We start from the raw sequence: 144179 nt of genomic DNA on the forward strand, positions 1-144179 counted from the left end.
GTAATGATAATAATGATTTGATAAATGTATCATCTGAGGTTTTACCCCATTTTCTGCAGCCCCCTGATGCGTTAGAGAACAGTGATTCTCAGTTATTTCAGTGCTGGAGTGATCACATTTGCCAAGATGCTAAAAGACTTGTCACATGCAGTAAGTCACCTTATAATAAATGGGTGTGTAATTACATGAGTTATGGGTTTCTACAAAATTAATGAAATTCATCTATTCACCTGTTTTTGAGCAGGGCCTGCCCTCCTATATAAACTTGGTGAAAGTAGTTACATGAATGCTCCAACGTGTGTTATTGATAATTATGAAGCTATCATGGATTGATTAAAGCTTTCAACCTTTTCATGTTGAATGAACGTTTATTTCTGTCTCTTGAAAATACCATGAAAAGACATCTGCTGCACTGAGTCACCTTCAAAAAGCACAACATTAATTGCTAATGGCAATAACTTAATCAATTCAAGTGGTCAGACCTGTGTGAGAGCGTAAATTGATTAAGGGTAATCACAAAATCTATAACTGGTTTCCATGGTAGGTAAATTGGCAACACGTGTCACAACATGCCATTATAAATGAAGCACTGCGATACAAAGATGACCCGGCCTACAAATCATGTTGTCCAGACGTAAGGGAACATGCTTGTTTGGTACAGACCCCAGCAAAAATCACATCATCGTTTTTATTTATTTTTTCAGTGAATATGAAATGCAAAAATTACCATTCCCACTACTCATGTTGCAATATCTCTCAGAATGTTTCATATACATTTTGCTTATCTATGGTACAGAAAATAATGCAACTGGACGGAGAATCTCACCTGCGCATGAGCACCTTTTTATTGTTGTTTTTTTTTTTCAACATAATGTACATCCATTGAAAAAAATGTTTCAAGCTTTGTCAGGACGTAGCCTAGTATTTTGTGAAACTATCAGTTATAGACTCCACTTTATATGCAGTCTCAGTACATTCCATTTTTTCCCACTTTATACTTCTACTTCACTACATTTCAGTTGGCAATGTTACTTAACAGGTGCCAGGTAACCAACACTGTAACAGGTAACCAACATGGTTACTAGTTACAGTGACAGATTAATGTTTTACATAAAAAAAACAAATCATGCACAATGCATCATTGCCAGCAGCCATACCAATGTAAACCCTGCTACTGCTGATTGACCAAAGCTAAGCAGGTTTTGGCTTGGCCAGTACCTGGATGGGAGAACTGTTGGGAGTTGCTGCTGGAAGTGGTGTTGGTGGGCCAGTAGTGGGCTGTCTTTCCCCTGGTCCTAATAATAATGTCCCAGTGCAGTGATGGGGACACTGCGCTGTAGGAGCCGCCGTTCTTCAGATGAGATGTTAAACCGAGGTCCTGACTCATTGTGGTCATTAAAGATCCCATGGTACTTGTCGCAAAGAGTAGGGGGTTCCCCGGTGCCATGGCAAAATTCCCTACCTGGCTTTCTCCATCTGGCCATTTAATCATCCCCCATAGTAATTGGCTCAATGTTTCCCTCCCTCTCTGCCCCAATGTGCATCACCCAGGTGGTGGTTGAGGTGAGTCCCCCTCACTTCACTGTGAAGCGCTTTGAGTATCTACGATAAAGTGCTATATTAATGTAATTCATTATTATTATTATCATTAAAGAATAAACCTGTGGCTCCCTACCTACTTGGCTCCATGGATTGCTAGCCATGAGACATTTGCCCTTATAATCTTTTCAGATGGTTTTATTTAAATAACTGTTCAACCCGGAGAAGTAATATAGAAAAGTCAAAAATAAAATTAGAAAATAATATATTGTGGTGCAAAGCTGTTGTTTCTTTATCTTATTCTTATTCTGTCCTATCCCATGAATCATCTCACCTCAAATCTCACTGAACTAAATACTCAACTGTATATAGCGTATTTAAAACTAACTCCACCTTGATTATCTATAACAGTAAAATCATGAATGTACACTGATGCATTGGTATTAATATGTGATATATGTGATATATAATTATAAATGGTCACAGGGGCCATTTTCCAGCTGAGCGAGTACTTTTACTTTTGATGCTTTAAGTACATTTTGCTGACAATATTTATGTATACTTCTATATATTTGTACACAGTTGCATTGGAGTACTTCCACCACTGTAAAGTATAGTATTTATTCTATTCAACATAAAAGAAGGTGGATTGAAGTGGAACCACAGTGACAAAGAAAGAGCACCTCTTACACACATCTCATAATCAACAATCTTCAACAGAAAATCCTGTCACAGGACAGGCCACAACATTTGATTGACAGGTGATTGACACACACTACAGGGCTAAATGAGACAAAATCATTATCTTTACATAAAAAAAACATTTCAAGCTAAATATAGGAGCTCCGTTTGTGTCTATGCAACACAAATCTGAACAGACAGACTACTGCTGTGATGGATTGTGTTTGGCTAGCAGGGCAGGAGCCAGCTGAATTCTCCCTGGCACTCAATGTAGGCCAACCAAACTCTCCAAGTCCTTCATTTCAACTAAATTACAATCATTTCTGTTAAAGACAGGTCTGGGCATTAACAATCGCTTCCCTTTTTTCCTCTTGGCAGGGAAATCATTAGTATTAGTTTGTGTCTTGCCCGCTATCCAGTAGTTAAGGTCAGGCTGGAACAGCTGCACTGACAAGCATTTGGCCTCAGTTATTAAAGTCTACTTTAAAGGAGGTTAAATAAGCAGCAACATAAAGAGACTGTGCCATCACCACTGCTCGGATGGAGGCTGAGTTGCGGTGGCTGTGTGTGTGTGTGTGTGTGTGTGTGTGTGTGTGTATTCAAATGTGCATGTGTTGCTGTTAATGCAAGCTAAGAGGAATGTCTGTGTGTGGTTGTGCGCTCACGTGTTTGTTTTTGCCGCAGACTGAGAGGTTGGGGGTCAGCGAGGGGGAGCTGGCCTGCTATTGTTTAAAGGAAATCGCATCTCACGCATGACTATGGGATGATTATCTGCAATGATGGGACATCAGGGGGACAGCTTTACACACATAAGCACACACCCAAGTGAAGACGTTATGCACACACACGAGACATGCTGGGAACAGGACATGAGTTTGTGTGATGTGAATAACATGTGAAAAGCATCAAAGAAGCTCCAAACAACAGTCATCTATCCTATATGACAACTTGTCTTATTTTGTAAATCCAGGTTAACAACAGCTCAACGGGATCTGTGTGTGTGTGTGTGTATGTGTGTGCGTGTGCTGCCAGTTCAAATGTAATGTTTATTTCATGTTTAACATAGATTTATTCCTGGTGAGACGAGACGGTAGTTGATGATACTGGATATTTTTTAGCAGAAAATAAAGCTAACAGCTTTCAGATAGGACACTTTTGACACACTGTTCCCAAACACTTTACCCCGCGTATTGTTTTTGTTACTGATCAACTGCCACCCAGGGGAGATGGCAGGTGACGTGTCATATTGAGAAGAAATGGGGATTTTCCGGGTGTGTCATGGGCAATTTGGGCTCCAAAAGTGCAACAGCTTGTGTGAACTGATGTTGTCTTTTTCTCCCAGAGATTGAGCTGCTTCTTTCAGAGCTTTTCCCCAAGCAGAAGACTCCGCCATCTGAGAGGCAGACAATGAATGATGGACTCAGAGACTCAGCCAAAGCTGCAGGCTACACAGTGTTCAGCTCATAATGAGACGGCACATGTGCGTGCATATGTGGGAAAGGCAAACCCATGAGGGAATGCCTTATTTTGCAACCTGAACGAGCAGGTGCATGTGTCTCTGTATGTGCTGGTATGCGTGAGGAAGACGGACTTATTAGTGCTGGGCTAAGAAACAGTTTCAGCACCCAACTCCCCAGAAAAGCACAACTGATCATTTTAAAATTTTGGTTTGTGTACAGATTAAACAAAGGAGAATGTGAGTCTTCTCTGTGTATTTACCTGTCCCCGCCCCCTTTGGGTGTCTATGTGTATATGTTGTGGGCACGGCTTACCTTCCTGGCACCTGGCTCATCTCCTCACCTGATTCCAATCAACTCATCTACTTCCTGCTTAAATACTCCAGCTCTCCTGCCATTTGTTGCCAGGTTGTTTTGTCTCCTTTGTGGTACAGTGGCCAAACTTGGCTCTAGTGCTTTCACTTACTAGATGTGTTTTCTATTGCGGATGTGCATTAAGAGTCAAAAAAGACAGTGGAGTGCATGTGGACCAATTTGGTAATTGTTGCATCGCCTCAGCTGCAGCTGACACAGGCTTTCCATGGGGAGAGAAGTCAAAGGCCAGCTTGTAAACATGAAAGTGAAACCTGAGATTTTTGCATGTGTTTGCGGAGAGCAACTGCACACACCATATAAAAACATCTTGGATTCACATCCGATCTGTTGCTCCTCTTTTTGACTTACAGGCATTTGCAAAATAAGGAATCACAAAGGCACCAAAAGTGATAATAATATATCTTTGGTTCTGGGTATAACGTAACCATGAGTCATACTGTTGTACATGTAATCGTGCTCTATTTGCTTGTCCATCAGTTAGAAATAGATCAGCGTGTGTTATAAGGTTCTAATCAATACATTTGAGGTTTTTCTTTATCTTTTATAATACTTGCACCTCAAGTGACGTTTTTTTACGTACTGCAATGTTACCGTGAGCTTCAGACAGCTTTACACAACTCATTGACTTGCATACACCCCTCTTTCAAATGTAATGAATTAGTTTAAGTTTAAAAAAATCTCTAGCAAAACCTGAGCTTGTAGATTCAAGTGTGTGTGTGTGTGTGTGTGTGTGTGTGTGTGTGTGTGTGTGTGTGTGTGTGTGTGCACGCTCATCAAACTCTGTTTCTCCTTACTGTCATCAGAGAGTGGATGCCTTTCCATTAGTAGATGTATGAGGAGCAGTGGGAGGGATATTTGCTTGTACCAATTAAGTCAGTCATTAACTCTGTGCAACACACTCACACAAACACACGAGAGTACACACAGTATTTAACACATTTAATTTAACACCCTGTGAGTCTGTGTGTGCCTCTGCTTCTGTCTCAAACCTGTTGTCACCAAGACAGGACTGTGAGGAGACTCTTTCATCTCTCACTCTCTCTGTCTCCCCCTGCTTTTCTGTCTTCCTGTCTCTCACTCCAGCAGGGCTACACGCCCACAGAGAGTCTGTGTGTGTGTGTGTGTGTGTGTGTGTCTGTGTGTTTGACTTCCTTGGCCTTCACCTACCCCTCAGTTTAACCCGACAACACCGAAGCCTCAGCTCAGTCATGCAGTCACATTAGAACACACACACATTTTGTTATGGGGTGTGTGACTGTGTAAAAGTATTGAGTGTCAACTAATATTACATTCATCCACCTTAAGCCAAATCAGATGAGGGTTGGACCACTGTCTGTTATCGGGTGGCAAATAACACTTTAGGCTAAATTTAGATATTTAAATGTGATAATTTTCAAACAAAGGTCTTCCCAATTATTTTAAAACATGCTGTTTTGTTTTACTATGAATTTCATTCTAGTGATAATGGAGAAGCCTCTAAACTAGCATGAAGATCACCATGGGACAATAATGGTTTTCATTCCTAGGTTAAAAAGGGGGGTCAACATATTCACATAAAAGATGATTATAATTAATACAAGTTAAGGTTTTTCCCGTAGGAAACCAGTGCAGATAATAAATATATAATCAAACACCCTGCAGCACATCTGTCTCATGACAGAGTGGTTGATAAAGACCAGGACCAGATCTGATGTTTAATGAAGACAAGCTTCAAGATCACATTTAATTCCTGGTTTGTTCATGTTTACCAGTATTGAATGAACTGTCCACCTGGCCAGAGGGATGGCACACTGTCTAACGGGGTTTTTCCCTCCCAGTCTGCGCTGAAATGCTAATAATGTACGCTGTTTGGGCTGGAGGGAGTCCATTAAGCTGACTGTATCACATCTTTGTATATCAGGGGACACACTGGGGAATGTAGACTTAGAAGAGGAAAAAAGGGAAGGAAGCGTGAGCGGGACAGAGGCTTGCACACATATTCTGGGAAAAGGGTGTGTGTGTGTGTGTTTTGTGTGAATGTGTGTGAGCATGTATTGAAGCTCGGACACAGCAGACACGTGTCACCTCAGCTCCAGCGCCGTCAAGCTAAACTGACATAAACAGCCCCAGGCGGCCCTATCAGAGATGGACTTTACATAACGGCTGAGTCACTCACAATCTATTTTTATGGCTTTGAGGTGTGTGTGTGTGTGAGTGTTCGGGCTTCCATCTTTCTGTGAGCCAATTTAAGTTTTAGACCTTCAGAATGAGGACACATTTGTGATGTCAGGTCATCCTGACCAGGCTTCGCTCCTTAAAGTGTTGCCGTTTGAGGGTTCAGACATGGTTCTGAGATTAAAGTCAGAATAGAGATTACATTTTTGCTTTTTGAAAATTTTTTGGGGGGTCGAGTTGTTTGCTTTTATTTGAGAGGACAGTAGAGAGCTGATAGGGAAAGAGAGGAGACGGACACAGGAAGCCCCAGGCATGTAGTGCAGACGTTTGTGAATGAGTTAGGGTGAGTAAATAAATAAAACACACACACACACACACACAACAAGTGTGCATTCCAAAGAGAGAAACACTCGGTGCTGGTGTGAATCAGTTATTTAGGTAGAAAAAGGTGAAACACCTTCAAAGCAGTTAATGTCAGTGCAGAATACCAGTTTGTCCTTAACTTGCCACTTGTTAGAGTGAGTACACATTAGTGGAGCCCAGGGATTTTGAGGTTGATACCATTATCAATATTTTAGAGTTGAAACTATTATATTTAGTTGTTAAGGAATTGTTACCTAGATATGTACTGAGCATGACGTTTTACATTTGAAAAATAAACTTGTCAGTGCTCTCTTGTGGACGAACAGTTTCTAAACTAAACTGAAATCAGCCAGTTTCTCATTTTGCTCGCTACTTGCTGGCGTAAGTAGCGAGCACTAAGGAGTGAATATCTCCACAGAGCTCAATGCAAGATTTTATTAAGCTCAGAATGTTTTGAATTAATGAATGCAGCAGTGTTTTTATTATCGTTATTGTGATAGTAATGTCTCTAAAGTAGGTCATGTTTATGGTTCTACATTCCTAAATGATCTATTATGTTATCAAAACACACAAAGGAGAGGATTACGAAATACCATCTTGAACGATGTCAAAAAGTCGTACATTTGATATTGATTAATATGGATGTAACCTGATGAAAAACTAAATATCCCTCAGGGAAATGCACTCATTTTAAATACAGAATGGAGATCATCCTTTATCTCAACAAGATCATTGTTCTTGCATAAAAGACTGACTCTCTAGCTCAAGTGGCATTTTTATGAATTGAACATATCCTCTGACCTCCAAGCAAGAAAATAGCTCACTTATATCTTGTTGACATATGAAAATTAAAGTTTAGTTAGCAGCCACTCTAAATGCTGCTACTTGTAGATTGAATTGTCTGATTTATTTTTTTGCAAATCAATAGAGACATTTTTCATTAGGCATGCATAGGATAGTTTAATTCATTTAGCAGCTAGAAGCTGTATATTTGTTCTTGTGATGAACCGAGCAGTGATGGAGCTCTCCAACACTTGTAGCTTAATTATCAAACAGTATGCTAAATAGTATTTGCAGCTGTTCAACACTTGAAGGACAAATATTGGAAATGGAAATATACTAGACTATGAATTATTCACAGCACCATGCCAAACAATAGCATTATTGGTTTCTTTTACCATCAGCTGTTGATGCAGCTTCTGCTCTGTGACCTTAAACGGCACATCTCAGCAGCCTGAACAGAAAATCCTGACCTTTACAGTTGCATTTATAGTTTGATGATGGGAAACTTCCCTGATTATTTTATTATATATTTATGAATGCAGTATTGTGTATTATCAACGTTCTGAGGCCGGAATAGGTTAACAAATCCCCTCTCTGCCGCCTCAAGCTTCAATAATTTACTCATATCCCTAAATATTTTATGACTTCAATCTCAATTGAACTTGGATCTATCAAGGTGTATTAACATACAGAGCATTCTGAAAAAATCTGTTCTATCAGTGCCTGCCTGCCCCCCACATAGCATCCCAGCTGGTATGACTCTGTTATGTTTGTGGGATAAATTACCTGTATCACAAGTATGAAAAAGATCGCATGCCAATTAGAAACACATACTTCTTATAGCAGTAAAAGTTGGGAAAATTAAGGTAAAATGTTAACTTTTTAAGGTCACACAAAGTTAATACACTGCAGCATTGCAGTTTACATGTGTATTTAATGAGGGAAAACATTTCCACTAAACTTGAGTGAATTCCAGTCATGCTCATGTATGCAGGCAGACACACACACACACACACACATACACCTGTCTCCCAGGCTGAGTCCCGCTGAGCCTTCCCTGCTCCACTTTTTTTTTTCATCTGTCATTCTGGAGCATGTCAGTGTTTAACCCCCTCCCACGCTAGCACGCACACACACGCTCACTCACACACACACTCACACACACACACACACACACACACACACACACACACACACACACACACACAGCCTTTCTTCTTTAACAAACTGCCCAAACATACACAGTCGCTCAGACACAGCTTTTTCCCTTCTTTCCACCTTAACAAACACACACACACAGACAATCCAGGGCAGCAGTTAAAACAGTTGAAGCAGTTGTCATGTACCTTTTCGCTCTCTCTTGCTCGCTTTATGGTGTTGGTGGGGCTGATAGAATCTGAACTGTCATTTACAGTCTGTGTGTGTGTGTGTGTGTGTGTGTGCTGACAGGAATCATTTTGTAGTCCAGTCAAGGAGGGCGTCTGCCATCCCACCAGACTCTCCCTTTTTCTCTGCGGGAGAGGACACTCAACAGTTTAGGAGGCTGCAGGGTTTCTTCCTCATGGCTGCATCCAGCATTTAGGCTGCTTATGGATTTTTAAATACGAGAGTGTGCCGCCCGTATCTCAAAATTTGAAGGTTTTTACGCTTAAACATGCACTATCTTTGTGAGTGGGGGAGTGGGGTGCCTGGCTGTTTAAATCCGCTGGGGTGTTTGGAAAATAGTGATGTGGCCTTCCATAAAAAGGCGGCTGAGTGTGAGCTGCAGTCAGTGATTATCATTCGGCAATCCGTGATCAGTTTCACTTTATAAGGGACTGAGTCATGCTTTCCTCTGTAAAAAGGACATCCTCCTTACATCAAGATGTGTAACAAATTTATGTCTAAAAAAATTTTTCTGCAAATGAAGACAGACTAGGTTGGTATGCACCCCTCACTACATTCCTGCTTAAATGCCCTAAAAACCCATAAAAGGCAACATGTCCTTGGTGTGTCCTTCACATTATTCACTTTAGACTGTGCACAATTTGTTAATTTTCCTGGTTCCTGCTGCTGCTGGAGATGAAAACAAAATGCTTTGGACCTAGATAAAAAAATGGCAATAATGTGTCCAGTGTTTAATAGCTTAATGGGCCATGTGATGTCATGTGGGCATTTGGGGTCAAGTCAACCTGTATGCGATTTTGAGAAGTCCTTTATTGAGTGTGGCCAATAGATGCATGTGTATGCGTGTGCGTGTGTGTGTGTGTGTGTGGATTTAAGAACATCTTCCTAAGATTGGACATAGCATGTTGAACAAGCTCACTGATGTCAAGGGGAATATAAATGCGCTATGCGTAAAAGCATTAGCGGGGTATTCATGATAAGGAGTCAAAAACATGGACACACAAGGCAGATTAGGAATAAGACGCACAGGAGCCAATGGAGATAATCCTGTTATCTCGTTGGATGTAAAATGCCAATGTGGAAGCATCCTCAGAGACCAAGATGAACTGAGCATGAACTAATGCTGCAGATATACTGAAGGAGAAGAAGGGGGGGGGGGGCAAAAAATAATATTGGCAACCTGATTTAAACACTGTTGTTCTTGACCTTAAGGGACACCCACGCCGTTTACCGCAATGTCACCGGCGGTCTTCGTGCTCCGTAAGAGCCCACACACGCGCGCCCGCGCCGTCTTCTGTTTGACACCAGTTCAATATCCTCCTGGTGACATTGTATCACCTTTGAGAATTCCCTGACAGTAACAACGCCGGGGCCGTAATAAATAAACCGGTATTGATTGACGATCGCTATCAAGTAGAACAGAAAGGAATTTGGGTCTCTGCTCATTTAGGGTTTGGGATACCAGGTGCCGGCGGAGACGCACTTCGGTCTTCACCTTCTTACCAGAGCGCATTTAACATTACGCACAACAGGAATGTGCGCGCGCGCGCACACACACACACACACTCACACACACAGACACACAGATTCACACACACACATCCAGAAACATAAGCTAGAAACACCAATACACAACAAGAAAGACATGACAAAGGGAAGACAGTAGACTTACGAGATGACCCTGGGCTCTGCGGGCTCCTCTGTGCGCCCCATTGTGAAATTCCTGTTATTCCCGTTTTAACGGAATCCTTAAATGCCGTGGTCGCAATCCACGTCTCTGCAAATGTACCAAAGGATCACATAGAGGATGAGGAGTATGGCGAAGATGAAGAGCGCTACTAGGATGGCCTTGGTCACCGGAGAGATGAGCGACTGCATGTCAGGAGCAGAGCCGGGCAGAGCGGCGTGGGGCTCCGCGTCTGTCCGTCCTCAGTCTGCGGTCTTTCTCGCTCTCCACCTCTCCTCTCCGCCGCTCCGGTAGCAACTGTTGAGGACGGAGCCCGGGGCTTTGTCGTGCACGAACACACACATTTAGAGCCTGGCGCACATGCACATGCACTCCACGACGCGAATTCTGACGGGCGATCAGATCCGGGCGCGCAACGCGTGGGGGCTTCCCTTGCTAGAAGAGGCGCAGGAGTGGGCAGTCAGTCCCCAGATCCACTCTCTCCGGCTGCCCGTCGCACATCAGAAGAGACAAAGACAGTGGAAATAGCAGCCGTAGTTCGTTCAAAGAAGGTTGTGCTACAAAAACCAGATGAAACTCTGCAGGTGGAGGTTTAAATTGAATCCAGCAGAGACGTTTCTAGACACAGAGTGGAGAAGTCCTAAGTTGCGCGCCGAGCTGCTGCACTTGTCGGCAAACAGGTTGATTAGTATTCCTCACGGCGGCGTGCGTGTGTGTGTGTGTGTGTGTGTGTGTGTGTGTGTGTGTGTGTGTGTGTGTGTGTGTTTGTGTGCGTGTGTGTATGTGACTCGGCTTGCCCAGCCATCACGAGCCGCAAGACCTTTTGTGGCAAAGCTGTCAGTCGAAAGATGGGTAGGATAAACCCACATGGTTTTCAGTTAAGCTCTTTATTGTTATTTTACATTGTTTTTATAATTTTGGCGTGCTGCTGCCTTAACGAGCCCTTTCAAAAAAGAACTAATCCCTTAATAAAGGGCAGATGGTCTAAAAATGTCGTGGAAAACGGTTGTCAAGTCATTGTAATAATGCAGATGTAGATGCAAGAGATAAGCACTATTAAATGTGACAAGGTCATAATTTAAAAGTCTGTTAGGCTACATATCTTTTCTTTTTTGGGGGGGGGTTCTTTTAAAAAAATATAGGCATGTGCCAAACTTATAGGCCTATGGTACTTTTGTAACTTACACGGTCACTATCACCTAGCAAATTTAGGAATTCGGCGTTGTTTCAAACATGCCACAAGAGTAGGCTGCTGAATCCTACTTCATCCGGAAATACAAACACCCCAATCGCATGTATGACTGCATGAAACATATTTTTCATGTAGCCTCTAGCCAACTATTAGGCTCGTGCTTAATTTCCGCGTGAATTCCATCAGATGACCACAAATCATATTTAGCAGGCTATTAATAGAATTCATTATCCATGCTTAACCATACGTTGATAGGCCATACATATTTTTGAATGACTCTATCAAAAAGGCTAAAACAGCATTGATAACAAAGGGCGGAAATGACTGACGACAATTGTAAAGTTATAATTTAAGATCATTAATAGAAGTAGGTCGCCAAACTGAAGCATGAGGGGAACATTATGAGCAGCAGTGCCGGGGAGCGCACTGTTCCTCTTTAACCAACGTTCACCACTAGATGGAGACAAATAGGCTACACATTTTAATGCCTTCATGAAATGTGATTATTCCGCACACCATCATAGTCTGTAGTCTTGCATAACAATCATGACAGCTAAACGGGTTTAAGACGCACAGCAGGTAAGAACAAACAATGCACTTTGAATAGTTGACATATTACGTGTGCGCAACTGAGACGTATGTTATTGTTCGTCTTTAGTGGTGAGCTAACGTTAGCTAGTTAGCTTCACCAGCAGGCAGTAACATTGTGTCCTACTGAGCGGAGTGGCTGAGGAAGCTTGAAGCGCGATGCGAACCTGCTGACGAAGTTTGGTGAAATGTGCAAACGAAATTAGTGTTTTGTTTCTTGTGTGTCGTTTGATGCGAGCTGGATTTTATTATTCCGATACATGCATGTGAGAAGACACGTCTAATGTTATGTGGATGCGGTGTCAACTGAGTGTTAGAGTAACAGAGACGGACCAATGTTTGCAGCAACTTGCTAGCAGCTAGCCAACTAGCTTCACACAGGCCGGAGACGTTTGTTAAGTGAGTCCAAGTAAACCAGAACATCCGGTCGCAGACTTAAAAGTAAAGCATTTAGTCATGCCGTTTTTGTAATGCTTCAGTCGGAGAGCGTTAATGCAGATTTTCCTTAATAACAATAAATGTTCGCTACGTGTTCAATAAATGAATAAATGTTTGATTTAATTAATTTGAATCACCAATAAATTAGCACTTAAATTTTCTATAAAGATATTTAATTTGTTGGCAAAATGGGACTGTAAAAATATTTTACTAAATTTACTCATGTGTAGTGTAGTATCTTATACTTGTGCATTTGATTCATAACAGTTCAAAATAGTACTGTTGCAGCAAGACAGAGGGTCAGTAACCTTCTACGGGGAGAGCAGTGATTGGTGGTTATGTGATGTGATGTTATGTTGTTTTGTTACTTCAAAATAGTACTGTATGGGTTTGACCTTTTATTTTGCAGACTCAGACCCCTCTATGGTACCTAACAGATACCTAAACATTTCCTATATAAGCTTTGTTTGATGTACAGAGAGACAGAGTGGCCACCGGGCTGGGTCACTCTTCAAGCTGCTGCAGAGTTTGTAATTGATACTGAACTCCTTGATGTAATAAACTTTTATGATCAAGAAAAGTGTCAAGCGGGTTTCTTCTCAACACATCATCGCAGCATTATTGTTCGGACACCACAGTAGCCTATTGTTTTGTATGTCCAACCTCAGATTTGTTGTGTTGTAAAGTGTCGGCGTAAAGTGTTTGTCCTGTTCTGACCATAAAGAATAGTTTAAAACCACAATTAACTGTCTGGTTTCTTCAACTTTCACTCAGCAAAAAACAGCTTTTATAATCGAAACAGATCATTTTTGATATGTTATCGAATGATATGAAATTTCTTATCGCAATAACCTTTTTGACCATATCGCCCAAGCGAAGGTATTGGTTTGAAATGAAAGTCATCTGAAATATTATAAAGAAAAGTTAGTACGTAACGTTAGACCTGCATTTGTATGGTTGATGTAGTTTGTGGCACAGTTATTACAATCGTAGTAGACCAATTTGGTTGACATTTAAAATACAGTGTTTCTCTTGGACCATGTGCTCCTTATGAAGTGGTGGACGGGCTTTTATTGTGAAGGCACAGTCGCCTCACTTCCTGTGTTTCTTCAGCAGCTGTTGTAAATGTGATGTAGCAGCTTTGACAAGCGCGGCTAGCTAGCTGGCTAGCAAGAGACTTAACCCACTTAACCTACGTGACACAGTGAGTGTGTTTACATATGGATCTAAGAAGTTGTTGTTGTTGTTGTGTGTTTAAACTGTTACAGATCTGCTTTACTGTCTGCTGTGTCAGTCTATACTCGCTACAGTGTCAAAGCTGTAACCAAACGGCCTACAAGTGCTACGTTAGCTAGCTTCACCGTCTCAAGATCTAACGTTAGTGATTGCTGGTTAACTAATTAGGTCTTGTTGAAGTGTAACGCAAAGTAAGGGCAACACCAGTGACAAGTTTCAGTATAACATTTATAGCTGGTTTTCCCACTGTTCTTTTAGTTCAGGAAATATCCTGCTGTCAACGTAGACTGACATTTAGCCGTATTTGAAAGAATTATAAAAAATAATCTGCCTGGCTCGTGAGTTAAGTGTATTAACTTAAACAAGGTGACTGTACTCGTTTTACGACGTAGATAAATAAAATTCAATACGTTCTCAACTTTCTGAGTTGTTTCACAGTGCTTTCTATGTATATTTTGATACATGAAGATCACAGTACAGCTGACCCAGTTACAAAAGTTGACACTTTACTGCCAAGAGGCATTGTTTTGGCAAAAGATGTGGAGTTGAGAGGGATCATTACTCTTAACATTTCTTTTGTAAGGTTGCAAATCATATTCTGAGAGCATTCCTGTACATGCAAGTTGTGAATTAGGTAGTGAATGAAACCAATTGGGACTACAACATACATAACCAGATTAGATCTAGTGTTGTTGACTTGTTCTTCCAGGGGTTAAGTGCCAACATGGGTCCTTCAGGTGTTGTGGTGCCAGGAATTGTAATTTTGCTCATACCTTGTTGTTTTTTTTTTATAGTCCTCGATGGTGTAATGTCAAAAACAACTTTAAAGAAGAAAAAAAAAAAATTTGCATTGAGTATGTTTTACATTTAGCTTGCCAACTTTGTTTAGTCATCCCTCTATTTATTTCTCTCTACAGATTCAACTACTCTATGTAAGATGAATACTGAGGACAAGTTGGAGGGTATGCTGCTGAAGTGCAGCAGTGGAGGAATAGATGGAGGAGGAAGAGTCGGGCTGGTCAGCGGCGGAGGGCTGGTGGTGATGACCCTGGGGGAACGATCGCTGGCTAACCACCCTCTGTTGGCCGAGGACGAGGACGACGAAGACGATGACGAAGCCTTGACCGGAGCTCGCTGGTTACACATGACCTGGTCCCTCCAGAGCAGCTGATGATGCAGGAGGAGATGACGAAGAATGGTGGAGGAGGAGAAGAGGAGGGAGGAGGCGAGGTGGGAGTGCATTTCCCCCTAAAACTCACCAATAAGTTGCCCTACTTGCTTCATATGCCAGTGAGTTCCTGCTGGTTAGGAAGTAGTCCATATATTGATAAGATTATCTGTGTGGATACATGTGTACGCACAGTCTGCACGTGCACGTCATCATAGCGAGTCTCCTTTCATGTCAACCTATGCAATGTCTTTTATGGGGCAATAATTCCTTCAGCACTGAAAATTCATTTAGGTATTGACACAATGCCGTAGAAGTTTTAAGTTGAACCATGCATAGTAGTCGCACAAAAACTGTTTAAAGCAGATGCTGGACCAATAGAAAACAAAAATGAACCATGTGAAAAAGAGCTCCCTTAAGTTTTTTTTAATTTATCATTATACTGCTCTTCTCACAGATTATGTCTGAAGCAACATCATTCAATTATTCAGTTATTTTCAGCACCATTGAAAATGGGATTAGGGATAATATATTGTTGTGCAGGATCACATTACTCTCCCTTGTGTACCTGGTTTGCACTCGAGTAAAAAGGTCAGGAGCCTTCACAGCAAAAGACATTAGGCTAAATTTTTTAACTTTTTAATCTTTTACATTACAAAACAATAAAAATACAGCACATGTGTTTGTATTGTATATGTGTATATGTATATTGTAAATGTAATTTCACAGCATGGCCTAGGTTTTCTAGGACCCGAGGGAATTCCTTCGGGTCCATTATGGCTTCAGCCGGGGGTCATCCTCAGCGGATGCTTGAACCACACCAACCGGCTTCTTAAATTGTGGAACAGCAGCTGCTCCTTGATGAGGTCCTCTCACACTGGATGGTTATCTTCTGCTTGTGCTATTGTACCTGGCTGGCCCGGATAAGCTGCAGGGTTAAATATCTTACCCATCTATGCTCCCTACTTTTGCAGTTGAGCATCAAGCAGGAACTACCAGTCCAGATGAAGAAGGACAAAAAAGGAGTTAAGGACCTGATGGTGTGTCCTAAGAAGAAAAAAAGGAAGCAGCGTTCCCCAGCAAAGGTGCTAATTAATTTTTTCTCAGAAAAGTTTAAATTGCCTGACATGTGTGTGTGAGACAGTGACAGCTATAAGACTAAAACAAATACATCTTTGCTCCCTTTGCTGTTTTTAGATTCTCAGTATCAATGATGATGGCTCATTGGGCATACAAAACCCCAAGTGTCACATCTGTGTTCACTGTAATGCTGCATTCAGAACCAACTACCATCTACAGAGGCATGTCTTCATTCACACTGGTATGAATTACTCAGTTTCTTGCTAAATAAGTCGTAACTGTCAAGCAAAAGAGGGGCGATGCTAAATTAAAATGTCACCTTGAGTATTATATGAAATGTAGTGTATGTATTGTTATTTATATGATTGAAATTCCAGGTGAGAAGCCATTTGAGTGCAGCCAGTGTGATATGCGCTTCATTCAGAAGTATCTTCTTCAGAGACATGAGAAAATCCACACTGGTGAGTGAAGAATTAATGCAATCAGTGGGCACTAGAATTATCATTTTGGTCTTAAGTGAATTTTTTTTTGTGTGTTTCTCTGTTTAGGTGAAAAGCCTTTTCGCTGTGATGAGTGCGGGATGAGGTTCATCCAGAAGTACCACATGGAGAGACACAAGAGGACTCACAGCGGAGAGAAGCCCTACCAGTGTGACTACTGTCATCAGGTAAACTCTGCTTTTGTTGGCTTGTAAGTCAGTGCATCTGGAAAGCAACAAGACTATGGTGGTGCACCCATGTATTAAAAACTGCACTCAATTATGAATTGGTGCCATATTAGTGGTCTTAATGTGTGCGGCACTGCAGGATGTGATCACAGAGCGTATAGAATGAAGTTAAGAAAATACTGGCCGACGCTTCTGTATAGTTCGCTAAATTCCTCCTAGGCAAGTCGTGCCACTCGGCCGCCATTTTGGCAACGCCCCTGGGCAGCTATTTTGGACTAACAAGACCAGGCTCCTGTCTGAATGAATGGGGAGAGAACCAGAAATGCACTTTTACTGGTCACCGGGACATAAAAACTACATGAATAGAGAATCAGCAGAGTTGTATTGAGGATGCGATTGAATGGCGTGTCTCCTCTAAAATGTCTTTGAGTTAACCCAGTCTTTAATGGGTTATCGCTACATTGTGTGTCTGTTTACTGGTTAAAATATATGTATTTTGTCCTCTATCCACAGTACTTCTCCAGAACAGATCGGGTTTTAAAGCACAGACGAATGTGTCACGAGAATAGAGAGAGAAAGGCCAACAAGGCAGCTGGTAAAGTTGGGCCTTTGCGGGAAGCAGATTCTTTAGGCCTCTCCTTTCTTACCAAAGAGTGTTCGCTCCCCAAGAAGAAGCGGCAAAAGTGTGCAGACAGGAGTTCAGGTGCTTCCACTGCCAACCAGCCAGATGGGCCAGCTGCCTCTGTTGTAGGAATGGAGGAAAAGGAGGAGCAGAGACAGAATAAAATTGAAGGTCTACCTCTCTATGCTGTGCCCTCCAAAGTCAAACATGAGTATGTGATTGCAGATTACTCCGTGGAACTTCCTGAAGAAACGGCCGGCCAACACCAAGAGGGAGAAGTGTCTTCAGAAGACACGACTCCTCCCAAACTAGTCCTGAAGAAAGTCCCCAAGAGGAGTCTTAAACAGTCTAATGAACAAACTCCTCCCTGCCTGTCCACTTTGTCTTCCTTTGAGGAAAACACTAAGGTCACACAGTACACCTTTGAGATCGTGGACAAGCAGGGCCTTTTAGACGTAGAGAGCAACACTGAACTAGAGTCAGTTGAAACTCTTCAAGGAGGTCCAACAAAGCCAGCAGCTAGCAGCACAAACTACGACGATGCCATGCAGTTTCTCAAGAAGAAACGTTACCTTCAGGCTGCAATGGCCAACAACAGTCGGGACTACGGCCTGAACACGAGCAGCATTTCTTCTCAGCCGCCTGTTACACAAACTGTGGTGTCAGCCGTCATTGACGAGACCGTCCCTGCCACCATTCTGGAGCCCCAGCCCATCAGCGCAGAGATTAAAGCCACACATGACAAGCATGTGTTGCCAGATGAGGTTCTCCAGACGCTGTTGGACCATTACTCCAACAAAGCCAATGGGCAGTCAGACATTTCCTTCAGTGTGGCTGATACCGAGGTGACGTCGAGCATATCCATCAATTCCTCTGATGTTTCAGACAACAGCCCCGGGGAGAGTCTCGGAGCCTCCAGTGCCCAGGCTCAGCCGGCTACCGAGAAGGTCAGCCTCTTGCAAGAATACTCCAAGTTTCTCCAGCAAGCACTGGAGAGGACCAGCCAGAACGACAGCTACCTGACCAGCCAGAGCCTCAGCTTGGTCTCTGAAAACCCCACCTTAGCTGGGCAACCTCTGTTCTCCACTGAGAAACAGTTTCCTTCCCCCAGCAGGTTCAAATCAGGGATGAGCTCTCCGCTAAGGTCCACTTTAGAGAAACCTCACTTTGGATTACTGGTTGGGGACTCCCAGCACTCATTTTCATTTTCAGGTGATGAGACCACCCCTCCCTCCGCAGTGTCCCCAGCTGAGGAGGACTTTTTGGGGCAGGTCTCACCCTCCAAAAAGACAGACTCTCCACAAGGCATACTGCAGACATTTCAGATAACCTCCTTCGATCAGAACTTCAAATCAACTTTTCAGACATCAAGATCTGGATCCTCTGCACAGTTTACTGTTGCCAATGGACAATTAAGTCTTCGAGGACACAGCACAGACTTCTCAGAGTTCCCCTTAGTCAGAGTCACTGAGACCAGGTCTCAACTGAACTCCTCCCCTGATGTTTCATCCAGTGAAACCTTTGGCTGAAGGCGGGGGGGGGGGATTAATTTCTGTTCATAATTTCAGCAGCACTTTACATGTCTCCTGTTTTGCCAAAACGAGTCCCATTGCAACTATGTGCTATTTTTTTTACAGCATTTTGTTTGGTTTTTTTTTTGTTAAATGCAACCTTACAGAATGGAAATATGGAAAATTGATAAATCACAATTAGCATTTCCCCCTTTAAAAAGGTAATTGGAATTGTGCATTGGTATATTTCTTGCTCCAGAATGTAGATTGAAAGATTAAGACGCAACCAAAGTGAAATGCAAGAAAGTGCGAGAATGAAATATCCTATCATGCCATTGCCATATAGTTTATTTTTAATGTTTTGTCAGTCGGTTTGCCTTGCACAAAGAAAAGATCAAGTCACTCTTGCTGCTTAATGCAACATTTCCACTTATTAAAATATAGGCCCTATTTAAATATGCCTTTTTTGCTCTCACTGTATCTACCTCCCCTTGCTATTTATCTGGTCCACTCCTAGAAACCTTTTATTCCAGCTGTGTAATTCCTGTTAAATTGTCTACTGAAATGACACCACGATTAGATCAAATCGGATTCTTCTTCACTTTATGTTGAAGTTATGTTGAAGTCACTTTACTGTCACCTGAAATGGGTTTTTCCACATCATATGTGTAATGAATGCTACAGGAAAGATTTAACTGATTCTATGTGACTGAAATGGAATCTAGTTTATTTTCTAGTTTATTTGGTTGTAAAGAAAGTATAGTTTTTCCTAAATTGTTGAACAATGTGTGGATAAATGTATTCCCTCTGTGGCTGAATTTCTTAGCACTGGTTTTTACAATGTCACTAGTGCAGGATAGGCTCTGGAATAAAATATAAAAGGCTAAGTTGTATTAGATTTAACCTTTTCCCCTCCTTCTAATCAAATAGCTGCATACATGTAATGGTTGCAGGATAATTCAGCAGTATACGTGAGTTATAGTGAAATTACTTAAGAGGATTGTGCTTCATTCTTGCACAATTTGCACATTTTTCACTAAAGGGAATGTAGGGCATACTATCACAGTGGATGAATTGCATAATACCTTTACTTGCAAGGCAACCTTTTTTTGTTAAATGAGACTTGGCCCTTAGTTAAAAACCCTTGTGTCAGATTTGGGTTGTTTGAATTGAAAAATGATGCTCATTGCTTTTGTCACTTATGTCACTCTTGTAGCTGCAGTTTTATAGTACTTATAGATTGTTCTTCTTGGAAGATGCACAGGTTTTGGGGGGGCACAACAATGTGTTTAGATCCCCCTTGTATTGATTGAAAGTCAGGTTTTATTATAGGCTATATTATGAGAGAAATTAGGTGCTTTGTTTTGCAGTTTTCTTAGTTTTGCATCTGTGCCTTTTTGTTTTATGCTCTTTAATTCCAGCCTTTTGTTTACTCATTCCTGTATATGTATTTCTTAGTCAGTGCTCTGAGGCTACTATTAGTTCCACTTGCACAGTAACAACAAACACATAAGCTATCAACCTATTCAGCCTGTAATATGCTGAGAATCTGGGAGCTTCATTTAATTTTGCCCATCACATTTGTATTATTTTAGCTCGAAATCACACCAAGTTTAATTCTCAAACTATTATCTGTTCTTGGAAGGAAATAGCATTTTCATGGACTGTGCTGCAGTATGAGTGCAGAATCATGTTTCATCTGTACTTTTCATAATAATCACCCATTTACTAGAATCCGGTAGTACTCCACATGTGTCCGGGCCTTAGTGGGGAAAAAAGCGTTTGAGTAAGGTCTCTTCTGTACTCTTATCACACTGTTGATTATTTTCCATGTGTACATGTGTGTGTGATGTCTTAGGTGCTATTGTGTGAAACACTTTTCATATACGCCATCAAATTAGGTTTGAAAATTGATGTTAAGCTCCCTATACAGTTCTACCGACAATCAGGGACAGACAGGCACCCACATTAATCATCAAATACTTTATTTTTCCACATCCAACATTCCTGCTAGAATGTATAAAAAATATCCAACTGTAAATACATTGTATATTTTTATGTTCCAAGAAGTACTGTTAGGTCGTTGTGTGAATAGACAGAAAAGTCTTGTGCAAGAGACACTTGTAGTCAGTGGAAGGCACATTAATTAGTTTTCCAGCATTTATTTCATTCAACAATGAATCGATATCACTTGCTGACAAGATGTGGCTTTCTGAGGTTTGTATATATTTCACCACTGTTATCAGAAGAAAATGTATGGTTTTTTTCTTTTTTTTTTTTTTTTTTTACAGTTTTATTGATGATTGGTTAAAGTGAATTTAGATCTTTTTATGTATATGCAGTTGATTGTGCATTATGGGATTCACTGTATACAGCTGTTAATGAAAAGCCACCACCCCCAGAAAATTTACTCCACCTGAAATCAGTGTTTTTAGTATCAAATATTTAACCTCAACAGCTGTGGTCAGCTTGAATTCAGGACGGTTAAAATACATTTTGGTTGGAGTGTAATTCAAAAAATAAGTTTTGTGGTTGGAATATTTCACTACCTACCAATTTCATTGAAGCAGTTATTAAAAGCACAGTGCAGATGAGTAATTCTGCGTCGGTAAATTGTTTCCCACAAAGTCATTATGGAGAAGTTTAAATTCAATTAAGCAATTGCATCTGTTGATGGAAATTCATAAATTATATGAGCAGTACTCTGGTATTTTTTTCCTTTTAATTAACTATTGTCAGTAACATGGCCATAAGTGTCCTTGTATAAGCTAGAGAAAAAAAAATTGTTTTGTGTAAAAAGATCTGAATTATGAATTTTTTGATAAAAACTATTTTTGAAACATGTCATTTAAGGCACTGATATGTACAGTATATCATATGCAATCACTATTGGTACCCTCATTTATCTCTGTACAAGTCGTTTGTGTCAAGATCACTAAAATGCGGACCGGAATCTGAACTTTGAATTTGGCATTTTCATACTTTTAAAGGACTTGACGAGGAAGCCCTACTGCTTCACTGTAAGGTTGATCTTAAGTTAGACAGTAAGGTTTATTTGCATGGTCTCTAACTTGTTGGGTCGCGTGAACTTGTTTTTTGAATAATGTGCAGCTTTAATTGTAGCTGATTAATTTCAGTCAAGTAACCCATATGATTAGATTTTTGCAATATATTATGATTTGTAAACGATCTGATTAAATTGTTGTTTTGATTGTTGTGTGTCATGTCCTTATGAATAAAATAATTCACAGTATTTGACCTTGAATTGTTTTTTGATATTCAAAGGCCATTCAGCTTATAGTGCCATTCAGAATACAATTTACTGTATATGACATTCATAGAAAGTCTAGGAAACGATAAAATAATATATGTAGTTGGTTGAAAGTGTAGGCTGCAACAAACAATACATTGATTGATTATTTAGGCATATAGATGAAATGTTAGGCAATTGTTAGAAAAATGTCCATCAAAAAGTCCCAGAGTACTATTTTAAGTCTTAAAAAGGTTTTGTCTGATCAGCAGTCCAAACCAAAAGATATCCATCCTCACATTGGAGAAGGTGGAATTGGGTTTTCAATTGAAAAATTATTTAAAACAATTAAAAATATTTCAAAATTGTAATAAACATAAATAATTGTTGTCATTAGTCTAACCATTTCAACATTAAATCCACATATAACGTTATTTGTAATCAAGTCTGTCTCTGTCACTTCCTATTGTCAGAAATAGGCTTAAAAAAACCACCCTCATGGGTTAAAAACATAATCTACCCTTCCAAAACCTGCAGTCTAAACATGTTTTAGGAAAGAATTCCACACATAACAAGATAAGGGTATGTAAGGGTAAGAGTGCTACGTGCATTTTCAGCTTTAATCATTAGTCAACCTTACTGCAGTCCTTGCCAAAACTAACACAGGATCCTTGTGTATAGCAGCAACACACCCTGTAAGGCAAGCAGTGACAACACATCCATCTAAAGTTACCTGCCGGCTGCTGAAGTTTTCATAACAGCAGGAGGACCTGGCCCTGTTAATAGTGACTGCACTCATCACTGAGGCACAATGGACGAATGAAATTAGTTGTCAGCATTAGTCTTCTTTTTTTTTTCATAATGGAAGAATAATGTGGGACTCTGTGGAAGGTAGGTTTAGCTAACTGTTGAGATTAGCTGGAGACAACCTCCACGCCAAACGCAATTTAAAAATCTGTCATTTATTGACTTTGTATTGATTGTATTTGCCTTGTAAAAATACCTTTTCTGGAGGCATCTGGCGCTACTCGGTATGGTACGCGGTAAGTCCACCAACAAAAAGAAAGTCCTTCTTTTTGTTTCCATCTCCTGTCGCGGACGTTATATTTTAGTAAATTTAGTAAAAAGTAATTTAAATAAAATCGCATTAAATTAAGTTGCCGAATTGGTTGGCTAATGTAAGAGTGAATCTCAGTAAATTAGAGAAGGTACTGGAGCATATTTTATTTTCGCCACTAGGAAACATTAAATTGACATGTTTTTTAATTAGGTTTGGCTCGGACGTTGTCCTTATAGTGACGTTAGCCAAAATCTGTTCACCTCTATTTTACGCTACATACATTAACATTATCTGTTAAATAACTATAAACCACGGCCTGTTTAGACTAATTGTTTTAATTAGTTGTTGGTAAAATGTCAGCCTGGCTGTTTACTCATTATTGACGTCTGTTCAGCTGTGTGTCAGGAGCACACCCTGCTGTATCCGGGTGTCCTCGGGCATCTGCACCTGTTGCTGTTTAACCAGGGAGACCAAGCGGACCGACACTGTCACGTTGACTAACTCAGCTAACTTCCTCAACAGAGCAAACTAATGTGGCCACTTATTAAAGAAGTCAATGTTTGTTTTCCACGTTCAACCTATGATGAACGTGGAGCAGAAAGGGCCACCTCTAGTAACACAACTGTTTACACAGGTCGCAATGGAAACCCTGCCAATAGGTTGGACTGTGCACACCTGTGACCAGGAGGGAGACGGGACGGGACTGTTGGTGAAGGGGGGAATCGCAGACATTAACACAAACACATGTCCACGATCTGTTTCATGAAGATGCACAGGTAGGGTGTCAGCTCAAATATCTCTCAGACTGAGAGTGAAGGTGAAAGGAAGTTTAGGAGAGGACATGGTACTCTCAAAGTTCCTGTCATTTCATGTCTGTTAACCTTTATTTCACATAAAAGAAAGTCTGCTTTATCCATTATCAAAAATTATGTTTATCTATAGGCATTAAAATGTCAAATAATATCCCATCTTCCATTTCTGTTCTACCATCATTTGACATTGCCCCTAACTAATGTCTTTTTTTTGTCTTTGTGCTGTTTTTATTTTACTAACTTTTTCTCAAAATGAATATGAGAATGCCTTATGTTGAAATGAAGCATCGTTTTAAGTCAGCCAGCGCTTACATAGCTGTTGTGATTCTTTGGTCAGGGCTTCCAGCAGTCTAGCCAGCCGTGGTGGAGGATCAAAGTGTTTGTGTGGGAGCCCGTGCTCTTCGGTACCTGGGATGGGGTTTTTACCACCTGCATGATCAACATCTTCGGTGTGGTGCTATTCCTACGTACCGGCTACCTGGTGGTCAGTATGCATACACTGTTTGGCCCTCTCTACCTCGATTTCCCTCTATCTTTCACATGTATTTCTTAAGCCAAACATATGAAGAAATATGTTTACTGAAGAGACAAAATAACAAAGATAAAATATTGGAATTAACCTAAAACTCAACCAAAATCTATAAGATATCGTTGTGTGTCAGATGTGATAGAAGTTCCCACTGGCGCACTACCCACACGCTCGCCAATAAAGCAACATCTCCTAATCTGTGGGATTCCTGTCTCACACTTGTCATTATGGTGCAAACCATGTAGTAGCTAAACCTACATGGTCAACATTTCAACGGCAACAGGGTAGACACCGATTAACCATAACATTATGACCACTGACGATGGGTGATGGGAATAACATTGATTATCTCGTTACCATGGCACCTGTCAGTGGGTGGGATATATAAGCCAGCAAGTGAAGATTGTGTCCTCAAAGTTGATGAGTTAGAAGCAGGAAATGTCTGTGAGGTCTGATCCACAGCCAAGCTACTGTAGGTCACATTGCTGAAAAAGTTAATGCTGGTTCTGATAGAAAGGTGTCGGAACACACAGCACATCACAGTTTGTTGCGTATGGGACTGCATAGCCGCAGACCAGTCAGGGTGCCCGTGGTGACCCCTGTTCACTGCTGAAAGCACCTACAATGGGCACGTGAGCATCAGAACTGGACCATGGAGCAATGGAAGAAGGTGGCCTGGCCTGAAGAATCACATTTTCTTTGACATCACATATATGGCCGGGTGCGTGTGTGTCGCATACCTTGGGACACATAGTACCAGGATGTACTATGGGAAGAAGGCAAGTCGATGGAGGCGGTCTTTGGGCAATATTCTGCTGGGAAACCTTGGGTCCTGCCATTCATGTAGATATTACATTAACGTGTACCACCTACATAAACTTGCAGACCATGTACATCCTTTCATGGAAATGGTATTTCCTAGTGGCAGCGGCCTCTTTCTTGCACACACACATACACACAAAGCAAAATGGTTCAGGAGTGGTTTGTGGAAGAAAATGAGTTCAAGGTGTTTAGTTGGCCTCCAAATTCCCCAGATCTCAATCCAATTGAGCATCTGTGGGATGTGCTGGACAAACAAGTCCAATCCATGGAGGCCCCACTTTGCAATTTACAGGACTTAAAGGATCTGCTGCTAACGTCTTGGTGCCAGATACACAGCACACCTTCAGAGTGTCTAGTGGAGTCCATCCTTCTTCGGGTCAGGGCTGCTTGATCGGCAAAAGAGGGACCTACACAATATTAGGCAGGTGGTCATAATGTTATGGCTGATCTGTGTATATGGGTTCATTTATGATATGACGACACACATTTGTTTATTTTCACCTTTACACCTTTTAATATCAAGCCTCATGTCTGGTGGTAACTGCTTTGTGCATTACACAGCTCTGTCTAGCTCTGTGGAGGCTTTTTATTTTTAGCTGGAGCCATGATTAAGTATCTGTCACCCTGTCGGTTGATCCCAAACACTTTAATGTGCATGTGTCATCACAGGACACAGCTACAAAGACAGTGTGATGTTAATTGCTACATCCGTTCGGATTGTACATGACAGCTAAAACATAGTTTGCCATGCGGGTCTCCCTATCAATTGTGAGATGTATCTCATCATTAATCACTTGCTTCCTTATTACTTATTGTGCAAAAGTAAAGCGGGTGTGATTTTCCTGGTTTAATGGGCCCGATTCCACCAGAACATCTTCCAAATATGTTTGCTATTACTCACCCTTCAATTTCCTTAATACTAAAACCGATGTAACGGATGTACAAAGTGTGCAGTGAATTACATACAAAGCAGTAAGCGCATAGGCACAGTTAAGAAAGTCAAGGTGTGTAGATATGTATCGCACAAGCTGTACATCATAAAATATATCCACTTTACAGCTGTAGATAACTGAAAAGCTACAGATGTATACATAGTCAGTATTTTTTTTGTGTCATTTTCTCCCCCAACATCATCCAGGGAAACACGGGTGTGCTGCTCGGGATGCTCCTGGTCTCCTTGGTCGTGCTGGTTGCTCTAGTGACGGTGATGTCGGGGATCGGAGTATGTGAGCACTGTGGTGTTGGGGGTGGAGGAGTCTACTCCATGATCTCCACCGTCCTGGGTGGCAGAGTGGGGGGCACTGTGGGCCTCCTTTATGTGTTCGGACAGGTCAGTAACAGAATCCGGACTTTCAGTGAGACTTCAGGGAGTTTTTTTTTTTTTTTTAAGCTTTTTGTTTGTAGACAAAAAGATTTAACACAGATCCACACATTTCCTTTACATTTTCCTATGCAGTGCGTAGCTGGGGCCATGTACATCACAGGTTTCTCTGAGTCTGTGGCAGAACTGCTGGGTCTACAGAGCCAATGGGCGGTGCGTGGCATGTCAGCGGCGGTGCTGCTGGCTCTGCTCGGAATCAACCTGGCCGGTGTCAAGTGGATCGTCCGACTCCAGCTGCTGCTGCTGGCTGTGCTGGCCGTCTCCACACTGGACTTTGTCGTCGGGACCTTCACGCACCTTGACCCAGGTAGGGCTGGGGGTCATGCATATGGAAGCGAAGGGTAAAGTAAGAAGGTAACAGGGATTGTGAGGAGGGTTAAATCTGTACTGATGATTTTTGCCAGTATTCAGTGTACAGTGTATGGGTATTTTCAAGGCAAAATAATCCTCAAATTAGTCAGTGTTTGCCCCAGAATTATGAAGCAACATTTAGCCAGATTACAATTAATTAGGCATTTCAGAAAATTTCTACAAAACAATAAGTGAAAATGCTTCAAGCATAAACTAGTTTGGGAACCACTGAACTAGACTGACTAGTATGGTGAACGTCTGTGACCTGTTAAGGCCAGTAGGTGTAGCTGTAGCATCACGTATTATTGTCAGTCTTAGTCTAGTATTCTGCTGGGGCTACATCTTCTACAGTTCACTTCCTCATGAGACTGATTTTTGCCGTTAACCTGTTTGTTTTTTTTGTTTTGTTTTCCTTCAGTGACTGTTAGAAACATCTGTAAAGTATTCCTACTCTTGTGGCTTATGCCAAGTCTGAGACTGGTTTATTGAAAAGATTTTTTTTTTTCTTTAGTAATTAGGAAATGTTGCCTTTTTTTAGTAGATTGTATTCTTTTGCTGGCCTTCAGGAAGTCCTTCCCTACATTTCCTGTTCTCACTGATTATTAACATCCTGTCGAGTGGGAAGAGCAAAGGGTTCCAGGAGTCACGCCAGTCTTTATGTGAATAGGAAATTATAGGCACAAAAAAAACAGGGAACATTAAACATGTAGTGCACTTAATAACAAAATGCACACACATATTTTATGCTTTTCCCAGCAAACCACAAGGAACTCAGTGTACATGTCCAGCCATGGGCAGAGGCTAGATTTTGCATGATTAAGCTTTACAACTCTTTGTACCAACTCACCAGTGTAAAAATAAGTGTGCAGTCCTCAAAAATTGTGCGAGAAACGGCCATAATGGCTACTCCAAGTTTTTCTAATTAAGTGTGTGTGTGTGTGTGTGTGGTGACCTCATGGCTGGCAGAGGACCAGCAGGTCCACTAGCTAGTTTAAACAGCCCAGATCAGCGTGCACTTGCTGAACGCTTGGCATATATCAGCGTTAAATACAAAGCAGGTCATCATCTTGTTTATACTCATGTCATCTGAAATGGACAAATTTAGAGCTGAATGATTAGTCGATTGGAAGAAAAGATTCATTGTTTAAGGTATTTTTTTTTTCTCAAGCTTGATGATCTGCTGATTTTCTCTGTTTTTAATCATTAACTGAAGGTCTTTGGGTGCTGGGGTTGGTCAAGAGAAAAATAAGACTCTGGGGAACTGTTATCAGCATTTTCTCACTATTTTTACATGTTTCATAGACCAAACGATTAATCAAGAACATAATCGGTAGTGTAATCTATAATGAAAATAGTTATTGTTGCAGTCCTATTCTCATTTATTCTGTATTTATTGCAAAGCTGACTATGCAAGAATCGGTATGAATGGTTATTTTAACTTGCGTTATCATCCTAAGTTTCAGTTATTAGATATTCCTGGCTTTAATGTAGTTTCAGTGGCTTTTATATGAAATAACAGTAAAGGTTATTCTAAAGATAATCAGCAAGAACTTTCATTTGTAGACTGACCTCATTTCCCCTGCCACAAGTGACTGATTATGACAAGTCCTTCCTGCAGTACAGTGACAGGTGGAGTTTCAATTTTAAAACTGAGGATATTTCATTTCCCAAGTGTAGCCTTCAAGTGTAGTAAATGTTCTAGTTTGGTCAGTGACACTGCCAATGTATTGTTTCTGCAGCCAAACAATTCAACTGCTAAACCCTCAGACTGTGGTGCACAGATGATATACAATCTTGCACGCCTTACCCACTCCCTTTTTAGATGAAGCCTATTACCCACAGAGCAGAAAGCCATAATGTGCTCGTTAGGTCTGGGGTTTAGGGTGTTAACCAGACTCACCCACATTTTTGTAAAATGACAAAGTGAGAAGGCCGGAACTGAGATCTGAGGCCTGCTGCTACTCCAGAGACCGCCACATCATCTCTCCCTGTGATTGCCATTATAATATATAGTTCTCAATCATCCCAGTGGGACCTGCTCCACCTCTGTAACATCGTAGGCCGCCCTGTTCTCTGCGCACAGCAGCTTATACTGGTTAGTGTGGGAGAGTAAGAGGTCAGTCAGACAGAGGGAGAGGCCTCAGACGCTCATGTAATCTGACTACACATTTTAGCTTGTATCAGAGGAATGCTGAATACAGAAAGGAGACCCACTCTGCCCGTACGGAAGTTTGCACCACAGCTTTGTCTAAAAACGTGTTTGCTCTGTAGGCCCATAAAGAGGAAAGATGTTGGGTTTATTTGCAGGTTTCTTTACAGATTAAGGCCTGCCCACATCACTTTACAGTTGATTACTCCAACCAGTCCATAAGATAGAATTGCGGACAGACCGACATTGCCTTAGAGCCGTGTCTCTAGTATGGCCAAAACCCAATATCAAGCCTAGTTCAACCAGTCAAAGCAGTGGCACTTGGCCCCAGACCACCCCCGCAACCCAAAAGCCCCAGTTTCACCCTGTGTCACATGGTAATTTGATCACTCGCAGAGTAGTTGGGAATTGATATCATGCCAATTTTTATTTATTACTGCAGTTCATATTGTGCTCACATGTTGCATATTCCTAATTACAGTTGTGATTCATCACATTACAACAAACTGACATTCATAAAATCTGGCGTCTGGTTCACTATGCAAAAAACATAATGAAGCTCCCATCTGTGTGCACTGCAGGCAACTGGAGCCCATCATCAAAGGTATGCCGTGGGGCTCCCAGTCAAGTGAATCTGGCCATGCCTTATATAGGTATGAGGCATGTGAGTGTGTAGTTCCACCAGAAAATGGGGAAACTCGCACAAACGTTTTGCTTGAAAGCCATTTGTTTTGCACCTTTCTTGAGATTAAATACTGTCTGTGTTGTTTTATAATTAAGTTGTGTTCATAGACATAGTTTTGCCTTTCTAAATATGTGAACGCCCTCAACTGAACACTCAGAATTAGGCATTTTTGGATGTTGGTGTATGATGTTTAGTTATGGGTGGGGAGCCCGCTGTGCAGACAAGGACACTGACTGCCCTGGATTTGTTAGATCCTGATTGTTTGGACAGAGGGTGGTCTCACTGGGTCACAGAGTGAATAGGAGTTTGGGCTCCTGGTCTCAATTTTGACAACCTCCTTAAATTCCTGTCCTGGAGGAAGTGCACTTAGAATAACTAGTATATCCAACCCTTGTGGTTGAGCTTTTGTCTAAAAACAAAAGGAAAAAAATGAGCATTCTCTCTCTCTCTGTATTTTCTCTCACTCTCTGTCTCCCTCTCTCGCTCACTCTCATTCTTTCTCCCAAACTTGGAAGCTGCTGAGCTTCTGAAAAGGGTGGTGACTTCCTTTTGGATAAACATGTCATTAATCTGAGAGAACACATTCTTTCCCATCGCAAGATAACCAAGGGGGGAAGCGTCCAGTGTTGTAACATAGGCTGGCCCTTCAGTCTGTGTTGTTTAAATGGCCCCTACTAATGCAGAACGATCTCCCCCTGCACATTCAACAAACTAACCTAGGCGTAACTAACCTGTCCTGAATACCTATTGTTGTCATTTATTTTGATTTTTAAAAAAGACTAACAATATTACATTAGAGTCATGAAGTCCTAGTTTAGGTGGCATCGTTTTAGTAAAAAAGAAATTGCATCGAAGTATGCATTTTTAAAGTTTTTTTTAATATTGCTAAAAGTAGTAGATGCAAACTGGACCTTCTGTTTGAGTTGGAGGAATTCAACATTTCAAACAAGAAACTTGTACCAGTTAAATTGTATATGTGAGAAACCACTAGCTCGCTGTTATTGCAGTATTTTTAAAACCTATATTGTTTTAAACTGTACGGTACTGTAGGTCGTTCTTAAATTAGTAATTTCATTTAGTTGACGCTTTATATATGTCAGAGGTCACATGCCTCTTGAGCAGCTAGGGGTTAAGTGTCTTCCTCAGGGACACAATGGTGGATGTGACACAGTTGGAATCAAACCCATGTCTCCCACACCAAATGCATGTGTTTTATACTATGCGCCATCACCACCCGGTAAATACATGCTGTGTTAACATTCCCATTAAGTCTCAACTTCTCCAGGACCTGGGGTCTCATTTATAAAACTATGCGTAGAAACCTCACTAAATATGTACCTACGCCCAAAAGCCAAAAATGGCGTACGCCAAAAAATATTCAGACTTATAAAACCGTGCGTACGCACATCTGTAAGCAAGTTCCCTTTATAAATCACAATCAACTTGAAATGTGGCGCATGTGAGGGAGCTCCATGTCCGACCCTTTAAACGCCCATAGTTGCCTATAAATGGTCAGTGAAACACCCCTCATTAATATTAATACGTACTTACTGCATGAAGAAAAGGAGACAAATTCTGGGGAAAAAATGAAATTTTTGAAAGGAAAGGGGGCACTGCATGCACTCCTATTTGCTCCACTGACGCACTGAAAACAGCATCAATTTAAATATAATTTGTCCTCCTGTTCACCTTATTTATGAAATAAATTGCACAGCATGCAAGTATTAATTAATATGATTGCTGAATTTTGAATAAGAAACAGATATCTCTGTTTGTGTTTATAATCCTAAATCTGTTTTTTGTATGCGCTGCAAATGATCTTGTGTTTTTTTGCGCACTTCAGGGAAAATCAAACAGGTGTTTGTTTATTCAGAAAGGCTTTAAGCCTATAATACTCAGGGGTTTACACAATAGTAGGTCTATACATTTCAAACAGTTTTATCCTTCTGCCATGTGAGTCGCCATTTCTCATTTCTCCTCTTTATGTGCGTATGCATGAGTTTACTTACAGGACCGCACATTCTCCCGTCAAGTTTGTTTTTTTTATAGATCACAACCTTTGCTTGGGAAGTGGCGTTCTTGATCTATAAAACAATTTACATAACCATTGGCCAGTTCATTTTAAAATGACAGATGAATGGTCATCTCCCACATGTTCCATTGACTCACAAATTCATTTTACAAAGTACTGAAGAATATTGCACCAGATGTGATGAAAAATCTTTGCTTTGTGTTGTGGGCTCAAATCATGAAACCTTTTATAAACCCAGTGGAAGAATCGTTTTCCCTGGTTTGAAGAAGTGTATAGCAGCTTTGGGTGAATTCATAAGAGAATGTAGATTGTTAAGAAAATGTCACTAGAATCCTAAAGACAACTTGCCAAACTTCATCTGCAGATGAATAGTCAAAAGCTCCAGAAACTCTACTAAATGGACCTTGCAGTGAGATTGTTTTCTAAAATGCTGAGAGTAGTTCAAAAATATCAGTATTGGTATTAGTTGCCCTTTGGATCAAATCCCATGCCAATAAAGCTATTTAAGAAGACACATTGCACCATGGACAGTCTTTCATAAAAATTGTCGGGCGTGTCAGAAGTTGACGGGTTTATAGTGTTGATACTTTTCATGGTTTACTCAGTGAAGACAGGCTGGAGATCTTGGCATAAGGTTCAGAAGTCATGTGCTTTGTGTGTTGTTGTCTCCTCTCTCAGAGCATGGTTTCATTGGTTATTCATCCGGGCTGCTCAGCAGTAACACAATGCCAGATTACACACCGGGAGAAACCTTCTTCACCGTCTTTGGGGTCTTCTTCCCTGCTGCTACAGGTGAGGTGGCGCCCATCATCATCTTTTTTTGATGTAACATTGGGTGAAAAACCTTAAGATTAACTGTCAACACTCAAGGCCTCTTTTCAGTTCTTGTAGCTACATACAGTGTAAAAATACATTTTGTGTTGCACAGTATGTTGTGTACATTTTTGTGGTTTGCATCTTTGTGTGTGTGTGTGTGTGTGTGTGTGTGCAGGGGTTATGGCAGGCTTCAACATGAGCTCAGACCTTCAGCGGCCTGAACACAACGTCCCTGTGGGAACGCTGGCAGCTGTCTTCACCTCGTATGACTTCACCCCAACACACACACATAATATTGTAAAATAAGAAAACACTACATGGACACAATTATGTACACAAGACTTGAACTATAGTAAGTGTACCGGCTGACCTACAGTGAAAGTATTTATACAGTAAGAAATAAAGACAACAAAGGCAAGCCTGCTGTAAAAGTACACAAATGGTAATACTGTGAAATGAGCTACAGTGAAGCTTGATGTGGCGCTTTAGCAAAATGTTAAGCTGTAGTATCAACAACTAAAAGGACAGTTTTCAAATATAACACTCTGGTCACATCAAGGTATGAATCATCCCAAAGGGTACTTTCCAGATGTTTTGATTTTACTTTTGCGGTGCCTCAGATCACTCCATTTATATCTTTTCAAAGGGCAAACTTTTCCACCTTCATTGGAGAGAACAAACAAACCCACATTCCTAGCATGGCCTATCTTCCCAGACACTCACTTGTGGAGCTGTCATGACACAGTTTTCCTATTAATAGTGACATAGCAGCAAATGTTAATAATCCTGCGTGGTGGACTGTTGGTGACCCACAGGTGGTTCCTGTATCTGGTCTTTGTCTTCCTCCTGGGGGCCATCTGCACCAGAGAAGCTCTGCGCTATGACTTCTTGATAGCAGAAAAGGTAAACTCCACTATCTGTTTCCATCCTGCCCTGTTAGAGAGGCACTCACAACACAAAGGGTGAGGTGAGGGGATTCCCCAGGATGGTGCACTTTATTGATATGGTGTGAGTATGTGGTGGGTGTGTGTGGTGTGTGTGTGTGTGTGTGTGTGTGGTTGATCACACTCAAGTAGAAATGCATATCATTTACGTCATACTCGGGTTCAAGTATATGCAAGCTACTGGCTCTGTACACTTTCACTTTCAAGCACCAGTTGTGTCTCCCACGTCAGAAAAATACTTTGACACAATCCACAAAGATATTATTTGGGGGGGGATGTGCAACTTGCAGATAATCCGGGAATAGTTTTCTTTATGTATTTATTTTTTCATATTGATCTGTTTTGGATGTCTTGTTTTTCAATTTGTTTTTCATGTCTTTTTTTATTTTTGTTCCTCCCTGAGCATGTCTTGAATAAAAATAATTAAAAATTTTAAAAAATAAACAAAACATGAGTGTGAGGAACGCATGTTTGCACCATTTGAGAATTTAAACCGCTCTGTAACATAAAAAAAAAAAAAACATGGGCTTTCAAGTACAGTTATTTAAAAATAAAAAAGAAGAACCAGGCATTACAGACTTAGTTTGTGAAGAGTAGAGGTGCGGGTAGATTCATGTACATACAATAACACACAGACTGTTCACAGCTGTGTGATGTGCGAGTGATTGGGCTGTGGTGAAGAACAGATCAGTGAGATGTCTGATGCAGTTAAGCTTTCCTTATATTTAAATATTAGATTTTGCTTTTCTGACCCTCTTCAAATTCCTTGACTTCTCCATCAGTGGTTAGTTGTCATTGTTTTCATAAGGGGCTGGCTGCAGCGGAACTGAACTGGGTGTAGCTGTTGTGAGCTCTCAACCCCACCCCATCCTCTTCCACCCTCTGTTTGTTTTCCCCTTTCCTTCAGGTCTCCTTGGTGGGCTTCCTCTTTCTGCTGGGCCTCTACATCTCCTCCCTGGCTTCGTGCATGGGCGGCCTGTACGGAGCACCCAGGATCCTCCAGTGCATCGCCCAAGAGAGGGTCATTCCTGCTCTGGCCTTCCTGGGAAGAGGGGTGGGTGGATGGAGCCATGTAGAGAGGGATGTCTGGACTTTGACAGTATACTCAAAAATATTAGCTAGAGTCTCCATGATGCAAATACTGATTATTTAGTCAGGGTGTGTGCTTCTGCACCAGGGAGTTCACTTACATGTAGGGTGATTTGCCGTCAACTCAACTGAAGTAAAACTATACTCATACTATTTAATTTTATGTTATTGCAAAATGATAGAGCAGTGATTAAAGTAAGCAGAACCCGGTAAAAATTTACCAACTTGGTGATAAGTAATTTCCCAGTAACTAAACTACATCTTTAAATAACTGCAAAACCACTGAACTATTGAGTAAATCATATTAACATGAGTCACACAAAGTTTGTAATAGTAATGTTTTCTGTGGTTGCCTGCAGTTAGTGGCGTAGAGAAACCCAATTAAGTGTGTGTAGCCTTGATGTTTTGGGGGGGGCTCAACAGGAAACAGTGACTGCCTAAATATAAAGTGCAGATTCCACTCCATAGAAGTACGTGGACTGACTAAATTACAGCAATGAGTTACGACTCACTGCTGCAACGCGTGTACACACACAGTCACGTTGACGTACTGACCCTGTTCACCCCGAGCTTTCCTCAGACCTCCCTGGATGGCAGCAGTGTCTGACCTCTCTCAGCGGGCTGGAAAGAGGCCCTAGACATCTTGGCCCGAATCAAAGCTTCAGAACAAACGCAGGAAGGGTGACGGGCAGGGCCCTGCTCCACTGTGTGCTCTGGAGGCCTGCCAGGCACACAGCAGTACTAGTTAAACTTTGTGATAGGACCTGGGAAGTGAAAGCAAGCTGGTTAACAAACCACATGTTAAAACAATGTATCCATTTAAAGAAAGGGCTTGTTGTTGGGCTTTGTCCTCTTGTCGCAGATGCTGTTTCACCTACGGTATCTATCAGTTTCATAATGTTTAAATAATCAGATTCAGTTGTTTTACACTTTTTTTTTTTTTTTTTTTGGGAGTAGGTCATACGTGTCTTCTTAACATATTTTAATTAAATGTAATGTAGCAGAAAATAGTATAAATGCTAGGAGTGTGACTTACTTTCTCATGGACTGTGCAGATGTCAAGGGTCAGGTTAGCATTGAGCAATGACTGAGCAGGGCTCCTGACCAAAGAAAGGCCAGAGAAGTCACGGGAAGATTTTGTGGAAAGGGTCTATTTTGCTGCATTGCAATATGAGTTTGCATCCCGTTGCTCCACATGTCATCAAAAGGTAACGAAAGACATGACGGAAGCAAAGATCTCTAGATGGAGTGCTGTCTTTTCTGCTGGTTTGGTTTTATATCACTCAAATTTAACTTTAAGTTTCATCTCATCAATCCGTGTAGGTGGCTGTTTGCGCACTGTGTTGCCTTAGGGACACAAGCCACGTGTTTTTTTTTTCCATAGCGTCATTGTCCTGTGAAACCCTTGTATCTCCAAAACATCAACTTTTCATGAGTTAATTAAAAACGGGTCTGTTTTCAGCTTTGTGATGATGCTTTTTCCAGAAAATGGTTAATTTAGCCATATAGGAGTATTTTCTCAAACCATAAAGGAACACTTCATCCTTATTATTTATATTTGGTTATTTGTTGTTTTTTTTTTATTGTACAGCAACTGTAGAGCAGCCATCACTTACCATATTGTGACACTCTCTCCCTCTCTGACAGAAAGGCCCAAACAGGACTCCAGTGGCAGCTATCTGCCTGACCAGCCTGCTGACCATGGCCTTCATTTTCATCGGTCAGGTCAACGTGCTTGCCCCCATCGTCACCATCAACTTCATGCTCACCTACAGCTTCATCGACTACTCCTACTTCTGTGTGGCCAAGACTTTCCAGATGCAGATTAAAGAGAAGAGGGACACCCCTGTCCCGGCCACAAGAAACCAGTGTAGGTCAACTAGGCACAGCTCTAGGCCTCTGATCGAGGACACTCTCCCAAACTATGGGAGTGGAGGCGAGAGTCGGCAGGGTAAGGGCACTCTGTTGGAGTTCACCAAGGACATGGACCGGATCTTTCCCCACATGCCAAATGGGGCTGAGAAAACTACGTCCCTGCGAGAGCTGAGCAGTAGATGCAAGAGCACAATGGTAAATGTTACTACTAAGCAGAAACTGATGGACAGCTTTTGCTTGGACCCAAACAGCAATATGTTCTCAGAAGAGAAAGCAGAGGAGATTAGCTCAGCTCCACCACATGAGGAAGCTCAGAAGCAGTGTGGAGGCGGGGAACCCAGGGCTGGTGAAGAACTACAAATGGATCACCCTTCAAAAATCTGCCTTGCTGAGCAGCCTTCATCTGCTGACCTTCACACTCACAGCGCAGGTGATCATCTCTAACCATCAAATGCTAGGTTTGGCGAGACTAGACAGGAGTAGAGCTCATGAAGTTAGTTGGACCTGATTTTAGTAACCCAACTCTTTATTGAACCTTGCAGGTGCTGGAGGTAAAGCGGAGCACCAGAGTGTTGAAATCACACCCATGCAGGATTCATTCTATGCAAAGTTCTGCAACCACTGGGTTGCTCTTATCGGGGTACATTACACACTTCATGCTGTACATTATTTATTTTTGTTCCAATGGCTTACTTTCAGATGATAATTACAGAATGTTTCAAATAATGCAAATATGTCATTTGTTTGTCTTTCAGGCATTGAGCTCCATATTGATTATGTTTGTTATTGAGTGGGTTTATGCCTTAGCAAACATAGTCGTTGCCTTGCTGCTCTTCTTCTACATCGGAAAAACAAGTCCTGGACTACCTACAGGTGATTTCAATCAGTTCATTTCCTGTTAGGGTGACCAGATGTCCTGACTAGGACAGGACAGTCTCACATTTTACAAAACACATGCAAATATCAAGTTGATGAAATGCTATACTAACATAATCTGGGAGAGAGGGAGTTCTCTGTGTCTTTCACATACTGTATGTACCGCCTGCACCTGTGCAGCATTTTCCAGCTTGGTTATGCCCAAGTGAACTTCGGACATAAGATGCATTTGGGCGCAGCAACTTTGTAGTTGCGAAATGTTGAAAATGTTTTTGACACTGTACAGTCGGCTCTGAGCTTAGCACTTAAAGCTAATGTTAGCCTGCTATTGAGGGCTCATCCATACTTCCCATGATGGACGGAGAGCGATTCTAGTCCAGTACACCTCTTATTGAGGTTTGATTGGATCTGAACATCAGTAACCAGTTCACCTAAATAGACAAATACTGTACATACTACTCTTTCACTTGTTGGAATATCTTTTTGATTCTGGTAAAAAAGCAATTTATAAGAAGAATTTCTATTTTGTTAAGTATGGCTTTTGACTAAATATGAGCCACTTTGCTTTTGCTAGTTTTTGTCCATTTAGCAGATGTTGGAAAATTGTTGATCACCATTTGGTTCACCACTTGGTTTCAAAAGAAGTTAGGGCTTATTTTCTGCTCAGTTGTCAGTTCATCACTAAATACACTTCACAGACACTGCGTTTTATAAATTATATGCTGATGTTTTTATGACACATTCTCTGTTTTTCAAACTTAACGGGTCAACTGTGATGCCGATGAAGGAAAAGTCTTGTTTTTGCCGGGTGTGTTACTTTGGTTTTATGTTTACAAGGTAATTACATTAAGTTTGTAACTTAAGCCCTTTTATAACTGCAGGAGTACTGCCTTATATAACATAAAGCACAATTGCTGTATGTATTTATTATGTCAGTAAGTAAGTCAATTAGTTAGTCATATTATCATCCCATTTTGTCCAGCACAAGAGCTCCTGATTCGCAGTTTAAGCATTTAGATTTGGTCACTCTGACATTCTGGGACCTGGTAATGTACTTTGCTGGGAGTTTCACTTTCAATCTTTTTTGCCTGGCAGGCTGGCAGCTGTTGTGGCTTAGGATTTCTAGAATAGCTGGATAGGACACCCAGCATCTGTGCATTAAACTCACCACATTACTTGGCCTTTGCTGTCTGACTCGACAACATTTCTGAGCATAGGCTCTGCAGGTGTTACCCACTTGTGGTGTGGTGGGTGTGATACTGTGTGTTTTCTCTCCGCTCTGCTACTACACTTCTGTGCACTAGTACAACTTCAAATACCGACACAATAAAAAGGGTCTTCATAGTAAATTTCAGATTTTTTTTTTCTACCCTTTTTCTGCAGCAATAATTGAAGTATTTAAACTCATTTCTTCAGATAACAGTTTGGGTTTTCATTTATTTGCAGGTATTGCAGCTCGATTCAGCTTTTTCGCATGGCTCAAATCAACAGTGAATAGCATTTGCAGGTATTGTGTGGTTGTTATGGTATAAAATGGCCAGTCAGGAATCAGTTTTTAAGTCTTAAAAATGAGAGATTTAAATGTAATTCCAAAAAGACATTTAGTCAAAGAAATTTCATACATAATCTATTGGTTCTTGTATTACTAAGTCATAGGAGATAAGATCAAAAATGTTGTCTGCAATTATTAGTTTTCCCATGTCACACTGTCGCCTGAAACACATTTCTCCGTAATATCTTTCAGGAGGAAAGGCTCTCCTCGGGATGAGATCGTAGTCACACCCTCTCTGTCCAGCGTCGGCCTGAAAACCAAGCAGCTGACAGAGGATAATGCTGACTTTGCCTCTCGTCACCGCTATCACCAATCCTCATTTATCAGGGCCAACAACATGGTGCAGCCACCACACCAGTGACTCCTGTTACAAGTCATTGTCCTCAGCCTGAAACCACATTTTCTGCCTCAAAATGTGTCTCCTGTTGCCTTTTGGGCCACATTCTACACATACAAAATACAAATTGTATTTAACAGACATTCATACATTTAGTGGCTCAAATCATTTCCCTGCGATAGATGGATAAGTGTGTGTGTGTGTGTGTGTGTGCTATTCGTGGACTGGTGGTAGCTGGTTGTCAGATTACTGTACTGCTGAGACACTTCCAATAAGTCTAGCCACCACGGTGATTGGCTTAAATATCCCGTGTAAATGTGACACAAATGTTTAATTAAAATATGTTAGTTTACTTGTGCATGTATAGAGTTAATTGTTCATTGTCTTTTATTTAGTTTGCTGTCACATTGAAGTGGTGGTCTAAGTCTTATTGCAGACATACAATAATTTAGACATTACAAAGAAAGACAAAATTGTAATTTTCATTACTGGCATCTGACTCAAAAACCCAAATGCAGTGAAAATAAGCCTCAGATGACAATTTACACGTCACTTCACTTCTTTAAACATAAAAACCAAGATAAGCAGGTAAAATAAGCTGGTATAACAACTGTGAACAGTATCTTACATAAATTATGAAGGAATAGCCATTCAATGTAGTTGAGGATACATCAACAGTTTACTCCCGAGTTTCCTCCACAACAGCTACACAATTTAACAGATGTTGAAGTTGTTTTTAAATAAAAGATGACCAATCAGTCAGTGTTTAAACGCTGGAACACAGTGCCAAAGATTCTTCAAATGTGATGAAAATCAGACCAGCGGCGATGACAATGACATCGGAAGGGATGCTTTAAATTGGGTTAAATCAAAACAAAAATGTGATATTACATGTCTTTGAATGGATCAAAAGTTTCTACGTGAATGTTAACCATTCATCACATAGCCACTTTGTGGCTCATTGTCACTTCAATCCAGCACTTGTAAAGAAAATATTTTTTGATTTGAAGACAGCGATGGATTTGTTTTAAAATACATACTGAATATATTTCAGGTCATTTTATCTGGGTGACAGTGTGCATCGCAAGGTTTCAAAGGAGTCACTGTTCTAACAGCTCAGCAGTATAGGTGTAAAAACCACTTCCTCTTAGTGTTGTCTGAGCTGCAACCCGCCAACAGGCTTGCAATCATCTGTAAAGATACTGGTACACTGGTTTCTCATCATGAGCTGGTCTTTGGATGACTCCATCAGTACTAACAAAATGGTTTGGAGATATGATGGTTGTGAGCAGTGGAGCTATTGATCTGCTTATTAACACATAGTCACTTTAATATCTGAATTTTAGTTGATGATAGCTTGAAATGTCAGTAGTGTTAATAAAATACACCTTTGAGTTAGGCCTGAACAACATGGATAGAGAGAAAAGCAACGGCAAATGTAAAAAAAATATCTTTAAATTACTGGTATTTGTATTCCAGTAATTTAATGCACTTTCACTAGCCATTTGTTTTGGGTTTCTGCACTAACTACCTCTCTCTATAAAAAAACTTACACAATTTATCTGTAACACTATTTTGCCTTGAAAGGTTTGCTTGAAGGTTTGTCTTTTGGAATAAACATGTGCTATATAAGGCTTTCTGTAAATTGTGTTTCTGTCATGTCACCCATAATCTTAACTTGGCACAATTCCGAGTTCAACATTTTTCACTGGTCCCAGCCAGCCAGAACACTTCCTAGTAACAGTCTAGCCTGTAAATCAGTCTGGTTGTAGCTAAAATATCCTTCAGCAATCAAATTCACTAACAGACACTTGGGATGCTTTGCGGGGGAAGGTGTTGAAGATGAAGATCATCTTAAGCTTTAAAATTATTGTAATACTAGGACATGTCACAATGAAATTAAGAGTTAGTGGGCTGTCATTGTTGTGACTTTTTATGTCTTAATTATGGTAAGCCTACCCTGCAGGTCAGAACTATTTCACTTTTATTAAACGACTTAACGTGAAATTCTGCGATTGCTATTTAAATATATATATATTTTAAATGGGAATGGTGGGTTGCCATGTCATCCAGAGCAGATGAATTGGCAAGGGTGTGAACTTGTGTTGTTTGTCTCTTAACTGTAAGTCTGAAGCATCGATACACTATCTGAAAAAGGAACATTTCCACTTTTTTAACTGCAGGACTTCCAACAACACCTGAAGGCATCAAGCGCAGCCACTGGGGTTGAATAACAGGACAGAGTGAAACCACCACTGTGTGTGTGTGTGTGTGTGTGTGTGTGTGTGTGTGTGTGTGTGTGTGCGCGCGCGCGCGCAGGAGGAGGAGGAGGAGCCCGCGCTCCTCCGCTGTGATAACAGGCTGCTGCCTCCGCTCTGTTATCTTCCGTTCCCCGCCGGCCGATCTGCGGACCTCCTCCGGACCTGTACTAGGATTTATTTAATTCTTATGAAACTTCAATAATAGCCTAGGCGCTCCTCCCATGGTGTCCCCGGGAGACTCCCCGGCCTCTACTCGACTTTACGGAAACTATCGGCGACCGTTTTGGGGACTTGAAAATCATGGAAACGTGGTTTCTGAATCACGTCCTCGGTTTGTCTCTGTCGGTCCTCCTGCTGGGTCTGCCGGGGGCCCTCGGGGCAGGGACCCCCAGTAACAACAGTACGGATCCGGTAACGGCAGTATTTGATTATTCAACAGCCAAAGATAAACTCCGTAACCTGGAAAACAATGCGACTTCAACTTCATACTCCAGCGAGAGTTTGTCACCATCACAGAGGAACAGCCTGCTCACACGCGCTGCTGAGACACACACTCCTACTGCTGGAAACTTTGGTAAAATCACTCTCACTAAGGCCTGCAATGGCAAGTGTAATTGTTTAGACAAAATGTTCTGTTTGCCGAGTTTACCACACTTCTCCCGGATGAGAATTTCGCCCCCCTGCAGAGGAAATGCTTTATAAATGTCTACATTTGATTTCCACCTCGTTAAAGCTATATGAGCTATAGCTGGAGGACACAATAGAAATCCAGCAGCAAAGCTCATTTGATAACACAACAACTGGAGATATCTCAACTGTTTGTGAGGGTTAGAAATCATCTATTAATTACAGCTTTAGATGTCCAAAGTGAAGATTTCCTGCTGTGAAGAGCCTAACTGAATTATCAATGAAAAAGCTAAAAGAAATGACATTTCTTATGCTTCTCTGCCAAATTGAATTTAACTTCTATGCATCCAAGGCGCCCTGTCATGAAGCAAGTGCACTGCTGTTTTTGGTTTGTTTGCTTTAGTGTAGTTCTGTGACTAACAATTATTTTCATTATAGATTTGTGTTCAACCAGAATATTCACATTTGAAAAACTGAAACCAGTACATTTTTGTCATTTCTCCTTAGAAAAATGAATTTAATGGTCAATCGATTAATGCAAATTTAGTTTCTGTCAGTCAACAGAATCGATTCGTATAAACAGTGTTTTTAAGGCAATTTAGTTAACATCTTAATTTAGTTTTAGAAATGTGCTTCACCACTCATGAATGCATCACTCCGGTGATCTAATCTCAAATCTGATCAGCATCCTCACTATTTTTGGCACCTTTGCTAATTTCCTGTCAGCACATGAGCTTGAGGTGCTGCTGCCACCACAAGTCCTGACATTTGTTCATTCTTTCCGGTTGTTGATAAGGTGTGTGGCGTTAGAGCATCTTCTCACCTGTGCAGCATGTGGAATAACCATTACGCCTTTTTGTTTCCCCATAACGAAATATTACTGAGCAGTCATAATCAAGAATATGCATTTGAAGTGTATGAGGCTGAGGAAAACCACATCTGAACCACACACCTATAGAGCTTTGAATGCAAGAATGGGATCTCTGGCCTAGTTATGTTTACAAGGCCGAATGTCAGCCATCATGCCATAAGAAGAAAACCTTTGTCGTTTGTGGTAGACATTGTCACGTGTGCGGCTGGTAGATTCAGGAAAGCATGTCTCGAAACATTCCTACACAATTGTGACTCTGAAAGCAATGAAAACAAAAAGAATCAAGGGCTTTAATTGCTAAATGTGTCATTTTCAGAGAGCCAAACAGAGGGTTTAGAGCTTCTGCGCTGGGGGCAAAAATACTTTTGAACCTAAACTCCAGCCAGAGTGAAGTAAGAGAGATTTAAGTTCTGAAGGTAGGGGTGAAGAATTTTCAGAAGTTATTTCTGAATACCAGAATGCATAATACAAACACTTGGAAGCATGATTCAAAAAAAGATGCCATAGAACATCCAATAATGTCTGGAACCTTTACCTCATGAACAGAGCACAAACTTTATTACAGTTTTGCTTCTCAAACCTGCACAACTTCCTCTAAATCTAAACTTAATATAGTTCCAGTTAAAATGCAGTCATGTACTCCTCTTGTTTGTTGTATTACCATAATGTTACCATTATTACTACTGTAGTACTACTAATGTGACTAATGTGTGTTTTCCAGTTGGTAAAATGTCAGTGATAACTTAAGTTGCACATCATTTAGATGTTTGTCCAGTGAGATTTTCGCTTGTTTTCAGTCATGCTTGATTCATTCAGACTGGGAGCTGCCCAGTACAATTCTAGGAAACAATGTGAGGGCCAAATGCTTTGCTCAAAGGCTCAAAGGCAAAAAGCAGTTGCTGCTAAGAAATGATAAAGTGGAAATGATTCATTTTTGTCACAGTAATTTCACTCAAATTCACACTTCCTGATCTGAACAGGGCCTTCAAGGTGAGGTCAGCTCAAAATTTGATCACTGAGTATGGCAAATGTCTACGGCAACAAATGAGCCGTTTGCTGTTAGTTGGCAATAAAATATCATTCCATCGCCCATGCCCATTAATACGCCAAATTTAGTTCATTTGGCTATATTAATATGAAAACTGCAAGTGTAGCAGATGCGAAAAAACAACGCTGACAACCGTGTTAACAGTTGAAAGCTGAGAGATAAACAGCAGAGAATGTGGGAGCGTCCGCCACTTGTTGCCAACACCACGTTCCAGTCTAAGTTTTGTTGCCCAGACTGGATCCAGAGAGAAAACAAGAGAGACACATGCAGAGGAAGTAAGAGAGAAAAATAGAGTCCAGTGGCCCAGTTCTCCTCAGACTCCCAGTGGACGGGCTGTTCTGCAGTTGAACTCTCTACTCCATCGGGTTTGGATGGTGGTGGCTGGTTGCTGTGTGTTGGCTGTCCGGATGCTGCCCAGCACTGACGCTCATCCTCAGAGTGCTGTTGTTCCAGTCATGGGCCTCTGGAGACCGGCCACATAACAAGCTTTCAGACAGCACAAGCATAAGTGATTGGCAGAGAAGAAACCTTCAGGTCAGAGAAAGACCTCATGTTGGTTGCTCTTTATGTAATTTAATGCTGCACTCATCAATATTTTTATGTAAACAACAGATTATATGACTTTTTAAAGTGAAATAGGTCCTTAGTAGTGATGAACCCACAGATAATTATCACCTCTGCAGTTCTCCTCAGCTCTATGGTGCGTTTTAGAGTCTTTCAGCTTATTGTTTTGGTTTTATGGCCTGCAGCTTTACCCTACTTCCATTTGGCCAAAAAAATCTTAAATCTTAAAGTAATGATTCACTGTCTTGATACTGACAAAACAGCTTTATTTAAAACTTTTTCTGGGGCGTTCCAGAGGCATCTGAACCCAACATCTCTTCATTGATTTCATCTTTCCCTTTGTCATCCCCCTTGATCTCTATGCACGGTTCTTGTCCATCTCTATTACCAAATGGAAAAGGCAAACTGTAAAAAATATATACAAATGGGTGATAAATGAAAGGAAAAAGGATGGAGTCAAGCCAACATGAGCCTCCAGAACACTTTAGTGCTCCTGGCCAAGTCTGTGGAATTCTGTTGGAGGGATGAACACCTCCACAAGCTAGTCCCTCATTTATATATACTACCTTTATTTAATCAGGTAATGTGACCTGTGTACAGGAGATTGAAAGAACAATAATATATAGCATCAGAGACAGTCACACACATCACTAATTAGATTTGAAGATAATATATAAGTTCATATTATATCATATGGTGTTTGTGATGGTGGTGGAGAGCATTGTGATCTGGTGACTGTTCTCATACTCACCAAACTGTTCAGAGACGCCTAGGACATAGAAACATCTGCATTTGATATGTTTCTCCACTCTTATTCAGGTTTTTCCTTTAATTTGTAGCCCGTCTGTATTATGTAGAACAACAATCCCTGTTGTGTAGCTGCGTTCTTTTTTGACACTCTTGATAACGTTTGGGCGTTATTTTATGACTTAACAACAATTTTGAGCCAGGCTAAAAAAAACTCTCCACAGACACTTAACACGCCCAGACCCATGGTGACAATTTTCTGCCAGTGCCTTGTGCTCACTCAGCTTTAGGAAGGAAATGGCTGATTCCCAGTGGAGACAGCCACCGCCATATTTAGGACCTCAAGCCTTTGTTAGAGTAAATGAGCCCGGCTGCCAATTGTTCTCCACCCAAAATCGTTGCCTCTCCAGCAAGCAACAGCAATTCTGACTGCATCTTCCCCTTTTTTCTGCAGTCTTTGCAGGCCTGACACAGTCTGGTGAGCCCCCTCTGGTGGCCACAGCTGGCAGTGAGCTACAATATGTACAGTTTGTAATTTCCCAGAAGCTGAGAAAGCTAGAGAGAAACACCCAGATCGTGAATATTATTTAGAAGGTAGTAGATAGATGCTTATAAAATACATGAGGGATTGATAACTTGATAATGTTACTTCCTTTTTTCTTTTTCCACAGACACTGAGCAGACACAAACCTTCACAGAAACAAGCAGCGGGTCACTAGAGGACATAAGCCTATCTACTGAACCACTCGCCTCCACCTTTGTTGTAGCCACTACTGAGTCCAGCAGCAGCCAGAACTGGAAAGATTTTACTAACACGGACCAGGTACCAGACGCTTCCCCTGCTGTGTCCTGGGAGGCTGGTTCCTGGATATTGATAGAGAAGGCCGGACTTCCCCAGGACAGTCCAGGCACCACCCTCCGACTTGGAGATGTCTCAGCCTTGATGTCCAATACAGCCGTCCACACCGACAGCACCTACACTTCCACCACCAGCCGAGCTGGGGAGAGGACCCTGCTATCTGTCACCTCCTCTTCCAGCAACAGCACCTCCTCTGCCTTCACAGAGGACTCCAACTCTCATCAGCCCCCCTCTACCTGGGGTATTTCTGCTAGTGCTACAGAGACTGAGGACTACACCCACAGCGCGCCATCCTCCAGGACTGACAGCAGGGACACAACAGACCAGCACATGACCCAGTCCTTCAAGGGGACGTTTTCAGAAACGGGGAGCCCGGGGGGCCCAGAGGAACCCAAGGCTTAATCGGAGAGTTTAATGCCACCCAGTATCAAGACAGCTCAACATCAGAGGAGACCTCTGACTCGACTCCACCTCTTAGAGTGACAGAGCCCAGTACTGGCCAATCTGAAATGTCCTTTTCCTTCACACCTCCTGTCACCTCACCTGCAGAAGTTCCTACAAACATCTCAGGGACAGACCAGGGTCCGGCTCTAGTGTTGGAAGCTCCACTGAGTCCTCCACTGGAGCCCACAGCTCCAGCACTCAGAACCAGGAGGGCACTGAGGGGGTTTCGTCCCAGACCAGGGAGGGAAACGTGACCTTGGTTCTGACCACAGCACCCCCTACAGTCACCAGTAGTACATCTGAACTGGATGACTCTCTGACAGGCACTCCAGTGCTGATTACTAAGGTCTTCCTCACCACCACACCTGTCACTGTTACAGAAAGGTTAGTTATATTGTTTTTTTTAAACTTTGTGCTTAATTAATGAGTGAATAAATACAATGCTTTGCTCATTATGTTGAGTGATCGATAACACTGTCATGTCAGTCCTGACATTTGCCATCGTTGTCTGTAAGAGACTTGACTGATTTATTTTCTCTTTAACAGATCACAGATAACAGAGGAAGACACTTTCAAAGCCACTGCCTCAGCCACCACCACCACCAGCACCCCCACCACCACCACCACTACCATACTTCCTCCAACAGTAACCTCATCCCCCAGGTTCAGTAGCACCACTAGCAGCTCTACTCCAGGGTCACCTACCGATGCCACCATCCCGTACACTCCACCCTCCACCACAGCCTCCACACAGGTCCTGCAGACCAGCACAGCCCATCCAACTCACCGTGTGTCCACCAGCCAAACTCAGGAGCCCTCAACCGAGATGGCTAACCCCACAAACATCACCACCGTGCAGATAGAAACAAGCACAGGTACTCTGGGAATCACCAGGGCTCATGGTCAGCGCATCATCACCACCCACACCCACAGCACCCCAACCAAGAGTACAGAGGCTCTGCAACCACTGGGAAACAGACAGAGAGAGGAACTACAGAGCTGGTGGTGACGACATCATCCACCAAGGCACCACCACCGCCACCAAGTCAGTAGTTAACACTCTCCTTCATTTTAAGTGACAACCCTAAAACATTCAGTTTTCACAGCTGTAGTAACTATTGCTGTTCATGCTAACTAATACTTCTTTTACTTACTATAACCAACTGTATTTGTAAAAAAACAGAGCTTGTATTTTGAGTACAATCATACATTCCAAAATAATGCCATGCAAAACTATGTCATTTCTACTTACATATATATTTTTAAATCCCTTCCTTAGGCTATGATAAAGTATAAACTAATGGATTAACGGATTAGTAGTAATGCCACTGTATTTAACTATTTTTAAAGGTTCAATTTCTTGCGTTTTATGGTAAAATGCCTCCTCCTCTCTGAAACCCAGGAGACCCCTGTGTGTCAAACCCTTGTATGAACGGAGGGATGTGTTTGAGCTCTGAAGGGCATCGATTCACCTGCCACTGTCAGCAGGCATGGACAGGACGGACCTGTAACCAGGGTGAGCCTCTCTTCTCTCCTTCCTGAAAGTTTTATAACAACACTGTCAACATGCAAGTCCTTTTAAATTGTTGTGTTTCAGCGTACCCAAGCATGACATTTCCGGACAAGTATAATATAAAATATTTTTTTCCACATAGCGCTGAGGGCTAGGATTTTTATTCAGGTTTCTGGATTCAGTGAAGGCTCTTTAAAATATATTATTGTAAAAAAAAAAAAAAACCTTTATGTGTCCAGATATGAATGAGTGTGAGAGCGATCCCTGCCCAGTTGGGTCCAGGTGTGTAAACACTCGAGGATCCTTCAGCTGTGAATGTCCGCTCGGCTTCGACCTGGAGGACGGACGCACCTGCACCAGAGGTAAAACTCTTAGTAATATATAACAACTGTAAAGCAATAATGCAATCACAGATGATACATGAAATAGACAAATATAAATTACATTAAAAAAATGTGTTCCCAATCCATAGCAAAGACGTTTCTGGGAACTTTCAGTGTTAACAGGCAGCCACATGACACAGTTGTCCTCAAGAGCGCCACCCTGCAAGAAATCCAGAGAGAGATCATTCAGCTGGTGAGAAGCGGTCCACATCGTTGCATCGTCTCTGCTCGTTTCTGACAAAATCTCTGTTAGGCGTATATGAATTAATATCTAAAACATGCTTTCTTCCCGTCTTCACCTCAGCTCAATGCTTCGTTGTCAGTCCTCCGAGGTTACAGCCGCTCCACGTTGAGCAAGAAGTAAGTTATTGCATCACTAAACCATTCATTTTCTGTTGGGGATAATAATATTTATTTACCCCCTTGATACAACAGCCTTCATTAGAGTAAATCTAGCATTTTCTGAGAATTTGTTCATTGAACGTGGACATTTTGTCTCTGTAGACCTCTGTATCGACCTCTGCTCTCTTCCCCTGCAGAGAAGAGGACGGGGTTCATATCTCAGCTGTCAACATGTTTTCCATATACACTGATGTGACAAGTGCTGAGGTCTACAACAGCATCCAGATGTATCTCAGCAACTGCAGCTCCTCACTGGCACACTGCCGGATGGTCCTGCACCACCAGCTCACGTATCACAGTAAATATAATAACCAGAATTCATAATGAACATCATTGCGTTCAATGCAGTTCTTCTCTGGCCTACTTCAACTGTGATTGAAGGCAGACAACCAAAAGTAGCTGTGAATATGTTTGCAGCCACTAGAGGGCACATTTTATCTGTTAACAGCTCCCTCATGAAAGGTACCATGATACTATTTTGGACAATATCACACAGTTACATCATCACTCAAAAACTTCATCATCCAGCTGCTATAGTTCACAATCTCACACTGCATGGAATCCTACCATAACACCAAAGAACAAGAGTGTACAATAAATACTACAATAAGATCACTATGAGCACACAAATACAATAGCAATTTTATGTAGACGGTTGTTGTTGTCGATAGATAGTCTTCCCCCTTGAGATGTTTCTGATATCTTGGACTATACTCGTGTGATCCAAGTCGTGATCAGATTCCTGTTTTGATGTACTCATGACTAATAGTGTCCACTCTGTGTCCCAGTGGAAAGTCTTTGTGTGGCCCAGAAGACTCAGTGTGATACAGAACGCTCCACCTGCACAGACAACAGTGGCACAGCCTCCTGCCAGTGCCTTCAAGGATACTATAAACACAACCCTGACGACCTCTCCTGCCTAAGTGAGCTGAGTGTGTGTGTGTGTGTGTGTGTTCGTCTCACTACTTACTGTGAGTGCATGTGGTTTTACAAGTGACTGCAATAATGAGGAATAGTAAATATAAAAGCAAACCATAGATGGATCTGATTAAAACTTGAAAATGTTCCTCTATGGTTTACACCTTACAATACAAAATAATGACGAAAATGTTGATTCTTCTAGATTTTAAGAAAATAGTTTAAATTAAAGACATGGAAATTTAGCTAAACAATATATGCTCTGGAATTTCCTTATATCAATAACTGTGTAACTGGATGTTTTCTGAACAAAACTCCCTGTTTCAGATTGTGGGGATGGCTACAAGCTGGAAAATGGCACTTGTGTTCCGTAAGTTCATTAATTTTTTCCCCTTACAGTATGAATCCAGTTGTACTGAAAGATGTAAGACCACATTCTCACTGCAGAGTCTGTTTCTACTTTTCAGGTGCGTGTTTGGATTTGGAGGATTCAACTGTGGAAATTGTAAGTGGCCAAATGTAATTACTCAGTTTCAATAGAAGATATTTTTATGAACTTGAGCCACAAATTTGTGATCTTTACATATGTTTTTACTGTTATACAGTTTACAAGCTGATTGCAGTCGTGGTGTCACCTGCAGGGGGTGCTCTGCTCCTCATTCTCATCATCGCTCTCATTGTCACCTGCTGCAAGTAAGCCTGCTGTTAACTTTGATTTTGTTGCAGTAATCTGTCTCGCTCTACTGTATTATCTAAGTTAAATTATCCTAGACTATATAACAAGTGCAATTACCTGTTAGTCGAATATTTAAATAGTAACTTAAAGGTCCAGTGTGTAATATTTCTGAGGATTTATTGATAAAAATGCAATAGAAGATCCATAACTATGTTGTGTAAACCGTTATGTTTTTATTACCTTAGAATGAGCCATTTATAGCTATACCCACCTTCCATGGACGTTGTGTTGTCATGTTTCTACAGTAGCTGAAAATGGACAAACAAAGCATGTTTCATTACATTTATTTGACGCTTTTATCCAAAGCGACTTACAATTGCAATACATGTCAGAGGTCGCGCGCCTCTGGAGCAACGAGGGGTTAAGTGTGTTGTTCAGGGACACGATGGTGGGTGGGTCACAGGGGGATTGAACCCCGGTCTCTCACATCAAAGGCAGGCGTCTTATCCATTGCACCATCACCACGTCAGTGTGGTCATCTTGTTCTACTTCTGGTAGAATTCAGGCAGTGCAGACGCTCATCACTATGTTGAATATGTATGTTGAAGAAATACGTTGTTTGTTTGTTTTTTTTAACCTTTATTTTACCAGGAAATCTTTTACAAGGATGTCCTGGCCAAGATGTGAAACAGCACACAGTGCAAGGTGCAAACAAATGTACAGCAACATTATTCATAAAAGTAACAGTATTATTAAATTATTTACAACAAAGTATCACATAAAAAGACATAAAAGCGTGACATCATAATTTGACTAAATGTCACAGGTGCAAGATGTGTTTAAAACCTCTGACAGTTTTTGTTTAAAACTGGATACAGGAATAAGAGACTCCAACTTCAACTTGAGCTGCAGATCATTCCAAGACCATGGGCCAAAATAGGACAGACTCATTTTTCCTGACTCTGTACGCACAAAGGGCACTTTAAACCGCAGCCAGCTACTGGCCCTGAGACTGTGTGTGTTCTGGAGGGCAATAAATTTACAGTAGATATATGATGGTAATTTTCCTAAAATGGCTTTGTATATGAAAATATACCAATGCTTCATCCTTCGAATATTGAGTGAAGTAAATCCAGCCAGGGTATATAAAGTACAATGGTGAGTCCTATAGGGTGAACCTGTTATATACCTCAAAGCAGCATGGTAAATGGGGTCCAGTTTAGCTAAGGTAGTGGGACAAGCAAATCTATAGATGGTGTCTCCGTAGTCCAGCTGTGATAAAAGTAGTTGTAATGTACTGCGGGGGTCAGCAAATAGGTTTTGTATAGGATTAGATGGTGGGTGAGAATATGAGACATAATATTAACATGCTTTGACAGAGTTTTGATAGCTCAGTTGGTAAAGTACAGGACTCACACTCTGAGGGTTTAGTGTTTGATTCCACCCTGGGACAACTTTTCTTCCCTCCGCTTTTCAACAAATGGATTCTGCAGCGACTGTTTCTGAGTATGTGCTGCAGTGTTTGTGTTTCGGTGTTTGATACTTTATCATTTCTCCAGGAAGAGAACATTTAGGAGAATCACGTTTTCTGATGGCTTTTTTTAGAGGTGTGTCAAGCAGGCTACAGACTCTTGTAATGTTGTTCAGAATAAAAAAAAAAAGAAGTAAAAGCTCAGTTCAACACCAAACAAGCTTTTCGCGCTTTTATTTTGCAGGCAAAACCACTAAAGTGGATGTAATTATGTGAGTAGCTGTTGCTGCCATGACTGAGATCTATTTCAGCACTGCTATCAAAGTATTTATTTTTTATATTTTTTGCCACTATCAAAGCACCATAATCTGACCCTGGGCCAGATATTATTGCTGTTGGGCAGTTTTGGTGAGGGCCTATAATCACAGAGAGAATTGTTTCCCTTGTCAGTGTTTGTATAAACTTTATCTATTATGTGGTTTATAATGGACTATGGTGCAGAAACAGTGACAATGCTACACACTCTTGGCTTGGCTTACATTTTTCATGTAATTTGTCAGTGGCCAAGTCGTATAGTTTTATTGAATTATATAATTTATTAATATATTTACCTAAAGAAACCTAATTTCTTGACTGGCTACTTTCTGCTGTCTCGGAAGAGACACCTTTTGTGCTGTGAGAGCCACCGTAGCTGTCTTACCCTTTTTGAAAGGGTAGGGGGCAGTAGTAGACTGGAAAGTTGGTGGCAATTCACAACCCTCACCACTAAATGGCAATAAATCTTACACACTGAACATCTGAGTGTAGATGAACCCGAAAAGTTCATCCACAATCCCTCTCTTTCAGTGGCTTGGTGAAGTGAATAGTTTCGGTAAACTGTGGCAAAAGTTTAACCTTTTTCAACTGTTTGCTCTCCAAGAAGAGACAAGAATGACATCAACAAGATCATCTTCAAGAGTGGAGACCTCCAGATGTCCCCCTATGCAGATTTCCCCAAAAATAACCGCATATCCACGGAGTGGGGCAGGGAGACCATAGAGATGCAAGAGAACGGCAGCACCAAGAACCTGCTTCAGATGACTGACATTTACTACTCTGTAAGGAGACGTACAATACAGCTTTCATTTTGTCTCCCGAACCTTCATTCGTCTTCATTTTTTGACTTAAGGCTTTGTTTTGTGTGTTTGGATACAACTCACTATATCAGAAAAGAAGAAACTGTTAATTAAAAACACTTATACATATTCTCTCTTCCTGTGCCGTTTCCCTCAGCCTGCATTGCGCAACTCAGATCTGGAGAGAAATGGATTATACCCATTCCCGGGCCTGCCGGGTTCTCGCCACTCATGCATCTACCCGGCCCAGTGGAACCCCTCCTTCATCAATGATGATTCACGAAGAAGAGACTACTTCTAGCTGCCCCACCCTGAACATACACTCACACACACACATACATACACACACATACACAGAAACGTACCATCTCTTATACAGACAATTGAAAGTGTCATGATGGTTTTGGCGAGCCCATTTGAACATCTGCATTGAGGGCTGTGTGCAAATTATGTAAATGTGAGTATGTGTGTGTGTGTGTATGTGTCTGCAAAGTATGGAACATTTTTACAAGTAACACGTTTCCTGGGAGTGTTCTTGTATGACCATTTCAGTGTTTGTTTTTTTCATACTTTAGCTCATTTACTTCAACTCACATACCGCATTGCTGCTGTGGTTTTAGACTGTTTAATGTGTTTTTCTTGCCTTCCAGGCAGCCACTGATTTTCATTTACCTCACTGTTTGATGGAAAACAATTTACACACACTTGAAAAGTGCTCAAAGTAGTTGATCTATGACAGTAAATATCATGTCTGCCTTTCCTGTTGTCAGGGTTATGTTGTTGCTGCCCGGGTAATGCAGCGCAGATTAGCTTGAGAAATCTGCACTGCATTAATGCACAATGGTAAATGGAAGTAGATACGATGTTCACTCACTGTGCTCACAGAAATGATTGTGAATTTTTGCCCGACAGGAATGCTGGAAAAACACATTTGAATGAAATTTAAATAATGGCAGTAATGTAAAATGTATGTGGTGTGTAGCAAATAGACTAGGACATGCAAAAACATTGATATGGTGCTTTAAGTGCTGACATATGAATATGTGCGTGCCACTGCTGTGATTTGAAAAGAATCAGTTTCTTCTTAGATAATAGTCTGAGAATAATAACAAACCACTGAAGGATGCACACCAAGCTCAATTTTATGCCAGTAGAAACTGAGGAATGACTTTGAATCCTGATGCGAACGTCTCTGTATGTGCAAGTCCTTGACATGTAGCATAATGGACATCTCATACATACACACTGACAGACGTAAGAGGGATAAACCTGTGGCTTTTAAGCGTGTGTGTTTGTGTATGTGTGTGTGTGTATGAGAGAGAGAGTGTGTGTCTTAAGTATTGGTGTTCGTGAGGTGTGTGTATGTGTGTGAGGAATAATTCTCTGTATACCAGAAGAACTGTCGATGTGTGTGTAAACATGTATAGTTTCTGACGTGAAGTATTATTTTTATGTGACTATTTTCTTTCTTTGTCTTTATGTGGTCGGTTGATTCTGGCGTTGTAGTCAGACGTGCTTATTTAAATTAAAAAATGTACACAATGTACACTTTTTTTGTTATTGACACAGTTTGTATTATTTAACTGTTTGAGCTTGAGTTTATAAAGTTAAACATATTGCAGAAATGGTATTGCATCATTTGAATGAAACTATTTCATAACTAGAACAAGGGTGCTTAATGAGTGAGTTTATTCTTGACCCTGGAAACAGTAGTTTGCCAAAAATAAAGTTAGACAGAGTTAGATAACCCATGCTTTGCTCAGTAGTCATGGAGATTACTCTGTTCTCATCAAAAGTATGAAATGGTGATAACATGGTGACACCACCTACTGTAAGTTATCATTTAAGACATTATTAAAACATGGATCATATTAATCTTAAGATTTTATTTTGTAAAACTATATAGTCACTGCAATGAAGTTTGGAGCACAGGGTAAGATGGTTAAAGCCTCCATAGCTGATTTTTCAATAATCAAGTGGAGGTGAATTCTAGGAATTAATATTTTTTCATATTTTTTTTATAGTATTACTACTAACATACCAATGTATGCCATGATATAGCTGGATATCAGTGTGGTATTTTCTGTTGAGTTAAGTACTAGAACAATAGTTGATATAAAAGGGCAATTTGTTCCAAATTTAAGAGATGCATAAATGCACCCACAAAATATATATTAAATTCCCTTTGTGGATAAGTTTTTGTTTTGTTTTGTTTTTAAAGAAGTTTGTTTCCTGTAGGGTGTTGTATAGTCAATAGCCAAGCAACACATGGTTCACCACTACATTTGGGTACTTTCGATGACCAATGCATGTTAGGATAAGCCACAGACCCAAGTTACCTGAAAAGAAAACGAACAGGAACTAGCTCAATTAAATCAAATCTATGAAAAATTGTTATTTTTCCACATTTAGCAAGAACAGATTTAGTAAGCAGCAAAAAAGAACACAAATGGACAATGCATTCGTATTACTTCATGTTTAGCTGTTTCCTGTTCTCATTTTACATGTTGAGTTTTATTGTTGTTAATGGTGAATATAACATCTGAACAGAACATGTAACAAGACATGTGATTACATTACCTGGCAGGTGGTCTTTTTCATGGAATTCATTTTGACATGTCAGTAAAAGCACGGTGTATGTCTAAGCAAAGACGCTGTGAGGATTGGGCAGATGGATACTGTGGGATAAATACTTCAATATATATATATATATATATATATAGAAAGAGAGAGAGAGAGAGAGAGAGAGATAGATAGATAGATAGATTTTAGATTAAAATTATATAGATGCATAACGTGGGTAGCTGTTTTCAGTTAATTAGCTGACATATTTAGCAGGCCATTGTCACATGAATCTTTATTTCAAACTGTCAAAAAACATAGTATCAAAAGAAAACACCAAATCGCATATATACAAGTGAAGCATTGAGAAAATTAAACAAAATGCAGCACGCACAGTCACACACTTCTGCATCAAACTTGAGTGAGTAAAGGCTGAAAGGAAATGTAGTACTGCTACTTTTCACCTGTAGATAAAAATGTTCCTACTTTTGCTTTTAACTTTTGCTTTTACTTTTGTTGCTATTTTTATTTTTGCTACTATTTGTAAAGGACTTGAATACTTCCTCCTCTTCTGCTGATTTGTAAAGATTCAGTTCCAAAACATCAGGATGATACTAAGCTATTCCTGTCAAAGATTTTGCCCTTTAATGTTGACAGAGGTCAAAAGCCCTAAGATGTTACCTTCATGATCTGTCGGAAATATCGCAGTACAGATGAAACCAGCGTTGTAAAATCCACGTTGCTGAATTGTGGCAAAGTATTTGAACAACAAGCTGCAAATTTCATTGTTTTGTATAATTCTTTCACGTTCTGTACACAAGTGCTACAGTTGAGTGCAGTGAGTTTATCATTTACTGCAGGCTACTTTTCATGATTAAAATGTATCTGAACATGACTATATCCCTCCTCTCTCTTATGGTACTGCATAAAAAACCAATGACTTAAAATGTAATAATCTACATATTGTTTAATTATCTTTGACTGTAGATGTGCCAAAGCCCCTTGCACTTAAATTTGGCTCTTAAATCTACCATAATTTCTGCTACATTTTGAGTTTTGAGAGTCAAACATCACATCAAAGGCTCACATAATGAAGAGTCATAAAAATGAAAAGAGACACCAGAACCTTCTATTTCCTGCCTAATGTCAACCATCTAGCTCCTTCGCCGGGGCTGGGTGACCACAGTAGCCTATTAGCAGTTACAGTGTAGTGCACTAGCTATGGAAGCCCAGTGCATTTATCAAAGAAAAATAATTGAAGACCTTATATAGTTATATTTATATTATAAGTTCTATATCTTATTTCATGACCCAGCTCAAAGACCATAGCAAATCAGGGAAGAACCCACAAATTACTTGGATGGGGAGGGTTTTATGCGATCTGGACTCCAATTCCTTCATGGCCTCCAGATCCAACCCATCAGGAACCAGGAAACTGGAAGAGAGCAACACAACAACAACACACACAAACTGTGTGTCTTGGCCATCACACCTGCAATTAGGATGTCTCATAAATATGAGAAAATCATACTTTTCTCACAATTACAAGATGAGTATCTCATCATTATAAGAAAACTATCTAATAATTCCACAATCTGCCCTTCATATTTACAGTAAAACTATCTCATATTCATGAGATCAACATCTTGTACTAAGGATCTGGGAATTACCAGATCAGCAATTATGTCATCTTCATTTAGCAAGATCACTTAATTTAATCACAAGATATAGATCTTGTAATTATGAGATAATCTTGTTATTAGTATGACTGGACAAGATGTCACATTTGTGAGATTATGACTTAATCTAATAATAGGCCTAATTACAATATTTATTATGTATATCATAGTATGGAAAGGAAAACCTCACAATATATTCAACGTCTGCATTTTGTAATTGCGAGATTTGTATCTGGTGATTACAAGACCCCTAATTATGACACCATGTAATTACACCAATTGTTTATAATAATGAGATCTAGATTTTGTAGTTATTAAATTATAATGATATTATAATTTTTAAATTGTGAAATAATTTTCTTTTAATTATGCAAATTCAATTTGAAAATAAGGTCTTGTTATTATGAGATGCTAAGTTAAAAATGACAAGCTACAGAAGTGATAAATTGTGAAATGTATGCAACCAAACCTTACTTTTCTTAATGTAATGTAACGAAGAAAATTTAGTTTAGGGCAATAAATGGTTTATGGTAAGAGGATTTGTTTTTGACGCTGCGTGCTCACAAGTCTGAGCTTCTGACGAAGTCTTGAAGGCATCATGAGTCTGGTCCAGCCCCTCCTCGGTCAGATGTGTTTTGTCTTCTCGGCAGTTGATGAGAGAAGAAGGAGAAGGGAGCTCACTGTTTGAAGGAGGGGAGACTAATCGATATTCTGGGCAAAATAAAGGTCACCGTTGGACAGCCAGATAAGACAATCAGAGGCGATCTTCTGAAAGGATTATCAAAGGAAAAAAACACAGATTTAATGCCATAATCAGCCGTAAATCTTGACGTTAAGTTACTGGAATAAACGATGTTAAGTCAACGGTTCACCTCCTGGTCAGGTGAGTGGTGTTAACGTTTTAACGTAGATCCACTTCAAAAAGACTTTATGGGGTGTTACCGTTAACGTCCGTTAGTGGACACAGCTTAGCTAGCTCTTGATTTTTCACAGTTCACTCGTTTAGTTTACACTAACCTGCCATGAACGACAATCCATCAGTTTATAATAAAAAAATAACCTTGTTTCCTGGTGCCTACCTGGTTAACTTACTTAACATCTGTTGTTGTTTTGGCATCTTATCGTTTCACATCACTCCCATCCATTTCCGTCATAAGTAAAAGGTAAGTCAGCTGTTTAACTTGTCATCAAGACGGGAATCACAGCTACTAACTATTTAACGTTGGTTCGGCTAAATTAATCCGTTAGCGTTATAAAACAGAGGGGAGCAGGGTTAACGTTAACCCAAACAAGCTGTGCCGCAGGAGCAAAATGAGGAATTTATGTTCCCAAATATGCGTGTCAGCACCGAAATATGTGCCCGTAAAGGGTGAACAGAGCGCAGAGAGGACGGTTAACGTTAATTCACTATTAGTAATTTAACGTTTGTTCTTACATCGAGGCTTCAAGATTAACCCGTTAACGATAAAAAAAAAAACATTGTCAAGCCAGTTAATGTTACAGTATAGCCTACATGGCCACAGCTGCTGCGCTTGTGTTGTCTATTTTCCCCATCTGTTTTAAATCACTTTAGTTTGTCTCTGGTGGTTGGCACTAGTTCTTTTTCCACCAAAATTTATTTTTAATGTCTCAGTATTCAGTACTACTAGACTAACACTTTTATTTTTAGGACCTTATTTTGTATCAGTAGAGGAAGTGACCAACATGTGTCTTTCTGACTGTCAGGTGATTTAAGGTGCAGTCTGTGAAGTCTGCTGCCTTGGCTACCTAGAGCGTCAGCGGTTCAGAAAGGGGCATGGCCCCGGCCCTGACCAAAATTCTGAAAGATGGCCATGGTATCCACCTGTCCTCTCCTCCTGCTTCTGTCAGAATGGACTCCGACGGGAGAGCCATGCGTGCTACTGAGCTGGAGTCTCAGATGAGATTGACAGATGATGGTGACCTCCAGAAGATGTGGCTGAACCTGTCTTTGTTTCCCTCTCTGGACTCATGTCTACCCGGGAGCCCCCTGGACTTCCCTGCCAACCCTGTGCTTTCCTCCTGTCAGCAGGCGTCTGCCAGTCAATGCGAGACGGTGTTCTTCCCCAGCCCAGCTTCCCTCCTCAGCCTCCTTTCCTTCAATAAAGGCCTGAGAGATTCTCATCAGGTGGCCTGTGTCTTCCCAGGTGTACCAGACATGTTTTTAGTCCCTGTCCCTGAGCACAATAGCCAAGAGGCTTGCCTGCTGCATATGCACAGGGCTGCTCCTGAATGTAGGCCAGATGGTGGTGATGCGCATCACTCCTCTCTTACCGTTACCAGTGTTCCTCCTTCATATTCCCATGGGGAGATAAAGTACCAGGGCTACACGCCCTTCTTTGCACTCCCACCTACATTGACACAAGAGACAATGGCTGGAATGGGCTGCCCTCCTCTATCTTCAGTACAGCCTTGTAGTGGCAGGGTGAACTCTGACCAGCTGGCACCCACAGCTGTGCTGGAGGAGGCCGTGAAGGAGCAGCTCTCCAGGCAGGCAGGGCTGCAAAGCCGAGCTCAGAGGCTGCAGAGGAGACTGCAAGCCCTGCTAGGGGAGCATGCCGTGCTTCACTGCAGCCAGCAGCTGGAGGGCCTGAACAGGCACTGTCAACTTGCCAAACCGGACTCCACACATCCTGGTATACTGCCTCCCCATGTGGGCTGCAAAGCCCAGTTGTCTTGGCTTGAGTCGTCCACAGCCTCGTCGTCCTTCACAGAGCTCAGCGAGTTCAGCCGCTCCAGCCAGGCATTGCTGAGAGGCCTGCAGGAGTCTTTGGACTCCGAGGCCACGGCCAGCAGCAGCTCAGACGAGGAGCAAGGGGAGGAGAAGAGTCTCGGCAAAACCAAGTGTTCTCCTGGGTGAGTATTCAGTGAGTGGAAGTACTTTAAATTCAGCTTCATGTGTTCTGTGAAATATGCAGACTAAGCAACAAGACTCAAATTCTGAAGCCCTGAAGCTGGATCTACAGAAAGCAATGGTTAACACAAAGGTTCTGGATGGGTCCAACAGACCGATTGACATTGCCATATGCTTCCTAGGGTAACTGAACAATAGAAACAATATACCATAACACACTGGTATTCTTATTATATAGTTTTAACATGATGTGAAGCTTTTGTGAAGCATTAACTGATTTATTACTGGCTGGGACCAACTTTTGTACTTTTTACCGTTACTTTTTTTTAGTGGGACGCATTGCTTGTTCAAAAACCCATTTTCCACACATAGAACATGGAAGGGGTGGTTTCTGTTTTTTTTTTTCTCTGCAAGCAAATTATCCTTGTTTCCTTGTTTCTGCTTGTAGTGGTGGGCCGCCTTGAAACTCAGGTCTGTTTCTTATTTTGAACTTTGTGTATTTTAGAGCCACAGCGTGTAGGATGTGCCTGTCACGGATGGTTATTACAGCTAAATAAACAAGGTACAAAATGGAAAAGCTTTAAAAACCCCTGAACCAGGCATTTTCCCTATCAAGTTAGCATTTCACACATTGACAGATATGAAGTTACCAGCAAGTGGTGAAGAAAACAATGGGGAACCGTTTTGCAAACATTGCTGTGGTTTCCCTCTGCCAAGAGATTTGTTGTGCTTCTCTGGGATTTAGCTGCCAGAACCCAGCTGTGGTTCTCGCTGGAGCCATTGGCCTCGTTTTAAGTCCTACAAGTGGTGAGTTCACAGAGGTAGACTTTCGCCCTAGGCAACCTTTTTGTTCACAGGGCGAACACAGAGAAAGGGAACTAGTTTTAAAGAGGTTCAAATATGGTGTAAATTCGGGAGAATGTTTAACTTGGCTCTCGCCGAAGTTTACAGTGAGGTTGTCATAAGTGTTTCTCCGCCCAGCTGTGGAGAGTGTGATGACATATTTTAGCCGTGCAAGCACACATACACTTTCTCTTTCCATGCTGCAGTCATAACACGTTGAACGGACTAGCCAGCTTTTTTCATACCCACAGGCTAGGACATCAATACAGACATGCCAGTAGGCCTGTAAGCGATTTTGTGCCATTGTGCTCCTCCTCCTTCTAGTGAAAAATACTTTGGAAGTGTGTGTGTGTGTGTGTGTGTGGTTTGGATGGGCTGTGCTCCTGTACTTGTGTCCTTGTGCTATAAGGGAGTTGCATAGCCCCAGACGAGGAAGAAAACATACAAGTCTCGTGTGATTATGTGCAGTGTTTATTTTTGTGGCACTAAAACAAACAAAACAAAACATTATCATTGCACATTCCACACAAAAATGATTAGAATCTGAATTTCACATATATTTTGCCAGTTTAGATAATATCTTGTTCTGGTTTTATGTTGTTTCAGATCTCCACAAATAAACATGGGAAACACTGCCGTATTAAATAGAGGGAAGGGGAGCAATTAGGCTAAAATTAGACTGTGAAACCCTGACAACCAGCTCCTGCAACAAATTTTTTTTTTTTGTTTTAACATTATTTTTTTGGCTGACAGTAGTGAGTGACAGGAAAACTGGAGGGAGGGAGCCCAAGAAAAAGAGAGAAACAGGGCTATCAGAGCTGGAATTTTTCTGCGGACCTTTATATCAGTCTCAGGCCACTTGCCCACCAGGACGTCCTAGAGAAGAGCATTATTCCTTGCTTAGTATGAGAATTTCAGTGGTCGTACACAATGTAAAAAAATATATATAGAGAAGATAAGGGCCATTTAAGCCCTCACTCAGGTGGATATACTGCATACTTGCTTCAGACATCCCTGATAATAGGATACCCGCCCATGCCTGTTATTTCATGTAAAAAAATTAAACTGATGAGCATTACAAAAACACAACCGAAACTAGATACTTTGCACATCGCCTTCATTTGGAAATGCCCTGAGCCAGAACTATTATTCTGCTATTCTTCTAACTGTGTAGATGGTCAGTTTATGTTTTTAGCTCATTTCCTAGTCAGCAATGTGGGGATGCCAGAGGGGCGTCAGTGTTAGGACAGGAGGGTTAATGTCACGGTCTTGGCTTTAGTCTAATTAGACCTTTCTTTTGTTTCCTTTGGTTCCTGAATAAGTGCAATAAACAGGAGCCATTTACAAAACTTTGTTGTGTTTTAGCACTGAGAACAAGAATGCCCAAGGGTGTTTTATGTGTATAGTGTGTATGTCTTTTTATTTGGCCAACTTGAGTCATCTTGGAAGTGTCAGCTTGCCTTTTGTCTGTTGAACAATGTGCTGTTCTTCATCAGTAAACCTGCCCCTGGGGAGTTTTTATGGCAGTTTCCTCCTTGAAGAGGATACCTCCTTGCTGGAGAAGGGACAGGTTGTTGCCCTTCTTGAGAAAATTTTAAAGTAGCTGGCGTTTAAGTATGAGCTTGTAAAGCAGTGACATTGTTTGACTTTAGTAGAAAGCATGTGGCCACACTGCTCATTTACTGCTCTTCCAGGAGTCCTTCACACCTCCAGCTGTTGCTCACTTTCAGTCTTCATTGTGTTTGTAATTTAAATATACTATGTGGCAGTATTTGTGAAAGGCTACATGTTGGAAAGTTTCAGTGCAGGACACACCCAAAAGCCCCAGTACCTCTGCAAGAGCCAAGAAACACTATTCAAATAGGAGAATTCGTATACGCAGAACTACTTGCTAAGGCTGACCTTTTATCCAGCCAGGATTTGGCGCTGGAACCTCATACTTTCTCACTGGGGACGGGAGCCAGTGCGTTGCTAGACCCCTCATTTCACTCAGCAATGTTAATATCTTAATGGAAATAAAAATGCAGTTTGCAAACTTGCAGGTATAAAGCAGCCTTTCCTCTCCTGCGCTTTCCTCCTGACTCGCCTACTGCTTGGGAAATATTCCAGGAATTTTCTTATTATACAGTTGGAAATAGCTGTAGGGCAGCCAGGTCTGGTCATTGTCTCTGAAGGAAAGAGAGAGCGTACTCCTTAACAAAACAGATATTAGCTTAGGGTTGAGTTCCTAATGACCACACACTGGGTGTAATTATGCTCGGGCAAGCAGACAACATATTGACTGTTTGACGTAACAAGTTTTTAGAATAACTGCCTCGTAATACCACAGGGCATTGTCAAGTACTCTCTGTTTAGCTGCCTTCTGACTGGCCTAACCTTTCTCTGTCCTGTATCTGAGTGTGTAAAGTGGGGGAGTCCCTCCCTGTCCTAGCCAAGGTCCAAGAGCACTGCCATGGCAACTATTGCCTGGCTATAGCCAGCCAACCACACTCACACAGACACACACAGAAGATACATGCTAACTGAACAGGCTAGTGCCATGGAGACATACTATAGATACACGCCACACTAACCAACAGCTTTTTATTCCGTGGCCTAGATTAACTTTTGTGCTTACCCACTACCCTTTACCCATTCTGTTAGGATACTAAACAATTTACACCGTACATGGCAACATGGCTGTGTAAAATAGGCCAAAAGAAGAGAGCACTGCAGTGCAACTGTGTGAATTGTCTCTCTTTGTGTCTCTCCTCCCTTTTTTTGTTACTCGTTTCATTTTCCTGCCGGTGTTTCCCATATGCTAACCTCACCATGCACCTCCAGTGGCCAAACTGGATTTTATGACTGCTTTCAATATCTTGTAATGTTGCCACATTCAGGACCAAATTCAAAAGCATTTTAGTATGATCTTCTTGTGAGGTCCTATCAATATCTTAAAACTACTAACATGGTTTCTAACTGTCCCTCCTGCCAGCAGTAGCAGCTGTGAGAGGCGTTTGCTGGAAGAGAGAGCAGAACTGGGAAGCAGATGGAGCTGGTTGCAGCTGCGTCTGGCCGAGCTCGAGAACAGGATACAACAACTGGTGGAGCTCCACAAGCACATCCGCTCTACCAAAGTAAGACGAAAGTCCTCTGAAACCACTTAATTAAAGAGCAGTTGACATAATGTACCAACTGGCAGCCATCAAGGACATTTTTTATGGGCTTTCAGTCAGGCGTTGATACAAGTCAGTTTTGTGAGATAGACAATATATAGGGTCAGCTAAATTTTGCTATATTATTGATGAAATGAATACCACTTTAGCTAAAGTATCTATGTTGTTTGACTTTTCATAGACTCGTCCTGCTATCTACCAGCACCTGATTGTTGTTGCTGTGCTCGGGGAATTTCTTGTTTCATCTTATTGAAAGGTTAACAACTGTAGTAGTCCTGTTTTAAAGCTGCATTAAGCAATGCAACCAACTTTCATGGACTGTAAATACTGTGAAAAGTTACATGAACATGTGTACTGTAACATAAGAATAGATTATTATGCAGTTGAAAACTTGAAAATATGCTGTCTGTACAAAATCCTTGTAAAAAAATAAATCCTTGAAATGTCCACATTTATTACAAGGATCCAAAAATCTAAAATAGTCTAAAATATATTTAAATGTTAGGCAGACCACTCTCCAAAAGGGGGGTGGGTGGTAAAAGGTTAACTCATGTTGTCCGTGTGTGTCTGCGTATTTATGTGTGTGTCTAAGGGGGGTGTGGTGCTTGCAGAGTCCCAGCCACTGACAGACAGGCGGATTCAGCACACCCTGCTGAGAGAAGTGGCAGGGTTATCCTGCACAGCCTCGGATGCTGACACTGAACCCTGCAGCCCCACGCGCCTTCTGCACAACATAGAGAGACAGGTAGATGGGACGAACTAGCACGCACACCTATAATACCGGGTGTGTGAAGAGCCTGGAATGATGGGGAACAGTCTCAGTGCTAGGTTGAGAAGATAATTAATAAATAATTAATTAAGGCGTGAATGCTGTTTGACCTGTGTGTTTTATTATGCTAAATTAGAGACTGCAGGTTGAATGCATGAATTCCCTGCTGCTTTATGAAGCTTACAGGTATTTAATCAACTCAAAGAGAAAGACCTTATTCCTCCTTCCAGCTGTTGAGGGTAAGATTATGCTGCTAAATTGTCTTTTAATCTAATGCAGTACAGACTGTCTTAATGGCTTTAAACATTGTACTTAGATGTGCATTTGAATATGTATAAAATGTTGTAGTTTAAAAAAGTAGTAATTTCAGTGAGTATGTGAACACCTCCCCCAACTGAAACCTTTTTTTTCTTTTTGCATATTCACTAAGAAATTAGTCTGAGCAGGCAGATACTCGTGCAATTTTATGCCAAAATGCGCTTCACCAGCTGATGTGGTGAGGGGCAACCTCAGCTGTGTATCTTTATTCACCTTGCCAAAAGTTAATGTTTGGAGCCACAAATAAAAGTTTCAATAATTGTTCTTTAGATGCTTTTAAAAGTGTGTATTTTTGTGTGCACACCGTATATTTAGCTTTCCACTCCGTTATGGTTTGTAGTCGGACAGTGGATGTAGACATGTGCTGTTTAAAGAGGTCATATTGTGCTCATTTCCAAGTTCAAAATCTTATTTAGGGGTTATACCAGAACAGGTCTTCATTTTCAAAACACACCGTATTTTTGTCATACTGCACATTGCTGCAGCTCCTCTTTTCACCCTGTGTGTTGAATGCTTCGTTTTAGCTATGGAGTGAAGCAACTTACCTCTTCAAGATCTTTGTTGGGAGTTGCATATGCACAGTTCCTAGTTAAGGACTACTAGCCAATCAGAAGCAGAGTAGGGTGGGTCGTGAGAAGCCGGTAAACACGGCTTCGGATCAGCTGTATATTCCCTTACCAGCTTAGCAACTGGAGCAAGAGAGTGGTGAGTTATTAATTTGAAACAAATGTATCTTTCATCCATAAAGTTATAACTGAGCTCTACATCACAGTAACAACTTCCTGTCCATTGACTCCCTGGAGAGTAGCTAGTGTTTAGAAGGGAGAGGAGAGGCAGCAGGTGGACGAGTGTATTTTTCCACCATTTTTTGTAAGGTGCATTGTGACGTCACAGGGATCAAAGGGAAAAGGTTGGACTACAAACGAGCTGTTTTCAGAGCAGAGTTTTCTGTGGGAGATGGGAAGATTGGGCTGGACTTTGGGCTTTTTCACTTTGCAAACCTATTACATGCACAAAAAAGATATATAACTCAATAAAGGAGAGGGGAAAAAACCATAAACCATAATATGACCTCTTTAAAATGAGCACTTTGGGTGCGTTGGGCGGAAGTGGGTGCGTTTCAGCCACATCAAACTTTGAAGTTAAATGAATCTTAAATCATTAATAAGCATCAATAGTCTATCTTTATAAAAGTAAAAAAGTCACAGGTTTGGAAAGAACCAGAATAATCCTTTAGTGCTGCACCAAATTTGCACCTTGGTAGTGCGGACAGCAGAGAGGTACTTGAATAAAATTATCATCAATTATTTGGGAATCCAACGTCACACAGCATCCTCATCTTTATCAGTCTGATCTGTCCATACATAAAGCAAATTATATCACGGAGTACGCTTGTGGGAGTTGGATGTAGAGTGCTTATTCGCTCACTACTATTAGAGAGATGGATTGTATTTCACACTAAAGTTTAATTTGTCTCTTGGGAAAAGCATTAATTAAATGGACGATGTCTTCATTGCAGAGTGCTCAGCTCAGCCAGATTGTCAACAGTCTGATGCCTCCTCTCGGCTTTTCACCACAGTCTAAACAAACACACACCTGGAAAGGCACGAGAGCCTTCACAAGGTAGAGAACACACACACATGCAGACACACACACACAGCCATATTATTCTACAACTATCTGAGAATGGCACTGCAAGATTGTCACACCTACAATCAGATTTTCTGCATGTTTCATGAGTTGCAGTGAATTGAAACACTAAGTCATTGTGTAATGTTGAGCTCAGTAGTTTTCCCAGGCCTATTTGGGGGCTAGTCACTTTGAAAGCATTTTTGTGTTTGTAATATAACCCAGTGAAACAGCCTGGTCGGTCCCCACCATCTGGCCTGCCTTGAATCATCCCTTCATATCTTTCCTTCCTGCTGCCTTTTTAACTCTCTCTGTCTGGCCGTGAAGATAAAAGCCACATGAAAAGGCATTCTGTTTGTTTATGCATGTAACAAGTATGTTGTAGGTATTTGTTGTTTCTGGTTGTTATTTGTCCACAAGATTTAAGACCAACAATACCTTTTTTTTTTTTTTAGCACTTGTCCTCTTAGCATGAATCGTATCCCTGACATTTATATGACCTCATCTGATCTCGTCCCCACAGTGGTCAGATAGGAGACGATGTTTCTGCGCCTGGTAGCTCCAAGAGAAGGAGGCCGGGGACCAAGAGGCTCTTCAAAGCTGATGTGTCGTGTGTGTGTGCCCGGGCCCGACCCTTGGTCACCTACCATAAGCCCAGGCTGTTCACTTTCAGTACCTACAACTGCAGCAGGCCACAGGTAGGCCACACGCAGTCTCCTGCATTTCCCTGTTCTGTCCATTTGCAACATTTACACATACACAGCTCTCAAAGCCTGCATGGGCATTCTCTCTGACATTCAACTTTAAATGTGATAATAAACAGAATACACATCCCGTTCAACAGTGGAAGTCTGTCCCTGAAGATGCTCTGTCTCTATTTCTGGGATTATTTGCTGTTTCATTTACGAATCCAGTTAGTATTATTACCTTACTTTATTATTTACTCCTACATTCTCACTATATTCTTATTCTTATCAATTTCCCCACAGGGATATAAATGTGTCTATTCATTAGTGTTGCCCAAGTCCGTGTGCATTGTAAGCAGATGGAGATAATGGAGGGATGCTAAAACACAGTAAGGCACAAATCTTAATCATGATTATATAACTCCATTACTCATTGACTTAGGAAACATCAAGCATTTATAGAACTTTTAAAAAATGAATGCTTCATTTTTTTTAAAAATTGCATTGCCACAAAAATCCCAAATAGCCAATGAAACAACTAAGGCATAGTAATCCAGCATTATTAACTTTAAACAGCATCTTAGAGCACAAGAGGATGACAACAAGTATAAATAAGTATAAATAATATGTAGTTTATGCAGTGTAAAACGCTGTAGGCATAAGATAATAATGGTGAATAGCAAGTTATAGCAGTTAAAACCCCCTGTCATCTTGGCTCGAGCTGAGCTAAACGAGCCACGGCCTGAGAGTGAGTTTGGATTTATAACACAAGGCAAGACGAGAGCATCATTGCAAAACAGAATGCGGTACAATAATGATTTTATCTCAGTTATCTTGTTTTCATAAAATACATCAGTCCCATTTGCATTTTTCCTCCTCTCTGTTTTGAGGATGACAGTAATAAAGATGACATTGGCACTATGGCACCCAAATTTACTTCATAACAGTGCACCACTTATAAATCCCAATTGGACACCCATTTTGGGTTTTATAATAAATGTGGAAAGTCTGATGTAAGTGTGTCAATGTGCAGCAGTTGTAAATGTATTAATTTGTTTAATTAAAATAAAAGTATTCATGTATTCATGTCAAAGCAGTTGCTCATAGTCAGGCTTCAGTGGTGGAATTCAGTATTACTAAAATAGTTCCTCACATTAAACCGGAATTAATGTTAAAAGCCGGACACCTGCTTTTAATTAAACCATAATATCTCTTGGACTTGCTTCAAATAAACAAGTGCATGTGATTATTTTAAAGCTTTGCCTTTTATTTAGCCCGGGGACGTTGCATAGTGCTATGTTCTCACTGCCAGTAAAACCAGGGGCTAGTGATAGTGGTGTGTGTCAAGTGGATGGCCATGCCCGGCTTAGCTTCATAAAGTCCCACTAAGAATTCATACACTCATCATTGTGCAATTATATACAATACTTCAATTTCTGATTTGCATTTTGTTTGTGATATCTTTATTTAAAGCTGCTACAGTAATCAAATGACTAGGTGTAAAAGCATTTGCTCTTATTGATGAATCCACGTTGAATTCTCAACCAACCATCTTTTTACCATCTTTCAGCTCATTATTTTGAGCTAGCAGTCCACTGCGGAATCAGTGCTACACAATCAAAGATAAATCAATGGTATATGATATGAACATAAGGGGTGAGCCCAGTTTCATAATCTCTAAACTAGATAGTCTTTAGCTCATCTACAAACATAGAAACCAGATCCAACATTGTGAAATGTCGACATACCACTGGATGCCCAATCAGAATATTTCAAAAGATTTAACGTTTTGTTGAATACTGCCATCCTAGCATCGATCCCAGGTTGCAAAGCAACACCAAGCAACCACCATTGTGAAATTGCCAGATGACAAAGAAAGCAACTTACTTTAATCGGTGTGCTCCCAGCAGAGTGCCTTAAACCCTCATGACTCACACAAAACACAGAGAGAAAGTTACTACTGTAGTTAAAGAAACTCCATTGACCTTTAGTATAATGTGAGAAATAACTTTCTCTGTCTCTTGTTCTCTTTTTCTTGTGCTTCAGGACTTGGGGAAGTCCACGTCTGCCCTCTCCTTTTCTCTCTCATCATCTTCCTGTTCATGTTGCACGTCTTGTGATCCTGTAGTCCTGTGCTCTGATCCTGACTGCAGCTCCAGTAGGGCCCTGTCCTCCAGGACCCCCAGCGCCACACCTCACTCTGTGCTGTCTCTTTCATTTGGTAGGAGAAACATTGCCATAAATACATAACATGGGCCTCACAACAATATAAAACGTGTTGGTAGACGAGTAAACTTGAGTGTCCTTTTCATATTGATTAATTTGCTGTTGTAGTTCAAAACACTCGTTTATTGTCTATATATTTGACACGGTAGGCCTTCTCTGAGGTGCCAGTTGCACACTGGACTTGCCACACAAAAGTAGTGGTAGCTGACATGTGTTACTCCAGGGGGCAAATTTGATACAATCACTGTTTTTCAGGGTTTAATGCATATTGACAATTGCACGTCATACACTGCTGGCGTTTGTTGCCCTTGATTGCATGCTTGCATTTAGAGATGTGCCGAGTAATTGATCATAAAAATGCTAGATTGCTGTATTGTCTTCTTACAGACGCTCCTCTGTCCCACCACTCAAAGAGGGCCCTGGCCAGAGAAGAATGGTCCCAAAGGCCTTTGGTTATCAACGTCCCACAATCCAGTCCAGCACACTACAAGAGACGGAGCTCCACACCACTGCACAGCAGTAAGATCCTGCCCTTTAACTGGATTGATTACATATTTAGTTCTGTTCTATGGTGCTTTACTCTCTTACGTTCTGCTCAGTCTTTAGCTCTACATGTATTTCACTTTGTTACGCTCACTTTCAAAACTCATTCATGACTGTAACCGGCTGTATTGACGTCATAGCCAGCTGATGAGTAATATGACAGGAAGGCAGAGGTGACATTTAAAAGACTGCACCTGCATTCCTGTTATTCATCTAACATATATGGAGCCTCACTGGCTTTTGATCCACTTCTCTTTGCTGTGGCGGAGCTGCAATGAAGTCTGTTTTTGAAGTTAATGGTAATTTAATGTTAATGCAAAGTCAACACTGAAGCTTCATAGTAGAAACCTTTCAGTGGTGCCTTTTATTAGAATTACTGTAGCTACATTACTGGTGGCGCTTTGGTTGCAATTTGACGAGACATGAGGAAAATCATTTGTGCCTCATTTATTGGTGTTTGTCTTTGCATTCAAAATTATTGTTAACATATAATTTGTAAACAAAACAAACAAATAACAATATTAGTTTTATTAGCAAAAAATGTACATTCTAAAGGGGCCATGTGTAGTTTTCAGTGGCCTCGGGTGGTGATGTTTTAGCTTGCAGCCACTACGTTTCCAAGCATGTGCCCCTTCGTGTGCTCGAACTCATGAGCTTGCACAATCCATGCTTGTTGCATGCTAAAGCTACATTGACTGCATGGCAGTGTTGTGTATCTTTCACCAGAGAGGCTCAGCAGTATCAGCATATCTAAAATGTATTGGATGATAATGAAAAAACAGTTAGTGAGCTAGACTGAGTATTATAAATGAGATTGTTGCCACACTTAAGTATAACAGTTAGACCGTACTGACTAATGTTACTGTAACTTAATGAATGGGTCTCCCACTGTGTTGTTGTCCTGCACCGTTATGTTGCATTATTGTATATTATGTGGGTCACGTAAGTTACAGCGACTCAGACCGATGAAGAAGCTGTGTACTTGATTATCGGTAAAACGACAATAAATCTAAATTGAATGTTACGAAGCAAAAAACTGCAGATCCGTGCTAACGTAGCTGGCTGCGCCTGCCTTGCATCACTATAGACTAGCATAAAGAAATAATTCCATACTTGCTTTGTACCATTACATCATTTCTTGCACGCTAAAATCAACACTTTGACATAATAACGGTACACAGGGTAGTAAAATGGATCGCATTTACAATGGATGCCGCTAGCAACTGGTCGACGATAGCCGGCATGCTAACATTATCTATCTTGAGCCAGCTAAAAATCACAATATATTTCACATGCTTTGAAGTAATGTTAGCTTACCTGTCCAAAGCCAACTCTGTGTCAATTTTTATATCCAAAACAAAGCAGAGGTCTCTCCACGACTCAAAATGCCTTAGATGTTGACCCGTGTTTTAGCCCGACGTCAATCTCATTCTAGAGTTCAGAATCAAAAGGCAAGAGGCTTGAGAGCGAGCATGAACATCATAGCCTACGTAAACCAACGGAATTGCAGAAAATCCGATCTGATGTCTTCATATAGGAAGCACCATACCATAAAGGGTACTAAGAAAGCCGGCAAATGGTTCATTTTTATGAGAGGTTACAACCCTTTCATAAATAAGCAGTAAAAAAGTGATTAATTTCATTAAAAAACTACATATAGCCCCTTTAACTGAAATAATGACTTTTTTAGTTTATATATTTAATAATTTGTGAATAATTATTATAAACTGACAAATCATCTTGTTTAGACAATTATTTGGTTGTATTTACTGAATAGAAACAATATCACTGTGATTAAAATGGCTACTTCAAAGTCGACCGCTGTGTCTGCTTGTTATCTCTATGTGTACCATCATAAGTGGCTCCTAGCATGTCAGATACCCCACTGAGTCTGTATGAGGCTCCCGACTGAGCAGTAGATAGAAATGGAATCATTTGGTATTTCATCAATGTCGATATGTGTCTTTGTGTATTAGTGTGCAGCTAATGAATGATCATTTACCTCTGCACTTACATGCCTCTGTCAGCTGTCTTTTTAGTCCTTTAAATGGTCTTTGCTCACATGGACTGATGATCCGAAGCAACCAATGGTTTTAGAAGATTCCCTGTTTATGCAGGGAAGGTTGACTAAACACTGTGTCTGTGTTACATACAAAGGTGAGGTGAAAACAAGAGACAAGAAGTGATGTAGTAGAACTCACCTACCACTTCAACTCACCTACCACTTCAAACTGTCAATTGCCTGTCAGCTTGAATGATGTCATTCCCCTTTGTCAATAGCAGAAGTCTGTCAAGTAAATGTAAATAATAGCCTGGCACATGGCAACAAACCTCTTATCATAGCTAAAATAGAATGAGATTGTGTAAACAGTCAAAGCAAGCGGGGATGGAAATATGGGCAAGTGATTTGGAGAATAATGACTAATGACGTGACTTGATTAATTGTTAACTACGGTAGCTGTTCCTGCAGTGTAAGAATAGAGAGTAAAGGCACTATAACACAAATTATGTATTGTATTACTGATATAAAAGGTGGATCCCAGACATCAGTCCTCCCAAAGAAACTTATTAAAGTTTTGTTTGAAACTGGCTGCTGTGTCCATTCAACAATACTAGCATTTGTGTGCACCTGTAACTTTTGTAGCCCTTGCAGGCAGTGTTTTGTTGAGCAAATGCTGCAAGGTGTAAAGAAAGAAAATATCTATTCAAGAGCTTAAAAAACACAACAGTGTCTTTAGTACAGTTGATTTCAGCATTTCTTAACCTAGTTAAGCAAAAAAGAAAAGATTCAACATTGTTACATTCGGCTGGCAATTTATCTCCACTATGATTACTTCAAAATAAAACTGTTGGTGTGATGTGAGCAAGGAACAGAAAACTGAGAGGCAGTCACCTGCCAAAATAATACAACTAATGGTTAAGGATTAGCTTTTGTACACTTTAACCAAAGCGTAAAATCCCACTGACGGGTAGGTTGAAATGAACGGAAATTCCTGTGGTATGTTAAATCAGTTTATGTGTGTGTGTGTGTGTGTGTGTGTGTGTGTGTGTTACTCTAGGTCACAAATACAAGCAGCATGCAAGGCATCATAAAAGCAGAGTTATGGGTCTTTCGCCAGTCGGGATGGCAGGCTCTGCTCAGAGTCAACACAGGAGAGCTAGTCGGAGGAAAAGGAAGAGAAGACACATCCACAGGCTGATAGAAGGTGTGTGTTTGCAAGTGTATATTCACCCAGGTTTACAGTAAATTAGTATGTGGTTAAATGGCCATAGTGAACGCTCTTGGTAAACACAGACATCTTAAAATTCTATTTGATGTATCAAAAATAAATCTGAATAGATATCTGATTAGTTTACCACCATATTATATTAATATTAAAGGTCTAAAGGCTTCTTTATGATTTAGGGTCTGTTACAGCTAAACAGCTACAGCTAGTTTGGTGTGTGTGTGATACTTAGATGAGGAAGATGTCGTGTACCAGCTCTGTGACCCAGAGGACAGTTCTGATGAAGTGCTGGAGGAGAGCTGCACACAGGTTTCACACAAGCAGGCCTCACAGGTAACCCACACACACATTTTTGAATGTGTACACTTGTGAGAACCCTCATTGATATACAGTAATGCCAAAACCCCCTAACCTAAATCTTAAAGCAGCATTAGTCTTTTGATGAGGTAAGGACTGAAATGGCCTCAGTTTCAAAACACTTCCTCTGTCTCAAGGTCTCTCAAGGTCTAAAACTTGTACACTTCCAGATGCCACAAAAAAACAAAACCCAAATATGCTAATCGAAGCGCAGGTCTAGAATACATATTTTTAGCATCTTATTTTTGCGCAAAGCATGACTGTGGACTTTGTGTGTTTGTTATGTTATGTGAATGAAATATGTAGGCTGAAGGAGAACAGGGACAAGTACTCAATGCTCATCATCAGAGCTGCAGAATTGTGCAGATTGTGAGTTTGTTAGTGAAATAAGTGAAATAATACTTAAAACACACCACATAAATTATAAAACATCACTTGATGTGCATATGAGTGAAATGTGAAAAAGGCCGGTCAGTCTACATTACATTTATTCATTTAGCTGACGCTTTTATCCAAAGCGACTTACAATTGCTATACATGTCAGAGGTCGCACGCTTCTGGAGCAACTAGGGGTCAAGTGTCTTGCTCAGGGACACAATGGTGGATGGGTAACAGTGGGGGATCGAACCAGGATCTCTCACACCAAAGGCATAGTATTATCCATTTCGCCATCACCACCCACAGTCTCTACTGAAAGCCTGACTCTGAATGTAAGAACACTTCAGATTCATTGGTGTCAATTGTCATGTTGCTCTTGCCATTGTTTTCTTTTTAGGGCTTGGTTCGCAAACGGCAGGGAGAGAGCGTGTACAACATCAACAACATTGTCATCCCCATGTCACTGGCTAAAGTGGAAAAGCTCCAGTACAAAGACATCCTGACACCCAGGTATGGAACAAAACTCACTCTAAAGGAATTGGCATAGAATTCTTCCTGGTTTTGTATTTTGGTTTCTTGAAAATGAATGGTGTCAGACTAACAGCACATGAAATAAGCTGTGAGTTTTCATTGTTTCCCCCCAAAATAATCACAACTTCTTGATCATGCCTCTCCTTAAACATGTTTAAAGAGGTTATATTATGCTTTTTCCTTCTCCTTTATTAAGTTATATATCTTTTTTGTCCATGTAATAGGTTTGCAAAGTGAAAAAGCCCAAAGTCCACCCCAAAGGGAGTTCCCATCTCCCACAGAAAACTCTGCTCTGAACTACCTGAAAACAGCTCATTTGTAGTCCAGCCTTTTTTTCCTCTTTCTTTTGACGTCACATGGTAACATGTGTCATAATGCTCATCAAGCGGCTAGTCAGACACACCCTCAAAAATGCCAGTGGAAAAACACACTGAGCTGTAGTACACAGTGACAAGACATCCGCCTGCTGCCTCTCCTCTCCCTTCCAAACATTAGTTACCCTCCAGGCAGTCAGTGCACATAAAGTTGTAGAGACAGAGCTCAGTTATAACTTTATGAATGAAAGATAAATTTATATAAATTAATAACTCACCACTCTGAAACTCTTGCTCCTGTCTATGTTGCTAAGCTGGTACTGAACCGAAGCCATGTTTACCGCCTTTTCAGGGCCCGCCCAACTCTGCTTCTGATTGGCTAGTAGTTCTTAATTAACTAGGTACTGCGCATGTGCAACTCCCAACAAAAATCTTGTAGTCTTGTAACGAAGTGTGTTCAACACAGAGGGTGAAAAGATGAGCTGCAGCAAAAACAGTATGTAGTAGAAAATGAAACCACGTAAACCTATTCTGGTACAATCCCCAAACAAAATGATGAACCTGAAAATTAGAATAATATGACCACTTTAAGCTGTTTGGGGTTTGATCTTGTTGATCCATCTGCAGCACCTTTGATTTAGAAGGTACTCAGTATAATATGATGCATAATAAAGTACATTTTATGTAAAAATTGTGCTTTATTTATTTTGTCTAATATTTTAAGGGAGTTTAATGCCAATCTATCACATCATTAAATGGCTGTGATTAAACACACTGCTTTTACTCAAAATTTGAAATAGACGGAAGCTGTGCACACTGTCCACTATCATCGTCTATAGCCTCAAAAAGTCTCTCTTTATTTGCAGTTGGCGGGTGATTGACGCCTCATTTCTGATGAACAGAGAGGTAGAGAAGGAGGAGGACAATGAGGAGGGGCAGGTAGTGTCTCATCCCTTTGGATATAAGCTATTTATTTTGATTTGTGAAGAAAACACCATCCTTATTAGTGTGTGTGTGTGTGTGTGTTTCAGGTGGAGGATCTCATTGACGAAGTCTTTGCCCAGAGACACCTGCCCTTAGAGCAGAGAGAGAAATTGCGCTGGCCATCCTGGGGAAAGAGAAAATGCTGCAGACACCCTAAAAGGTGGAAGAACACACACAGGCTCACAAATGCAGTGTTGAAAACTGTTGCATTTGAATACGATGTGACAAGGTGAACTGCGTGCGTCTGGTGGGTTCGGGAGGATAGAATAGCTTTGTCAAACATCAGAAATGTCGGGCAGTGTTTGCAGTATTTCCTGCTTTTATCAGAAGAACAAAATAAAGAGATGCATTTGACAGTTGGATATAATCCTAAACTGCCTGTGCAGTGCAACTATTGCAGACTTGGGTTTTGTTCATCTCTGTGCAAATAAAATATAGCCGTTCTGAAAGTAGGATGTTGAGTAATTTCCCAGTGAAGTTTCATGGGGTATGTTTGTTTTTTTTCACTCCAGATCTGGCAGCAGACTGTCAGGCAGTGGGGGCGGGATGTGCACATCAGGAGAGGAGAGCTCTGTGGAGTGGAGTTGTGCTCAGCTGGATACCGATGAGCAGCAAAGCTCAGAGGAGTGGCTGGTGAGATCAAAATCGCCACAGCTGAAACCTTAAATCTCCAAAACAAACTCTGAATATCAAGAGTATGATGATCCAGGTGCCATAGAAGGGATCTCGCGCTGAGTCCTACACAGCAATTTTCTATAGGCTGTTATATTGTGATGCCATCAAAACTTGTTTTCATTCTGTCTCCAACATAGCGGCCGCATATCACACGGTAATTGTATGCAAATAATAAAAACAATGGAACAAGTATAAAGTAATAACCAATGAAAAACAGAATAATACTAGACTGGATTTCCTATAAGGCAGTAATGAGTCCAGTTATTTTATTACATTGAGTTTATTCGTCTTTAATTACATTAGGGCTTAAGGGGTATTTGTTCCAACCCTGACCTTGCCCAAGATTATTTTGCTGACTTGGGTCACTGTTCTTTACACCGATGCCAATTTCTAGTTCGTGAAATGGACTTTGCACTGGAGATTGCTCCTGGATTGCCACCATTAAAATCAAACAATAATGAGTCTATGTTTAGAGTGGGTCAAGGATCCTAGTACCCCGTTTCGTCCCGTGACATCAAAATAATAACAAAAGGCCCAGAGAGGTAAAATAAGATGACCTTATGAGGTAATGTGCTTTTTCTTTGCTTATAGCCACTATAAAAGAGGGGATTGAGAAGTATATAGCATGACCTGCAGAGGATCATTTTGCACTTCAACCCCTACATTCTTCAGGTTTATTTAGCAGGGACAATGCACACTAATAATACATAAATAAATATATAATGTGCAAGAATTAGCCAAAATGCTATTTTACGTCTGCTATCCCTGGACTAGTGGTTATAGGTTAAAAAGATAAAAGGATTAAGCTATAAATAATACAAACAGATTTAACCCAATTCAAAAAAAGTTGATAATACTGAAGTGAATGTTGCGGAAATTATTTTCGGTAGAAGATAAGCCTGTTTTGTTTGTGCTTCAGAAGAGGGAGGGAGAGAGTATAGCGTGGCAAGAATGGGTAGCAGACTAATCAATGCTCTTACCCAGTCATACTGTGTGTGTTATAAAGCCTAGATGGACCCTTGGGGGCCTACACATACACTTGTCTCCACTCCGCTCCAGCTGATGATTGCAGGGCTCTGTTACCGCTCTGCGTTGATTGGAGAAGGAATGAGTCGCTACTAAACCAGACTATCCTAATCAACCTTCTGCACCCCACAAATATTCCCTGCTTCACTGCTTTGCACTTCTTGTGCACTCCAGAACCCATACAAACCCTGATTCAAGTGCAGCCTTTTTTTTTAAACAGGCATCAGAGCCATGCACACCTACGATACAGCCTTTGAAGTCTAAATTCAATGAAGGGATGGATACGAGAAGAGCAATTGTCGGAGTTTTGGACATTATTTCACATTTGAATATTTGTTGCATCCTTTATGTAGCTTATAAAATGTTAAGCACATGTTAGGCACAGTGCATAATTTGTGTTTTGACAAATGTGTTACATTCTTATAATTGGGTCTATTGAAAGTGATACATATAGTACTTACTAAACTCTAAAACATGCCACCTTTTCAAATGTATTCAATTTCCACATGTGTATATTATGTACTTGTAACATGATATGCCCTCTGTCCTCCGGCAGCCTCAGGCACCCTGGGAGCAACGAGTGTTTCCTTTGGATGAAGACAATGAAGAAGCCCTGCTCTCTGATAACCTGGAACAAGTTCCGTCAGAGTGTAGCTCCTCCACATCAAAGAACTCCAACCCCCATGCCTCCCCAGCTCAGACCTCTGGTGCCACACTGCCGTCTGGTGGACGAAGCAAGAGCAGAGCGCCCAATGGCAGCTGAAAGAGCAGTGCCTTACTTTATACATGTAAGCTGGGAAACTGCATTCCCTGTTAATGGAAGTTTTTAGTAAAATTGTTTATTTTTCTTTTATACGTAATTAAAGTTAAGTTAATTAAAGTATGGAATTTTATTTACAATAATTTAGTCATTTGTTCATAAGTCTGTTCAGTAAATCATTTTGTTTGTCATTCAGTCTATGATTTATTTAGTTAATTTAATTTAATTATCTGTGCATTTCATCTGTCTGATGTTATTCATGGCACAAATGATTTATTAATTTGTTATTTATCGAGTCATTAAGAAAGGCACAATTCATTCATCCAGAGTGGTTTATGTCATTTAGGAAAAGTCATTTAAGAAGTTAAGGCAGTAAGAAAGATTTGAAGGTTCATACAGTCTGTCAGCAGATCTCAATCAAACATTGAGAGTCAACATATTAGTCAAATGGTTATATTTGTCAATTAAATTAATTAATAATTGTGTTGTTTCTTTTCCAGATCTCCTCCCTTCTGGGACCATGAGGAGAAAACGTGCCCTGGGAACCTTAATTGGGATACTTAATACATTCCATGAATACAGTGATTTGATGTTATTTGCTTAATACTTTGAAGCAAGTGTATTTAGTGAGTATTGTAACACGTGTCACAATATTTTAAACTGACTGCTGTAGCTTCTGCAACAATTTGAGGATTTAATGTACAATAGGTACTGTGTGTGTGTGTGTGTGTGTGTGTGTGTATATCTATATATAGATATATAGATATATAGATATAGATATACACCAGCAACACCAGCACATATCCAGTGTAGTCTCAGGTTTGTATACTGTTTGTAGTCGTCACATGCTATTTATTTTCACAGTTGTCTTAAAAAGTTGGTGTAGAAAGACTTTAATACATACATATATTTATGTAACTTCTTGATTTACGTGTGCTTTTTGATTTTGATTTCATGTTTTTTTTTTTCTGTTGTCATTTTGGTGAATATTTTTTATGAAGAAAGAAAAGTTATTAGTAAACATTAATAACATTGTAGTGGTGGATCCTTGTTGCAGCTGTTGACTCCTACTGTTCTGTTGAGGCCCCTGCATGAAGGGTATGACATAATTCGATAGCACATACCGTTGTCTATCAGTGGAATATTTCTCTACACTCCCCACATAGGATCACAGTACAGTGAACTAGTCCATTTCAAATAGCAGACAGGAAATAATGAGATGTCAAAAATAAGATTTCTGGTTTCTTCTACCCTTGCTGCATCTCCCAGCCTGTGAAATATGATTATGTTGAAAGCAGCTGAAATTTAAGAATGACAGGACAGAAAGAGGAAATATTAGAATATAGCATGCATGAACACAGGCCAAGACTATTTAAAACCATAATAGTTTTTACCGTTTTTATTTTATGTGTCCTTAAACATGCTACAATTCTAAAAATTGACAGATTACAGCAAGTGAAGAAACTTCAGCCAAGTGTACTTAACTAAAATGTCACAAGCTAAAACTGTAAGGACAAACTATTGTGAGGTCATATCAGTGATTTGGTTGATTAACATTTATGGAGGTCACTGCTTTTTAGGGCCATAGTCCTAGTGAAACAGCTCATGCTTTAATCCCATATGCATAACCCCCTTTTATGATATCCTTCAGAGCTACCAGGGGGCCTAATGGGCAGATGGTGGCCAAGGTCATCCTTCTCATCTACATGTATATGTGTCAGTTGCTTAATACCAGGGATGAGAGACTGGGTGCCCAGAATTAGAAACTCAGTCACATGAAATTAATTTACAGATCTGATTCCAGGTTGGTAGGAGTGAATAGGATTTTTTGGCTGTTAATCGAGTTTTCCCGTTTCCGTTGCTTAATATGTCTGCTGAGACAATTTTGTGTTTTAATTATTTCACAAAACTGCCTCCCTGGTGATATTAAATTTATTTCCTGGGTTCTTGAAAAATAGCACGTACAGTATCGCAAAACTGCAGGCGATCCGTTCTGAAACACATCATATGAATAGGTGGATTCCTCCCTTCTTATGTTGGATAGAAAAAGCTGTGAATTATCAAAGTTCCACTTGGACCAGTTATTTCTTCACTAAGGTGCTGTCGCCTAGAGGCCTTCTCATCTTTCCATGAAAAGTGAAAGAATGCCAGCCAGCACTATTCCCTCTCCTGTAGGAGGTCCACCTTAACTCTGCCCAGCCACATCTGCTTGATCCTGATAGCTGGCAGGCATAATGAGCCTCTGGTGGCCACATGGGGGCCGTATAACTCCTTAGAAGCCAGCTTCAGTTTACATTTGAGCAGAATCACTCAAACAACCTTTATTTAACTGAATTAACTGGTGATAAATATGTTGGTAAATCTGCATTCCTTCAAATTTGCCCAATAAATGATAGTGAACTATTACGGACACAACTATGAAGAGCAGTACTTTGTTATAGTGCATTTCTACATGGTTGTAACTACAGTAGTTGTACTCTGGAGGGTGCTCTGACATGTCCAAGAACATATTTAACCACACTTGATGTAGTATAATGTAATGCAACAATATCTATAATATAACAAGAATTTAAGAAAGCTGCTTATATTTACAATTTTACTCTAAGATACTGGGATTTTTGAAATGCAAATGTGAACTTCCCCTTCTGTCCATGCACAACCTTCACTTCTACTAATCATCAAGAAAGTCTAGTGGTGGCACTGAATTATGGGGCTGTTCGATACAAAGCAATTCCAATGAAAACTGTTCACAGTGAGGTATGTGGATTATCTGAAGTTTTTCTGGAAAGACAGGCTGCTATTACTGTTGTTTCAAAGCTTTGAGCAGCAAACACTCCATACCATTAACCTCACAGAAAGGAATGACCTCCTGTAAAGAGGATCTTGCTAGGCTATGCTAGCTAATATTTGATGCTAAGTTTAATAACTTACCTCAAGCTAAATGTGATGGACCCGTTTATATAAGTTTAATGGTGAAAAAGGAATGAGTATGAGTCATGTGGTATCAATTAAACGTCGTGGTTTATTTTTAATGATGACCAGCAAGAAGCTAAACAGGACCTGCCAGCACATTTGCATCATTTTGTTTGACTGATTTTGTCGAAAGTTGCAGATCACAGATAACGTCAGCTTGCTCCGCTGCTGCCGTGGTGAGCAATATGCTATAGTAGTTTAAATTGCGTTGCAATTGCATTTAATTTTCTCAAAGTTTAAATTAATGTACAATTTATTTTGTTAATTCTGCCTCTATTGTCTAGAAAACGGGTGGAGCGCAACACCGTAATTACTAGAGCACAGTGACAATGTAACGGTGTGACTAGTATAGTCATTACGGTAAATGTGGGCTGCGGAGCCTGTGTGTCCGACAGACCGGGAGTTGCACTGAAAGACACTGCGCCTAACAGGTAAAAAAAATTCACTTCTTTATTTCTGTAACAGGTTGATAATACAAATGAATATCCATGAATGGCAATGGCTTAGCAAAAGCTTGTTAAATTAGCGGTGACAGGGAGGCTTTCGCCCTTCAGTGAATGAGCATTTCAGCAAGCATTGAAGCTGAAATAATAAGGTGCCCCCTCTCTGTGTGGATGGAGAAAGGACGCATTGTTCGTCTACGGGAGAATTGGGTCTAGGTTCTTATGGGTCTGTGTTGTCTCATCTCTGTTTTCAGCCAGGTTCAGATATGCAGTTTTGCGGAATTAGACTCCTATGAAATCACTGCTGAGCAACAGATCTGGGAACCATATCTCTGAGATAGGTAAGACTTAATGATCACCTAGCTATTATTGGTCCAATTACGCACCTAAATGCTTGCTTTGTTGAGGGGATGAAATGGTGATGTCTGCATTGTGCTACATAAAGGCTCTACCTATTGCGGCCACTGCGGGAACTTGCCTTTCTGCGGTGGTATGCAAGGCTATAGGATGCCTATATAATAGGCCTACATAATAAAAAAGCTATAGCATGAGGTCACTGTGAAAAGATCTTTGAGGAGAATCCCCTATAGAAATGTAACAGTGGTTTATAATCTGAGCAGCGCTGCCTAATGAGAGAAGAGAGGAGTGCAAACCCTGGTGCTGAGTCATATTGGTTGCTTGAGATTGATCACAAAAATGTAAGCCCAGTATGTGCATGCTTGTTATTATCATCATTGCTATGATATTGTATGTAAAAAAATAAAATAAAATAAAAATCACATATTTAGCTGCACTGCATTTATGTTGTTGAGCTGATTGAGAATTTGAAATCAGTTGTGAAAGCTGGTTACATTAAGACCTAATCTCTTCATTGAACCCCTGCCTTAAAATAAAGCCAACACAGCAAATGCAGCTAAAGCAGTTACACCTCAGAGATCCTTACTGAATAGATATTAAATAGCAAGCTTACACATGATAAATGTCTTATACACACGCACGCAGGTGTAGGCATCGGTCCAATCTCATTTACTTACAAGGGGGCTGGCTATTGATTTCTGTCTGTCGTGTCCACTTTAACACAGTATGTGCAGGTACATTTAAATGCCTGATGCATTCAAGATGAGGCTCAGAACTCCTCCTCACCGAAGGAGTGGGCTCATGCTCATGGAAGGCTGGGCTGGTCCATCTATCAGTTTCACCTGGGTCTGCTTTTTTGGCTGCTGTGACTGTTAAGCAGAGGAGCAGATTCAGCTCTATACTGGCGTGATTCTTAGGCCATTACGTGCTTCTAGCTCCAAATGTGAGGAAGGACAGACGTGAGGCTATGAGCAAATGTTTGGGAGATTCATGACACCTATAGATGGTTGTGTGTGTCTGCTGAAACGTGGAATTGTATCTTCTGCTTTGTCTTCATCATAGCCTTTTGTTTTTAACAGTCCTTTTTCATTTGAAAAAAAACTGTAGGTTATTATTTGAAACCTTTAAAGTGCATTAACATTGGCATTTTGGGTTTGCAACTCTAAGACTGTATTTGTATGTGTTTACGTACAAAAAATGCCTCCATTTAGCACTGAAAAATGGATTTTGTGAAAGTCTGTGTAAGTGGCCGTTTACCGATTGTGCTTGTGTTTTGGTAAGGGGTTAGAGGTGAAGTGCACCTCTGAGAATGCATGTGCTGGCCAGTCTTTACAATGATGTGCCTGTTCTCTACCAATGACTTTCAGTTACAGGTACTTTCATATAGAAACCCTTCCTCCTGTTTACAAGATGATTTAAAGAACTAATTAGATAGTAAGTGTTCATTATGTATTGGGTGCAGAGACTGAAAGAGCATATAGAAAGGTGGTAATGCATGGTTGGTATATACCTGAGCTAATGTTCGGTCGATACAGTAGGAGGTCTGATTGAAAGTCAGTCAGATGTCAGAGCAAGGACTCAGAAGATGAAGCAGAGCACTGAGTGGTTTCCTTATGAGGGAGGGTCTTTTTCATGTTAATTCTTTGCTCCTCCTGTTTGTACTAGGACCAAATGAAAGTAAACTTTTACAATAGTGGTGTGGATGAATGCAGATATCCAGACAGTTGATGGTCTGGCTAATAAATGTAATGTTCACCTGTTTTCAGCTCCTAATAAGATCGTTTGGATAATGAGATTATACTGGGGATTTGTTGTCTGACCACATGTGTTGCTTGCCCTAATGGACTCTTGATTGTTGTACACTAATGTAGTGCCTTGCCATGTCACTACATCCCTACCCCAGCTATAACATAGGCTACAGTATGTGTAAAATGTAGGATTGAATTTGAAAAAGTACGACCCTGTGAAAATCCCTTTAAGACCAGTAAAATACGACTTCTACATTTCTTGGATAGGCATTTACAGGAAACATTCCCTGAATTGATTATTTTCATTGTCTTCAGTACACTGGACTGTCAGAGGGAGCAGTCCAGGCGGAGGTGCCAGCATAGGTAGCACTGCAGCAGGCCAGCTCACACCCGTGTGGTGCCACGTACTGTAGGTCAGCTTTGCATAAGCCCTGTGTGTCAGTGAGACAACCTAATCCTGATTCCTACAAAGATACTTAGTCAGCCGGGCACACACTCACAGAAATGCACAGGCAGTCCTCGCATGTCACATTCAAAGATTGACGTGTGTGTGTGTGTGTGTGTGTGAGAGAGAGGCAGAGAATGTGGGAAAGGCTCTTTGTATGTAAGAAGTGAGACACTTGGTGGTAGCTTTGGCAGCGGCACCAACACACTCAACCGGCATGTCTGCCAGCTAGCTGCCAATCTCTCTCACTTTCTCTCTGCCTAAGTAAAGTACTGCAGGTTTTTGGAAAATTAACTCATTAGTCAACATGCTTATGAAGCAATGAGAAGATGCTTTATGCTGTCAGCTAGGGCAGCTATTGTTTTCATTATTGATTTATCTGCTGATTGTTGTTTTTCTTATAAATCCATTAATCGTTTGGTCTCCAAAATGTCTAAAAAGAGTGAAAAAAAACACCAATCACAATTTCCTAAAGCCCAAAGGGACATCTTCAAATTGCTTGTCCTTTATAAACGTCCTAAACCCAAGGACATTAATTTTATATTACATAAGATTAAGATAAGCAGCAAATCCTCATTTAACAAACTGGAACTAGGTAATGTTTTCCATTTCTGACGGGAAAATTACTTCATGTAAATGATTATTTGATTATCAAAAAAATGTCAGTTTTGAAATATACTGTATTTATGTTATATATTGTATATTTATAATATATTTAATTTACAAAAATGCCAGACTTTTAGTAGCAACATATAACCTACAATAATTTTAATCATTTAGATAGTTGCTATGAGTCCTTCTATGCTTGACAAACAACACAATCCTTCAAAACTTAAACACTATGGTATTTTATAGGATCTATAATCACTTATATTTAAGCAGAACAGTTTCAGACAAGCCATGCTCTGAGTCAAAACCAAACTATGGCCATCCTTGAGGGAACCCCCCCCCATCTCATTACAGTAATGTTTATTTTGAGATTGGGTAAGAGAGATGGAAAGTAGCTGATGTTCTGTACAGAAATAACTCACCGAAGGCTACAGATGTGACTCTTTTATTCGTTTGTGGAGTTATGTTTATAAAGGAACATGTAAATGACAAAATATTTTTTATTATTTCTAGTATTGACATTACTGAATGTCATGTCAAAAACTGTCTCGCACGACAATGGAATTTTCCTGCAAAAGACAACCGTTAATAACAGTTTATTTATTGCTCAGAGTCAGCTAGTGACGGTAGTACTGACACCCTGGATTACCTCTCTTATCTCTGCGCTTGATGATGACCTCTCCTCTAAGGCTGTCGCCGCAAAGTAATTTTCCCTGCAGTGATTTATTATGGCAGTGTGGTATGCGGCCTTATTGCATTTTTTGTTTTGTTTTTGCAATTACTTTTACATTACTTAGTAAGTAATTTGGTGCAATAACGCATATGAAGTGGATCTTTGGATCTACCCTCACTGTCCAGCGAGCCACTAACTGCAGCTTTACAGTCTGAGCAAGCTAGCTGCTGGGTGCTAGTCAAAATTACTCAGCGTTGCCAAACAAACTCATTCCTGCAGTTTGACCATGTCTTTTTCATACTTAGCTATATCGTTACCTTCAGTGCATGTCTATCAAATAAATTTACATACCGCAGCAACACACACACACTCAAACACATACACCCGTGCAGACAACTAACATCTACGCTGTAGTAAAGCTCCAAAGTTCCACAAAAAGCAACATGAAAAAACAGTTACAGGTATCCAACCTCCTAAGCTTCTTTGTTATTTGTTATTTAGTTTGCTTCCAAGGAGGCTTATCGTTCACACAGTTTCTCTTGATTTTCTCTCAGTATTACATTACAAACATTATTCCAAATTCGCCCCCGTCTGCTAGCAACATTAATATTGCAATATGCTAATGCCAAGTTAGCTAACCTACAAAATAAACAGTAGAACAACGTAAAACATGGCTAAACTTACATCTTCCAAGTTTGAAGTCGGGTCACAGACAGTCCATGGCGATCCGTCTTTCGCTTGTTGAATTTTTGAAGAACTGATTTTTTAATTTAACACGCAAAACAAGAAGGTATTCATAGCAGTTGTTGTGGCTGCTTGCCATCCTCTGCTGTTATCTTGTCAATAGTGCAGTTTATCAACATTGCAGTTATTGCGACAGCCTTACTCTCCTCTTTTCAAGGGTAGGGAGAGTAAAAAAAAACATGGTGGATTACAGGGTCCATAAACAACTAGCATGTCATTTATATTGCTTGGCATTGGCTGCAGTAGCTGGCTGCTTATATTCAGTTTCACAGTGGAGAGCAGAGGGCAACAATTTAATGTAACCACCCGAGGTCAGGCCAGACTTAATAGTCACTATATAACTGATTTTGAGGGTGTGTCTACAATGCCTGTGTGATAATAAACTGGTGTTGACACCTGTAGCAGGGTCAGTGACAGATGGGAAACCGTTCGTTGACACTGGAGTCAGTACCTTGCTCAGGGGCACTACAGCAGGCGGTGACATTATGGTTTGAACCTCTGAGCAAATGTCTGATTGAGCAATGGTATTCTTACTCAACATAAAATAAATTAACCTATAGTACTCATAGCTTAGAGGAGTTTGTGACAGTGAGGTTGGTGCACTCTGTTGTATTTACAGATGTTGTTATTCTGCCTTTTTACCCTCCAGACTGAGTTAGTTGTTCACAAGGTTCAAGACAGAAAAGTCATGCCCACTTTGCTCTTTAAAAAATTGCACTAAACTGAAGCACATTTTAAAGTACCCGTAATCCAGTATCTTCATTTAATAGACTACCTGTCAAATTTCATGTTTTACTCATGAGAGTTCAGACCGTATTGCTTGATTATGCAACAGCTTATTACGACCCATAGTTATTTTGTTGTTTATTTTGTTGTTTTTTGTTGGGCCACGATGATGGAAGAAGTCAGGTGATATATTATAAAGAGCAGCAAAATGGAGGGTGGTATGGTGGATGTTTGGATGCGTCAAGTGAACTCAGGACTCTTGACTGGGGAGATGGAGGTTTGAGTCCCTTATGAAACATAGTTAAATTATCATATTTAAAGTTTTAAGTTAATAACATTATGTACTTTGTAGTACGTTCCGATGGACATATATGGTGTTTTGGAAAACATGTCATTTGGGACAATTGAAAATCAAGCTATTTTGTTGTTTAGGTATAAGGATGTGATGCAGAGTCAGATATTAGTACCTTTACAATCATCTCATGTCAGTCAAATAAGAAGTCATAATCCTAGATCAGCATGAAAAAGCTGATGTACTGCGTGACGCTGACCTCAGTTGTTGTGCTCTTGAAAGTCCTGTCAGGTAATGTGCCATCACATTGACTATTGACTAAGCTAAGTCATTTCCATTTTCTGGCTGTGGGATGGCTGACCTCACCTGACCTGCAGCTGAAGGACATCCACTTTGTCCACTGACAGATTACTACCTGTTACACAGTACAGTGATAAGCCCAATTTTTACGTTTCTTGTTGGGCTTCCCTTCTTCAATTTTGATATTTTGTTTGTCCCCAGGGACAAGGGTCAAGCTAGCTGACCTTTAGTTTGTGGGAGGGTGCGATCAGTCAAGTCAAACCCACAAGAGTCCATCCTAACAGCCGGACTCCATCGGTGTTTGTGACAGCTTTGAGTTCAGGACAGACCATTGCTGTTTGTAGCACACTGAAGCCTTCAAAAGAGAATTCCTTTAGTGATGCTGGTGAAAACGAAGGTGTAGAAACTATAAGCTTTACACAGAGCAACTCTCACAGAGATTGAAAATGCAGTTACACTCTCAATGAAAATTACTTTTTAGTAAGTTGTTTCTCCCACCCTGATTGATATGAATGGGGTGAACACAGAAGCACTGCTATAGTTTTACACTGGCAATACACTGGCAACTAAGTTTATTATTCAGGCATGCAAGTGTTTCATGCTTTTGACAATAGCCTGTACTATGTACAAGTTGACTCTCTGGCTTAAGATGTGGCATGAAGTGAGAAGGGAAGAATCCTCTGTATTTACACATATAGAAAACGCAGTCCAATCCTTTCTATTTTTCATGCCATATTTCATGCAGCAAAACCTGTTTAGGGCATATGGTTTGCCTGGGAACCTGAACATATTGCTTCTAAAGTTAAAACTAGACTGAAAATGATTTCATTGCAGTTACTTAATTTTTTTTAAAAAGCATTGAAAAAGTGCTCGTCAACAGCTAGGTAGCAAGCTAACAGAGATCACAACAGGCCAGCTGCCAGTGCTTCAGGGGTTGGCGGACTCTTCTCTTGTTTGTGATGTGTATGTGTTCCTACTGCATAGCATGTATATAAAAGCAGCAAGTAAATAAACAGAAGATGTGACTAGATTTTTGAATGGGGGATTTATTTTTGGCACCAGTCTGAAGTCAGAAGTCTATAGGATGTACTATTTCTATAGAGCCATATTCTCTTCATCTGACAGTACAGCAGAGAGCTCATAGAAAAACATGTGTGGGCTGAACCAAGAAAAACATAAGGATGAGTCACAGCTCACCTAACTATTTTGTATTTCCTCTCCTCTCCTCTCCTCCTCTCTCCTCCTGAGATGATCCAAAGGCAGCAAACTTCCTACCAGTGTCCATCAAATTCCCACCACCCACCACTTCCTTGTCCACAAGGGTTTGGAAATGAAAAAAAAATATTAATCATATATCACAGAAGTCACCTCTGTGTTTTCTCTTTTCATCTCCCCATCAGGAATTCTTAATGCACTGACGACAGGCCTCACAATCTGATAGCTACAGTGGCCCTCTGAGAGATCCTGTCAATCAATGTGCAATAATCTATGACAAAGGTAAATAGAAAAGGGGTTCCAAAGTTTCTTGATGGGCTTTCAGGCGGTCCTCAGCAGAATTAAATGGAAATGTATTAAGCCTTGGCTCAAATGTGTTTTTTATAGGCTGTACTTTATTGTCTTGTATTTCATTTGATACATGTGGTGTGTCAGAATCTGCCCTTACAGTGTCATAATTTCATAAAACATTGCGTATGTATGTATATAGTTAAGAGGAAACAGTCTAACAAACTGAACATGTGGATACTGAACACCATCTTACACCCCATTAAAACCTGGTATTAAAACGCGATCTGTATCCGAAAAAGCTATCCAGATAATAAGCAATCCAGTCTTGCCTTGTGTTTACACCGGGTAATTTTAATGTGTTCTAGTAATCCTCACCAAGATTGGACATCTGTCCTGCAGAGCAAAACCTGCGTGTGAGTAATTTGAGGTGGTGGCCAATCCGTCCATGACTCCCTTAACAAATCACTTAGTTTTGTGAGTTGCTAAAATTCTTAAATGTGTTCCTTCTTGTGAATTTGGCAAATGTAATACATAAGTTATTCCTTTCTTTGTATAAAAATTATTGTGTCTGTTTCTGTCAGTGTGTTGCACTACTGCCGTGTAAGCTACTCTGTAACTAGATAAATGCCTTGTTAACAGCAGATCAGCTGCAGCACACACATTAATTTCTAACTGTGTGTATTCAACTTCTTTTGAATACCGCATCTTTTGGCGCAGAATAGACACATGATCAATCATTAGATGTCCGTCTCTTTCAGCCTTCTCAGTTGCTATATCTTATGTTAGCTAAAAACAAATATCTGTAGGCTACAGTGTTATGTCGTGCATGGATGCCAGCATGTTGTAAGGTACAGATTATTTATACCTACCTAAGATCTGAACACAATGCGAGCCAGACTACCTCCAGATGTGGTCAAAAACAGCGTTATTGCTTATCTGCATAACTTATCCAGATACAGATCACATTTTAATACCAGGTGTAAACAGGGTGATAAGGTTATAGAAATCGCATGTATTAGATTCTGTCAGGGTAATTGCATCTTCACTTTATTGAAATGCTTTGCTCTTTCTTCCATCCTTCTCCCCTTAATGGTTTGTCTTGATGGAGCACAGAGGTTGATGGTGACGCCCCCTAAGGACTGCCACACAGACTAGACACAGGAGCTGCTGAATGATAGCGCTGCAGAGGAATAAAATCTTTGTTTATCTTTCTCAACTAAATGAGAAAACATGCAGAGAGCTCTCAAGTGAACAGCACAAGAAGGCCACCTGCATTAATGCACGTCTTGGATAATGGCATTGTATTCAGAAAAACCACATCAATTTCAGGTATAAATGTGCCTAAGATAAGTTAAAAGTCCATTTAGTCACACCAGGGATAGACAGAAATGCATTTAGTCACATTAAGAACAACAGGAGGTTAATGAAATGTCACTACGTTTCAGATTTCACAAAAAATGTCAAGCTTCTTGCAAGCAAGATGAGGATTGTATTGTCCATTACAGTGGTAAATGTTAGCTGAGAAAGTGATGTATGTAGTTGCAGTTGATAAAGAAAAGTAAACTAAATATATTTTTTGTACTACAGATAATTTAATGTAAATTAAATCAAGGTTTATCAATGTAGTTTTTTTTTTTTTTTAAACAGAGTGAGGGTATAAAACGTATAAAATGAACTAAATGCTGAGTCACCATTTGGCCACAGCTGATGCCTGATTTTAAGTTTTTCACCGCCTGGCATGCTGGCTTTCCCGCTTTCCCACCATATTGCTGGAAGTGTCACCAGACGCTTTCTGAAGTGTGTGATCCGCGGCTCTGAACTTGTTGGAGATCTGTGGGAATTCAGAGCGTAAACGCTTACAAGTTCGACACGAGACAGGAACATGAATTATTCCCTCATTGTTTTTAAGTGTGGCGTTTCATCTTTTCAGCGGTCGCCTGTGGGGAAGCAAGTCGTCCCTCTTTCAGTTATGTAATAAACCCTCATGACGACGCGCATTCAGACCCACACATTAACTCATTCACACATATGTACATGTACAAATACACAAACATCCATTGGTAGTCATTTAGAATAGATGACTATATTATGCATCTCTCTTTAATCTGGAGTGTGTGTGTGTGTGTGTGTGTGTGTGTGTGTGTTATACTGGACTTTTCTCTTCTTCACAGACCAATAACTGTCACTTAGAGCAGGATGCTTCATGCTAGCCCAAATACCACAGAGCTTTATTCTACAGAGATATCCACTGTCACAACTGTTTTCAGAGATTATCACAGATCCATTATTGTGTGTGTGTGCTTCCTTATCTAAAGCAACACGTGGATTGACTCTTCAGGGGGAGGGGAAGCAGCTCCCTTCTATTAGGCTTTAATCTTTGTCCATCTGTTCTGGCCAAACCCTATTTTGATCACACCCTGCCTCATACAAGTACCTGTTCAGTCAAACCACCAAAGCTAGATGAAGGTTATACAACCCAACCACAGATAACTCATATGCGTGTTAAAAGAAGGAGTGCTTGGCAGAGGAGGAACCGTTATTTTCCTACATGTTCTACTCATGGGGGTGGGGGCTGGACACAATCCCATCTGTCATCGGGCAAAAGGCGGCGTACACCCTGGACAGGTCGCCAGTCCATCCCAAGGCCAACACATTTACAGCTACTCACACTCAACACCTAAAGGGAATTTAGAGTTACCAATTAACCTAGCCTGCATCTCTTGAACGGTTGGAGGAAGCCAGTGCACCCGGAGAGAACCCACTCAGACACAGGGAGAACATGCAAACTCTACACAGAAAGGCCTGGGACAACAAAGGTTTCGAATCCAAGACCTACCTTGCTGTGAGGCAACAGTGCTAACCACTGCACCACCATGTTCTAAGGTCACCTTTTTTGTAACTCAAGAAAACAACACCTCCGAAAGATCACAATAGGAAATACTCTCCTGTATATTGTCCTTGACCAAAATGGCAATAAAAGGAGAAAAGTATTCAAGAATTTGTTTTTTTCATTGACACAGAAGTGGAGGCGCAGCTCTTACCAATAATTGGATATTACTCAATCCCCTTGGAAAGGAAGGTTTGGGGTCCCCTGCTGAGCTGCTGCCCTCACGACCCAACCCCAGATAAGCAGTTGAAGATGGATTAATCTTCCTCTGACTATAACTTAAATATGCATGGAGCAAGCCCATTCCCTTTTTTGACCTTTTACAAAAGGTAAAAGGACTTAATCACGACATTTTAGGATAAAATATATAACCCATCATAATAACACACGCTGAAAACCGCATGGGGCCAAAAATAAGGAGGTACAAAAGAACATGCACACACAGCAGCACAAACAATACAATGGATATTAGATTACCTGGATTAAGAACTAGTTTATATATGATTAAGTGTGAGTGGGATCCTCCCTACTGGAGGAAATTACAGGATTACACCAGGGGAACAGAGGATGGGATTACTGTACTGGCACACACACACACAAATTAAATTTGCAAAGTCAAATTGTTCAGACTAAATAGCTTGGACGTGCACACACATACCTTTTTTTTAGTGAAGGTGTCATGCAGTAAAGTGCAGTGACAAGCAAAACAAATGTGATAGCGATGAATGCTTAACTTAAGTCCATCCTTGTTTGCTGGTTCAAGTGTTGGCAAATTACTTTACTCTTTCTTTACACTGTGCTAAAGTGCTAGTGTGAAACTTCATGATCTCTTTGCTTTTAATGTAAAAGGCCATTCTGAACCATTGTATACAACTGTGACATCAGCTGCCATGCCCATACTCAGCTGGCCCTTAAAGAGCCCATATACAACTCTAACTGTCCTTATCAAACCCCACTAGCCTAGATTCAGTCTGACGATGCGTTCAATTAGTACTAGTAGTCAGACCAACATTAGGCTTAAAATTGTGCATCTTTGTTGCTTTCTCCCAGTGGAAGCCAGTAGGTCAAACCAACCGCCGTCCTGATAAACCTTTCACCTTTTCTACAGTCTCCAATCCAGTAATGCAATCCTTCTCTTTGATGTGCTCATTTCAGTGTTCTGCTGTGTTGCAACTACATGGGTGCCTTTTTTCATGTTGCTAGACTAGATCAGCGTTCTCCTTCACTCTCTCATTGTTTTCCCTCTCTGTGTATATTTCATACATGCCAAGTGTGTGTTTGCTCAGCCGTTGCGCCTAGCGCCCCTTTTGCTGCCATGGCAACCTGGTGCTAGTAATCCAAGTGTGATGTGGAGATAACATTAATACTTCTTGCTCGCTATTGCATTTATGTAACATGTACACAGACAGAATGGAAGTAGAAAACCCACAATGACTGACAAGCAGACATTCATTCATTGAGTCATTTTTATTAACAGTAGAGACCAGCAGAGTTAAGTAGTTTCCATGGGTCTGCTGGAAAACAAGATGGAGTATGAAGTATGGTGCCAAATTAAGTAAACAGCAGTAATTATCTGAGCTCTGCAAGGCATTCCCACTCTGGCTCATTTAATAGGGTAGAGTTGGGGGAGGGGGGGGGTTATACTTGTGTCCAATTTATCTGTGATTTGGAAGGTGGCCATATATTTCTGACCATTTCTATTTATCCAGTCCACATCTGGCCGTCCTCTCAGTGTCCAAGCAGCTAGGAAAAAAACACAAGTAAGAACTCTTATTTGACTCCTTAATATAACTGAATGTTATGGATTGTCTATTTGATGATGGAAACAACTGCACAGTGAGACAGATGTCTAAACACAACAGGTGCGATCCTCATAAAAGGGCCCGTTATCATTTAGAGCATGAAACATGAAAATGCTTTTATTTTTGTATGTATTGTAAGAAATATATATATATTATCATTATTGGATTGTGTGCTTTTAAAAGAGAAAAAAATCTAATAGGAAAAGGCCAAAATTGCAAATTAGATTACATTGTAAGATTCTAAGTGTGCACATGGCTGACAGCCTGACAAAGCATCACATTACAAACATAACTGACCATACATAACTGAGTCTCTGAGTGTCTTATAAGTTGCTGTGCTACCTCCTCCTGCTTTCCTTTCATTTGTGCATTTCTCCCTTAACCTCAACCCCATCCCACCGAGTCCCTCTTCTTTGTTTTCTTTGCTGTGATAAATGTGGCGAGATCGAGGTAGAATTACAGGTAAAGTTATTGTATTCATCTGATGTGGGTTATATTTGTGCTAATTGGGTTATATATCATGGTGCAGGGGTCAAGGTGCTGCACCATTGTTGAAGTTATGCTTCAGGTCACTGCTTATTGATTATTTGAAATTCCACAGAATTTGTTTAGCTGTAGACTCTAGTACCAAAGTCTTTCCATATTAGATGTGTTCACTCACAGTGAATTTTAGAGGTGGTGAGATTGTGCATTACGTTGAAGTACAACTGAAATTAAATCCAGAGTCACTGGTAACAACACCCTGTCTCCCCATGACTTGTAGCTACAGTGCAGGATTATTCACTTTGGATTGCAAAAACGGTCCAGCGGTCAAATTCATGCAAATAGTGTGACATGGAAATTTGAATCAGTTCACCACATTAACTAATAAATTTTCAGTCCTTTGAGTCTTTGTTCCACTTTATCCCCACACAGTTGTTCCAGTGGCTTTAAAGGAGCTGGCGTGTTTGCTAATGTATCCCAGGAGTCCCCTCTCCCCACACCCATTTTTCATCAACAGCCATTTTTGAAAATAAATAAATAATCCATCCTCATGATATGAACCTGAATCAGCTAATGCTGTTATCAGTTGCCATGGAGACTGACTGAGTTAGGTTGTTGCTGTGGAAACGGACTGGCTGCTCATCACAACCCCGCACTCCCTGCAGCCAACCAGCACCTCGCGCACACATTAAACCCTTGTAATTGTGTTTTATTGCCTTTTTTCCCCAGCTTTACTCATATCACAATGAAACTTTACAAGCTGAAAGTATACAAAAATAGACGTTTTTTTTAAATACGCGCTGATTTGCATATGACTCAAATCTATTTTCCAGGACATTGGTAAGAGTAAAATGAATTATTTTGGTTTTATTGTGATAGTATGCGGCCAAGCTCAGGTACACATTGGTGCATGTGTCACCGTGGGAATCAAACGCGTGTCTCTCACACCAAAGGCATATGTCTTATCCACTGTCCCATCTCCACTCAATATGGATTTCTTCAAAATATACCACTCATGTGTGTGACAAACCCTTTTTTTCACATATTTACAGATAAAATGCCTCATAAAATGAGAACGATAAAGAACCTCTGTCAATGTCTTGCTATAAGACCTAAGAAACAGTGTCTAAAATGATCACGATCTAACTGCCTTGAAGGGGAAAAAAACATGATTTCAAACAAGATATGATTCAAAATGGAGAGTTTAAAAAAGGCCGGTCGAACTTTTACTTGTGAAGTGCTCACAAAGACTAAATTTACGCAATCTGCAGTTGACGGACTTGGTATAATATAGACAAAAAAAAGTTTAGCTATAGTATTCAAGATCGTTTTGTACATTTCATGAAAGTATGGTAGTTGCAAAATAACTTGAAATATTAAAATTGACATATTGAAGCACAGTCATCATTTTGGACCGTGGTGTCTCGCCTTAAACATTACAGACAGACAGAGACCGTGTATTCATATACATGTGCAACGAGGTCCTTTGGCAATATTGTTCATGTATCAGTGAGGCCTAAATTGAATTGAGAGTAGAAAGATGATTCATTGGTCAAAAAACATAATATATTGTTCTTTTTATCACACATGTCACAAAGCACAACAGCAGTAGCACGGAAGTTGTGTACTTAGCCATAGTTTGGTCAAATGAAGAGTCCAACATACGTAACATAGGATATAAGTGAGTCGTTATCCAGAGGTTAACATTGAGAACACAAAAAAAAACCTGACCACACACTTGAGCAGGCTTCCTGCCCACAGTTGTTTATTAATTCAACAGTAGTGATGTTTTGTGTCGCGGCTCACTGTTTCACTGCTCCCCTGATAGTTGTCTCTGTGATAGTGATACACACAAAAGCACACACATGCACGCACACACACTCACACGGCACACAGACAGAGAGGTATTAAATGTAGGATGCACTAAACACACTATTGGACTACATTCAAGTGTGCTAGCACACTTTTCTCAATAACGTTTTTGTGCTCAAATGAGCTCTACTGTAATATATGTAGGGCCACAGAGGACAGAAGGTATATTAAGGCTGTGAACACACAACATGACCGTAGCGGTAGGAAGTATTTTGCAAGGTCCTGCACACCTCACTTTCTGTTTGTATTTTATTTGCCTAGCATTGGTTAACATACTAATTGTAGCCATGTTGACACGCTACAATGCACATTCTGTCTTACCCTGTTTCTAATTGCTCCACAGCTAGACTGGATGTCTCTTGCCAAAAAAAAGAATTATGAGCACTGACCTAAGGATTGTTCTTGCCAGTTCTTACAGCGGCAGTGAAAGCTGCAGCTACACTTGACCAACAGAGCGCAATCACAACCATAAGCTGTCCATATGTGCCTGCTAGTGAGTGTTTGTACAGTACAGTATGTGTGCATGCACTGTAGGTATGTGTGCATGTGTGTGTTTGTGCGAGACCACAGGCTAGGGAGTGTTCATTAGCTTGCCGGTAATGTAATTGAGTGGTGCTGTTTATATTGTTACCCACGCAAACTCATAAAGAAGCTGTGAAAATGCTTGCTCTGTTGTAAAGAGCACCGCCATCTGAAGCTGTACGACGTCTGACGCCGAGAGGGCGAGCGTTTTATTTGATGATACATATGGTGGCTTCTTTTTCACTGCGACTGTGGCGAAATAGTGCTGAAAGAGAAAAGGCCAGGGAAAGACAAAATGAGGGAGAGATAACAGGGGTGATAACAGAGGCAAAGTGAGGAAAAAGAGAACATTAGATTTCAGCAAGGTCATTTATTCTTTAATGTGTGTGAAGTTTTTCTTATTACTTTTTCTTATTACTCTTAAACTCCTCTTTTTTTAAAACACAGCAAAGCATTGAAGTGCAGAGGAAATCCACTTCCATAATTTTGAGGAAAAAAGGTTGTTCCCCCAGTTGATTTATTTTTCTCTTGTTTTCATTTGCAAATGGAAATTAGGGGTTATTTTGGTCGGCTCAGGAGGAAACACTTGTCAGGGAGAACCACATTGCTTGAGCAGGATGTTTTATCCCTCCAAAACATTCACGCATAATGCATTATGGACAGAGTAGTTAATGTCATAACATGATCCATACACTGTTTTGCAACTATGCAGCAAAAACACGAGAAAGACAAGTGCTCTTTTTAATGCTTTTTGTTATAGAGCTACTTTAAACTGCTGCTTCCGGGGTTGTGGCTTGATAATAAAAAGCTGTAGTAGTCCATGTCACCAAAACATTTAGGAATGACAGTCATTAAATAAGAATAGAAGACAAAATGAAATGGCAGCGGCAGCGGCAGAACCTTTAGAATTGTTATTGCACTGCCAAAATGTTTTTCAGACTTCAGACTAACCTACCTTTATGTGTTTAGGATAAGTGATTAGATAATTGAACCTGTTTCTTACTTAGTGGCATGACAAACAAGTACCTTCTCATGTCCTAAGCATGAACAGCAGTAGAGATGACTCTGCTGCATTTCCTCTTTGGTTTTTTCACTATTCCTGTATCTCATCTTTCTCTCTATATATTAGATCTACAAGCTGATTACTCTTAACAGAATCATTTGCCTAAACTGTTCAAGTAAATCTCTCAAACAACAAGTTAACGTACTTCTAGTGGTGTGTGAGCATTGACATGCTACCACAAATGCTGCTTCAGTCCCCTTTTCATCCATACATGTTGACAAATGACAGTGACACACAGAATGGAATTTAGGTGGTGATGTTACTTAATAGTCAGCAGTGAACGTCCTGTAACTGATGAACCCCCGGATCCCTGCTCACACAATAACCTCTTCACAGCCAGACACTTTACAAGTAACAGGTAACAAGGAACAGCACAGGCTGCATGTGTGATGGCAACTAATATTAGGCAAAATAGTTTGCTTTTTTCATATGGGGAGATATTTTGATTTGTGAGTGAATTAGCAAATAAGCAATAAATAACAGCATGTATGAAATTTTGAAGGTCAAAAGTGATACCCATATTTTTGGGCAATTAAATGAAGTTTATTTTAAAACCAACTCTGTAATGTAAAAGATATGTGTTATATTTTATAGGAGTAATTAGCGCCACAGTAAATTTGAACTCAAACTACATCATGTCTATTGTGTCAGGTGTCTCTGACAGTTCCAGGTTTAGCTGTGTTTTCCAAGCTATTTAATTAGAATGAACAGCAACTGCACACTAATTAAGACTCGATATTATTGACTCAAATTAACAAATGCTCCTCATGTTTTAAACAGCATCACAGCAGTGGTTATTTTTGAGGTGGGCCCTGTGTTTGCTCCAGATTGAGCAGTTCAAGGCAGGATCTTCCAAACCCCACCCAGCGGAAGAGCGACTGATGTGGGTTCAGAACTGACCACAGAGGCTTGGGAGGACCCAACTGGCTGGCTGCTTGTGCCTCACTTTTTCCAACATAGAAACAGACATGCACCCATACTGTAGAAGAGAGGAAGCACAAACAGTGAGGTAAAAATGTGACTACAATTATGGGAATATTTATGCTTGAAAATTTACAAACAAATCAAATGGTTTAAAAACAGACATTTGGACTTCTGAGTATTTTAACCATTACGGTGTTGCTTCCTTAAACACAAAGGAGCAACACCCGACTGAGGAGAGATTGCCCAGTAAAAGGAAAACTTAACGAGTAGATAGAATATTTAGAATTTGATTCAATACCCGTCAACTTTTCTATGTTATTAGTCACATTAAAGTTGAAGAGTGAATTTTCTATTAGTTTCCCAGTCTAATAATGCCTCATAGCAGACGAGGTGTACACTCAGCGATTATTATGGATGACATGAAGCTTCTCTGTCTTTTGAACACTGCCTCTTTTCTCTCCCTTTTATTTATGTCCTGATCTAAAATTGGTACTGAAAAGAAGATGTTTCAGAACTGTGGAATTTCCTGGCTTCTTGAAAAATGGTAGGACAGAGGAAAAACACCGGAGCTTGCCTGACACCTCATTTACCTCACTTGTATAGCAAACCTGTTTGTCTGTAGTCACGAGTGCGAATGACACTGGCAGCTGTACATCAGTCTAAATAAACTAGAGTAAAGTAAACCAGTCAAAAGGTTCATAAAGAGTTCAGCTAGTAGTGATTTTTTATGGTAAATATTGTTGAACAGAAATTACATCAATTAATCTCATGGTTATTTATGTCTGGTGTATTATTTTGTCTATAAATTATCTGAAGCAAGCTGAAAATGGTGGTCCAAGGTGAGCTCTTGATATGTCTTGTTTTATCCAAACAACAATCCAAGGTCCGAAGATATTCGAAGTACAGAACAGACAGAAGCAGTTTTCACGTTTGAGGAATTGCAACCAGAGAGTTTTTTGCATTTTTGCTTAAAAACTAATCACTGAGACATGAGTAATATTTTTGATTATTGTGGAAGTGCTATTATATAGAGCTGAAACAGTTGGTCCACTCCTTTTGATGCTCAAGTCCCAAGCACATGAAATGAGACTAATCACAGGATGAAGCAGTGGTTCTACAGGTTTATACTGAACACCTTGACATCTCTATCCCAATCATGACAAAAATGTGATTGTCTCATGTTCATTGTCCAGGGAGTGGAAAGAAAGTTAGACTAAGACAATACTTTACTGTAGACAGAGATAAATGGACTCTGACGCAAATACAAGTAGACCTGTGGGAGTCCTGTACAGAGCAGCCCGTCCTAGATAATTAAGTGACCGGAGTTCGGTTCCCGAGTGCAAAATAAAGCCAACATCTATTGAAACTAGCATTAGCATTAGCATCACTTATGGTGGTAGCGTTTTGTAGTGTTTCATGTAGCCTTAGCTAGCTAGCATTAGCGTTAGCTTTACCTTTAGCGCTAGCTAACTATTTTACTGTTAAAGGCATTGAAAGCTCCCCAAAGCCCCTTACCATCACAGGGGGTGTGCCTAAACCTGGTTCTATGCATGTCGACCGGTTAATCCTACAGTTGCGCACATCGGCCAGTTCAAACAGACATCTCTAGAACACTTAGAAGTAGGGATGGGGATCGTTAATTTTTATTGATATTGATACCGTTATTGAGACTGCTTAACGATCTGATTCTTTATCGATACCACTATCGATACTTTACTATTATTTAGTGATGGTTATTTGGTAAGAGCAGACCCAACGGGCATGAGGTAGGCCTGCACGGTATGAGGAAAATATTCAATGTGCGATAACGTTATATATTGAGATGACATATCACTTGCCTGTACGCAGGATAAGCGGTTGACGATGGATGGATGGATGTCACTTGCGATAAATAAACATATTGAAGTGTACATATAAACTGCCTGGTAGTTTTTAATTTAATATTTTAAATACAGCTAAATGTTGTTTCTAGACAACAGCAAAGTAACTCAATAACTTTATCTGACATCACAAGTAGTGAATGACGTTTAGAAAGAATAACATCCAGCAGTATTGATAAGCTCGAACCTTATTGATGTTCGGGTTTGAGAAATTTGGAACCGGGTCCTTGTGGAACCGGGTCTCGATCCCCATCCCTACTTAGAAGAAGAAGAAGATGTACTTTATAAAGTTTATTGCAAACATCTGCGAACATGACTGCCACATACTGATAAAAGCAAATAATTTAAATTAGGAAGTAAAATATAGAAAATATGTTATAAATGATAGGCAGTCTTATGAAAGTGACTTGTAGAAGTGTGAGGGAATTATTTTTTAATATCTACATAACAGTATTTTGCCAGCAGAATATTCAGTATAATTTGTGGTCATCTTCTCAGTCTCCACCATAGCTTAACCATGTCATGTGACATTACTTAGACAACAACAGAAAACTGAACATTTATATCCAGGAATTCACATCAGCTACACTACACTGCAAGGGGACCCTGAACTATAAATGAAAACAAGAGCTTATTTGATTTCAGCATTTTTCTGTTTGTTAACTGTGTACTGTGTGTACAGTTTCTTCAATTATATGATTATTAGAACTCTTAAAAAACGGTGCTTGTAAAAAGCATTTGCCAGTTGAAGGAACGGTACAAATGCTCGCGTGTGTACTTGATCAGGATAGTACCACCTCTGCCTCAACTGTTATTTGTTCTCTTCTTTCAATGTCCCTATTTCTCTTTTCTGGTCCCTTCCCCACCCAAATAACTCGCCTGCTGTCTGTTTCCTGCTGCCTCCTGGTGTGTATATATCCTGTTGGCATAAGGAGCTTTAGTTGCTTTTCTAGGCGGGTAGAGACTATTCTGTTTATGCTGGTTTTCTGTTTCTCTTTTACCAAAACACAGGTTGTCACATAACTACTCTGTGAGAGTCCCCTTGTAGAGACCAGGATGACTAAGGAAAAGGGAAACTATGCTTATTTGGTAAAATGGTGTGAGGAATATAAATGTTTATCCATTTAAGGAACAAAAAATCTGCTGCTAAGTGCCCTTGGGAATGAATCCATTTATTTTTCCTCTGTATGTTGATGTCCTCCAATGATAGTGGATAATTTGATTTCTGAATCTCGTTTCAGGGATTTTGCAGACCCAAACATAAACTGGATCAAGTTTTCATAGGTCTGTCTTCTTTCATTATTTTTTGATGAAAATGCTTAAATCTAATCTCATCACATCAGAGTTTAATTCCACGAGTTTCCTTTCGATGAATAAACCTGTCCCAAGAAGAAGCTCATTTTATGAGTCACAATAGCCTGCTGTTTCTTCCAGATTGAAAAATATCAAGTCACTAGCGACATAATATCAAACCTGACGTTTGGCAGTTACTGACAAGACAGCTTCTGATTTTTTTTGTCATAGATTGGGTGTGACTCTCTGGGCTTTGGCACAATGTTGAATTATAATTACTTCACATCTGGGAGGTCTGTGAAAGGGCAGAATTAATGGAAAAGGCGAATCATGCTTACAAAAATAAAAATGCTTATGAGACTCGAAGAGCCCCCTTGCAGCCACTGGACTTTTCTAACCTCAGCATTGAAATCAGATTATCAGCACAACCACAGGTACAGTGTATGGGAGAACCATCTGTTCTGATAAAAGAAAAGAAATTTAACTTCTTTCCATAACAAAAAGTTGGTATGTTTTATGCTTGTAATGATTCATTTAATTCAGTTTAGCTTGATAAATCTTGAATGTCCCTGTAGCAGCAGAGAAAACACATTGAAGAAACATAATGTACATGTGCAGCAACAAATACATTACAAACACAGTAATAGCAAACATCATGTTTAAAATATGCAAGTAGTAGAATGTACAAACAATGTGCAACAATTAAAAGGACTTCACGGTTAATGGCAACAACTGACTTATGGATGAAGGAGCTTTAAGCTTTGGGACTATTCCATTCCCTCCAAAATGTATCAGTGTCGGCGGGCTTTGATCACATACAGGTGCTGGTCATATAATTAGAACATCATCAAAAAGTTGATTTATTTCAGTAATTCCATTCAAAAAGTGAAACTTGGATATTATCATTCATTACACACAGACTGATATATTTCAAGTGTTTATTTCATTTAATTATGATGATTAAAACTGACAACTAATGAAAGTCCCAAATTCAGTATCCCCGAAAATTAGAATATTACTTAAGACCAATACAAAAAAAGGATTTTTTGAAATGATGAACTTGAAAAGTATGAGCATGTACAGCACTCAATACTTAGTTGGGGCTCCTTTTGCCTGAATTACTGCAGCAATGTGGCGTGGCATGGAGTCGATCAGTCTGTGGCACTGCTCAGGTGTTATGAGAGCCCAGGTTGCTCTGATAGTGGCCTTCAGCTCTTCTGCATTGTTGGGTCTGGCGTATCGCATCTTCCTCTTCACAATACCCCATAGATTTTCTATAGGGTTAAGGTCAGGCCAGTTTGCTGGCCAATTAAGAACAGGGATACCATGGTCCTTAAACCAGGTACTGGTAGCTTTGGCACTGTGTGCAGGTGCCAAGTCCTGTTGGAAAATGAAATCTGCATCTCCATAAAGTTGGTCAGCATCAGGAAGCATGAAGTGCTCTAAAACTTCCTGGTAGACGGCTGCGTTGACCTTGGACCTCAGAAAACACAGTGGACCAACACCAGCAGATGACATGGCACCCCAAACCATCACTGACTGTGGAAACTTTACTGGACTTCAAGCAACGTGGATTCTGTGCCTCTCCTCTCTTCCTCCAGACTCTGGGACCTTGATTTCCAAAGGAAATGCAAAATTTACTTTCATCAGAGAACATAACTTTGGACCACTCAGCAACAGTCCAGTCCTTTTTGTCTTTAGCCCAGGCGAGACGCTTCTGACGCTGTGTCTTGTTCAAGAGTGGCTTGACACAAGGAATGTGACAGCTGAAACCCATGTCTTGCATACGTCTGTGCGTGGTGGTTCTTGAAGCACTGACTACAGCTGCAGTCCACTCTTTGTGAATCTCCCCCATATTTTTGAATTGGTTTTGTTTCACAATCCTCTCCAGGGTGCGGTTATCCCTATTGCCTGTACACTTTTTTCTACCACATCTTTTCCTTCCCTTCGCCTCTCTATTAATGTGCTTGGACACAGAGCTCTGTGAACAGCCAGCCTCTTTAGCAATGACCTTTTGTGTCTTGCCCTCCTTGTGCAAGGTGTCAATGGTCATCTTTTGGACAGCTGTCAAGTCAGCAGTCTTCCCCATGATTGTGTAGCCTACAGAACTAGACTGAGAGACCATTTACAGGCCTTTGCAGGTGTTTTGATTTAATTAGCTTATTAGAGTGTGGCACCAGGTGTCTTCAATATTGAACTTTTTCACAATATTCAAATCTTCTGAGATACTGATTTTGGGGTTTTCATTAGTTGTCAGTTATAATCATCAAAATTAAAAGGAATGAACACTTGAAATATATCAGTCTGTGTGGAATGAATGTATACATTATACGAGTTTCACTTTTTGAATGGAATTACTGAAATAAATAAACTTTTTGATGATATTCTAATTATATGACCAGCACCTATATAGCTTTTCTCAAAAATTACGATTACAGTTGCGAAGTTTTGGGACGGGGAATATGAGAATAAGTGAATATTGCAAGATATGTCATTTTTTAGCTTTAGAATTATAGTCAAATCAATTAGCAGTCCCTTCAGGATTTCACTGGCCTAACCCTAATCTGCGTATTTAAACCAACTTACCTTGATTCTTGAATTTGCCCGGGATGCAACAGCCTGTGTCACAGTGATTTGACTTGTCTGACATCCTCCAATGTGTTTCTGCCACTCTCTGCATCTTTTGCTGTGGCAAGTATTTGTCAATAGACAATTTCCTTTATGTTCAACTACAATACTGCACGTTTTGCTAAACAGTTTACACTCGCTTTGGTAAAGAAGATCTGGATACTGTTTTTCGTCAGTCCTTTTTTTTGTCAGCCAATGTGAGACGTTGGTATTGCGTGTCTGCTGCGTCTTGTAAACAAGGAAGTGACAAGCTATGATAAGTGATATATAATCGCCAGTGTTAGACCATTTCACGAGAACCAAGCTTTGTAGTTTTGATCGTGATAACTGTCTGCTGTTGGGTGATAAAGGCACAGATACCCAGATACAGCAAGGATTAGTAAGTAAGTAAGTAAAGTTTATTTGTATAGCACCTTTCACAGATAGAAATCACACTGTGCTTCACAATAAAATGCAATACAATACAACAAAGTAAAATACAATAAGAAACTTTAAATACAAATGGAAAACATAGAACAAATAACCATAAAAACCCACGTCTAACTAAAAGCCTGCTTGAATAGCAGTCTTCAGTTGCTTTTTAAAATAATTCACAGCATAGAAAAGGAGGCAATGCGTTCCACGGCCTAGGTGCCACTGCTTGGAATGAACGATCCCCTCTGGTTTTAAAATGAGTGTGGGGAGCCACTAACAACCTCTGACCTGATGACCTCAGACTACAGGTGGGAGTATGAAGCTCAACTCAGACATGTAGGGAGGAACTTGACCGTGCAGGGCTCTAAAAGTAAGGACCAGGATTTTAAATTAAATTCTATACTGAACTGGTAACCAGTGAAGTGATGCTAAAACAGGTGTGATTTGTGCCCTTTTGTTAATGTGAGTTAAAAGCCTTGCAGCAGAGTTCTCAATAACCTGGAGACGGTAAAGCTCCTTCTTCCTCAAACGAGTAAAAAGACTGTTATAGCATGAATGATCATCTCCAACTCAACCTTTGACACCAGTCTTCTTAGCTTGGAAATATTCCTTAGTTGGAAGAAACTGTTTCTGACTAATTGTTTGGACAAAAAAACGAAACTTAAGTCACCAATATGCTGCTTTATCTGAGGGATGCTACTTTCAGGGGCGATAATTAGTGTTTCTGTTTTCTCTGAGTTCAGAAGCAAGAAATTGTCACATAACCACTGTTTGATACTGGTCAAGCAGTTGAATAAAGAAGACAATTTATGGAACTCAGTTTCCTTAAACGAGCAGTACAGTTGAATATCATCCGCATACAGATGGTAAGATATGTCGCTAAATGAACTAATTATCCTGTCCTGATTAGGATTTCCTCTGTGTTCTTATACTTCGAAATCTGTTCATAGGTGTGTTCCTGCTTTACTGTAACCTGGTTGTATCTGTTCACCCATACGGAACACCCTGCTGACAAAATTAAACTTTTTATTTAGCAGAGGTAATTTCTCTGACACAATGACCGGGTTCAGGGGTTAATCAAGAGCTGTTTCATGTGTGGAATCCAGCTTCTTTGTCAAACATTGTTTGATCAGATTAAGAATAGTTCTTGTTAAACAGCAGGGCCGGCAGGAAGTTGAGCAGGACAGCCCGCTGAGGTCTCTGATGCCTTGTAAGTTCCCATCCATCAGGAGGGAACTGCAAAGGGCAAGCAGGTTAGCATATACATGTGCTAACTGTCATCAGAGGAAGAATCAGAATCAGCTTTATTGCCAAGTAGGTTTTCAACGAATTTGCTTTGGATGTTTGCTATAAGCTGTTCTGTCTCAATAAGAGCATGGGGTTTTGAACTGGTTAATAATGCCAATAGATTGGTCAAAAGATTAAGCGTATATATACAGCAAGACATAGAATTCAATTGACAAGCTTTTATACAAATGATTTGTATTGTTTTTATAAATGTAGCCTTTGGAAAAAATAACATTCATTTGAAATTCCATTCATGACAAATTTGCTTGTTGGAACCACTTCACAAAAGGGGTGAAAGGCTACTGATTTTCCAGACGTTGTAAATGATGATGGAAATTCAGACGGACATTGTGTGATAAGCCTGAGGAAGTGTGGCATTAAGATTAAACTGTGAAACAAACACTGAATAAATGACTGGTTGACTGGCAGACTTACTTACAGGATGACTGTGCATTAAGAGGTCTGCACTGCAAAGACAGGTGATAGATGCCAAATCAATTCTCCCATGTGTTTATGACAACAAATTAGGCCTGCAACTTCTGTCAATAATTTTCTTAATTGATCATTACATTGCCAACAAAATAAAATAAAATATAAAAAATGACCATCCCAATCTTCAAATGTCAAAGCTTTGAGCTTTTGGTTGGACAAGATAAAAGTATTCAGATTACCATCACTAAGAAATCCTCGTTCACGTTTGAGGAGTTGGAACCAGTAAATGTTTGGCACAATTACACAATTAAGCAGTGCAATGTAGTGAGCTAAGCTACTAGTTACTCTACATTAAATGAAGCTTCACTACACAGAAGCTACCCCCCAGTGAAATGTAGCAAGCTAAGCTACAGAAATGTGGCAAAAGTAGCTTAGTATATATATATATACACACACACACACACAGGCCTAGTTTATATTGAACTAACTTCATTCCACAGTAGCAATAGAAGAAAGACTAAAAACCTGCTCCAAACAGTGTGTGTGCAGAGAGAGCTAAATTAGACACACACAAACTCTCCTACTTACTGCCATATCATTGCAGCTAAATGTATTTCCTCGTGCTACAAACAGAGAACCATTGTTGTTTGTATAAAGTAGGCTAACTTAATTATCACATTATTAATTAATTATATATTTTTTATTGTTTATATATGTGAATTTGTGCTCTGGCAACATTGCAACCTCATGGCAATGGGCGACAAAGAGAAAGTAAGGGAGAGAGAGAGAGAGAGTCTTTATTCCCCTGCAGCAAAGTCGCAGACATTAGCCTAATGATCGGTACATGATGTCACTTACTGATCTTTCAGAAATGCTTGAGAAAATGTAGCGTGTGTGGAAGCTACCACGCTACTTGGTCAGTAAAAGAGCTTCGTTACTGAAAAGCTATTTGATTCAGAAAATAGCGACGCTACCAAAGCTACTGAGAAATGTAGTTAAACAAGTAACAGCGCTACTTGTAGCGACGCTACTGCCCAACACTGCAATTAAGCAATTATAAAAATAGCTGATAATTATTTTTCTGTGGAATGACTAATTGATTAATCGACCAATCATTTTAGTTCTAGAACAAACTGATAATGCTAATTAACTTAGTTCTGTTGAAGAGTGTGTATGGGGAAAGGCTGCCTGTATTTTCTTTACCTCTGTCTCCCCTGTGTCCGGGTTTCCTCTGAAGTCCATCTGATGGAACAGAAACATTTCTGTTTTCAGTGTTAGAGCCATTTAAGTCAGCGGTATAATGACTTAATTTGTGCTTAATGTGCGTAACTGTGACCCAAAGTGTCTTTGCTGGTGTTTTGTGGCATATCTTCCAATCTAATCTAATTGTCGTCGCTCTGCCGGGTACAAGAATTAGCCTATTATCTAACATATTTAAAGGCAAATTCAAAAACGTATTAAATCAGCTATGTGTTAACACACTTCAGTTCCATCGACTTTTAAGGTTTGAAGGCATTCAGCCATTCAATCCATTTGCTCTCAGTGAATATGAGTACAGCTATATGTCTAGCACATTTAGGGGCTTTGGACCTGAATTGTGCCTCCCCTTTCCTTTTTATAGAGACAATACTGTGGCACAGCATTGTCCAGTTCAGATATGCGGATGGCATCTCCATCAAATGCAGGTGATGACATCCGTCTATTTTTAGTGGACATTAACCTCTGATGTGCTCTGGAAGAACATATCCGCAGAAAGATGAGGATCAGTAATTCCACTGAACAAACACATTATATGCGATAACCTCTTTCCAGCATCCAAAAACGGATGATTTTGAACAGTATTTATTTTGAATTATGAAGGAGGTACATGAGTTCAGGCATTTTGGGTTCCTATGCACTCAGTCAGTTGTGTGTAATGGCTGCAATAATGAGGTTACCTTATGGTTGTTGTGTCCATGGCCAAAAGCATTGTGTAAATGCCTTGAAGAATGAGATTGCAATCATACAAGAGAAGGTTTATCCAGAGGTGAATGTCCTGGCTGTTCACAAGAGAGTGATGAGTTTGATCAAGGACCTTGGTAGGGCTTTACCTGAATCCAGTTGATCCATCCACGTCGACTCTGAGGCTGAATATTTTGCTTTTGGGGGGGAAAGTTGTCTGTAGAGGTTATTTGTTGTACTATACTCAACATTGTTACTAGGGCTGACCCTGAATTGTCGAAGATTTGATGCTTCGATGGGCTGAGCCTGATTCGACTGTCAATCTCACAGTCGAAGCTTTGTAGCGAAACAAGGATCATGCCATTTTGGCCATATGGGGGTGCTCAAAGTCTGATTTTACATAGATCTACCAGTTTTCTCCCAATAAGTTAATATTGGGAGAATATTAATGCTGTAAATAAACATGTAAAAAGAATAAAACTAAATGTTTTTAAAGTGCGTAAATAAATCCAACATTGTAACCCTAACCCTGGGTCATCAGTGTGCATGTGGAGTGGCAGTGGAGGAACACTTGCTGAAGAGACAGAGCCCCAGCTTCTCTGGTGTTGGTGGAGTTGTCCGCACCTCGCGGGACTTTCGGACAATTTATCCACATTGATGAACCACACATAGAATATTATATCGTTTTTAAATAGCTGGCTACTCGAAATAGACCCGCGAGGAACCGCAACGTGCATGCCGTTGTCGGCAGCACGGCATGCACATAAAAATCTGCACAAGACTGCTGAATGACAGGCAAGCGAGAGAGAGAGAGAGAGAGAGAGAAAAGGGTCTTCAAAAAGCTTCAGTTTAGCTGGAAATTTACAGTGTGAGATGAATGAATGAAGACTGCAGCTCTGCAGCTTCTCAAGATTAAAGCAGAGCTACCGTGTGTAGCCGTGCATGGTGGATTCTGGGCATTAATGGACTCTGTGTCACGGGTATCCTTGGAGTGTGACTATCTAACCCTAACCCTCAGGATTAAGTAAGAGAAGGAATCACTTTTCTATCCAAAATGTTTCATAGGAAAGGATTGAGTACTGGAAATCATTGCTGCAATGGATGATTTATGTAGTCTATTACTTGTTCAGTGCCATTCGCATTGACGTGAACTCATTGCCCTCTCTTGCTGAGACACCCACAGTGTCTGCATGTGTCAGTATGTTCGGACTGTGGCTGTGGGACTAAAGCCAATTAGTGTGTGTCTGCTCATGTGTTTGACTGTGTATCTGTTCAAACGGAGCATGCATTGTTTTTTGTTTACCCTTTAATGAAGCTAGATGTATGTGTGTGTTAGAGAGAGGGAGAGTGAAGCAGAGATGCGTTTTTGTGGATGCTGTCGAATGAACGCTGCACATGTGGCATTAGCAAGCACACGCACGCACACAACATGCACCGATAAGCTCTCCCTTTCTTGCTGTCGCTTTATTTCTTTCTCTTTTTCTCTCCAGCGTACTCTGTTATTCCCAGCTGGGTGATAGCACAGGGCTTCCTTTAGATCCACAGCTGATTGGAAACCACTATCAGTCTTACTCTCCCACCTCAGCTGCTCCTTACTACTTTCTCACCTCTGCCTCTAGCCCTTCCTTTCCATCTGTCCCTAAGATATACTGGTGTGTTTGTGTGTCTGTCTGTGGTTTAACCAAGGTGCCACCTGCCACTGCACTCCCAAAGTACTGGCAGTCAAATCTAATCTCTCTCCCTCTCTCTCCCTCTCCCCCTCACTACTGTTTTTTTCCCCTTATCCCCCCCTTACCATTTCAGGTCTCGGATGTTATCCCTTCTTCTGAGCCGTGGACAACATCCCATCTAGCCAGGTGAGTCTCTCAATATCTCCCTCTCTCTCTTTGTTTTGTCATCTCACCCTCTGTCTCTCCCTCTCTCTCTTCACTGCATATGCCTTTGGGTGCTACTGCAAAGATGCTGCGTCACTGTGCCGGTTTCATATAGACACAATTGTAATTTTACTGTAGGACAGGAAAAAAACTGTAGCTGTAAAAAACAGATGCTTTTCTCTTTGGCCCCACCTGCTTCTCTGTCTACCTCAGTTACCTTGTCATACTGGGTATATATAATGTGTGTGTGTGTGTGTGTGTGTGTGTGTGTGTGTGTTTGTGCGTGTAACTGAATTCATGAATGTATTTTTGTATGTTTTTTTGTATCAACAAAGATATATAGAGCAGAATGCAGTTCCATCTTACATTTGTTTTATTCGTTTTAGTTGAGTCCATATTTGTTATACAACAGGCTATATTAGTAGTTTGTGTTTGTGTGTGTGGGAATGTCTAGACACTCCCAGACAGTCATGCTGTTGGGCATTGTCCCTTTCACATGGTTTCGGATGCACATTATCCCCTCTGAGACACTGTAGTAGGGCTGCAGCTAACGATGATTTTAGTACTCGAAGCTTCTACAGATTATTTCATCAATTCATCGATGCATCTTTTAAAAAGTACTTTTGCTTGATTGATTTTGCTTAATTTCTGGTGTCGAGTCGGTTCACCTCCTTGTCAATTGGAAGTAACAAATTAAAATGACCAGAGAAATACAGAGAAACATGGACTCACCACTTCAGATCTTTTGCCTTTTGATGCCTTTGGTTAAAGCAACATAACCTAGCTGGGCAGGTGAATAATGTGTAGTTTACTGACATTGCCTCTGCCTTTTAAGGCCGCTATAATCTAAAGATTCGTAATGCGGCTTTAACACTTTCGACCTGATGGACACAATTTGCTCCCAAAATTGCACTCCTTTTCTATCAAGTCAATACCAAACACATCAACATCCAACATGTATCATTTGAATCAGTTGGACTCACTTTACCCCTCCATTGATGCATGCTTTAATGTCAAAAAGTAGGGCATGTTAACTTTTACATATATATATATATTATACACATATTTCTGCTCACAATCTAATTCATTTCTATCTACCCAGCATGAAATGGTGACGGGACACAAGCAAATGAATGTCGGATGAAGCTAGCAAGCCAAAGACATTATATAGAGGTTGTTCGGGATATTTCTTTTGAGTTGACCTGCTGGCTGTGTAAAGAGGCTGTGTAAGTACTGTATGCACTTGATTTAATTAGAACTTGATATAATACCCTTTATGTTGATGAAAATAATACTGCACAAGATATCAGGGATTATTGATGTTAGGAATTTAGTTAGTTTTGCTTTAAATTCCTATTTAGCAATATTTTTTACATTAACATTTACAAATTACTCACTTATTTGAAAGAGTAACAAATATTCCACTGAAAATCAACACTCAACTTTGCAACTTTGGGTTATTTGGCCCAACAAGCTCAGTCAACAGCTGCCCCCCAGCATAGGAACTAATACAAGCTAGCCTCTCTATTATGGCGAGGTGTGAAAGTTAACAGTTGTGTGCTAATATTCTTGCTCATTCTGGCTCATCATGGCCATTAGTTGTTTTATTTGCTGTTGAGACTTTATTCCCAGTTAGCAGTTAGGGGTGGGCGATATGACCTAAAATTTACATCACAGTATTTTTATGGTAATGGTATTATATAACGACTTTACAAAAATAAATGGGATACTCCCCTCAAAACACTATTCTACAATGTTTTCACTCAACTGTAGGGCTGAACGATTTCGTTCATTCGTTCGCTTTCAAATCGAAATTGCAATTTGAAGGAATGTAATTAGCTAATCGTGAAGACGGCGATTAAAATGTGGGTTAATCATGCTGCGCATCTGACCGGTTTTAAACAGTCATCCAAGTGCAAATTTCATTCCATTGCGTCCTCGTATGACAGATCTGCTTGCCAATCACAAGCGCCAGAGCAGGCACAGGGCGAATGCATTTTACAACAACCAAAACTGGATGAAAATGTGGGATAAGGGCGCCAGTCGAACAGACACAGGCACCGGCTGTGCCATGATTTTGTTCAGGAGCGGAGCGTTTAGCATGTCCTACGATGTTGACGTGTTGTTAATTTGTCCTTTCTTGTACTTCAACTACGGATATTAGCTCTCAGTGAGATCCGTTCCACTCTGCGCAGGCTACACATCCCACATGGAGCATTGCAAAATAAGAGCATGTCGCCTGACTGATTTTGTTGACTTGTTCAAATTTTGTTTTGCTTTTTGTGCTTCTACTATGGTTAAGTAGGCTATGTTGTCAAAGTGTTTCTTTTTTGTCTGTTTTAACTGTGTTTATTGTCGATATACGACCAGTGGCCTGTACTACGAAGGGAGTTCAACCTACTCAGAGAGACCAGGGTTGACAAACTCTGGATGCCTACACTGGAGTTAAACGGTACTATGAAGGTGGATAAGATGTTGGTAAGTTGAGTCCGTGTTAACCCGGTGTTAACTTAATTGGAGTTGGTGCGCGTTCGCATAAAAGGGGTGTGTTCGGCCATGCGGGCAGAGTTTTTATACAATGACGCATGCTCCGTATTTCTCCAGAGGAATGCACATAGTAGTGTCAGGAAATTATGAATGTAAAGACAAGTTAACGGCTAAATCTAATATCGTGGCGGACGACAAAGCCAGGGAGGCTTGTTGGCATCACATTGAGTAAAATGTAGCCTAATTATCTTCACAGTGTTCTTATTGTAGATCAAATCTCTAATATGTATTTTATGTGTAATATGATTAAGATGTAAAGGTACAACTGCACAGAAGGTCCATTGTAATAGGAAAAAAAGGAGCCAGCGGAGGGGTAGTCCTAATAATAAGAGAGAAAATTGAATTTCCAAGATTAATTTACAAGTAAAAAACTTGAATATTTTCTGACATTATAGTCACACATTTATGAGAGAAACTTCACTTTGCAAGGCTGCAACATCACACACACACACACACACACGTCTGCCGTGTATTATGCATGCACTGGAAAGTTATATTAAACTTTGCAATCGGATTCAGCAGTGAGGAAATACTCCTGAGTTTAGCCCACAATCACTACCATGCACTTAGAGACTTTGCCTTGGATTGGGCGTATTCAGGAGAAAACACTAGAGTGATTTTCGATTTTTTTATGACATTCATTTCAGGGAATTTCCGATTTTTCTTCTTGTAAATTTCACACTTTCATCTAGGATTTTTTTTTCTCGTTTATTAACCCTGACCCTGGCTCCCTATTTTTTGGAAACGTAAAATAGTGAATCTAAATATGTGAAAACAATTCAATTATAGACTACAGATGGGCTACATCTAATTAACGTTAATTAATTAAGATTCCTCTCTAAAATCACTGAGGCTGCAGGGCTCGCTGTCTGAACTTAATGCTGTTGTGTTCAGAACTTCATTGCAACCGCAGTGGATGAAATCTAAACATATTTTATGAAGTGGTGTGTATTAATATCCTACTTCTCATCATTAACACTGAGTACAGATGAGAACAGAAGCAGTTTAAAGATGCGGCATAAATTGCCATGGCAACAGACCTCAAGGAACACCTATCCACCTGGGTTAACCGGGAAGTTACACCCGATGTCACGACGTTACTCCTGAAGTTACCTGGATAAGCCAGCTACCTCGCTTCGTAGTACAGGCCACAGGAGTCTGCACAGGGTGTTTTATTTTGAAAATTGACCGGATTCTCTTCGCCATTCTGTGTCTGACTTCCTGCTTGGTTCATCTGCTCTATACTGCTTCTCACGACTTCCGTCAAGAATAGACTGGCAGTGAATATTGAACTTTTAAAAAATAATAATCACGAATTGAATCGTAATTGCACCATCTGGCAGAAAAATCGCACTTTTCCCCCAAATTGTTCAGCCCTACTCAATTGGCAAAGTACAGAAACATACCATAAAACTAATAGCCTATCCCGTTTACTGGCCTAGTCTGGCCCGTTTTAACTAGTTCCAAGCTGCTTAGATCGTGAATACAAATATAAATGTTTGTTTGTATACTTGAATGGACACACTACACATCGTTAGATCAGTTAGATTCCCAATAATTCAATTATTAAGTTCATTTTACGGAACAAGCCCCAAAGTCTAACTCACTCAGATTTCCCGGCATGGTAAACGAGAGATGAAAAGTGCTGACTCCCTACCTTTGAAGTGCTTGTAAAGTCTGTTCCTCAGTTATTTATATTCCTTTAGTCTGTAGGGTCCGCCAATCAGAAGAATCAAAACGGCTTTTCAAAAGAATTAATCCAAGTTGCAAGTACTGTGGAGTCCATTGCTCTCTGTCTGCTAATTTCTGCCACACTCTTCTCTGCTTCCTGGATAGCACAGCTTTCATGTAACAACACAGCCAGCTCAGCTAGCTTTGCAGTTTGACGTTCCACAAAAAGCAATGTGAAAAACAGTTTCCCACATTCAGCCTACTACTCTGTTTATTTAATTTGCTTCAAATGAGGCTCAATGTTCACACATTTTCTCTTGACTGTCCCTCAGTATTACAAAAAAATAAACAGGGAAGCAACTTAAAAATGGCAAATCTTACAACTTCCAAGTTTGAAGTTGGTATTGATCCATCCTTGAGCTTTAGTTTTGAAGTGAATCCTAATTTGGCCTTCTTTGAGAAAGCAGTAAAATGGTTAACTTAGCGCACACATGTGAGAGTTTTCCAGTTGTCGTGGGGACATTTTCATCAACAAATCCTGCTTCTGCTTCAGAGCAGTTCCTCATTGCTGACAGCCCAGGCTTTCCTCATATTTTATTTACTTGTTAGATGGTCTTAACTCATTACAGTTGACACTTTTCACTGGCAGTTTTCATACAGCTGTTCCTAAAATATTTGTAACTATAGTAGATATCGATCATTCAGCTCCCACTAAGGCAGCAGCTACTCTTCCTGGGGTCCAACAAACAAACAAATTATACATCAATACAACAAACATAATGTCCAACAGACCTGCAATGCTTATAAAAGAGTGTCACTATATGGCCAGATTTACTAACACCCCGAATAAAGAGTACTAAATTGCGTGTGCATTCTAAAATATTGCACATTTAATTGTAGCACCTGTTATGGGTGATTAACTAAGAATTATTTTGTAGATGACAACAGGTGCAAACACAATGGAGGTGGCAGTATTTAAATGAGTGTTTTGTGTTTTTTAATGGTTTCCACTTTGGAGAGTCAGGAGGGAAAGCAGCCACTATGTAAAAACCTTGGTTTGTTTCATTGAGTGTGTCCCGAGTATGTGGAAATCGTATGTTCCTGCATAAGATTGCACAAAGTACTTGGGACAGCACACCTGAAAAACTACAGAAACAGCTACAGTATGCTGGAATGACCCAGACGCAAGGACAGGGTGCAAACTACGGGGGAGCCAAAGGGAATAAAACTTGAGCTCCCCTAAAAACATTATTTGTGATATTTCGGGTGTTCTCTAAAATATTAACAGTATCCTTTTTGTCATTAATTTCTATATTTCTGTATCATCATGGATCATGCGTAAAATCAGGAGCGTCGTGCTTCATCCAGCCAGAGAAAACGATCACCGACCGTTCGCAGCGTGCCCTGTACGCCCCATTCCCTCTCCGATACTTACAATGGGTTGTGACGCTATTGCGACCTGTGCATGCTTTTTAATTTCTCTTCGTCTTCTTTCATTACGGCTGTGTCTCCTTCTCGCAACGATGACAGCAGCAACCTTTCAGATGTATTAAATACAGATGCTGTTGCACTTGCATGAAATTGCTTTTAAGCTTGTTAGATTCACATTGCATGTAGTAAATCAATGTATGTGCATGTTACTCTCCCATTACTTTGCACAATAAAATTGAAACGCCCCAAATTGCATATTCATTAAGGCAAAAGTAGTAAATGAACAACAGGTTCTATCTTGCACTTTTGAAAGACGTCATTCTGCGTGCACACCATCAGTAGATCAGCTTATGTGTTAGTTTGCTGGGGATGTCATGTTTGCACATGTTTTTATTCACACAAAACTTTAGTAAATCTGGCCCTATATGTATACATACATCCACACAATTAGACAACAAACCATTCACCATCAATGTGTTATTGTGTTGTGTTTTTTAGTAGTCTTTTAAAACTGTCCTTACTGGGTGCTTCACCATTAAATATTGGTCAGTTATTCCATATTTTAATGGCTCTGTACATTACAGATCTGCACACCGCATCAGTCCTGGGTTATTGCATAACTAGATCACCCTTGGTAGCCTGCCGAGAACTGTATGTTGGTTTCTCACATACTTTATTAGTAAGCACAGACAATAAGGTTGTTTTCTATAACAAATACTCCTAAAGAAATTCAGCTTCAGACACGGTGAAAGGCATGCCAGTGGCAGTCTTGCAGCTTTATTTTGAGTTATTTGTAGCTTAAACAGATCTTTTGTATACATTGTGCCTCTCACCACCACCAACTCTTTTCCTCTTGCTCCCTCCCTCCCTCCCACACATACAAACACTGACATTCAGTGTGACCCAGCAGGGCACTGTTTGTCAGTTTTCAGCAACAACGTGTGCATTCTAACACAATAAAAGTATCTGATGTGACAAACATGTAAGCCTTCCCTCCATCGCTCTCTCCCCCACTGTCTTCAAGAGGGAAAACGTTAGTGGCATACCCTAGCAGCTTTGTTCGACCTTCGTCTGTTTGTTTAGCCCCTCTTTTCTCCTTTCCTCCCCACCCCTCCCATCACACTGGTGGCTGAACCAGAAACCTTTTACTTTGTTCACTTCTCAGCTATTTGTCCAACTCCCATATCAGCCATTAGAGCCGCTATAAATTACCACTGCAAATAGAGAGGATAGATATCATTTGTACATTTCATGCACTATTTCATACAGCTACAGAAATAGGTTTAACTTTAATTGGCCTTATTACAGATTTTAAGGATATGTTTATTTTCATAATACATAGTGGTATACATATTGTAATGCATGGCTTGTCCCTGCTACCAGCTCAGACACTGAGCTAACCTCATCACAGTGTCAACTCTAATATCTATGAGTCTACACACAAACAGATTGTATTCACCCGTGGTCCTGGATATAAATATCTGGAGAAATAGTTTTTCCAGCATCTTAAAACTATAGAACCTTCATTTTCTTTTTATGGTTGTGCGATGTGACATTGTAAAATTGTTGATTATTATGTTTTCTGTAACATGAAGCATCAGTGGATGTGTTATATTATTCAACAGGACCGCATTAAAAATGTAAACAGTGTGAGTGTGAGAAATTATATCAACAACAAGTTCTGAATTATTAAAAAATAAACTAAAATCCTGAGCAGCTAGTTGACTTATTTGATCATTTCAAACATCCTATGAGGAATTAGAGCATATCCTGTAGGTTCAGTGACTTTATGTTCTTTTATATAATATCAGAAGAATATCTTATAATATTCCTACAGTTGCGGGGAAGTTTTGGAACAAAATGAATGACATTTTTTTGTGGTTTGAATGTTAAATAAAAAAATTAACTATTGCTTGTAAGTTGTATTTGTGATTAATAGTCCCAATAACAAAGCAAAAACAAGTGAGACAGTAACATGTTGTTCGATGGCAGTTACTATTGACAGAGAGAGACATAGAGAGGGAGGGAGTGTAATGTTCATGCTGTCAGCCACTGCAGCAGTGATGTAATGGCCCAGACTCTCCCCAATCCTCAGGCTAGACTCTTTCATTTTCTTTCCTCCCCTTCTTTCTTCTTGACCACCTCTCCTCTGCATCTCTGTCTCTTGTTTCATTTTCATCTCACTCGGCAGCCCCGCTACCGTTCAGTGTCCTTGCATTCTTTGTCTTAAGAACAAACATTATATTTATGTTTTCTGTTTATGTTTAAGTTTATGAATTATGTTTGGCCTGTCTTGAATATTTGCAGAAATGTATCTTTGTCTCAGTCAAGTGCAGCATAGGTACGACTGTATTAGAAACAAATTCTCCCGAAATAGCAATGGGTGCAACATGTATTTAATTTTCAAAAGCCAGACAGAAACAGTTTATTCCTAAAAGCCACATTTAATTCTAACAGACTGACCCCAGAAGAGCTCATCTTCTTTTCTAGTGAGGCTGGCTGTCAATAAAGTCCTGATCAAATTTATTTAGGAACAAAGTACATAATTAATACACTCGTCTATACCTCCAATGCCCATAAGGATTTGAGTTGAAATTGGTCAGTAATTACAAATCGGATCAGTCAGTTTTCTTAATGTCAGTATGTGTACAATTTGAAAATGTATAACTGTGGTGCCCATCAGCTGTAGTATCAATAATGACACTGTGGTCGACAGCTGTGATAACAGATCCAAGTCAGGGACACAGAGATGAATGGGCTGAAAGCAACTCAGAAACTGCTCTAATTCCCTGTACCCTGATCAGAATACTTTGAAAGATGCTTTAATGAGATAATAAGTCTACAGATTGTTTTGATTGATTAAAACCTAATAAGAGATTACTTTAATTTTATTTCAATGTACTGGCTTGCTAAGAGTTAGAAAAGACCATCACTCTCACGTCTGTCCATTAAATATAAAGCTACAGCTAGGAGATGGTTAGCTTAGCTCAGCATAAAGGGGGAAACACCGTGACTCTGTCCAAAGGTAGAAATATCAGCCTAGCAGCAACCCTGAAGCTCACTAATAAACAGTTTGGACACAGTTGTGTATCAGTTAAACATACTGTATGTTTGACCATTGGTAACCTTTTCTTGGTTTGATTGGAAAACACTACAGTTAATCTCTCTTATTAGTCTTTACATACATGCTTTATTGACAGTAGATACTAGAACTTAAAGATGGGGTTTGAATAATGTGCTTTGAATTGCAGACAGTTATCATTAATGCACAGACATGTTGTAATGTCTCATTATTGGAATTCATTGTCCAAGCTTGATGGACAAAATGAATTCAATAAAAGTTAAATAGTACTTTACTAGGCCTGACAGGAATTTGCCTCACCATAAAGAGACACAGCAGTTCACACTGACAGTACAGTCATCTGCTTCATTTGGATAACATTTCATTCATTTTATTAATTACACAGGTTTTTAGCCAGAAACCAGAAACTGTACTGCAGGAGATTATTATGTTATGTCATCCCTCAACACATTTGATTTCAAAGATGCCAGCTGGTGAGAATGAGGGGGCAAATGGGTTTGAAAATGGAAGTATCAGTGTGCCCAATGCCTCTCTCCAAACTCTATTGTGTTTGCATCTTGCACATAAAACTTACATTTGGGTGCTTTGGGTGTTGCGTATGTGCATTCACACACAGACACACACACACACACACACATGCATGCATGCATGCATACACACTTCATACATTTCAGGCAGATCATGACATCTAGTGATTCTGAGGGAGAGCAGGTTAACAAGGAGAGGGATGATAAATGAGAGGCCAATAGAGAAGAATAATCACTTTGCCCAGCCTTTAAACTGGGAAAATTCTATTGAATAGCACAGATTTTTCATTTTAGGAATCAATTACATTTTAGTATTGCTTTTTGCAGGCTGTCACATGGACATGGTAGGGAATAGCTTGAAATAAATGGGTGGATTAATGTCTGTTGAACTCGAAGTTCCACACATATTGCAATATTTACTTGTGGGAAAATGTCATCTCCTTCTCCTCTTTAAGATGTTTTGTTTCGCTTCCTGTCGTCTTTAAGAGCACTTCAAGGTAAATGATTGAGGATTTGGGTTTTTGCATCTTTACCAAAAAATGTGCGTTTTGTCATATGCCCTTTAAAACATTGTTGTTCAAACCCCTTTGCCTTTCCTACATATTAGAAGGGAAGTTGTCTTCATATTACATTCTGCATTTCCTCCAAATTAAACAACAAATATTTTGTTCCTCGTTGGCCATTATAATGGTGCATAGAAGCGTTTTCTGATCATGCCTCCAAAAATTGTTACAAATTACTGTTGCAAAATCCATTTTATGGTGTAACAGCGCTATGATTAAGGTTTGGTTAGGTTTAGGCACAAAACTTGTAACAAATGTTGTTTTGGGGAACATGCTGAAACAACTGATTCTTCTTGGAAGGACATGCTCTCTCTGTGAGAGTTTCATTGCAGCATCATCCAAGTAAAGGCTTTAACTTGCAGAGCACAAACTCATTAAACACTACATCTTTTCATAACCATATGATTAAGAATGAAACCTTCCAGGAATCGCGCTTTGAGGAATCAGCAAGTATATTTGAACTCCTTAAATGTGCCACAGTCTTCAAATGTTTATGCACTCCTTTCCTTGGGGCCAGATGATCTGTAAATCTGCCAAGAGTGGTAGACATACCTCTGACCCAGCTGAATCTTTTTGTACTCCTTTTTCCATTTCAGACAACTATTTAGTTGTTAATTTCTCCATGAGGAAATATTAATTTCCACCACATCGACGTCTATATTTTTGTCAAACAATTGAACAACCGTTTGTGTTTAGTATTAAATGTAGCACAAGACTTTAATTAATTGTAATTATTCCATTAGAATCTCCAGTATAATAATTTAAAGCAATGCTACTAATAATATTATTTGAGACAGTATTAACTGACTTTGCTTATTTCTGTTCAGTTACAGACAATGTGTTTTGTAACACTACTTAAAAACCCTGCAACTTAAATATTTACAGTAACTGAAATAGTTACACTGATATTGATTGATTTTTTTCAAATGTGGTCAGTAAAGGTATGAATGAAAACTCTTTCCAATTCGAAAGAAGCATACTGTAGCTGTAGACATGTCTTTTCTCGTCTCCTGGGATTTAAAATTTGTTTAATGCTGTTATTTCCCTCGTGGTAAAAGGTCAAATCATTTATATGACATAGAACATGGATCAGTGTAAATAAGTGTTTGTCACTTCTTAGCAAGACAATTGTTTATTTTCAGTAGGGAAACAGCCATGTTGAGAAGATGTTCCATAGAATTTTATTCAGCATAGCCTTAAGTTGAATGATACACGGTTCTTGGTGGTTATGATATTTTGTCTGCTGCATTAGTATAGGAAAGGCTGTTTCTCACAACATTGATGGAAAAATAGAAATGTTTGACACATGCCACTGTATGGAAGATTGGATTATTACAAAAACATTTTAATCTGATGTACAAGAGACAAAAGTCAGTCATTTCAACATTTAAGGTGTGATAGTTTTAAGACCTTGACTCTCATTTCCAAGTTTCCCAGTTATTTATGCTGTAACATAAAAGGAAGGACTAAATGGATGTACTTTCCTACAAATTCATATTTTCAGATTCATATTTTTTTCAAGTGAACACTGACAGACTTCCTGGTGTGTTGGATAGCTCTGTAATCATTCAGGAACAGTAACTGTAGAGTTGATCTATTTTCTGGTTGATGGTTGACCACCTGGAAACTCCTCATAGGCTCCTGGCAGATATGATCTAAAGCATCGGTGCAAAAGCAAAACGGGCAACCCTGTTGGTCTAAACTCACAGTATACTTTAGACCCACAATGCTTTACAAAGGCTGCAATGACATTGTGGACAAATATGTGAGTGTGACTGCCAGAGATTGGCCATGGCTCCAGAGATTCACCAGGCCTGCTGGTTTCTGTCTACTGCCTGCTGCTGTGTCACCACAGTTCATTGTATCTAGTAAAGGTATCCACTAATGGTGGTTCTTACTCTTTCTCTTAATTATGAGTCATTTTGCTTCAAGGCATTTCATTTGCATTTTTATTGGAAACTCTTGACCATACATAATTGAAGGTAGGGTTGATCACATAGGGCAGTGTGGTAAATCTCACAATGAGATTCATCACAGCCTCTTTATACAAGTTTTTTAGCAATCTTTTGGCTGGGTGATTAGTTTTTTTATGACATTTTCATGCCACGTGTGTTTATAGTTCTATGAAAATTATGTACTGTATTTTTCTGTAAAACAACTTTTCCTCCTCAAAAAGAAGGACTTGAGGGTGATTTTATTTTAAAAGACAAAGTGGTGAATGCCCCTTAGAGTGCCATAAAAGATCATAATGAGGTGCAGAGATGTGCCTTCTGCCCGAGGTGTGTTGTGGGAGCCAGCCTGCATATTTACACAGAACATACAGGCCTGTCCAAGTTCCTCATCTGATGTATGAGTCACTTGACCCTCAGCTGTTGTCGAAAAGTACAAAAAAGGTGTCTTCTGCTTTTCTAAACATTGTTGCTTTGTAAGCTTTGTGGCTTTGGCTCCCTTAGTGAAATGGTGGTATTGCTTTGAATTCCAGCCTGTTGTAATGAAAATTGGACTTTGGTGTATGCATTGCACGCAGATTGATGAAATCAGGTTGTCAATTCAGTCACTCTGATCTTTCTATTCAATTCAAGCGGCTTTATTGGCATGACTGCATATAATACAGTGTTGCTAAAGCACGTTAACACAAACTATACAGTACTGTGCAAAAGTGTGGAACAAATGCTGTAAAGTAAGAAAGTTTTCAAAGACATGTTAAATAGGGCTGAACGATTTTGGAAAATAATGTAATTGCGATTTTTTTTTTACCAATATTGCGATTGCGATTTAATATGCGATTCATTTTTAAGGTCTTTACCTTCTGTATTATTCAAAATGGACAAACTAGCTAGATTAAACATACACTGTTCTTTCTTGTGGGCCTGTGTTATGATGAATTTAGGTGATGCATGAATTGCATCAATTATTATGAGCAATGATGGGGAAGAAATTTAAAATTATAAAAATATGAGAAAGATAATTTGAGTCAAGTCATGGCATTAAATAATATGATATAATATCATCGGGTAGGCCTGCCTAAAGACCACGAGAAAAAATTACTTCACCACAGTGTGTTATACAGAAATGCAAAACCCACAGTTCAACCACCAATTAATGAGTCTATCTCAAAAACCTCAAAAAATACTCAGTTTGAGGTTCAATTAAAAAGTTGGCAAACGAAAATAAAACCAAGTGACGCCTCTCGAGTTTAATAGACAAGCTTAGTAATTCTCCGACAACACTGGAGTTCCCCCCCTTCACCCCCGCAGCCTCCGATGCTGGTAAGCAGCGCACCGGCAATAACTCGGGACAGACTGGGCCTCTTTTGTACCTGCTGGTTTAAAATGCTGTTTGATGCTTCATCTGCAGACTGGTTTACTCTCGCGTGTCATGTGACCAGAGTGTAATCGCAGCCTTGGCGATAGAAAATGTTGTTTTATCATATCGCGATAATATCGCAAATGCAATTAATCGTTCAGCCCACAGACCACCGTTTGCTTTCAAAAAGCATCCTTTCTTCTAGGTACGCTTGCACAAAGTCAGGGATTTTGAAGGCATATCGTCAGGTGTATGATTAAAACAGGTATTACATTATAACAGGTGCTCTTGATCACCAATTCAGCATATAAACTGATACACAAGCTGTGCAGGAGGAATACAACTGGGCAAGGAACAACCAAACTCAGCTAACAATGTTAGGTTGTTGAAGACTGTTTCCTGTTAAAAGTAATACACCATGGCAAGACTGGACACAGCAACAACACACAAGGTAGTTATAGTGCATCAGCAAAGTCTCTCCCAGGCAGATATTTCAAGGTAGACAGGGGTTTCCAGATGAGCTGTCCAAGCTCTTAAAAAGAAGCACAAAGAAACGAGCAAAATTGTGGACCGTTGTCACAATTCCTGGCAGAGAAAAAGATCCAAAAGCAGATCTCGGCAAGGTTACACAGTTTACTGAACAAAGGAAGTGCTGAGAAGTTGGGCCAGAGAGAGGGGGTCCTTCCTTGATCCAAGGCAGGGAAAACGGAGAGGCTGCTGGCGGGCTTATGGACAGAGCAGACTGGGAAATGTTCCAGGCGGCTGGCAGGCAAGCTGTTTCTGATTGAGTGGCAAGAGCCGTGGCTTGACGGAGGTAGTCTGAGGCAGAGGAGAAAACAGGTTAGTCTTTGCGAACAAACAGATCAGAAGACTGGTACAGGTAATAAGAGAGGCTGGTGCGTGACATGACATATGCGTTACTTCACAACAATACAGTGGAGACTGGATGTCTGAGCCTTTCCTAAAAAGCCGTGGAAGATTGCAGATACTGGTCAGGTGTGCTGATGAGGAGGCCCCGAGATCCCAGGCAGGAGAGAGAGAGGAAGAAAGAGAGAGAGCACAAACAAAGACAGTCGAACAAAAACACACCAAGCTCCCAGCACACAATCATAACAGCCGTCACAGCCGGGGACTCGTGACAACCGTAGACGCAGTGGTCGGCCAAAGAAACTTCCACATTTATTCTGCAGCATGACACTGACCCCAGACATACATCAAAAGTCTCCAAATATTGATTTAAATTTCTTCTGTTCACTCACTTAGCATTTTGTTAATTAATAATTATAATCTATTAAGATGTTCATTCTTCTATTAATTCTTTCCACACCTGCCTAAAACCTTTGCACAGTACTATACAGTCATAATAAGACCTTGCTGTTGGTTGCAGTGTCTCAGCTGTTTCCTGGTCAGCCTCTCCTCATTGGGCAGCCAGGTCCATCTGTGCGGCCTGCCTCCAAAGCCAGGTTGTGCTCACTCAGTCTTTACTTAGTCAGTGTTCTCCTCAGTTTTGTATCAGACACTGTTGTCAAGTATTCTTTACGAAGTACGACACCAGAGTGGACAGAGATAAGATGGTTGTTAATAATAGAAAACAACTTGAATAACAATCTTTTATATCACCACATTTGATGCAATAAAATTTTGCTATTTGTCAAAAATGTATTAATGTTGCCACCATGCCATACGTTTGATGTTATGTACAGACATGTTACTGCATGTGCCATGTGCTCCACGTGGACATATAACATGACGTGAACCCTAACCCTTGCTTCCAAATTTCCCAGTGGCCACTCATGGTATTGCAGCAAGCATTTCCTCTGCAGCCCACAGAAACATTTTCCCCATAGGCTGACATTATAAAAATAAACTGCTGACAGGACACCTTGAACTGCAAACAAAAACTCTTTCTATTATGAATTTTTGATCCATGGAGATTTCATATTCGTAAAACCTTCCTCAAGCTGAGAAAAGCTACTTAAAAGTCTGTGAACTCATCACACTGTAAAGTCGATGGCCTGAACAGGAAGTGCGCATATTCACCTGGAAGCTATAAATCAATTGAGGCGTATGCACCAGGCAAGCAATTCTTGTTGGACTGAATACGAGCCATCTTTGGTTCTGGTATTCAGGTTTTTTATACATTCACTGTGCTGCATCTTCCAATGCATTGAGACAATTTTATTTCATAAGTTGGACCAACTTAAGGATCAAATACAAAGACTTGACAGAATTAGCCAAATTAACTAAATGGAACTCCATTTTAAAAATTATAAAAACATACTAAATTAAGTTTTTTGTTATTTAATAAGTTTTGCACATTTGGCTCCAGACCTCTGAATCGCTGAACACATCGGACATAGATTTAGAGATGGAATGAGTAAAATGAAACACTTTTTACTTTTTTAATCAAGTCCTGTATATTAGCAAGCCAGGTGTGCAAGCATCTTTTTCTTGCTTCTCTCACTTCACCATTTTATTCAGTAGGGTAGACGAATAAAAGCCATTTTTTGTTATATGGTAAAGAAAAGGCTCATGATGCTGCTGACTCACTCAGCTTTGATCCTTTGGAAAAGCAGCAGCCCTCATCACCACTTAAAACTGATAATAAAAATGTGTTATATATATTATTAAATATAATATTGTTGTTAAGGTACAATACTTCTTTAGCAGGACTTGGCAGCGGTGGGTACACTGGTTTTTCATGCTTTTGGCAGTGAGTCACCTTGATCATTAAAGTACAAATTAGAATTATTACAGACTTTAATCCTTTAGAAATGTTTTTGTTTGGGAAGCAGATAGGCACATTAAATGACAAAACCACAAGCGTGTAAGTGGGATGGAGACAGTAGTTGCAGTAAAGGTTGTGGAAAGAGAAATAAGTTGAAATAAAGCTGGTCTTCAGAATCATTTCAGAGATTACTCTGATTTTACCGTGTGTTATTGTTTTGAAAAAAAAACTTCCAATAGTTTTAATTCTGTATTTAGAGTTAAGTAAAGACCATTAGCCACAGCTACAACACAGACCAGCCCAGTCTTTAAAATGAGCTTACCTTAGTTTAAAGATTGCTTTTGCCCAAAATTAAGGAAATTTCTTAACATCGGGACCTCTAAAGTTCACAAATTAACCAAGTCATTTCACATTTTTTTCCCTCATTTGTTTAATCCAAAATATAACAGTGTGAAAGTGGTAGAAATATTGAGCTTTAGATGTGTTAATAGACAGATTTTTCGTTGTTCCCCCTCTTTCCAGTCTTTACTTATGCTAAACTAAGCTGATCAGCTGCTGGCTCTAACAAATATGAGAGTGGTATCGATCTTCTCATCTAACTGCAAAAGTACGCCTAGAAATGTCGAATCATTTTTTCAACTTAGTTGTTAAGATGTGGGTCTATGTCTACACAAAGCTGAAAATCACATTTGCAGTTTTGATAAATGTTTTCACGTGGACTGTTTGTCAGCATGGAATTAATGAAAACATTCATTACTGTCATGTTTCTCAGACTAGTTGTCTTTCTGCCATTACAGTATAGGCTCTACACTAACCCACTGTCTGAACCATCCATTAGCTGATTGCTTTGGACAGGATACAGCAGTAATGACAAGGGGAGTTTGAGTATGCACAAGCTAAAGACAATTAATTAATCCAATCAAATCTCTTCTTCTTGGTCTTTTCAAAGTCGTGGAGGAAAATGAGATTACATCTCCTGGAAAATTGGAGATAAAAAAGGCTTTTTGGACACCTGTAAACAAAAGCAAGCGTCTGTATCTGTAGCAGTGTTTCTATACCTATTCCACACAAATTAAAATGTTAAGATGCCTGAACCTAATTTGCTTCAAGGCAGTTACTTGATATTTGTTGTGTAAGGCTCTTATTGTTTTCCATGTTGGCAAGTGAGCGACACTTTCATCTCTTATGCACTCGAATTACTTCATTAAGAATAATGTTCAGATCTGCTTGCAGCCATCAGTGCTGCTTGGGGTAAAATGTGTCTTTTGAATGCTGAACAGAGTTATGCAGCTCTGGCTCCTCAGCAAGTTTTAACATTGGTAGTATAACAGAACATCTGTTCTTAGCCTCTAGGTATTCGCTCATTTTGTGCCTGCAGGTGTGCCTAATAATAATCTCATCTGAACTCAGGAGTCATGAAATATTCGAACAGTCAAACAGTCAAATTCGTTTTTGTGTGAAGCAATGAAATACGGATCCTGTGACCAAATATAGTAGGTTTTATGTAATTAGCAATCCAACATATAGAGAGCAGCTGTATATATCTAAGTAGAGAAGATAAAGAGTAATCATGGAATATATTCTGTAATTAATTCACCACTACCTTTGTAAAGTTCATACAATTCTTGTATGTGTTACTGAGTTGTTTAGTTTTAGTTTAAGCTGTAATTTGTGATGTTATGGATTTGTAGAGCTTCTTGTAAGATAAGGTACATTTTTGGTGGTGTTGTTCTATGATGTTTGGTAATTAGTTTGTGCCCCTCTATTTGATTAATTATTTACAGTTCCACCACATCACCATGCATCCATCTGGGTTCCGTACACAAACAACAAATGGTATCAAACTGTAGGAGTTTATATGCAAATTAACTCTCCTACGGATGATTGGTTGTTACGGCCGTTTATGCTCAGTTGCCAAATAATACAACAACCCTGCGATAAATCCTACCTTCATGAAGGTCATTATGTTCAGGATTTGTTTTAGAGAGCTGTTGATTTAACTTTATGGTCATTTTGGAGGCTATATTTGTGATGATGTTGAATTACAATTCGTTTCGCTGTATGAAGATGTGCGGGGAAGCCCTTGTTTCTACTGCCTCATCGGTGTGGAATAGCTCACAGAAAGGCTCAAAACATAATAAACCTTTCATTTTTCTCTCCTCCTTTCAACTTTTCTTAAATTGCCTAATAATTACAAAAATGGTATCCCTTTTTCTATGATGGGCTGCTTTTTTTTTGTGGACCAGCTGTCTGAATGGGGAAGGAAATCACTGATAATGCACGGTAGAAAGCGGTTAATCTGATGTGCTTTTTCATAATTTGCAGGTGTGAAGAGGAATCTGTCCCCCTTGGCTTTCAGGTGATCCTCTGACAATCTTGACGTCAACCCCTGTGAGATTTGGAGAGAGGACAGTTTTTTTGCATCCAGCTTGACTCATCAGCCAGTCCCAGACCGCCTAACCAGGTAAGGATACCTGCTACATGGCTGCATTATAACTCCTATATATATATATATTTCTATAATTCATACCAAATACATTTGAAAGTAACAACACAAGCTGTTAAAAAATACATATCTATGGAAAAAAGAGTCAATTTGACATAATTAGGTGTTGCACGAGTTATCTCTGTCCCCCCTGCAAGGCATTTTTGACTATTTAAAACTAAAATACTCTAACTATAATACTCTATTAAAATATTTTTAATGTAGAGTAACATTACCTTGATCTCACTTGTCAGACAATGGAGAGATGAACCTTCAGGAATGTAAATGAATGCAACTGTACAGCCTAAATATCCTATAGCTACTGTAATAAACTACATGGACGTGAAGGACGTGAATGTATTTCTGACGAGGCACATGAGTGAATGAAGCCAAAACCAGCCAAAACCTTCTTACAGCGTAATTGCAAGCCTGTTCAGAACTACATTCATTTGTCCTGAATTTGAGATATGGTGAATACCTGTCAGAAAGAGAAAAAGAAACATTTACAACAAAGGACAGAGAGAGACAGAAAGAATACATGTTACCTCCGCAGATGAAATGGCTGTGTGGGTGGATGTACATGTGAGTGCAGGCTGCTAGGAGCTGTGAGTGGGAAGTGGGTACTGAGTGGGAAGAGAAGAGCTGCTTTAGTGAGACGATCAGCACCAAGGCCCGCTGAAAGGCAGTCACGCTTTTATAGCTTCGCTTTGTTTTCTGCACTTGTACAAAGACAGAGTTCCAGGTTGTGAGGTTGGGGATGGATCGTGGATATGAGTGTTTCTTTGCGCCCGCCATCATCTGTATATATGTGTATGTGTGAAGGTCTAGCTGGTATTTTTTTTCCTATTAATTTCATGCAGAATCATAATGAATCTATGGTAGTTACAAGACTGGACAGACACAAGATAGAATAGACTGAATAGGCTGGACAGAAACATGTACAAAAAGAAAGCATTTTTAGAAAGACTTACAACTACAAGCAACTCACGCAGGTAGCCCTGAAGAAGCTCTTTGATTTTGGTACAGATTTACATTCATTTCTTTCTGTAAATAACTTTTAAAAAATCCTCCAATATTTGCTAATTCATAACAAATGAGATACAACAATTGCACACTGCAGCATAAGACCATATTAAGTGAGAACCCAAAAGTCTGTATGTAATAGGAGCAGAGTGGGTGAGACGCAACAGCAAAAATGGGGAATGAGCAAGATGATATGGAAGAGGAGTAATGAACAATCAAAAGTGAGGTGGCTGATAATCATTACAAAGACTTGATTAAAACATATAAATACAGTAGATGATTATTTTAGCCACGCTGCTAATGAATGTTTGTAATGATACACTTGTCTCTCCAATACGTGTTAGTCACTAAAAAATGTCAGTTGATCCTTAAAATTTTCACAAAAAACTGTGACTGGACTGTTTTACTTGAACAGCCCAGTGTTGATCGGTAGTGACAAAGACGACTGCAGTGTCTTCTCAGGTTCACAATTCGAAACATATTAATGTTGAAATGAGTCAACATAAAAGAATGTATACTATTTTTGAGTTACCCATTACAAGTCCCGTTAAGTGTTGGGTTTTTTCGCTCACAAACACAAAGTTCTGCGTGCTCTCACATATCTCAGTGAAATGTGGAGAAAAACTGATTCGTACCTAGACTCCTGTTTGTCATTGCCCTCTCCCACAATTCTCCCGATTTATGACAAATGTTTACAACTTTGTGTCCTTTTCATTGCCTTTATTACTGTTTCTAAGAGTGCGGATAAGCCCTACAACTCTCTCTCTCTCTCTACTGTTTTCCTCCTGGACAACTAGCTTGCACGTGACACAGAAGAAGAGCTCACGACACCACCAACACCACCCCCCCAACCAATGCTGTTGTTTTTCTAATAAGAATCACCATCATGTGAAACAGGAAGCAACTGGTGTCCGTCTGTGTTGTAGCCTCTCTTTTTTTTTATCAGTACTTGGTCAAAAGTTTTTAAAGGCCCATTCAGTACTAATAGCATATTTCCTTGATTGAAGATGCTGAGAAGTATTATTTCATTAATATAACATTAGTATTATTCAGGATACTTTCATTCTAAAAAAATCACAAGTGTGCATATTTCTTAGATTAAAAGCCTTTGAAGCTGCATTTACAGTACACCTTCCCTTCAGCTCCCCACTGTCAGCTGCTCTAATAAAGTCCTTTTAACAGCATCTTAAAGGGACTATATGTAAGTTTTTCAATGAAATTAACCAAATTTTCATTGCCTTATTGTCAATGGGCTCAAAACTCACTTAGAAATGAAGCACACGCCTGTTTTCTCCGTTGCTTGCATCAGCCACTATTCTGCATTTAATGTGAGGTCTCCGGGTCGGATTCAGCCCTGTGCACGCTCCCAAGCCTCTCTCGTACTACAGCACCAACACGGCAGCTAACGACATGCAGTCCACTAACACCATAAAACAACCGTCTCACAGCAAAACGCAGGCTCCACGTGAGGATACAAAACAACAATGAAGGTTCATGTGCTGAAACCCATCAGACCAAACAGGTTAAGATGATGTCGAGTAAGAACAAAGTGAGCATTAGTAAAGCTGGAGAAACACAGAGAAAGTCATGTTAGCTCGCAGGCTAACGCCGAGCAGTTGCTAATGTTAGCTTTCCATATTACTTACACCAACTAACACGACCCATGTTACTATCCTGTGTGCCACTGTTGATTTAGCCTGCAGAGAGGATGTAACAGTAAAAAGCAAATGTAGAGCGACATTATGTGTGACACAATCACATGTAGCTGTGCTGACATTGCTGAGCCTTATCGAATCTTAGAACCTCACCGCTAGTGGCTGCTGGAAACTACATAATGCTCCTTCAAAGCACACAGTGTGGCAGAATTTATAAAAGGACTCTGGTAAAGATGTTGACTAAAAAGCTAGACAATGCTGACATGACTTTAATATATCAATCTAGCCCCATTACTGTAGATATTTTAGTCTCTAATGTTTTACTATGAAGAACTATTGACAAAGTGGTATAGTCTCTGTACATACAGTATCACAAGGACGTTTTTAGGCCTTATAGGGAGGAACTGTTGTGGATAAAATTACCTGACCCTGAACTACTTTGGCTCAGGTATTCACAAGCAACTCCAGTTTCTCCTGCTCCAATAAAACCAGCCTCAGGGCTAACAAGAACTAAACAGAAATGTGGAATATAGGCTGAAACAGTTAATGAAACAGTTTGATGTTTTGGGAAATATGTTTATTTGCTTTCTTGCTAAGAGTTAGATTAGAAAATTGATACCACTCTCATGCGGTAAATGTAGCTGGAGCCAGCAGCTGATTATTTTATCTTAGCATGAAGATTGAAAACAGGGGGAAACTGCTAACCTGTCTCTGTCCAGAGGTAACAAATCCTGGCTGCTATTTAATTTAAAATGTCTAATAAAGTGTAACAATGTCCCAGCCCCCCCCCCCCCCCCCCCCCCAAAAAAAAACAAAAAAAACTTGTTGTTTGTTGTTGTTGTTTTTACACTTACACTGGCTGCTGGCTCTACCTACATTTTTACTGTACAGACATCAGAGTAGTACCAATCGTCTCATCTAACTCTTAAAGCGAGCAACTAAGCTTAAATCCCCAAATATGACTCTTAAACACGCATATGCATATCCTTGCTTTTGAATATCTGCGTGCCTGCACACATCTTCAAACATGCAACCTCACACACTTACAAGCCACATGCTTATACATATATGTACAGTATCCACACACACACACTTAGAGGAACTCCTATATCTTGCATCCCTGCTCTCTGGCTCCTGCAGTAAGACGGCCCTGAGAGGAGAGCCCCGCAATGCAGCATCTGTGTGACTCACACACACACACACACACACACACAGTGAGATGGTGGCATGTGAAAGTGCTCAGATCGTAGGAGGGAGATGAGGAGAGAGAGAGCAGAGTGAGGGGAAAGATGAAGCCTGAAGAGAGGTGGAGGAGGAGGAGGAGGTGTAGGAGGATGAGGAGTAGTGAGTAGGAGGTGGAACAGCGACGGCAGGAGGCGGAGGAAGGTGAAGAGTAAAGAAGAAATACCAGGTGGGAGGAAGATTTATAGGTGAAAGGATGCTTAGAAGTCAGACAAAAGAAGAGAACAAGAAGCAGATAAGAGCCTACAGAAATGACAAATGGACTACTTAATTAGCTCGGTGATTACCTTGTCTGGGCAGAATCTTTATGGCTGATGTGTTCACAGACAGTTTATCTGTCCTGCTTCATCTCTTTAAGCTGGACACACATTGTGATACACGCTTGGACTGACAAGGGAGGAATTTGTATTGAAATAACTGAATATAAACCAGAATGAAGATGAAACCTGAAGAGAGGTTCTTTACAGCAAGCAAAACCTTTGTATCATTAGGTTTAGTTTTTTCTAATTGCTGTTTTTGTTGTGAGGAGATGTTCACAGCCTGTAATTAGCCTTCAATCTGCTAATATCTGCACGCTCTGTTTGAGCTGAGATAATTCACGTTAGTCTATAAAAACTCCAAAGCAATACACAACAGCTCTCAACAGTAAAGATACAACACAATTAACAGAAAATACAATGTTTGGTCAGTGAGCTGTAACTTCCACGTGAGCTAACCAAACACATCAGCCTCTCTCAGTATGCCTTATGTTAAAATGTACACGTTTTCTGCATTGGCTGTTTTGACAAGTTAAGATTTTTTACTTTTAAGCTGATTTGAAGTTTTAAGACGGACCTTTTGACCTTTTGTTTTTTTTATTTCCACCTCACCAAGCACTAAACTTTGACAGTGGGCTGGTAGAAGCTAAGGTGGTGAGGAATAGAAAACATTTACCCTCGGAAAAAACATAAAATTCTACTTCACTAAGCTCTTCTTGCTATGGGATGAGTCCATTTAAGTACCAAATCAAAATTTAAAATGTTGCACTCTCTCTCTTAGTGGACTATATTTATGTCTTAGACAGACAGTCCACCTGCTATTTTGAGGCCATGGGATTGCCTATGTGGAGCAAGTGTCTGTGTGTAAATCTACCTATATTCGTGTGCTTGCCAGTATATCTTTGCTCTTTTGATTGAACATTAGTTATTTTCTATGGATTGTGCCTCACTGAGAAAGTACAGTTGCAGAAAGTCATACTTCTTCCTCCCTTGGCAAGTGGTGTCAAGGTGCCCTTCAGCAAGGCACTGCTCTATCAGCTCAGTGGACATCAATGGTGGGTAGCTTGCAGTTTAAATGTGTGGATTTGTATGAATGTGAAGCAGGTAGTTTGTTGGCAGTCAGCATGATTTAACTTCACCTTTAAAAAAAAAAGACAAATACATGATATGGTTTTCCTTAAAACACATACTCAACTCATGAATCCAATTTATTTTTATTTTATTTAACCTTAATTTAACCAGATGATCTCATTGATATTTAAACCCTCTTTTTCAAGAGAGACCAGGCCAAAATAGCAGAATGTTGACGGAGCACCGTTACAAATGCACCAAGCAACAACGACAAAGGACATTTAACAAGATTCTTAAGATACATAAACAAACAACATTAGACTACTTAAAAGTACAATTTGTACATACCATAGGTTTAAATGATTTAGTTATAAATAAATAAAGCTACATTTGTTGTTTAATGAATATATGTGGTGTATTCATCTCATTCTCTTTCTTCAAATAACAGACACAGACAGACATAGTTGAGACAGGAAAGGTACCCTGAGTGGTCTATTCTAAGGACATAGTGAAAAATTGCCCCCCGCAGCATCTGTAGAAGGCTTTTCATGTTTTCTGATACAAAAAAAAAATACTGCACTAGAGCCTTGCATAAGGCTAAAAAATGCTACATATTTACTGGATTATTTTCAGCGTCGACTGTGTGTTGGAAAATGCACCTCGTCGCTGCTGATTCATTGTTGGGAAGTGATCAGTTTGCCAGCGTGCAGTAGGTGACAGGAGCAGAGATGTTGAACCTTTATACTTTATACCTTCGGTGCACTCGTGACACTTGGATGTGTAAGTAGTGCTAGTACGTGGCAGCCTGTAACTGCAGAGGCGCACACTGCCTTAGTTTGTCATTATAAAGAAAATATGAATTATTAATGTGTACTGTAAAACAAATCTAAATATGAACCAATAATCACTACTGACACTCACACATGTTCCTTAGCAACCAGCTTTGATTAGCCACCGTTGAAACATTGCATAGCATGGTGGGAAAAACATTCCTGTTAACTTTAGCTCAAGTTACAGTACATTCTTTGATGCAACAGTTATTTGTAAGGCTTAATGAACAGTATATACAGTTTGTATTTTGTATCCCACTATAACTTTTCCTAGGAAACAACAAACATCTCCATATTCACCCCTGTTATTAGTCATGATGTGAAATATACCCAAAACAAAATACTTGATAGTAGGCCATCATCTGTGCATTATAAAGGGGGGATACATTTTATGGCAGGTTGAGAATACAGTCTGAAAATATTTGCATCCCACTATAACTTTTGCTCGGAAAATAAAAACTTCTCTATATTCACTATTATTAGTCATGATATGAAGTATACACAAAATAAAAACAATAAAATACTTGATAGTAGGCCATCATCTGTGCATTATGGAGGGGTGTACATATTTTGGCAGACTGCATGTCCAGGCAGGACCAGTAAGCTACTGTTATTGCTTTTTGTGTATGAGAAGTGCTGTTTAAATGCAATGCATTATTAAATTGATAATGATAATAATTTACCCTTTAAGGAAGGGGACTGAGAACAATTTCCAGCAATATCCAAAAGCTATCCATGCAAAGGAAACGTGGATTACAAGGACAAAATATTGTCTTCAATTGAGTTTAATGTTCAAGTCAAGTAGATGTAACGTCCAAAGTCTGTGTTACAGGGGCACTGGCCCCTGTTGGCTCCTCCCTAAAACCGCCACAAGCTGAGAGGAAGTTAGCTTGTTGTATTTACTTTTGCCAATTTATCAGTGTTACCTTAATAACAGTCAACATAAGTACATTGTTAGTTACAAAATAATGTAATCTTTAAGGTCATCTTACAAGCTGTCAGAGCCTTCAACCTTCATTCAGCAAATGGACCTTCTGTCATGTAAAAAGGGGTGTGTATATGAGGGGAGATGGTAACCCCAGCTGTCTCTCTTCAAGGCTGGTCTTGTGCGTTGCATGTGAATTATCTCCTTGATCTTTCTAAGGCCGCCTGCTGGCTCCTGGTGGATTGATATCGATTGTTGTGAAATAAAAGCTGCAACCTACTGATTGTTAAGTCTGATTTTTAACAGACTTATTGATCTAAAGACTGGATGGCAATACTTAATGAGGTTAATTTACTGATATGCAAAAAAGGTTTAACTGGGACTCGCCTGTACTTACAGTGGCACGATCAGCTAGAGAGAAGATTTACCAGCTGAACTTCTCACAATCAGTCTATGCAGAATACAGGCAGTGGCTTAAAATTAGGGCTGGGCAATAAAACAATAATAATAATTATCACAATATAATTTTCCTCAATAACAGTATGACAAATGTTAAATAAAGGTTTGATTTAATGCATTTTGATTTGAATCACAAACAAATTAGCACTTATTTGTTTCTATTAATTTATTTTGAGTAAAAGGGACTGAAAAAGATTTTTCCTAAAATTATTTGTTGAAAACAGATAGATTTCATCAAAATTGTTTTGAATGTTCTACCTCACCCACTGTTTAACCACAGTTACCATCTGGTTTCTTCAACTTTCACTTAAGAGCAAAAATCTGCCTTTAAAGTTGAAAGAAATAAGGATTTGACATTTATCGCGATAATTATTCACATCGAATGATGTGATTTTTTTTTTTTTATCGTGATAACATTTTTGGCCATACTGCCCAGACCTACTTGGAGTGAATCCGGGACAGGAACCCAACCCTACTGACAGATGCTGTTTACAATATAAACATCACGTCTTGCCATTTGTCATACCTTCAGTCTCATGTTGTTTTACCCTACCCCAATCGGTTAGCAACAAGAAACAAGTGTGACACCTAATCAGACAAATTTTGAGTATTAATAAATTCAAACCATCCCATACTGTACTTGCCTCTTCTCTTTTGGATCCCTGATTTAAAACTTGCATTGAATGTTGTTCACAATTAGGTCAGAACATGCTTTAAAAGCAGGTCAGGAGCATCAAGTGCTGGGTCTTAGGATAAGTGGTTCTTACCTTTATTATTTTTCATAATGTTCTCTGAATGCTTTACAAAATTGTGTTGAATAATACAATATAATACTAGTACGCTCTCATTAACAAACACATGTACCATCTGTGTTCAAGCATTTTTACAATTATATTTAAGGATCCACTCTTTCAGCAGTGTCAAGAGTTTTCTGCAAAAATCAGGAAAGTATGAAATCTATGTCCAATATGTCTTATCCATTATTTTAAAAGAGAAAATGGAAGAAGCTGAAAAACATCCACTCAGAGAAAGTCAAGGCTTGTTGGAATGATGATTGATTACTAATTAATAGAAATAAATCAATAGTTATAGTGTTTGCATCATTTTAAAATCACCTCCATTCTTCCCTGGCACAGAGAGAGTGAGCGTATCAGCATCACACATCCCTCTGGCAAAGTGCCACAGGCTTTTTGCCAAGTGCAACAGACCTGCTCTCTACTGAGACGCCGGACGTCTAACTCTATCATATCAGCATCTCATACAGTCTTACTTCTCACTGGACACAATGCCTTAAGGATAGTCTAATATCTGGACAATATATTTCGTCTGGTATCTTGTGATATACAATTTACTGCTCCTCACTTGTCTCCATCATTTGCTCTCCAAACTGATCTTGTCAAGACTCTTCTTTTTTAGTTTTTTATTCTCTGCTCTATGCTATCAACCGTTACATCTTAACCTAGACCAGGATTTTGTTTTTGACTATAGATCAAATGCATGGCATGTTAATTAGTAGTGACTGGATGCTGTACTGCATTGCAGCACCTGTTTGTGTTTCAGGCTGATGAGAAAGGCATACTTTCACATGTTAATGTTCCCTAATGCCTCTCTGATCTCTAACCCCAGCATGCTGAGTTTTCATTATTCTTGGTAAGGAGGCATCAATTGCCTTCTTTTCAGGCTTTAACCCGACAGGTGGTGCTGTTTCATTTGCACATGCAGCACATGCTTCCTCACAAACATACAGACCATACACTAAACACTGTCATCAGCAGCTCAACATGCCTCCTGGAAGTCAGGCCACACTTCCTCCCCTCCTCATGAACCACCACCGACACCCTGAGCCTGGCCACCAGTCAGGATGATCTTGTTGGTTCTGGAAATCCGCCACAGAGCTCAAAGTGACCTTCATCATCAGACAGACAGCACTGAGACATAGCATCAGGGCAGCAGTCTCATCTCTGTATTTTATGACTCCTTTAATATTGAGAGTGCTCTTCAATGGAGGTTCGAGCAGGGACACAGTGGTGCAACAAGCAATGGAAGGGGCAGTGACAGTTAAGGGGTGATGTGAAATATACCGCTGTGGCTTTTGGACAGAAACAGTGAGCATTTTATGAGGAGGCTGTTCAGTGTTGTGAGCTGTGGGGTCTCTGTAGAGGCTTCATTCATACCGATGTTCCCTTCAGAGCTGAGTCATGCAAAGCTCCATTGACTCCTGACTGATCCATTTAGGTTGCAAGGGCTTACGGCCGTCACGTATTCTACTCAGTTCTATTCTATTCTTACGTACTGTTTAATGTTATTCTGCTCCTCTGCTCCATTCTTATGTTATTTTATTTCAGTGGTTCCACACAACCTTTGTGTGATATTACCATGGACGTCGTTAGGCCTTTTTTAGGGGGGCTGAAGCCACTCTAACATGGTCTGAAGCCCCCCCCCCAAATAATAAGAAAAATAATTCTTAGATTTAGATTTTTTTTTACAGTGTAGACATGTACTCAACAAAGAGAAGCAAGAATATTGATAAATACTACAGAATCATTCTGGTTGTTTCATCTGCTTCATAATTTAAATCCCTGCTGTGGTCGGGAGGCTACCTTTCATCACTGCCAAGCGACGTTACTACAGTGACACACAGACATGGTGAAGGAAGATTGATTCAATGTTGTGAGTGATACAGAGTGAAACTGTAAGTTGTTGTTATTGACTGTTACTTGCTGAACGTAAGCTACATTTACTTGAGGTAAAGGAAAGAGGATTTTTTAGTTGGCTATGGAAAACACTTGTGGTGATAATGTGAACGCCATTAATATCTCTGATAGCCTATTTCAAAACAATATCAGTCCCCACAGAATGTTGTTATCAGTGAAAACTAAATGTCATAGTGTCCATGTTCCATTCATTGACCAGATGGATATTGAAGATATTATAGGAGAGAAAGAGAGATAAGTGGGAGATTGGCAGGGCAGCTGATTCTGAGGTCTGTAGTGCATGTTAACGCATTAATTAATTAATATCTCACGTTCTATCTATCTCACGTTAAGGCAGTTTTTATTAGTATTATTTTGAAAGTCCATTTCTCACTGGCTCTGAATACACATACAGTCAAATCATGCGTCACAGGAGATCAGCCTGCAAATCACCCACCCAAACAAGCAGCGGAGGGAGGCGTTGGCAGACTACGTTGGATGCAGCATGTGGGAGAAGTAGATAAACAAAAGCAAGACAAGCGATCAAATTCTGTAGCGCAGTGGATAGCTACACACTGCATGTACTGGGGAAGATGTCGGTCTTAGGAATGTTCTTAAAATCACAACGTCGTCGCTTGGCCCCATGGGGTTGCTCTTTGCTCCGATGATCAGACAGGGAGACAAGCGCGTCGCGAGTAAACAGCAGGCACTCTATGGATAGTAACCATGGCAACGGATTCTGTGCGCTACACAGCTGTAGCCTATTTAACTGTCTGCCATTTAGGCCACCCTATACAAACTATTTGGACTGAAACTTGTCAGACTACCATTTAGCACCACCATGAAGTTGACAATTTTTGTTTTAACTATTGTATTGATTGTCGTGTACTTTGGAACGGACCTTTATATACCCCACAGGATGAATTGCAACAAATTTGGTGATCCCCTGACTCCACCTTTAGTGCCAACATCAGGTCAAATTGTCAATTTGTCTAATACTTTGGTTTATGACCAAAACTTGCCACCTAATGAATTGTATGTTTAGTGCTAATTAGCAAATGGTAACATGCTTACAGGCTAAACCAAGATGGTGAACATGGTAACCATTATGCCCGCTAAACATCAGCTTTTTAGCATTGTCATTTGTGAGCATGTTAGCATGCTGATGTTCTTATCTCTGGCTGTGGATTCATAGTCTTGCCATTCGTGGTGGCACAACCTGGACTATTTGTCCATTACTATTAGCTTATTATCTATTTTGACTTCTCTGCTCGCTTGCTAACTTTCTGCCACAAATGCTTAATCACAGCATGTGATGGTAAGATGTTACGATTGGTTCAGGTAAATGTGGAACATGTCCTGTGCATAATCTTAGTTGCTAGTTAATTTTGACAGTTAATGTTCTTCTTAAACATAACTTCTCTTCTTATCATTTGGTATTTTATTGCACCCCATGGCAATCACTGTTTTATTATTTTCTATTTTATTCTATTCTATTCCACCCTGTTGTATTCTCTCAGTGTGCAGACAGTGAGCAGTAGCGTTGGATGTATTGTGAATGGAGTGACTAGTGCTCACTGTAGCAGTATGTTGGTCTCAGGCTGCAGTTATTGACTCCTGTTTTCTCTAGCAGACTTCCCTTTAGTCTTGGAGTCTCTGTGGACTGCAGAGCTAAATGACAAATCGCTCCTTCACACATCCCCTTATGCACCACCACACAGGCTACTCAGCAAATGCATGAAGTACCACCGGCAACAACCCTCCTGAAAAAAAATAAAGATTTCCTTTTTAAAGCATTTCCTTTCTGTCTTTTTCTCTCTCACCTAGGCCAAATTAATTTCAGAGTTTGAAGGCCAATACCGGTGCTGTTATTGTGAGATTGAAAGTGCAACAAATACACATTGCATGCTGATATCACTGTCAGTATCTAGGAAGAAAGTGTGCCCTTCTGCCTTTCCAAGGTGTTTGTTTTTGGAATATTTGTCGTTGGATTATCGGATACAATTGGACAGTACGCCGCAAAGGCCACCCTATACAAACTATTTGGACTGAAACTTGTCAGACTGATCAGAGCCCACCTTACATCCACACAACCCTGAGTGAGTCACACAAGTCTAAGGTCTGCTCTGTTCATTTTTAATCAATTGTGATTTCCACCTGGGCCACTATGTGAGTCATCACACACACACAATAATCAATAGGGTTTAATCCAGTGGCTGTCACCTGCGCGCTAACATCCAAGGACAGTATGTCACACAAACACCTACACACACACAAGCACAAATGCACTTTCAGAATTGTTGACGGTGAAGCTCAGTGAAGCTGCAGCAGGGATTATGACTGACAAAAAGAGATTTGCGAATGTGACTGATGCAGCGTGTCCTAGAGCCTCCTCTGGTCTGCACACTGTTCATTTTCCTTTGTGAAACTTTGCTAACATTGTAGTAAATAATACTGACTTGCTGAGTTTTGACCATGACTCGCCTGCTCTCCTCCCTCCTCTATCCCTTCATGTCTGTCAGCCAGAAGGAAAGACCCCCTTGCCCAGCCTCCCCTGCTGCTAGCTAGCACCAGCATGGCAGACAGTCGACAGCCAGAAGACGGTGCCCCACAGTGGGACCCATCAGGGGGGCAGGAGCCCACTGGCAACCATGGAGCCAATGGCTACTCTTCCTCTGCCTACAGGACCTGTCAACCCGGTGGAACTCACACGGCGTCCTACTCTGCCAGGGAGAATGGCTTTAATGGGGAGCTAACTGGTGCTCACGCTGTAACTGCAGGTAAGACATGTTTATAATATTCAGAATTTTTCTGTTTTACTTGTCATCAAAGGCTCATCTGGCATCTACTTGCATTTATGGATGACTCAAATAAGAGGATGTGCTTTCCATTATAATCACTAAAGAACAACTTTGTGCAAAATTGCACAGGCATATGAAGGGAAGGTTGTGTTGGGGAGAAGGGATTTGCTGTAAATTGTGTAGAGGTTCTATGGAAGCCCATTTCAGACAGAAAAACAGACGAGGCCCCACTTTCTTCAATTTTTGTCATCATTTTGACTTACGTAGTCAGTTTATGGGGACATATTATGCCTTTAATAGTGAGTTGACAGTAGAAAGAAAGAAAGAGAACGACATGCAACAAAGGTTCCCAGCAGGACTCAAGCTGAGGACACTGAGGTTTATGTTTTGCTGCTTTTAAATCGCAGGACCACCAGGGCACTCTTAGAAAGTCATTGTTTTGACTTACACTTGTTCTTTTATTTCTTGAACTTCGAACATTTATCCATTCTGAAGTTACATTTTCAAAACACTTCACCCACAGGCCTAAACTGAACGCCGCTGGCCAAATGTTGTTTGCAAAATGCTCCTGTTTTCCATCAAACAGCACAACTTGGGGTCTAATTACAGTATTGACAAACCCTGATGACATGTAAGACCTGCATAATGCACTTAGACAAATTCACACATTCGTTATGGTACAGCTTTCGTACTGCATTGTGTCTTCACCAAGGAACCAATACAAAATTTCATCCCAAATCACTAAAACTTTTTATTGTGCTACAGTCAGGCCCCTCTGCCATGGCCTCTTACTTTCCTTATTTGCCTTTGGTCTCTTTGATACATGCTTGCAAATAGAAACACAGAGATGGGTCTTTTATAGATGGATGAAGACTCACACAGGTGCATTAGCGATTCATTCATTTAATCTAATAGAATTTGGGGTCTTTCTATTAGATTTGTGTTAACTATTTTGTATAATGTGTGAAACAAATGAAAAAGTGTTAACACATTAGTAAGAGAAGACTTCTGCTGTGCTAAGAAGTTGATGATAAAGATCAAGTGGATCCCAGTTTCATTAAGCGTGTCTGAGCAATTAAGAAAAACTGTAATGTATCATAATGTGTTTTAATTTTATCAACCTATCATATGTTTTTTTCTTTTTCTGGTGAAATGGGTCTCTATAGATTCACTGTGAATTAGTTTAAAAAAAGGAAGCATCAAGTAACAGTAAATTCTTTTAATTTATTCCTAATATATAGCTTGAAATGTTATTTTATCAAGGTTATTAATTACATCTTTTATAAAATAAATGAAGCATTACATATATATAAATCTGTCCCATGATATACAAGACTAAACGCACCATGCTTTAAAGGTTTATCCCTGGAGGTGCTTAGAGGTGCATTTGACTGCATCAGCAAGAAGAGCAAATGTGATGCGTCTCCAACCCACTTATGTGTGCAGACATGCAAATCCAAAAGAGAACTAGGAGCCAGTGGATAGTCATTGTGGAGTGGGAAACATGTTACAGTAATGCTGTCAGTGTGTAACTTTTAGTGGCATCTAGTTGTGAGGGTTGCAAATTGCAAAAAATGGCTGCGCATTCACTTGATCCTCGGACGAAATAAGTACTTTATAATAAATGTATTAATTCTAATGGCAATTGCAAATTCAGCAGTAAAAAACCTAACTTTGTACTTTTTCTCCATGAGATCGCTCTGTAGAGCTGTTTGTCCATTTGGGCTACTGTAGAAACATGGCGCCGCAACATGGCGACGTCTATTTAAATAGGACCTGCGGTTTATGTAGAAAGAAATGTCTCATTCTAAGCTAATAAAAACACAACGGATCATTATGTAAGGT

At 40.1% G+C, this 144179-nt stretch overlaps 4 protein-coding genes across 5 annotated transcripts; all 4 read left to right on the top strand.

The window, feature by feature from the left end:
• The first annotated feature begins 12068 nt into the window (after positions 1 to 12068).
• On the top strand, positions 12069 to 19538 carry znf148 (zinc finger protein 148). The gene is given in 8 exon segments (XM_038720277.1): positions 12069 to 12196; positions 14797 to 15006; positions 15009 to 15169; positions 16022 to 16132; positions 16245 to 16368; positions 16505 to 16588; positions 16676 to 16794; positions 17308 to 19538. Coding segments are annotated over 7 exon segments (2427 nt in total). The 5' UTR covers positions 12069 to 12196; positions 14797 to 14816; the 3' UTR covers positions 18946 to 19538.
• A 3609-nt stretch (positions 19539 to 23147) lies between these two features.
• Positions 23148 to 41119, top strand: slc12a8 (solute carrier family 12 member 8). The gene is given in 15 exon segments (XM_038720278.1): positions 23148 to 23220; positions 23872 to 23981; positions 23983 to 24013; positions 24387 to 24533; positions 26539 to 26730; positions 26857 to 27088; positions 32677 to 32790; positions 32990 to 33077; positions 33630 to 33717; positions 34666 to 34812; positions 36495 to 37152; positions 37265 to 37362; positions 37478 to 37595; positions 39045 to 39105; positions 39343 to 41119. Coding segments are annotated over 14 exon segments (2247 nt in total). The 5' UTR covers positions 23148 to 23220; positions 23872 to 23877; the 3' UTR covers positions 39512 to 41119.
• Positions 41120 to 41860: 741 nt separating this feature from the next.
• On the top strand, positions 41861 to 55581 carry heg1 (heart development protein with EGF-like domains 1). Its single transcript, XM_038719898.1, is given in 16 exon segments — positions 41861 to 42322; positions 46277 to 46863; positions 46973 to 47292; positions 47455 to 47869; positions 47872 to 47953; positions 48311 to 48424; positions 48661 to 48783; positions 48894 to 48997; positions 49109 to 49164; positions 49344 to 49504; positions 49995 to 50129; positions 50452 to 50494; positions 50592 to 50629; positions 50730 to 50817; positions 53191 to 53368; positions 53544 to 55581. Coding segments are annotated over 16 exon segments (2862 nt in total). The 5' UTR covers positions 41861 to 42048; the 3' UTR covers positions 53688 to 55581.
• Positions 55582 to 58287: 2706 nt separating this feature from the next.
• Positions 58288 to 79947, top strand: kansl1l (KAT8 regulatory NSL complex subunit 1-like). 2 transcript variants are annotated; one of them, XM_038720279.1, is made up of 16 exons: positions 58288 to 58510; positions 59353 to 60501; positions 64317 to 64458; positions 65090 to 65242; positions 67104 to 67207; positions 67737 to 67911; positions 69946 to 70120; positions 70513 to 70644; positions 73728 to 73874; positions 74128 to 74228; positions 75028 to 75140; positions 76342 to 76414; positions 76507 to 76619; positions 76972 to 77092; positions 78717 to 78948; positions 79421 to 79947. In XM_038720279.1, exons 2-15 carry the CDS (start codon positions 59423 to 59425, stop codon positions 78921 to 78923), a joined length of 2835 nt encoding a protein of 944 aa, XP_038576207.1. In that variant the 5' UTR covers positions 58288 to 58510; positions 59353 to 59422; the 3' UTR covers positions 78924 to 78948; positions 79421 to 79947. The 2 variants fall into 2 exon arrangements, with proteins under 2 accessions (XP_038576207.1, XP_038576208.1); XM_038720280.1 differs by having other exon boundaries at positions 64320 to 64458.
• The last annotated feature ends 64232 nt before the right edge of the window (positions 79948 to 144179 follow it).

Source organism: Micropterus salmoides, unplaced genomic scaffold (genome assembly GCF_014851395.1).
Source record: "Micropterus salmoides isolate LMB-PRFRI ecotype aquatic unplaced genomic scaffold, ASM1485139v1 Ms_hic_scaffold_15, whole genome shotgun sequence".
In the NCBI taxonomy this organism is placed as follows: Eukaryota; Metazoa; Chordata; class Actinopteri; order Centrarchiformes; family Centrarchidae; genus Micropterus; species Micropterus salmoides.

What these genes read in the sequence shown, in the direction of transcription:
- kansl1l (XM_038720279.1), top strand. Translation starts at nt 59,423, where the DNA reads ATGGCCCCGGCCCTGACCAAAATTCTGAAAGATGGCCATGGTATCCAC. An exon ending in ACAACTGCAGCAGGCCACAG is followed by an intron (nt 67,912 to 69,945) that starts GTAGGCCACACG and finishes CTTGTGCTTCAG; the next exon opens with GACTTGGGGAAGTCCACGTC. An exon ending in CATCCACAGGCTGATAGAAG is followed by an intron (nt 73,875 to 74,127) that starts GTGTGTGTTTGC and finishes TGTGATACTTAG; the next exon opens with ATGAGGAAGATGTCGTGTAC.